The sequence below is a fragment of the Gossypium hirsutum genome, chromosome A06 (assembly GCF_007990345.1).
Source record: "Gossypium hirsutum isolate 1008001.06 chromosome A06, Gossypium_hirsutum_v2.1, whole genome shotgun sequence".
NCBI classification, from domain to species: domain Eukaryota; kingdom Viridiplantae; phylum Streptophyta; class Magnoliopsida; order Malvales; family Malvaceae; genus Gossypium; species Gossypium hirsutum.
In genome coordinates, this window is record NC_053429.1 from 122,337,302 (window position 1) to 122,467,953 (window position 130,652).

A 130,652-nucleotide genomic window follows, 5' to 3' on the forward strand; every position below is an offset into this window, starting at 1 on the left:
GCCCTGATGAAGTTTTAGATGGGCTTCATTTTTGTTTGAGTTTATTTAAATTATTTAATAAATAAAATTGAATTTTTTATAATTGATTATTTAATTAGATAAACAGAAAAATTTAGGTATAATGCCCTTTTTGACCCTCCAGTTTAAAAAGAAGTCATTTTAACTCTCCATTTTAAAATTTCACCTCTTTAGCCATTGAATGAAAAATTTAACATTTGTTAACTTTATTGATGTGACATGTACGTAGATTGCATGTGAATAACATGTCAATATATAATTATTTTTAAATTAAAAAAAATATTTAAAAAATATTTTTATACATTTTTATAATTTTAATTATTTAATTTTTTTAAAAATTTAGATTTTTTGAATTTTTTAAAATTTAAAAAATTAATTAAATACTGACATGTAGTCTATGTGGTAATCCAAATATATGCCACATCAGCAAAGTAAAAAAAATCTATTTATCATTTAAGAATGGTTTGACAAAAACACAAGTTTAACTATTAAAAATGACTAAAAATAATTAAATAAAGAACTAAATTGACTTTTTTTATTTATAAATTGAAAGACCAAATAAATCATTATACAAATTTTATTAAAAAAATCGATTAGATTTGATGGGACCAATAATATAATTCAAAACTTTTGCTTAAATTTGATTTAATTCAAAAACCAATTAATATTTAGAAAAGACAATCACTTAAAATGAAATATAATTTCATATTAATATTGATATATTTTTATTAATTTAAAATAAAAATGTTGATTTAGCAATAATATTACACTACATTTGGTTTGCTATTACTATTTGAAATCAATAATTCAACTATTTAGTTGAATGGAATAGAATAGAACTCTATAATATTTTAGTGTTTGATTGAATGGAAGATGTTGTAATAACACAAAGAAAAAATTAAAATGAACAAAATATCCTTAACAGAAATTTTGTAGTAAAGATTATTGTTATTAAATTTTAATAAGATTATTATTAAAAATAAATTTAAAATAATGATAAATAATTTAATTGTATTTTAATATAATTATTCACTAAATATAATTTAATAAAAATATATATATTTAATAATATTTTTAATATAATCATTTTATATTAATTATATTAAATATTTAGAATTTTATTTTAATTATATTTTGAAATTAAATATTTATTTTAAATTATATTAAATATATTAAAATATTTCAAATATTTTATTTTTATATTTTCTAAATTTAAATTTTAAAGGACTAATCTGAAAATTAATTTTTTTTTTGTTATTCAATGTTGCATGAAATAACCATTATTTGATAGCTATTACGAGAAGACAGTAATAGGAAAATAATGGTACTCCATTTCAGAGTATTACATTCATCAAACAAGAATAGTTTACCATTGAACGGATAAGGGAAACCATTCTCCCAACCAAATGGGATAGTCCGAATGATAACTAATAAAATATCCTTGAATAGCAAAAATACGGATGTTCAAGAAATGAAAAGAGAATTAGGGGCAAAAAGTGAATAAATTCAAAAAATGAAAAATACCACAGATATTAAATGAATTTTATACTTTTTCATTAATGATACGTCAAAGTCCCCAAGATTTATAACTTGAATGGATTCTCTAAATGCATTCCCTAAATAATTCTATCAAATCTTTATGGATATCTTCTTAATACAAAATGAGAGGAATGGTTTGAGTAAAAACGATAGAGAGGTCTACGACCTGTTTCGGTGGCTAGTATTTGCTATTTCCCGAGACTCCAGCACCGCCTCGGATCGAAACCAGGGGTCTACACGTCGAGCTGTTGCTTATCAGATGGAAATCCAGAAACAAAACGATGACCGTTATATCGTCGTGAAAATGTCTCCGCACCCCACGGTCAATCTTTTCAAGTCTGAGTATCGCATTTCTCTCTTCTTGCAGCTTCACGAAGAGCAGCTTTTATGAGTCTCCTTGCGATACCCTGCATGGATGTCTCGTATAAGTTTATCCATAGGCAACTTGATCATCAATATAAAGATCAGTTCTTTACAAACTCAGTATATAACTCATGTCGTGGTGGAAAACAAACAAAAACAAAAACTTTTAAAAATCAAGTATAAGAAGGACAAGAAACCATTTTCCGGGTTGCATGACATAAACTCATAGTTGACATTTAAGGAAGACAACACTACTCAACCATTATAGTTGGAAAAATGCTCAAACCCATCAGATTTCAATCTGATCCAACCCACTGCCATCCCAAACTGATCACCTTTCCTTCATTTATCACGTATTGGGAACTAAGCAAAAGGAACCCAGGAAGGGTTGGCTAGTTTTGATAGCATGAAAGTTGTTCTCAGTTGTAACGCATTATATGCATAGAAAGATTTAATCTATATTGCTCTGATTTTTCATTTTCGTGAAGCATCAATGTCTAGCACTCATGTCTGATGCCTATCCGCACATTAGATTGAGGGTATGTCCCTGACCCTCCAAAAACCTAAAAATACATTAAAAAAAAAAGAACATGACAATTTAAACATACTGTGCATGACACAAATTCATATCCGACACAAACACCCGAAAAGAAAATCACAAAAAGAAAACTTACATTGCGTGGAATGTGTTACAATGTTAACAGCCTCCTGATTGCTAAGGTGTTCCCATAGACCATCCGATGCGAATATAAGAAACTGATCTTCAGGACGCAGTTTCTGTACTGATATTGCTGGCTCAGCTTGTAGGATCGGCTTCTCGAACGAATTTGGAACTCTAAACTTGGTAATAGAGGCTCTCTGTTGAATTCTGGCTTCTTTAGATATGCATCACCAATGGACCTAGAAATCTATCACATAAAAAAAGTTGGTCAATGGAACAATCAATTGCACATACTGTTGTATAGATCACTATGCTATTTCGAACTCTGTAGAAATCCACAACATGTCTCTAAAATCCATCTACATCCAAAATAAGTTTTTACGGCAATTATCAATCAAAGCTTAAACTAGTTCTCACGGCAGCACAATTCAATGCATACAAGTTCTCATCCAACAATTTCAAATTCCAATAAAATCTGTATCAAATATACAATAAATAATTAACAAATAAAAAGTTTCAAGGTTGTTTCTTGGATGGTAAGGAATTAGATAGGCTTGGGATTGCGATAGGTCGTATGCCTTTATACGAAAGCTGGAATTTGTACAGCAATATGAAGTTTACTAAGAAAATAATATCCCGAAGCCACGAAAAATACCTGTATTATACCCTTCACACGCCATACTTTGTGCCTGAGGACCACAATCTGCGGATCATAGGATGTAACGATGCAACTCCTCCCGCACTGACTCGAAGCTTGCATTGTGCTCGGATGACAACTGAACTGCTTGACCTCTTTAAAGGCTTTCTCCAGTCTTCCTAAAACGACTCGAGAATCTCCGGCATTTGCAATGTAAAGCAATCCACTACAAATTATTCCTACAAACAACATGAACCAACAGAAGCGATTTGTGGCTTAGTTTCGAACTGCTCCCTGACAAGATTAAGAAAATCTTCTTCGGTAGCTAAAAACGCTTTGTTGATTACATCGGCTGACATTCCGTGATTCTCGTTGTAAACTCTGCACCATTAAAAGCTGTCAAGTCAGTAAACATATCCTTAGCTATTAAAAATCAGCAACTAAAGCTCGGGGAGGAAAAAACTACGATGTTTTAAGGGAGGCAGGAAACGAGGATCTGAATAAGTCCGAATTGACATTTGTCATCGCCTGTAAATCATTGAACCATGAGATATTGATGACGACTTTCGAAACTCGTAAGAACTTTGCAGTTAAGGAACATATAGTTCCAATATCTAAGTTCTAAGTTCCTGAATCTGTACAAGAACTGAACTCTCTTCGTTTCTTCCGAAAATTGCTTCTACAATTTTTGAAGGAAATAAACATATAAATGCTTGTTACTTGTGAAGTTCCGGGTTTCTGGCCTCACTCAAGCATGCATACTTTATCCTCATTAGTCATGTAAGGTACATGATACACCTCTAAATATCTTATAACTAAAAAATACGAAGTTTCCGGATTCAACTAATGAAAATAAACCAATAAACCACTTGCTAAACAAGAAATAATAAATTCCAATATGATTCAGCAAGAGGAGAAGAATTGCATACTCTTGATATGGCCAAAAAGGTGTTGTTTATAAACCTAGCGGTTTCCGGACCTCCATGACCATCATAGATTCCAACAAGTGTCCCATGGGGACCCGATTTAAACGAGCTGATTGGACCGGATTCGAGTTGGCTGTGATCTTCCAATAGATTGTTTGCTTGAATTACCGCCATCGAAAACTCGCCCGCAACGTGTTCTCCTGAGTCTTCGTACCACAACAATCCATCAACCCTACCATTACCAACCCCACCACTACTAGAATTTTCACCCTCGACTGAAGGCTTCCAGCAGGGCGATACGATTCGCCTTAATGTTGTTGATACCATGACTTACATATTCATACCGAATATGCGGATTTTAAAAGGAGTCTGACAAATGTTCTACGTCAAGCTTAGTCGGATCTTATCTTCGAGGAATGAGATGCTCTCTCCTCCTTATTTACCGCGCAGTATAGGTGCTATCGACGCTTCTTACTATGATTCGGTCTTTAACCCTTAGGCAGGCAATAAACATCGTCTAAGTCACTAATCCGAGTTTGATCTACGGATTGGTCCAGAGAAAACAGATTCCTGGAAGAAGAGAAGGATTCAGGGCCAGCTCCAATTCAACTAAATTTCCAAAAAGCAAAGTTTTAGAAATCAAACATATATAGATAAATTCAGATAATATTAAATTTCACAGTTGCAATAAACATTATCTAAGTCCCTAATCCGGGTTTATGCGAACTCACATGTGAATGTTGGATATAAATATGTGTTAATATCTATCCCTTAAAGACATCAAATAAAAGACATGAACTTGAAACCTAATTAAAAACTCCACATTTCCAATCTTCAAGAGATTTAAAATGGACAAAAAATTATGGATTTAAATAAAAACTACAAAATATTTATTTTTCAGATAATCAATTTCGATAACTATTAGATTTAAATACTTGAACTTCACCTCTCTACATACAATAAAAAGGGAATAAAATAGAATCAAAATTACGGGAATCTCTAGAAACTGCAAAAAATGAAGAAAACCATGAAGTTTCAGACAAAAACCCATCACCTTAAAAACATCAAACAAAAATAAAGAACTGAAACAAAACATAAGTATCAATTAAAAAAAAAGATGAAGCAGAGATTTTCTTCTTACATACCTTACAAAACAATGAAGAATTTCTTATAATCTTTCCAGGTTACAAGCCCTGTTTAGGAACACACCCAAAGACCTTTAATTCGAAAGATTAAATAAACAAAAAAAAGGGGGAAATTTGTTTTAAGGAGGTTGAGCCAACAAACAAAAACAAAGACAAAAACAAAAGAGAATTGAAAAGGTTGTAAGAAAGTTTGAAAGGTAGATTTGGAGAGAGATTTGAGAAAGAAAACAAGAAATGAAATTTTTTTTTCTTTTTTATGAAAACAAATCTTGAGATTTTTGGAACGATCGGAAACTTAATTTATTTAATTTATATATAATTTTTTTTCAGCTTTTTATTCTTCTAATTTATTGGTTGAAGGTTTTGACTTTGACTTTTTAGGTTCGAGCCTTTAAACAAACCAATATTTTAGGCAACTTTTACTCATTTAGCTTTATCTATTTTTAGCAAAATAAAACTTCCCCTTTAGAGTAAGGTTAAAGAAAGATGGAGTAAATTGGTTAAGGTTTAATTTTTTTACTTAATTGGTTTAATCAGTTTAACTTATTAAAATATTTTTAAAAATAGTTTTAAATAAGTATTAAATAATTAAACAAATATTTTTTATTTAATGATATTTTTTTAATCTAAAACCAAATCAAGCAATAATCTTTGGAATTAATCTTTTACTGATTTATTCAAAAATAATTATTCAATACATTGGTAATAATTTTTTTAAAATTTTATAAATAAATTCTTAATTGATATTTAAAATAAATAAACCTATCATAATTTTTTAACTCACTATTCCCAATATAGAAACTTTCATTAAACACTGATTTCATTTTATATTTTATGAGTTTATAATTAAATATATGATTATTTTATATTCATGCTGAAACACTAGTAATTAAGAATACCAAAAAATTCAAAATGAATAAATAAATAAAAGCACCAAATTTTATTGCTTGAATCAAAGAATTACTTCTACATTTGTGCACAAAGATGATTACAAATTTTTTTAAAAAAATCATGGAGTTCCCCACACTCCAAAACTGGAAAAAATCTCCTTAAAAACACATAAAAGAGTATAAGAATAGGAATCTTCTTTTTGGTTGAAATATTTTTATCCAACATATACATACATATATGTATATATCAAATATACTCGTAGCTGACACTCATGTGAAATCAAGTAACATATTGTATGATTATCGAAACTGACCTCTCAGCCAATGGTCATTGTAGAAGGAATTCAGATATAGAATCAACACTGCCAAGAAGATCAATGCTTTTGTTGTTGTTGTTCAACGTGTCTTTCAAGATTGTAATTTGGCCTTCCTTTAATAATATATCGTCATCTAAACCTTCAATCTTCTTCTTCAATGCATTAATTTCGGAGTTCAAAACCATGTTCTTCTCAGCATATTGCTTCACCTCTTCCCACGTCAAATCTCTCTCTGAGAAACCATTGGCAATACCCCTCTCAAGATGGCTAGTTCTTTCGTGATTCTTGAATGTCAGTCCGAAGACGGCTTTCGATCTCGTATTTCTTTAGCATCTGTTAACATCAAAATGTAGTTAAGGAATCAACATGTGGCTAATAGAGCTCAAGGTTTAACTCGGTTGGTTCGGTGGCATTAAGCGGGTTTGGGGTTCAAACCCTGACATGTTTGATTCTTGTAAGTCATTCCAAATACAGATTTCGTTCTCATCTTTCTTTAGCATCTGTTACCATTGAAATGTTATTAAGGAATTGAAAAGATTAGTTAACCATGTCTACAAGTTTTTACAAGGCTGTCATCTTGCTATATTACTTGGATTTGGAAATGAATTTTAGGTAAAGGTAACATAGATATGTCTTACTATGCGTCGAACACGAGTGACAGAAACAAATACTTTAAGAAAAACGAAGAGTTGGAGCAACATAATCTTTTTGTGAGAAGTAATGCATGGTAACAACAAATAAGTTACTGACAGAACTTAGGGTTTAGTTCTATTCATACAACTATCCTAACGAGGTGACATTCAACAAGTTTGAGATTCAAATCTCAGTTTTTACAACTCCTCCCTTTTCATAAAAGATAAATAAATAAATAAACTTAAGTAAAATATATGTTCAAACTTCGGAGTATCAGAAACATAAAGATTAAAATGCAGCATAAACATCAAGTAACTGCAAGGGTGCACTCATATCAACCCTAACAGACATGTGGTTTCCATTGAATTTGTATGTACATATACATATATATATGAATTAAATTTGGATGTATCAAAATACGAGTATGTCTCACAGACTCACACAAGTATGCTCATTTTTTTTCCTAAGGTTTTTGATATATTTGGAGGATCATATCTCATACCCATATCCAAAAACATGTATAACATGTGCATTAGACATAGACATGTTAAGAAAAATAAAAAATATAAGTAACATAGGTGTAAACAATTTGTCATCCTCTCCCTTACCCCATATAACACATATAACACCCAAAGCAAACCTATTTCGGTAGGTTGTTGCTTGTTTATTCCTGCTATTCACATGCAAAATAAGAAAATACTTTCTGTCAGATACAGGTATGTATCTGACATGGATATACTCAATTTTTTTCAAGTTCTTTTAGTATTTGAAGTATCATACTTTCATACACATCCAAATATGTGTCGCAAATAAATATAAAGCAGAGATACTTAACAAAAAATGAAGAGTCTGGATAACATATTTATAATTCGGGGTGAGTGCAGGATACATGTATGTGCCCAATGCGGATATACTTAGTTTTTCTCAAGTTTTTCTAATACTTGAAGTATCATATTTTTTTAAACATCCACATATGTACAATATAAAATATCAGACATGGGTACTTTAGAAAAGGCTGGTTACTTTAGAAGTTTACCTGCAGTCCGAGATCCTTCAATCTGTGGGTGAGGCATGAAATGTTGTCCATTGCGTTTTGAACTTCACATCTAAGGATATCATTTCCTCTCACAGCTGCTGAAACCTCAGCCTGCAACTGTTCTACTTCAAGCTCTTTTGAATATAGCTTTTCCTCAATAAACTTGTTAGCAACCTTTCTGTTTAATTTCAGTCCTTGTAAGCTCCTAAAAAGTGTAAAGTGTAACAAAACAGTGAATAAAACTAATAAAGAAAAAAGAAAGATTTTAATGTACATCAGCCTATGTTGCTCTGACACTTTTTTGCTTGAATATCAAGATCAAAAATAATTCGGATCTAAGAACAGGGATATGACCCCAAACATGAGAAAGCTTCTATTTTCTACATGCTTGTGTTAGACACTCACACTTGAGTCTGAGAAACATAGATACTAGCTTCAATGGTAGATTTCAATAACATATACCTCGGAAGATCGCTTGTTGAGTTTGGTTGGGACATCAGGATGTTGTTCCAATAGGGTCAGAAGCGTGTAAATTATTGTACTAAAAATCACACAAAGTTCAATTCCCAGGGAAGAGAGGTGGATCACATGGATCTCTTAAATACCAAGTCTTTCCTTAGACAGAATATCCCTTCTATAGTAATTTAATAGCACAATTAAATACTACTATTATACCCTCAAATATTGAAAGAAAAATAGGACAAGAAAGAACACAAGAGTTTTAACGAGGTTCGGTAAATTATACCTACGTCCTCGGGCACTAACACCAGATGATAACTTTACTATCTCCAAATATTACAAACAAATAGAATTCCTTAAGAATTCTCAAATGGGAGAAGAGAGAAAACTAAGAGAGAAAGATTGGTTGGGATGGTTGAAATGAGAAATGGTTAGGCCTATTTATAGTTGAGGTTCAGGGACTAACTTGCAAATGGCCTAAAAATTAGGGACCAAAATTGCAATTATCCATTCAACTTTAATCAACTTGCCACCACTTTTTTTCTTTCGGTGCCATTGCACCTCCCATTTTTGACTTTCAACAATCTCCACCTTGAAGATTTGATTAGGATAATCACATCTTCACACACTTCCTTCAACTCCCCAAATTGATAAAGCTATCTTTTGTAGTGCCTCCAAATGCGCTCTCGAGCGCCATACACCTAAAGGTGCTCAAATTCTCAGGATGTTAATCAAGTTCAAACAATGATTAAACTTGATTGTTGTTACCACCTTGGTCATCATATCTGCGGGATTATCTGCTGTCGGAATCTTCTGAAGTAGAATTTTTCCTTTTTCAAAGACTTCCCGCACAAAGTGATATCTTACGTCGATATGCTTGGTTCTTGAATGATAGACTTGATTTTTCGCTAAATGAATAGCACTCTGACTGTCACAATATAGACTAATGTGACTTTGAACAACTCCAAGTCTTTCAATAATCCATTAAGCCAAATAGCCTCCTTAACAGCTTCTGTAACTGCCATATATTCTGCCTCTGTAGTAGACACAGCTACTGTAGACTGTAAGGTAGACTTCCAACTCACTGGGGCTTTCGCAAGAGTAAACAGATACCCCGTAGTTGAACGACGTTTATCTAAATCACCAGCAAAGTCGGAATCAACATATCCAACTACAAACTGACCAAGTGCTTCATCCTGTTCAAAAATTAAACCAACATCTACGGTTTTTCGAAGATACCGTAGAATCCATTTCACAGCTTGCCAATGTCCTTTTCCAGGATCATGCATATACCTGCTCACAACTCCAACAGCTTGTGAAATGTCAGGCCTCGTACACACCATCGCATACATCAAACTCCCAACTGCATTAGCATATGGGACTTTCGCCATATATTCTCTTTCATCTTCAGTCTTCGGAGATAATTGAGCACTAAGTTTCAAATGAGAAGCAAGTGGGGTACTTACATGTTTTGTGTTTTCATTTACACCAAAACATTGTAATACCTTTTTCAGATATTGCTTCTGATTTAAACAGAGCTTGCCTCTCGGTCTATCTCTACTTATCTCCATGCCGAGAATCTTCTTGGCCTCACCTAGATCTTTCATCTCGAACTCTTGATTCAACTGAGCCTTCAGCTTATCTATCTCATTTTGGCTCTTCGAAGCGATTAACATATCATCAACATACAAGAGTAGATAAATGAAAGATCCGTCATGCAGCTTCTGCAAATATACACAATTGTCATATTTGCTTCTTGTGTACTTCTGCCTTCTCATAAAGCTATCAAATCGCTTGTACCACTGCCTCGGGGATTGCTTCAATCCATATAGCGATTTGTTCAGCTTACAAACCCAATTTCTACCACCAGCATCTGTGTATCCTTCGGGCTGAGTCATATAGATCTCCTCTTCTAACTCACCATGCAAGAAAGCCGTCTTAACATCAAGTTGAGCTAGCTCCAAATTCAACTGTGCTACCAAGGCCAACAAAATTCTAATGGAGGAATGCTTCACAACAGGGGAAAATACATCATTGTAGTCAATTCCCTCCTTCTGAGCGTAGCCTTTAGCTACCAATCTTGCCTTGTAGCGAATATCCTTCTTGCTAGGAGATCCATCTTTCTTTGCGAATACCCACTTGCATCCGATTGCCCTTTTACCTTTCGGTAATTGCGCCAACTCCCAAGTATTTTCTTCCGGAGAGACTGCATTTCTTCATCCATGGCGCTTTTCCATTTATCACTTTCTAAGCTTTGCATTGCTTCTTGATAAGTGATAGGAATATCATCAACAACGGGAAGGGCGTAGGCCACCATATCAGTAAATCGAGCAGGTTTACGAATTTCTCTCCGTGGCCTTGCAACTGCAACTGGTTCTGGTGTACTTAGTGGTTCTTGGGTCAGAACCTCTTCAACCTCTAATTCCTCCATTGTGGCTGGAGAATTAGACTTATTAACTGGGCAAATCCCCATCTGCTCAAACTCCACCTGTTTTGGAGTACACTCCACCTGCTGTGGAGTATTGCTCGTCTGAATATCTTTATCTGCTACCTTTTTCAATGTGGCAGATTCATCAAAGGTAACATCTCTGCTACAGATCATTTTCTTTGTGCTTAAGCACCAAAGACGAAATCCCTTCACTCCAGAAGTGATTCCCATAAAGAGAGCTTTCTTTCCCTCGGATCTAACTTTGACTCCTTCACATGGTAATATGCAGTGGATCCAAACACATGTAAGGAATCATAATCTGTAGCCGGTTTTCCAGACCATACCTCCATAGGAGTTTTTCTTTCTAATGCAGATGATGGCAAATGATTAACAAGATGGCCAGCGTATGTCACAGCCTCAACCCAAAATTGCTTGCCCAACCCAGCATTGGACAACATACATCGAACTTTCTCCAGCAATGTTCGATTCATACGCTCTGCCAATCCATTCTGCTGTGGTGTATCCCTAACTGTGAAGTGTCGAACAATACCATACTCTTGGCACACATCGAAGAACGAATCACTTTTATATTCCCCTCCATTGTCCGTCCTAAGCCGCTTGATTTTCTTGCCAGTCTGGTTTTCGATCATAGTTTTCCATTTAAGAAAAACTCCAAGCACTTCATCTTAGTTTCATGGTATACACCCAAACTCTTCTGGAAAAGTCATCAACAAAAGTAACAAAGTAGTGTTTTCTCCCAACGAAGGTGTTTGGAAGGCCTCCACACATCTGAGTGAAATATTCCAAAATACCTTTTGTATTATGGATAGCAGTCCGAATTTCACTCTCTTTTGCTTTCCCAGAACACAGTGCTCACAAAATTTTAATTTGCAAGCCTTTGCACCTTTCAACAATCCTTGCTTTGCCAGAATTTGCAAGGATTTTTCGCTGGCATGTCCCAACTTCATATGCCACAACTGCATTGAGTCCAAGTCTTTGTTACCGGAAGCTGCAGCGACTGCTCCAATAACTGTACTACCTTGGTAGTAATACAAGTTATTTTTCTGATGCCCTTCAATATCACAAGTGCGCCAGATGTCACTTTCAAAACCCATCTCTCATAGTAACAACTGAACCATTGGATTCCAAGGCTCCCAATGAGATGAGATTTTTCTTCAAACTGGGCACGTACCGAACATCAGTCAGAACTCTGGTTGATCCATCTTGATTCTTTAATTGGATTGAACCTATCCCAACAGTTTTACAGGCATTGTCATTGCCCATATAAACAACTCCTCCATTTAGTTCTACTAAATCAGAGAACCACTCCCGGTTAGGGGACATATGATAGGTACAACCCGAATCCAATATCCACTCATCTGAATGGAACGACGATGATGATGCAACCAGTGATAGTTCAGAGTCACTAGTATCATGCTTAGCAACACAAGCATCTACAGCAGCTTTTCCCTTATTCTTCAGCTTTGGACAATTTTTCTTCCAGTGGCCTTTCTCATGACAAAAAGCACATTCATCTTTCCCGAGTCTGGACTTTGACTTTGATCTCCCCTTTTGAGTTTTCTTCCGAGTGTATGAACGACCTCGGACTACTAAAGCTTCTGTATCTCTGATTGAGTTTTTCTGTTTGTCCTTCTTTCTCTGTTCATAACTGTATAAGGCCGCACAGACTTCGCTCAGAGATATATCACTCCTGCCATGAAGTAGAGTAGTTTCTAGGAACTCAAACTCCTCAGGAAGTGACCCCAACAGCATCAAAGCCAAATCTTCATCTTTGAATGTCTCATCCATATTCAGCAAATCAGTGACTAACTGATTAAATTTGGTGATGTGATCATTCATTGTGGTACTTGGGACGTATGTGAAGCGAAACAGTCTTTTCTTCAAGTGGAGCTTATTTTGACTGTTTTTCTTCAAAAATTTTCTTCAAGTGCCACCCACAACTTATTTGCAGAAGTCTCCTTTGAAAAAGCATACCTCTGCTCTCGAGAAAGGCATGATCGAATTGTGCCACATGCCAACCGATTGATCGCCTTCCAATCTTTCTCCTGTACATCATCTGGTTTCTCTTCATCAATGGCAATGTCTAGACCCTGCTGAAAAAGGGCATCTAGAACCTCACTTTGCCACATACCAAAATGGCCCGTGCCATCAAAGATCTCCACGGCAATCTTGCATTTGCAATTGTCGGTCTTGTCCACATGGACGATGTTGAAGCTCCTACACCGACCGTTTTCTCCATAATCTTTCAATATACCTAAGGAAATCTTTTCTGATGTAGAAGATCAGTTTAAACTGCAACCACAGAGCATACTACGATTAACCTTCGGCTCTTGATACCATTGTTGTTCCAATAGGGTCGGAAGCGTGTAAATTATTGTACTAAAAAATCACACAAAGTTCAATTCCCAGGGAAGAGAGGTGGATCACATGGATCTCTTAAATACCAAGTCTTTCCTTAGACAGAATATCCCTTCTATAGTAATTTAATAGCACAATTAAATACTACTATTATACCCTCAAATATTGAAAGAAAAATAGGACAAGAAAGAACACAAGAGATTTAACGAGGTTCGGTAAATTATACCTACGTCCTCGGGCACTAACACCAGATGATAACTTTACTATCTCCAAATATTACAAACAAATAGAATTCCTTAAGAATTCTCAAATGGGAGAAGAGAGAAAACTAAGAGAGAAAGATTGGTTGGGATGGTTGAAATGAGAAATGGTTAGGCCTATTTATAGTTGAGGTTCAGGGACTAACTTGCAAATGGCCTAAAAAATTAGGGACCAAAATTGCAATTATACCATTCAACTTTAAACTCAACTTGCCAACCACTTTTTACTTTCTTCTTTCGGTGCCAATTGCACCTCCCACCATTTTTGACTTTTCAACACAGGATTCATGGATGTCAGGTGAGAGTTTGAGGCTACTGAACTGGATTTTTCGTGCACCAAAGTTGGTCTCCAGATTTCTTGCTAGGTTTTGAATTCGACGTTTAAAGCCCCATACTTTCATATCGGATTCAATAAGAAATTGGCCATCTAAACCTTGTTGAGTTACTCGAAGCTGATTGTGACTGGCTTTTCCTTTGATGAACTCAATTAACTTGGAAGATAAGTGGGTGCTTTCATTAAGCATTGAGAGTCCTTGATCCTGCAAGCAGCATATGCGATTTTGGATTTCCTTGTCGAGCTTGAAAGTTAAACCACCAATGTCATTTGTGGTACCATTCAAGCTATTCCATAAATCGATATTCTCATGTCGCAGAGAATCAACTTCCAGCCTACACGACTCCAATTCCCTTCTCAATGATAATTCTACTCCAGTTAACCTTATTTGCTCCATTTGCAGTTTTTTCACCTTGCCTTCATTCTTTTCACCTGATTTCTTCTTATCGATCTCATCATGATATCCTTGTCGCAACCCTTCAATCATTTTCTCTTGCTCGCTGCAGGTTCGTGTTAACATTAATGGGAGACAACATTAATGGCAAACAATACAAAGTGGTGCAAGTTTAGCACCCTAAAGTTGACTTTGAAAAAGTGGCATGGGATAATTTTTTTTTGGTCCTTGAGATAATGGGCTATTTATTGTTTGGTCCTTAAACCTCAACTATAAATAGGCCTTCTCATTTCTCATTTCAATTCATCCCAACCAATCTTTCTCTCTTAGTTTTCTCTCTTCTCCCATTTGAGAATTCTTAAGGAATTCTATTTGTTTGTAATACTTTGGAGATAGTAAAGTTATCATCTGGTGTTAGTGCCCGAGGACGTAGGTATAATTTACCGAACCTCGTTAAATCTCTTGTGTTCTTTCTTGTCTTATTTTTCTTTCAATATTTGAGGGTATAATAGTAGTATTTAATTGTGCTATTAAATTACTATAGAAGGGATATTCTGTCTAAGGAAAGACTTGGTATTTAAGAGATCCATGTGATCCACCTCTCTTCCCTGGGAATTGAACTTTGTGTGATTTTTTAGTACAATAATTTACACGCTTCTGACCCTATTGGAACAACAAGTGGTATCAAGAGCCGAAGGTTAATCGTAGTATGCTTTGTGGTTGCAGTTTGAACTGATCTTCCACATCAGAAAAGATTTCCTTAGGTATATTGAAAGATTATGGAGAAAACGGTCGGTGTAGGAGCTTCAACATCGTCCATGTGGACAAGACCGACAATTGCAAATGCAAGATTGGCCGTGGAGATCTTTGATGGCACGAGCCATTTTGGTATGTGGCAAAGTGAGGTTCTAGATGCCCTTTTTCAGCAGGGTCTAGACATTGCCATTGATGAAGAGAAACCAGATGATGTACAGGAGAAAGATTGGAAGGCGATCAATCGGTTGGCATGTGGCACAATTCGATCATGCCTTTCTCGAGAGCAGAGGTATGATTTTTCAAAGGAGACTTCTGCAAATAAGTTGTGGGTGGCACTTGAAGAAAATTTTTGAAGAAAAACAGTCAAAATAAGCTCCACTTGAAGAAAAGACTGTTTCGCTTCACATACGTCCCAAGTACCACAATGAATGATCACATCACCAAATTTAATCAGTTAGTCACTGATTTGCTGAATATGGATGAGACATTCAAAGATGAAGATTTGGCTTTGATGTTGTTGGGATCACTTCCTGAGGAGTTTGAGTTCCTAGAAACTACTCTACTTCATGGCAGGAGTGATATATCTCTGAGCGAAGTCTGTGCGGCCTTATACAGTTATGAACAGAGAAAGAAGGACAAACAGAAAAACTCAATCAGAGATACAGAAGCTTTAGTAGTCCGAGGTCGTTCATACACTCAGAAGAAAACTCAAAAGGGGAGATCAAAGTCAAAGTCCAGACTCGGGAAAGATGAATGTGCTTTTTGTCATGAGAAAGGCCACTGGAAGAAAAATTGTCCAAAGCTGAAGAATAAGGGAAAAGCTGCTGTAGATGCTTGTGTTGCTAAGCATGATACTAGTGACTCTGAACTATCACTGGTTGCATCATTATCGTCGTTCCATTCAGATGAGTGGATATTGGATTCGGGTTGTACCTATCATATGTCCCCTAACCGGGAGTGGTTCTCTGATTTAGTAGAACTAAATGGAGGAGTTGTTTATATGGGCAATGACAATGCCTGTAAAACTGTTGGGATAGGTTCAATCCAATTAAAGAATCAAGATGGATCAACCAGAGTTCTGACTGATGTTCGGTACGTGCCCAGTTTGAAGAAAAATCTCATCTCATTGGGAGCCTTGGAATCCAATGGTTCAGTTGTTACTATGAGAGATGGGGTTTTGAAAGTGACATCTGGCGCACTTGTGATATTGAAGGGCATCAGGAAAAATAACTTGTATTACTACCAAGGTAGTACAGTTATTGGAGCAGTCGCTGCAGCTTCCGGTAACAAAGACTTGGACTCAATGCAGTTGTGGCATATGAAGTTGGGACATGCCAGCGAAAAATCCTTGCAAATTCTGGCAAAGCAAGGATTGTTGAAAGGTGCAAAGGCTTGCAAATTAAAATTTTGTGAGCACTGTGTTCTGGGAAAGCAAAAGAGAGTGAAATTCGGCACTGCTATCCATAATACAAAAGGTATTTTGGAATATATTCACTCAGATGTGTGGGGGCCTTCCAAACACCTTCGTTGGGAGGAAAACACTACTTTGTTACTTTTGTTGATGACTTTTCCAGAAGAGTTTGGGTGTATACCATGAAAACTAAAGATGAAGTGCTTGGAGTTTTTCTTAAATGGAAAACTATGATCGAAAACCAGACTGGCAAGAAAATTAAGCGGCTTAGGACGGACAATGGAGGGGAATATAAAAGTGATCCGTTCTTCGATGTGTGCCAAGAGTATGGTATTGTTCGACACTTCACAGTTAGGGATACACCACAGCAGAATGGAGTGGCAGAGTGTATGAATCGAACATTGCTAGAGAAAGTTCGATGTATGTTGTCCAATGCTGGGTTGGGCAAGCAATTTTGGGCTGAGGCTGTGACATACGCTGGCCATCTTGTTAATCATTTGCCATCATCTGCATTAGAAAGAAAAACTCCTATGGAGGTATGGTCTGGAAAACCAGCTACAGATTATGATTCCTTACATGTGTTTGGAACCACTGCATATTACCATGTGAAGGAGTCAAAGTTAGATCCGAGGGCAAAGAAAGCTCTCTTTATGGGAATAACTTCTGGAGTGAAAGGATTTCGTCTTTGGTGCTTAAGCACAAAGAAAATGATCTGTAGCAGAGATGTTACCTTTGATGAATCTGCCACATTGAAAAAGGTAGCAGATAAAGATATTCAGACGAGCAATACTCCACAGCAGGTGGAGTGTACTCCAAAACAGGTGGAGTTTGAGCAGATGGGGATTTGCCCAGTTAATAAGTCTAATTCTCCAGCCACAATGGAGGAATTAGAGGTTGAAGAGGTTCTGACCCAAGAACCACTAAGTACACCAGAACCAGTTGCAGTTGCAAGGCCACGGAGAGAAATTCGTAAACCTGCTCGATTTACTGATATGGTGGCCTACGCCCTTCCCGTTGTTGATGATATTCCTATCACTTATCAAGAAGCAATGCAAAGCTTAGAAAGTGATAAATGGAAAAGCGCCATGGATGAAGAAATGCAGTCTCTCCGGAAGAACAATACTTGGGAGTTGGCGCAATTACCGAAAGGTAAAAGGGCAATCGGATGCAAGTGGGTATTCGCAAAGAAAGATGGATCTCCTAGCAAGAAGGATATTCGCTACAAGGCAAGATTGGTAGCTAAAGGCTACGCTCAGAAGGAGGGAATTGACTACAATGATGTATTTTCCCCTGTTGTGAAGCATTCCTCCATTAGAATTTTGTTGGCCTTGGTAGCACAGTTGAATTTGGAGCTAGCTCAACTTGATGTTAAGACGGCTTTCTTGCATGGTGAGTTAGAAGAGGAGATCTATATGACTCAGCCAGAAGGATACACAGATGCTGGTGGTAGAAATTGGGTTTGTAAGCTTAACAAATCGCTATATGGATTGAAGCAATCCCCGAGGCAGTGGTACAAGCGATTTGATAGCTTTATGAGAAGGCAGAAGTACACAAGAAGCAAATATGACAATTGTGTATATTTGCAGAAGCTGCATGACGGATCTTTCATTTATCTACTCTTGTATGTTGATGATATGTTAATCGCTTCGAAGAGCCAAAATGAGATAGATAAGCTGAAGGCTCAGTTGAATCAAGAGTTCGAGATGAAAGATCTAGGTGAGGCCAAGAAGATTCTCGGCATGGAGATAAGTAGAGATAGACCGAGAGGCAAGCTCTGTTTAAATCAGAAGCAATATCTGAAAAAGGTATTACAATGTTTTGGTGTAAATGAAAACACAAAACATGTAAGTACCCCACTTGCTTCTCATTTGAAACTTAGTGCTCAATTATCTCCGAAGACTGAAGATGAAAGAGAATATATGGCGAAAGTCCCATATGCTAATGCAGTTGGGAGTTTGATGTATGCGATGGTGTGTACGAGGCCTGACATTTCACAAGCTGTTGGAGTTGTGAGCAGGTATATGCATGATCCTGGAAAAGGACATTGGCAAGCTGTGAAATGGATTCTACGGTATCTTCGAAAAACCGTAGATGTTGGTTTAATTTTTGAACAGGATGAAGCACTTGGTCAGTTTGTAGTTGGATATGTTGATTCCGACTTTGCTGGTGATTTAGATAAACGTCGTTCAACTACGGGGTATCTGTTTACTCTTGCGAAAGCCCCAGTGAGTTGGAAGTCTACCTTACAGTCTACAGTAGCTGTGTCTACTACAGAGGCAGAATATATGGCAGTTACAGAAGCTGTTAAGGAGGCTATTTGGCTTAATGGATTATTGAAAGACTTGGGAGTTGTTCAAAGTCACATTAGTCTATATTGTGACAGTCAGAGTGCTATTCATTTAGCGAAAAATCAAGTCTATCATTCAAGAACCAAGCATATCGACGTAAGATATCACTTTGTGCGGGAAGTCTTTGAAAAAGGAAAAATTCTACTTCAGAAGATTCCGACAGCAGATAATCCCGCAGATATGATGACCAAGGTGGTAACAACAATCAAGTTTAATCATTGTTTGAACTTGATTAACATCCTGAGAATTTGAGCACCTTTAGGTGTATGGCGCTCGAGAGCGCATTTGGAGGCACTACAAAAGATAGCTTTATCAATTTGGGGAGTTGAAGGAAGTGTGTGAAGATGTGATTATCCTAATCAAATCTTCAATGTGGAGATTGTTGAAAAGTCAAAAATGGTGGGAGGTGCAATTGGCACCGAAAGAAGAAAGTAAAAAGTGGTTGGCAAGTTGAGTTTAAAGTTGAATGGTATAATTGCAATTTTGGTCCCTAATTTTTTAGGCCATTTGCAAGTTAGTCCCTGAACCTCAACTATAAATAGGCCTAACCATTTCTCATTTCAACCATCCCAACCAATCTTTCTCTCTTAGTTTTCTCTCTTCTCCCATTTGAGAATTCTTAAGGAATTCTATTTGTTTGTAATATTTTGGAGATAGTAAAGTTATCATCTGGTGTTAGTGCCCGAGGACGTAGGTATAATTTACCGAACCTCGTTAAATCTCTTGTGTTCTTTCTTGTCCTATTTTTCTTTCAATATTTGAGGGTATAATAGTAGTATTTAATTGTGCTATTAAATTACTATAGAAGGGATATTCTGTCTAAGGAAAGACTTGGTATTTAAGAGATCCATGTGATCCACCTCTCTTCCCTGGGAATTGAACTTTGTGTGATTTTTTAGTACAATAATTTACACGCTTCCGACCCTATTGGAACAACAGTTCGCAACAATTTGGTAATGGACTTCTGCAGTTACTTGCACTCTTTATCTTTCTCTTCGAAACTTCTTCTAATGCAATCTTGATCTTCTGTTTCTGCTGGATAATTCTCTCACAACTGAGAAAGATTTTTCCGTAGATCTTCATTCTCATTACTCAAGTTTTCCACCTTCATAGACAGTGATTTAAATTGTTCTACCGAATAAGTCACAATGCTTCTGTTTCAGGTTTCCTTCTCATTAAAGGTTGAAACCTCTCGCTGAAGTGAAACGTTATGCTCCACTAGCTCTCGAGCTCGTTCTCGAAGCCTTTGCTCTTCTGACTGATACTTCTCAAGCTTAAGCGACCAATCACTCAACCTTCTATCTAACTCCTTTTCCAAACCCAACTTTATCACATGCTTTTCCTTCTCTATTTTCTTTGTCTGCAACTCGAATTCAGCCCTTACCATTCTCAGTTCCTGCCTGGCACAAGCTCTATCTGCTATTCTAGACCGTAGAAGTTCCAAAACTTCAAGTGTCACGTTTATTTTCTCCTCCATTAGGTGCCTAACAGTTTGAATAAGTGACGAAACAGCGAACCCACTGTCACGAAGAAAGCTTTCCTTCTCAAGAGCTTCAGAAAGAAACAATATTCTCGCCTCAGCTTCTTTAGTTCTTATTTGTAATTCCTTATCCGTATCCTCTACTGTTTCAGAAGCGAAGTCCAGGCTCGAGAAATCTGGACATCTATTCAAGCATCCATCATATAGACCTTCAGTTGTGATCGGAATACAACAGTCAAATTCTTTCGAACTTGATATTGGAATAGCATGAGTCTGAGAAAGCCTCCCAATCACATTCTTTTTTATCATCTGTGGTGACTCATGCTCGAATCCGCTTTCCACCGAATCAGACATGTTTTTCTCTTCTGCACCACCTGTTGGATATGAAGGGGATGCATATCGAACGCGGGGCAGAAGCCTTCCACCTCCATTTCCAATATTTCTTTTCGAACAGTCCCTACACTTGTAACGTTCTGGCTGCCGTTCTCCATCGATATAGCAGTCAATAACTTTACTGGACACATTGCCAGAACAAGAAGAAGAGCTTCGAGATGAATCATAGTGCAACCTCAGAGAAACCGAAGAACATGGCTTCTCAAAACCAATTGCTCTTTGATTTCTTCTCCAGATTATGAGCCATCCACCTAGAAAACCGCAAGAACATGAATGGCATGCATTTAGATTTACACTCCATGAATAAAAAAGCAAATCAAATTCCTTACAGTGAGTGATCATACTGCTGATGTTGATTAACATTAGAAAGCTTGTTTAGATCATCAACAATAAATGTTGCAGATGAAAAAGAACCACTCCTTTAAAGACATGAATCATTACTAAAGCTCAGGCTATCCGATATTTGCTTTTGAGATTTACCAGACAAATGTTTAGGACTGCAAAAACTGTGTTCGGCCTCGTTGCCACCATGTTGGTCATCAAATCCATTTTCCGAAGTATTTTCCCAGTAAACTTGCTTGTTGGCTGAAGGTGAAAAATCAACATGGATGTCGTCATTGCTCGAGAAAGATTTCAAGAAATATAGCTTCTTCATTTATACATGCAATAATATCATCAAAAGAACTGGTAGTTTTAGCTCATGAAATTTTCAGGAACCTCAAAGTACCTGGAGATTAATATGTAAACTGTAAAAGTGAAGCACAGACAGCAGAAAGAAGCGTTTCTTTGTTTTGGGTGGGGTGGGAAATATGGGGAAAGGATAAGGGTATTATCGTCATGCGAAGGAATGTTTTTGAAATACTCTTTTGCGGGAGTGGGGAGGTAATGATTCGGTGAGTTCGTGTATAGAGAAATTTTGGTGGGTTAGGGGATCTCACGGTGGAGGGTAAAAGTCAAAACCCCTCCATTATATCTTGAATTACATAAATGACAAATTAATTCTCTATACATTACATTTGAATATCTCTATTAATTACATGAGTGACTAAAATAGTACTTTTGTTAAAATTTAGTGTTTGTATAAGGTATAATAATAAATTTAGTCCTCAACTTTATGCATTTATTCAATTTGACTCCTACTTTTTTATTGGAAGCAAATTAAAAATGTTTGAAATTAATAAGGTTGAAAGGTCAAAAAGTTCTTAATAACAAATTTTAAAAAAAAATCAATTAACTCCTTTTAAATTTTAAAAATTTATTTAAAAATAAAAAAATTATAAAAATATATAAAAACATTATAAAAATATAAAAAATTATTAAAAAACACAATATTGACCCATTAAAATCTAACTATTATAAGATTTTTAAAAAAATTGAACCCACTCTTTTAAATTATAAAGTTATAGGATTTGTTAGGTTACTTGAGATTCAATTCTTTCTTCATCCAAACAACTTGAATGTGATTAATATGCTACCATCTATCATTTGAAATAAATAAATAAAAATATAAAATCTAAAAAATATAATATTGTGCTCGTATACAATCAAAATTAAGTTTTAAAACAAAAATTAATATGGTTTAAATTCGAATTAAATCTCGAAATTTGTAATTTTCAATAATAATCCTATCCAGAAATTTTTGCTTGCGCAGTCTTCACTAAAATGGTCATAATTGGAGCTCTGGAATTCAAAATTATCAAACTGAAATTTAATACATCACTAATATAAACTCTTAAATATTAAATAATAATATTTACGGACTCAATCGTCGGAGTACGGGTTCCAAATTTTTGGTACTACTGAAAAACTGTTGTTACAGTTTACGGGTTTGTGATAATTTGTAAAATACATATGCTTGTGAGAGGGAGGATAAGTCACAAAAAGCTTTTTCATTTTTATTTCTAATACTAATATTAGAAAGTGAAGAAAGTGAGGTTTTTATATTTGAAATAAAATGAGTTGTATTTTTAGTTGCTCTAAGGAGACCGTCTGAGTAGTACTCTTCGATAAACCCAGAAGCCTTATCCACATCACCTGAGAATCAATTTCATTTTGGGCTATCAAGAAGTCCGATGACCATGGTCGGATAGTCAAGTAATAGACAAAAATTACCTACGGCCCCCCTAACCAAAACCTTATCAAAATCGTCCTCATCCTAGAATCGAACTAGAAAAAAGCAATTCTCCAGGTCTATCATTTGATCGAGTACATGGGATTCCACAACAAAGAAACCCTACTCAATAAAGCATTAAATCCTATTCTTCTTCCCAACAATTTCACGATGATTGTTCTCGTCATCCTATGTTCAATGTACTCATGGACATGATTCAAGAATGTTATCGATGGAACACCATCCACCATCTTCGTGATCACATCACCATCCATGAGTGCAAAATCCTCCTCCATAGACACATTCTACGCAGGAACCGGTGAAGCCCACAGTAATATTGATTTGTACGACGCCCTAGGTATGCTCGAACTCTATATATTCTGTCTGTTTCCATCCACCTTCTGGCCATTCATATCTGGCTGTAAATCCAATCTTGTACAGACCTTATTAGTTTCTTGATTTGAACCCGAAGAATTCGCACTCATTGCAAATTCCACCATAAACATTGTTTCACTTAACATTTTCTAATTTATTTTATGTTTATTTTTAATTTTGAAAACATAAACTTTCGATAATATAGTTAATTTATTTACGTTAAATTTAATGTGTTATGAATTAAATTTTGATTTTTAAATCAAACTTTTTAATATTAAAATACTACATATTCAAATGTGATAGAAGCTCATTAATAGTGTTACCAATTAGATTTTAAATTTTAAATTAGAAAAGTAATTAAAGCGACTAAATTTTAAATATAGAAAGAGAATAGGTAGGGACCTAGGGTTAATTAAACCAAATTTTTTGTATTAGAAATTTGGCATAATAATAAGTTTAGCTTTCAACGTTTACATAATTTTGTCAATTTTCCTCTTTTTTTTTTAAGCTAAATTTGACCATAAACTTTTCAAAAAGTGTTAAGTCATTTTTTCTTAGTGAAAATACTGACTAAACAATATATTTTTTGATAAAGTTGGCTTGACAATCTGCGTGACAGTTCACATGCACTTCATGCTAACACAACACTATTTGTTTTATAAATCACATCAACATATAATTTAAAAATATAAAAATAAATAAATTCAAAAAAATTATAAAAATTTCATAAAATTTCAAAAAAATTAATATGAAGTATACATGAATTATCATGTAAGCTGCTATGTTTAAAAATGTAACATTTTAGTCAACATTTCTATTAAAAAATCAATCCGACTTTTTTTTCAAAATGTTAATGATCAAATTTAGCTTAAAAGATAATAATAATAACCAAATTAACAAAAGATATGAAGTCAAAAGTTAAATTTAACAAGCATGCGATAGGATATGGATGAAATTAGTGATAATTATTTCCAGGATGGTAGGCTTGGAAGATTAGATGAGTCAAAGTCTCTAAAAGTTGAGTGACTCGTGAATTTGATTATGAAGAATTTAAGGATTTGAATATGAATTTAGATGTTTTGAAATTAGTGTTGATTATGAGTAAAACTACATACTTTATATATGGTTGTAGAGATTTTATTTTCATTACATCATAATCAAAATTATGAAGGTAATCAAATTTTTATGGATATTTAAAATTATGAATGATGGATAGAAGTCCTACAAAATATTTGGTTTAATTTTACTATAAATTCTAGTTTCTTTGGTATTTGTAATTATATCTAAATTTACCATTAAATTTTTATATGATTAAATTTTACTATTAAACTTTAAATTTTTACTAAATTTTTTCATTAACTTTGATTTTTTTTAATTAAATATTACTATTCAATATTAATCTTGATAATTTGAAAGCATAATTTTATAAAAAAAATTCTTTCAAATATTTTATTTTAATAGTTAACAATAATTTAACTTATAAATGTCAAAATTTAATAAATTAATGAAATAAAAACTTAGAAAAATGAACATACACGAAAGAAAGTTAAGTTAAAGTAATAGTTGCTTGGCAGGTTATGTTTATGCACTACTTATAATATCTTCTGTAATACTTTGTATCTTATGTTTATTTTATTTATCGTATTCAGCATATTTTGTTAGAAATGGCTCAATAGAAATTTGTTTATATTCCTAGAAAAAAAAAACATAGTAGTTGATCGCATCGTAAAGTTGGCTTTCGATAGGAGTGAGGGAGTGCAGCTGTTGGCAGGGAATTCGCTTCCCTTTTACCTGTAAAACTAAAACCTTGTATCTTTCCCTTCCCTTTTACCGATGAAAAATTGAAATTAATTCTAAAAGGAAAAAAAAAATTAAAAAGATAGAATGGCTTTTTCAAACCCAAATTTTCCCCGTAAATTTCCAAGTTTTTTCCTTATTAAAAAAATTAATATTCTTTAAAAAAATATAGAAAATTAAAAAGATAAAATAAGTGACTAAAATGAAAATTTACTAAAATTAGGTGACTTAAATAAGTGTATTTAATGACTAAAATGATAAAAGTATATAACAACAATGCCTAAATTATATTTTATTTTCGGTCTCAAAATAAAAACTTATGAAGGTTAAAGTGATCAATTGTATAATTTATCCTTGAATTTATGATAAAATTTTAAAAAATAATTACGTAATTATATTTGGCCTTACTAGATTATGCGGCCACTCATAATGTAGGTAAAATAAACATTTTATTTTAAAATTTATTCAATAACAATTATAGGTGGAATGTTAAAGAATTTATATGTAAATTTTATTAAACACGATGTTTGGATACATAGTTTTTAATTTTTTTATTTAAAGATTATATAAAAGTATAAAAAGATAAAAGTCATCAAATTAATATTGATTATGATTTAAAAGCAAAAGTATATTAATCTTTTTCCAACTGAATTGGTATCCAATTAATCCGTGACACCAACTTAAAAAATACTTTATAATATAAAAAAATGTAACATACTGTAAATAAAAATTGAAATTAAAAAATATATATGTTTGTATCATGTTCTTATTATATTTTTGCTTCATTTTTTTTAATTGTTTTTCTAGTTTTTTTTTGTCTTACTTTAAATTATTATATTTACTAGTATGACATACCACATATGCATGTAATAAATATATTTATAAGAATTTTATATAACAATTAAATAAGGCTTTAGTTGAAATGGTAAAGTTACAATATAAAGTTGATAATGTCTTAAGTCCAGGGGTGGATCTAAGGGGCTGGCAGGGCTCCGACCCCTTTAAAATTGAAAAATTTTCATTTATGTCATTTTATAATTTATAAAATTTTAAATTAGTAATGGTAAAATTGTAATTTGGCTTTTTCAAAAATGAAAAAAAATTGATTTAGTCCTCTAAAGATTATAAATATATAGACTATTCAAATGGTAAATTTGTAATTTTTCTATCATAAAAATATATAATTTAATTCTGCCCAAAAAAATTTTGACTTCGCCCCTACTCAAGTTTAAATGTTATCATGTATATGTTTTTCTAAATTTAATCTTATAAAATGATTTGAATATTTGATAATTTTCTACCTGAGTTAAAACTCATTGATAAACGACACTCAACTCAATCAACCATATAATATTTAAATTTTATATAATTTTAATTTGTGAGTATATAACTCCAAAACAATTATTTAACTGATAATTTTGAGATGATTAACTCATGAAATTTAAATTCAATCTTTTTTTTTAAAGAAAGATTTTTATCATTTACCCCTCTTGGCTAAATGGGTAAATTATTCTTTAAGCCCTTCTAAATGTAAAAGAATTAATTTAGACCTAAACTTTGGTTAAATGGAGAAGAATTTTAGCCTTTTTGAAAAATAAATAATCTAAAATCTAAACAATTTTAATACAAATTTTTCTATTTTTGTACCCTTCAAATTTAAAATCCTCTTTGCCATGCACAAATGCCACCAAATGAGGAGAAAAACAATTTGTTCCTAATCGAAATACTAGAAGGATTTAGAAACAATCTAGAGATACATCACTTAAATCGACTTTTGATAATTGGACCCTAACTTCATTATAATCGGATAACTTGATGACGAACTTTGATCGATCAAAAAACCATTGCTAAAAGCTCCAAGAAACCTACCCATCAATGATGCATGAAAAGATAAGTCTTAAATGACGTATCATCCTCTCCATCATCTTGAAATCCAATTTTGAGAACATCATCACAATACTTTATCCCAATGAGGTCCTATGAAAAATATTCCCCGTATATATAAAGGTGCCCTTCCCTTGATAAATCATATGTATACATTAGAACACAACTAAAAAAAAAAACTACCACTACGTTCAAAGAGAATAGAATAGATAAGAAGCCCATTGCTTTAAAAGAAAACGAAGTGAATTATTATTATTTTTGGTACGTATTAAACTAAAGATAAATTAGAGAAGATGATTCCCTTCCATCTTAATCATCGTGCAATAATTACAACACTTCATCCGGTAGTTGCATGTAAATATGTCTCCCCAAAAGGTCTTAAGAATACCATTTTTGCCAAGCCATCTGCAACTTTATTCTCCTCTCTAAACACATGTCTAACATGAACTATCCATAAGAAGGTCCTTGGTGGCACGCCCCACAGCTGAATAAGTTTGTTAATCTTCATTTGCTTGGATCGCTTTGATAGCGATACTATTCATCTCAAGTATCACCTTCTCTAAACATGGATCCCATGCTAGTTGGAGCCCCTTAAGAACACCTCAAAATTTTGACGGAATCAAGTAACAACAATCAATATTTTTAGAAAAATCAACTACCCAAAACCCTGATGATCTCATATTAAACCACTTGCTGCAACAATCCCAGACAACTGACAAACTGCACCATCAATATTCCAAAGTGAATTATTATTTATGTACAGGTAATGCTAAAAAATTTAAGCTTCGAAAGAGAAAATCCAAAGAAGGAAATGAGAAAAAAGGAGGCATTAAATTGTTATTGTGTAATGGAACTCATTTTCTCAAATAAAAGGAAAAAGAAAGTTTCTTTATTTTTTTGTTTGGCAAGGAAAAAAAGTGAAAGGAAAATGAAAACAGAATGATTTTTACATTTTTTATGAAAAATAAATATTATAAAACCTATATATATACACAAAATAGTTGATCCTATTTTCAAGGAATTAAATGGCTCTTCTCTTACCTGATAAGTTGGGAGGTTATCATGTCAATCCACTAGGCAATCAATAACACGGAAACCCTAATTTGATGACCTGGTGGGATTTAATAAAATTAAGAAAAAAAGGGGCTAGAAATTTATTAGGAAAATGACACTATTAAAGTAAATTTTAGGGAGGTCTTCGACTTTTATGAATAGGTGATATATTAAATTGGATAAATCTCAAAATTTTATATGAATTTTGATTCAATTTATAATTTGATACATAAAATTTGATTTGGCGCAATTAGACATATGAAACTTTAATTGTGGTTCAAATATATACATAAAATTTTAATTTTGATTCAATTATATACATTTTAAAGAACAAATACATTGATTTGTTTTTATATTGGATAAATATAATTATGTGTATGCAATATATAAACATAAAATGATGTTACATCAATACTTGTGTTAAAAATTTGTGAGATTCGATTCAAATCAAAATTTTATGTTTAAAATTACACAAAATCAAAGTTCTTGTATAAAGTTGCACATTAAATCAAAATTCATGTATAGTTTTGAGATTTATCCCTATTAAAAAACTACTTGCAAATGAGACAACTTGTAAACCATGCATGTTTTCCGGTGGTGGAGCTTGACATTAAGTTTTAGAGGTTTAATTAAAAATTTCAACTATTTTAGAGGTTAAATAAGAAATTTAAAAAATTTTAGGGGGCATAATTAAAATTTTTGAAAACTTTGAGAGTATTAGTGAAAACTTTAGAGAGTCTAATTAAAAATTTCAAAACTTTTGTAGTACTTAATTAGAGTTTTTAAAAATTATGGAGGGTCTAGTGAAAATTTGTACAATTTGAAGGATTAATTATAATTATAAAAATTTTTGAGGACCCAGGCCCTAAATCAAGATTGTTAATACTACATTGATAGACGCATCACTTTTCTATAGAAACTAATGCGTACCATTTTTTGGATTTATCAATATTTTTGGAAAAAATATTTAATATATGTATATAAAAATATTTAAAAATATCAAATAAATGATATTAAATAAATTTTAAATATAAAATATTCATGCTTGAGCGGATGCGTAATATCACGGTAAAAGTTTTTATTATTTATTACTATTTCCATAAAAGTTAGAAATTCTATATTTTTAATATTATTCATGCACAATATTCTTGTCAGTGTAATTAAGATTGGGTGAAATAAATCAGTGCGATTGATAAGTATTGAAATTTTAACTCGTGCGGAAGAAGTAGTTGATTGTACCGATTTATTATTAAAATGGTACGCACTAGCTAAAACAACAAGAATCAGTGTGGAACCAACTACATTGATTTAATCCGTTTAAAATTCTAAATAATAAATTTATATAAAAATAAAATTATAATTGACTTTTTAAAATTTTAAAATTTAAAATTTTCCCTTCAAAAATAAAATTCTGACTTCGTCGTATCCGCGGGTGCTGTCACTGTAAGGACCATATTGTGTACTTTTCAATACTAATATCTGATTTGATCAACTGTGTCGGGGGATAAAGCTTAAATTTTGTCAGATATATGCCATTTTCAGTAAATTTTTTCTTTCATGGATTTAATGAAAAATAGTTAAATTGATGAAAATAAATTCAACTTTATTATTTACATTTTTAATTAAATAAGGCTTTAATATTTAATTTTTACTTAAATACACTTATAAGCTTTAATTTATAGTTAAATAAACCCTTTTCATAAATCGAAAATTCATTTGTAACAAGAAGTTAATTTTTATGAAAAATAAAACGTATATAAAATTTTTTTAATTATATATGAATTTTAATTTAGTACAATTATACATACGAAATTCTAATTGTGGTTCAAATGTATACTTGAAATTTTAATTTTGATTTAAGTATACACGTTTAAAGAAGTAAATACATTAATTTATTTTTATATTGGATAAATATAATAATTTATGTATACAATAAATAAACATAAAATGATATTATATCAATAATTGTGTTAATAATTCACAAAAATTAGATCAAATCAAAATTTTATATATATAATTACATATTAAACTATAGTTTATTTATAGTTTTGAGATTTATCCCGTACAATAAAAATATATAAATTTTTTTAAAATGAAGAAGTAAGGCTTTTTATGCAATTTTCAAATAAAAATATTGACCAAGATATTAAATTGTATTCGTTTTTTTAATTGATTTTAACATTTTCTTTAAAAAACTAATCCTTCCGAAAGTAAAACAACAATATTGGTTAAATTTACACATTTTCTTTCCTTCCAAATTTAATTTTAAAAAAAATAAAATTTAATAATAATAATAATAATAAACACGTGAGGTTGAGAGAGGTCAAAGTATTTGATGAATAGGTCAAATAGTAAGCCCCTTTAAAATTCAACAGTGTCTCCGCAAACTGGACTACGTTTACCAATGAATCTAAAACAGTTACGTTTACGTAAGTATGTCGTAATTTTCAAACATGTTCTCGTGTTGATTAAAAAAATATTTTTTATTACCTAAATAATATTTTAACTTTTTTATCCATAAATTATCAATTTATACCCCTAATCGATTTCAATCAATAATAAAGATTGATAGTTTAGAGACACTTTTTAACAAAAATAAAAATAAAAAATTTAAGGACCAATCTGAAAACCAGACTATAATTTGGGAGTCAACTTACTAATAAAACATTAAAAAAGGTAAATTGTTAGATGATTCATGTAAATTGAATAAATTTAAAAAATGATACATATGGTCTTTTAATTCAATATATAAAAATTAATTCCGCCAAGTCATCCCTTTAAAAAAATTTCATACATTTAGTTGGTTTGGTTTAAAAAATATTAAAAATCCGATACAAATTTATTTAACTTGTAAAATTTATTGAATTAATTTAAATTAATATAAAAATCGAGTAGTTCAAGCAATTTGACCGATATTAAAAATAAAATATTTAAGTTTTTATATTAAAATTATTGTATAATATGTAAGATATAATATTATAATATAAATGATAAATTATATGATATAATAAATTCAAATCATTATATGTTTATTTTATTTATAATATAATATATAAAATATACAATAATAAAACTAGTTGAATCTATTTAATTATCGATTCTAGTAGAGGGCAAGAGTTCAAGTGCATTAAAGCGAATTATTCTCCTATTTATGGATTAGGGAGGGACTATGGGTAGTTCTAAGCATTATGTCAAAAAGAATAAATATAATCAGATTGTTAAAAAAATTATCGATTCTAAAAATAGATAACCAATCAAAATATTCTAAGATTAATTGACTTCAAAACCAACTAAACTAACTAAACTGAATTAACTAAATTTAATCCGTTTCCTAAAAGTAATAGCATAAATTATCTTAGATAAGTTGAATCCTTTGTTTTAAAATGGATATTAATTTCACACAAATCCCTTTTTTTCTATTAATATTATATTGGGAGAGGAGATGAAATGGAATTTTAGCCACTTAATAGTTTTAATTATTATTTCAAATATATTTTGGTAATAGAGGTGTGATGGTTTGAATTTGATTGAATTTTTTGAATTTTTCAAATTATTTATTATAATTTAGTTCGATTTTTAGTTTTTTTTCTTTTTGAATTTATTTTGACAAAATAAATTTTATTTTTGGATAATATTTGATAAAATTTCAAATTTTTTCAAGTAAATAAAAAATAATCAACAACTTTTATATGATTTTTAAAAAAATAATATTTTTACACAAAATTTACTAGTTATGTTTACTATTTTAAATATAATATGTTCATTTTTACAAAATAAAAATAAATTTAAATTTAAATTAAATAAAATAGTATTGAGTTCGATTTAAGTAACTTTAATATTTTAATTTGTATCCTATAAATCATTCAAAATTTTAATTTAAGTAGATTTTTTATTTCTAGATTTTTTTTGTTCAACTCTGATAAGCATATAAATCCCATTTTAGGGGCAAATTACCAACAAAAGCCCCTTTTTTTTTTAAATTTACCGAAATGGACCAGGTCAGAAATTATTTACCGGAATGGGCTAGTTTTTACAAAACGCGTCCACGTCAGTGCGTTGTCAGGGGAAAAAGCAGGAAAACGCTTTCTTGAGGAAGCGTTTTCCCTGTGTTTTTACAGTAGCAACGACTACTTTTTTGACCGTTGGTAACCCCCCCAATGGTAAAAAAAAACTATAACACCCCTCACCCCTTTCATTTTTTTTCACACTTAAATCCTTTCAATCTTCAATCTTTCAATATTCTCTCAAATTTCTCTCAAATCTCTCAAATTTCTCTTAAATTCCTCTCAAAACTCTCGTTAATTTTTTCAAAAAAGGTTTAATTTTATTTTTTCTAAATTTATTTTTTAAAATAAAAAAATTTGATCGTGTTAGTAATGGCCGGAGAATTAATTGGCTTCGATGATAAATATATATCCGTCGAACAAATGCAAATGGTAAGTGTTAAATTTAATATTTAAATATTATTTAAGATTTCTGTCATTTATGCAAATTTAAATAATTTTTATTTTATTATTTCTCATAAAAGTCTGTAGATCGGATATTGTAATGCTATATCCGTAACATGACTGGTCCTCCATCACCGTTGATAGAGGATTACCTACGGGAAGTGGGTTTTTGGCACGTGGCGATGATAGGCCGGGGGTGCAAGTTGGACCCGAAACTTATTAGTGCGTTGATAGAAAGGTGGAGACCAGAGACGCACACATTTCATCTTCCATGTGGAGAGTGCACTATCACTTTGGAAGACGTGCATTTGCAATTAGGATTGCCGGTGGACGGGGACGCAATCGCTGGGTCTGTTCATTCTGCTGATTGGGGAGCGGTATGCTACGAGCTTTTGGGTGCTATTCCAGATAATATTAACGGAGGTCGGATCGAGATGGGCTGGTTACAAGACACATTTCAGGAGCCGGATGATGATTCTACCGAACTAGAAAAAATTCGATATGCTCGAGTATACATTCTTTAAATAATTGGAGATTATCTGATGCCGGACTTGTCACAAAACCTTATACATCTGAGATGGCTGCTGAAATTCGTTGATTTTAGAGCAGCTGGTGAATTTAGTTGGGGGTCTGCCGTGTTAGCAACACTGTACTGGGAGATGTGCGGAGCTACGCGACCGAATAAAGCGAAAATCGGAGGTTGCCTATCACTACTGCAACCATAAGCACGGTTTTGCTTTCTATTTTTACGTTCTCGAGTGGACCACCCATATACATTCCCACTCATAACGAGGTAAATTTTATATTAGATTTTACAATTATTACGTAGATTTAAAATATAATCGTATGCTAAAAATTTATTTAATTAGGTGGAACCATTCGGCAAGTTATGCTCAATTACCTACCTATCTTGAAGATATACGGCTTCTATTAGAGCAACGGTCGGAAGCACAAGTAAGTATTAAAAATATATATATACATACATAATAAAATAGTGGATTCGTATTTAGTATTTAGTATTTTTTATTTAACTAATATTTCCATCATTTTTATATAGTTTCAATGGACACTATACGAGGATCCGACAATTCGGGCAGTAATTCCGGATGAATACTTGCAAACTTCGAACGCTTGGCACGTGAAGGTCCCATTGGTCAACTTTGCTATTGTGGAGATAAACCAATCAGACAGAGTATTACGGCAATTTGGATTTTGACAACTGATTCCTGTGGCACCTGAGGTGTTGGATGATCATCACAAAATCGATTTACGGTAATTGCATATGGATTGGCCGAGATTCTGGTCACACTATATCCAAATGTGGAAAGATCGGTATGATTATATACCTACTTGGGAATCGATCATCGTTCCAGAATTGGCGTGCGTGCCGGAATACATGCCATGGTTTAGGATCCATGGCAAGCCATATTTACTGTTAAAAGAGGAGAGGCAGCGACAATTGCGTGTCCAAAGGGAACGACATGGCCCTTTAAATCCTAGAAGAAGGGACGACGACGCAGGCCCATCAACAACGCCCACACAATCACCCGGCCCAGCAACAGGACCTATACAGTCACCGGGCCCAACAGTTCAACCGTCGACACCCACAACATAGCCTCTTCAGATGAGGCCAGGTACGTATCCTAGCCCTTTTATGTATCCTAGCCCTTATATGTTTCCTTTTTCTAGTCCTATGGTAGGTTGGAATGCATGGCCCGATTCATTTTCATTTCCGATTACTCTAAGTGGACCGCTGATCTATAGACAGTCGTCGCACGAGGGATCACAGGAGGGGCCGTCTGGGAGCTCTTCTTTTTACCAATCCCCATCATCTTATGGGTTTCAAACACCTCCGCCATTAATGATGCAAATACCTTCACAGTCACTATTCTATCAAGGCGGGTCATCCTCCCAACACCCACAATCAGAATCCTCGCCGGAGCAAGCACAACCCCCGCCGAAAGCTGGACAAAGGAGGAATCCAACGCGTAACCGTCGACGACCTCCATGTGGCACTAAATCCGACCGACACGGACATTGATTTTTATTTTAATATATTTGTACAAACATTTTGAATCTTTTTATATTATTTCATGTAATTAGATAAAAGGTTGTTTTAAATAAAGTAATTATAATTTACTTTTATATTTTTAATAAAATGGAAATTATTTTAAATAAGGCAACATTTTGAATATTTTTATATTATTTCATGTAATTAGATAAAATGTTGTTTTAAATAAAGTAATTATAATTTACTTTTATATTTTTAATAAAATGGAAATTATTTTAAATAAGGCAACATTTTGAATATTTTTATATTCTTTCATGTAATTAGATAAAATGTTATTTTAAATAAAGTAATTGTAATTTACTTTTATATTTTTAATAAAATGAAAATTATTTTAAATAAGGCAACATTTTGAATATTTTTATATTATTTCATGTGATAATATAAAAGGTTGTTTTAAATAAAGTAATTATAATTTACTTTTATATTTTAATAAAATAAAAATTATTTTAAATAAAGCAATATTTTGAATATTTTTATATTATTTCATGTAATAAAATATAAATAATACAATATATTGACAATTACAACAACTATCAACTATTGCGATTTGGACATGATTTACTTGTATGGCCTGGGTTCCTACACCATCCACATAACTTCTGTTGATTGGTTGTTTCTCGAATATCCATATTGTTGCGTATTCTAGTCGAGCAAGGTCGACACTTTGGTTTACGCCGTAACTCTCTATTCGGTAACAGCTTAAACGGAGTAAGCGATACAGAGGGCCACTTATGCTTATCTGGGATCGGTGGGAATATGTGTCTCCACACGTTGTACATGTATTCCAATTTGTACACGTCGTCGACATAGCTCATGGGATCCAGACGAAGATTTTGACAAGCTGCAATTACATGAGCGCATGAATAACGAAGTGCGTCAAACCTCCTACAATCGCAAGTCCTATTTCATAAGTGTACACGATATTGCTTGCCAGTAATACCTTGGTGTGGTTTGTCAAACTCTGTCACACGAAACCATAAGTTGTCTCAATCGTGACACACTGTGTGCATAGTGTTCGCCCGTACCTTCGCCTTGTTAATTTCTTGCAATACCTTTGCGCACAATACATGGCCTCCCTACATTTGGCCTGCATAACTCACTGCTCGTTTCGAAAATAGTGCTGCTAAACGAAAATATGTCTCTTGCACAACTGATGTTATCGGTAAATGACGTGTTCTTTTCAGAACAGAATTTATACATTCGGCCAGGTTTGAGGCCATGTGACCATATCGTAAGCTGCCGTCTTATGCTTGTGTCCACTGTTTGAAAAGTATATTACATAGGTAGTCATGGTCCTCTTCGTTAACTGAATGGAAAAATGCCAATATCTCATGAAAACGGTCCTTACTTATCTTATACCCTGCCAATATAAGTTGATAGCGAAAATTATATACCATTTTTCCATTTAAAATAAATTCAATATTCCAAACAAAATTATATTAATAGAAATAAAGTTAAATACCTAAGTTGGCCACTTGCCGTCGTTCACTTTTAGATGGATATTGCCTATAGTAGTTGGAAGCAATGTGCCTTAGGCAATACCGATGGTGTGTGCGATGCCATAGACTTACCTGTCGCTCAATTGCAGCTAGTATCCCGGTGCCTCGATCTGATATAACGCATATATCAGGTTGGAGGCAAATATGCATCCTTAACCTAGAAAGAAAGAAATCCCAGTCATCACGGTGTTATTGCAAACGCAATTGGAAGGATTCTTGCACTACTATCCTATGCGACTGCTAGCAATAGCCGATGGGTATATCTACCGTACATAAATATACCGTCAATTTGTACCAATGGCTTACAATATGCAAATGCATCTCGACATTGCTTAAAGCTCCAAAAGAGACGCTTAAATACTTGGCATCCACGGAGTAATCGGTCGTTGTAGTATGCAAGTTCTGTTTGAAGGTCTGTTATGCAACCTGGGACGTATCTCTCTAGCACTTAACACCACTGCCATATTTCATTATATGAAGCGTCCCACCTACTATGCATATTCTCCAAAGCCTTCTGCTTAGCTATCCAAGCCTTGCGGTAAGAGGGCATGTACCCCATTTGGTTACGAATATTGGCAATTAAGACTAGCACTGAAGTCCTAGGATCTGCCTTTACCGTGGGTAGTATTAAGCTAGCTAACATAGCTGAATCCATCTTGGGATGATCTTGTGAAATACCTGTCAATGAAGTACTTTAAATAATGTAACATTACATAATAACAGTATTATTCAAAAACCTTAAATGCTGTACCTGCAGCACATGTATATGGACCTTTATACTTTTTTATCTCCCACAACCCTGTCCTTTTCCTCAACGAGGCGTAGATTTTCCATGAACAACTTTCGTCTTGCACTGCACACTTCGCCTCAAACTTATCGGATTTAGATTTAACCACGTGGTAGTTAACACCATTATTGATGCTATGTTGTTTCAATACACCAAGAAAACTATCCTTATTGGAAAACTCCTTACCAACTTCAAATTCACTCGAATCCAATAACGAACTTGTATGATCACGCGTTCTGTGTGGTAGATCTGGAAACTCCAATGCATCATTTGCAGATAGATCAACATTATGCATGTGGGCTGAAGGCGAGTATGCCCTGAATCGTGGATCTTCTTCTTCATCTGAACCCCCTTCAACATCTTCAGGTTCAGTTGGAATAGGCTCCGGTTCAGAAAATAATCCAACTTTTGTACCATCGTGGCCTGGCTCTCGAGGTGGATCCACATCGGACTCATCATCTAACCCACCATCATCTGCGACGTATGAGGTCCCCTCACCGGTGGACATCATGGGGAGTACATCATCCCTTCTTCTGGGCGTTTCATAACGTCCCCAATTAGATGTAGATTGCCAAGCACTATAAGTTGATGTCATTTCCCAGTACGTATTTCCAACATCAAACATCGACCCACCTAGGTGCATGTCCCATCCACTAACAGAGTGTCGTGCAGGGGTTGTGTATTCCATACCGCTACCAAAAACCGGTGGTTCCGTGTTATGTAACCCACTAACGGAGTGTCGGGCAGGGGTCGTGTATTCCTCTCGAACAGCAGCCGCAAATGTATCATTTGGCGATGTAAATTATACATATAACTCAATATATGATGCTCCACTAGCAAGATGAGTCTGCACCATTGCCTCCAACCTACGAGCACCTTTGATGTCGAACGAGTCATATGTTACTAGATCAATGGAAGCACAAAATCGATACCTAATAGACAACACTTTCATTAGAGTCGTTTCGAATATTTTATGCCTAATCCTTTTACGAAGTTCTGTCAAATCTATGTTCTGGTTAAAAACCAGTCGTATTGTATTATCCAAAAAAAAACAACACCGTTCTCGGTGTGACGAACCTCACCATCATAGTAAATAACAACACTAATGCGTTCACTCATCTTTAATTTTTATCCTTCTTAGCCTCTCTATTTTTTTTTTGTTGTAAGTTATGCAACCTGAGAATAAAATTTAGCTCATTTATAGCCCAAGTTATTTTAGAAACCACTGTAGCAAAAGAGCGTCCACGTGGGAGATTCTTTCAGTACTTTTGCTAAAAATGCATCCTGCTTGAAGCGTTTTTGAAACTATTTATGCAGACACGTCTTCTCAAAATTATTTTTTCAGAGACCACTGTAGCAAAAGAGCATCCACGTGGGAGCTTCTTCCAGTAGTTTTGCTGAAAATGCATCCTGCTTGAAGCGTTTTTACCACTATTTGCGCAGACACGTCTTCTCAAAATTATTTTTTCAGAGACTACTGTAGCAAAAGAGCGTCTACGTGGAAGCTTCTTTCAGTACTTTTGCTAACAATGCATCCTGCTTGGAGCGTTTTTTACACTATTTGCACAGACACGTCTTCTCAAAATTATTTTTTCAGATACTACTGTAGCAAAAGAGCGTCCATGTGGGAGCTTCTTTCAGTACTTTTGCTGACAATGCATCCTGCTTGAAGCGTTTTTGACACTATTTGCGCAGACATGTCTTCTCAAATTTATTTTTTCAGAGACTACTGTAGCAAAAGAGCGTCCACGTAGAAGCTTTTTTAGATTAACAAATAATTTAATTAAGTTATCCTAAACCCCAAACCCTAATTTATTTGATTTTTTTCTTAAATTTCCTAAAACCCTAAACCTTAAAATCCTAATCTAATTTTTTAAAATTTATAATTAATTTACTCAAGTAACCTTAAACCCTAATTTATTTGATTTTTTCCTTAAAAACCATAAACACTAAACCATAATCTAATTTTTTAAAATTAGTAATTAATTTAATTAACAAACACTAAACTCTAATTTATTTAATTTTTTTCCTTAAAACCCTAAAATTTAAAAATCCAAAATTCCCAAAACCCTAATCCTAATTGCAGAAAACCCTAATAAAAACACGAGAAAAACGCTTCCTCAAGGAAGCGATTTGCCTATGTGGACAGAAAGTGCGCCCTCAAGGAAGAGTTTTCTATCCACGTAGGCAAAGCGTTTCCTTGAGGAAGCGTTTTCCTGCTTTTTCCCCTGACAACGCGCTGACATGGACGCGTTTTGTAAAAACTGGCTCATTCCGATAAATAATTTCTGACCTGGCCCATTTCGGTAAATTTAAAAAAAAGGGGCTTTTATTGGTAATTTACCCCATTTTAGTGTAACTCTTTTCAATGTGAACATAACCTTAGACAATATAATAATCAACATTAATATAAATTATTATTAATTGGTCAATGTTGTAGGGCTAAGAGGTAAGAGGAAATGGTGATGAAGAAGAGGTGTTGAGGTCTAAGGTCACTCTCACTTTGACGAAGTCAGTCATTTCTTTTTGGAATTATTTTCTCTTCATTATTGTAAGCAAACTCAACTCTATAAATAACCCATTATTTTGGATCCAATATTTTAAAATTAAAAAGATAAACACAAGATATCCAAGAAGAAAATTAGCTCTATTTGAATATATAGAGAGATAAGAGAGAGTTTTTGAAGTAACTTGAGTTGCAGAAAGCTTGAAAAATGAGCACAACAATGGCGCCACCGGCCCCGGTGGTTGATACCGAAAAATTAGCACGTTCATTGGAAGAGACACCGACATGGGCTGTTGCAGTGGTGTGTTTATTTATTGTTGTTGATTCAATCTTCATCGAACATGGCATTCACATGCTCGGCAAGGTTTGTTTAATTTTATTTTTTTAAAAACCCTTTTTAATTTCATAAATTATAACTAAATTTCAAGTTTTTTACTTTATAACTCAATCAGTTCATTTAATCATCCTTAAAAAGGCGATTAAAAATGAATTTTCATTATCAATCAAAAAGGTAATTATTAAGAGGTATTAAAATTGAAATTATCTCATTTAATTAAGGGAGCTAAAGGCTTGTACCAAATTTAGGAATGTTCAAACGGTTAACCGATCGGTTAATTGAACCAATTTACTATTAACCGAACTTTTTAATCTTTCAACTATTAATCGAATCAAATTTTTTTAAAAAATATACCCTGAACCAAAATATTTCAGTTAATTTAGCTGATTAACCGAAATTTATCTGTGTATAATGTTCATTTGACTGAATTAACTAAATGAATTGAATTAACCAAAATAGTAATAGCATAATACATATAATATATTATATTATTTATTAAGTTTAGTTAATTTGGTTAATTACTCGATTTTGAACCAAATTCACCGTTAATCGAAATTTCAAAAAAATTTTAACCGAACTTGACCAAACTAGATCAATTAATCGACCGATTAACCTAATTAGATCAGTTCGATTAATTAATTTGGTTTTAACTAAAATTTGAATACCTCTATACTAGCATCTGCTTTGCCATGTTTCAGAATTCAAATTTTAGTCATCCTTAAAAGATGATATCAGATGATTTCGAAATTCAAATATTATTATTTGTAATCTTATTCTTACTTTAATATTTTGAAAGTTTTCTAATTTCAATTCGATGATACGAGATTAGATATCACTTTTAATTGTAGTTATATGATTTGATTGAATTAATTATTTAATTTGTTAATATTTATTCATGATATTTTTACGAAAAAAAAAAGTTTTCTTTTTCATATATATGACATTGTTGCATACTTGAAGAAAAAGAATAAACCAGCTCTTTACGAAGCACTCGACAAGGTTAAAATAGGTAATTAATTATTTTAAATATTCATATTTAATATATATAATTAAATTAAATATATGTTGATAATATGAAGACTTGTATTTGTGTGTTGCAGAGCTGATGCTGATGGGATTTATATCATTCCTACTAACAGTATTTAAAGACCATATAGCTGACATTTGTATATCAAAAAGCGTTGCGGACACGTGGCATCCTTGTGATAAGAATTCCAAGGCTAAATACCCTCCTAAAGAAACTGATAAATGTCGAGAAAAGGCATGCCATTGGTTTTACTCTCTATGTTTTAGAATTAGTGGCTATCTCTATTAATAATGTAGTTTTTAGAGTTTGGATTTTTTTTTAATATTAATAATTATAATTAATTTTGAATTAAAATTTGAAATTGCAGGGAAAAGTAGCATTTGTGTCGTCATATGGAATCCACCAGCTTCATATATTCATCTTTGTGTTGGCAATCTTTCATATTCTGTATTGCATTATCACCTATGTTTTGGGAAGTTATAAGGTATTTTTTAAACTATTTATTTTTTAACAATTTTGATATAAAAATATTTAAGATCATCTTTATCTTATCTATGGAATTTTAAATAATTTTTTTGGACCGCAGATGAAGACGTGGAAGACTTGGGAAAATGAAACCAAGACTGTTGAATATCAATATTACAATGGTATTTTAAAATGAAAATTTCCTTTTTTTTTATTTAACTTGTTATTCCATAAAATTGGAAAGGACTATATAATCAATTTACCATTTTGGAGGTCCAATGCTACTGCCTCCAGACTTATTTATCTACTTAGAAAAATATTTTTTTTTATTTTAATTAAAATTGAATAAAAAATTAATTTATTAATAAATAATAATGAGTTTTTTTTCTTCTTGTTTTTGATAATGTAGATCCTGAGAGGTTCAGATTTGTAAGGGACACTTCATTTGGACGTAGACATTTGAACTTTTGGAGTACCTCCACTTTATCTATAATCAAATTTTTAATTATTTTAAAAAAATTATTCAAACCTTAATTATGATAATTAATATTATTATCTGTTTAAATATAATATTTTAAGATTTTATTATTTATTCATTGTCAGGTGTGTTTCTTTAGACAATTTTATGGGTCAGTTACAAAGGTTGATTACTTGACATTGAGACATGGATTTATCATGGTAAGTTAAAAGTCTAGATTTAGATTACAATTTCAGAGTTTTTATTTATTTGTAGCATTGTTTTTTATTGTAATAGATTATGGTGAATATTGATTACAATATCGTGCTGCAATTGTTATAGTCGAGTTTTCATTACTAATTGAAACTTAAATTTGTTACGTTTTTAGGCACATTTGCCATCAGAAAGGGAAACAAAATTCGATTTTCAGAAATACATAGAAAGATCATTAGAAGATGATTTTAAAGTTGTAGTTGGAATCAGTTTTTTATTTGAATTCGAGAGTAAACGTTAGATACAAATATATGTTCGATTCGAATATATTCAAACATAAATATTAACATATAATGTCATATGAATTTGCAGTCCAATCATATGGTTTATTGCGGTCTTGTTCCTTCTTGCCTATACACATGGTAAGAATTTTCGTAAATAATATCTATCATTTACGAATGTAATAAATATTATCACGATCTAAATAAATTGAAACTGAACAGGATGGAGATCTTATTTGTGGCTTCCTTTTATCCCCTTAATTGTAAGTACAATTTATGCATTTTAAAACATAATGGATTACAATAATGCTTGAATTTGGATAATAAATAGGGAATTACTTTTGTTTATTTCAGATAATTCTAATGGTTGGAACTAAACTGCAAGTTATCATAACAAAAATGGGGCTAAGGATTCAAGAGAGAGGGGGTGTGGTGAAGGGCACACCACTGGTTGAACCAGGCGATGAACTCTTCTGGTTCGGTCGCTCTAGCTTCCTCCTCCTCCTCATTCACATCGTTCTTTTTACGGTAATAATTTTCGCTTCAAACATAGCTTTTTATGTCAGATTTGAAAAACAACACGGTATAAATATCCTGATTTCATTTGTGCAGAATGCATTTCAACTGGCCTTTTTCGTGTGGAGCACGGTAAGCAAAAACCTAAACCCCGTGTTTGTCTCCTGAGAAAATGTTTTGATTAGCTTACCTAACACTTTCTTTTTATCCTATTCAGTATGAATTCAGCATAAATTCTTGCTACCATGAGAAAGTTGAAGATATCGTCATCAGAATCTCTATGGGGTGAGTTTTTCTTTTTCAGCTAAGATCATAATAAATAAATATATTAATGATTTGAAAAAAAAAATGAAAGCAAAATACTGATAATATATATTTGTAAATTTCAGGGTCATTATACAGGTTCTTTGCAGTTACGTCACTCTTCCACTCTATGCTTTAGTGAACCAGGTAATAAATTAGATCGGTTCAATTTTGGATGAAGATATTATAAATTTAGTTTGATATAGCCTTAATTACTATTTAGTAATAATTTTTTTAATCTATTGATATACAATTTTGGTAATCATTTTATCTTGAATTCCGAATTTCAACTCGAATCTAAATCTCGAACCCTAAATCTAAACTCGAGTTCAAAGTCTAAACTCGAGATTTCGATCATTAAATGATTAAAAAGATTTTCTCCTATTTATAAGTTTAAAAGAATATTATATTATTAATTTATATATTTGTATTTGTGTACAGATGGGAACAAAGATGAGACCAACAGTCTTCAATGAAAGAGTTGCAGATGCACTTAAAAATTGGCGCGACACAGCGAAGGAAAATACTAAACAGGGCAAGCGTTCCGAGAATACAACGCCATTTTCAAGCAGGCCGGGAACTCCAACACGTGGGATGTCTCCGGTCCATCTTCTGCATAACTATCCCCGAAAAAGTGAGGAAAGTGGTCATACGTCTCCGGCGCATTCAGACTTCGAGAACGACAACTGGGATCCGGCCGATACGTTTGCCAACTCTTCAAGTCACCGAGATATCGATGTTCCTGTAGTCAGTTGTGGTGGATCGCAATTAGAAATGAGGGAAGTTGCAGACATGAGGGTTCTAGAATCTAGAGCTTCACAAAGGGTATCGATGTCACCTAGGATAGCTCGAACACAACACGAGATCGATATTAGTCCGTCGAGTTTTTCCTTTGCGAAAAGATGATCGAAACCAAGGATTTAGAATGTGTTAAACGGTTTAATCTAGTGTATTGGCATGATAATTAAGGTATTTGCTGTCTCAAATATGGTTTGATTGCCCTAAATGTAGTTTGGAGTCTAATCACATTGCTGTTTTGGTAATTCAAAAAAAAAAATGTTAAATGACTGAGGGTTTTTTTTTTTGTTTTAAAACTTGTATTATTAAGTTTTATTAGATTCCATGTTGCATCATAATGTGTTAGAATTTGATAGGATAATTGCTTGTAATTTTGGAAATTACTTTTGAAATAAAATTGCTTAATTTTTTTATTTTTCTTATATATAATTTTTAAATAATTTAAAAGAAGAATTTATTGGTAGTTGACGTGGATAATTAAAAAAAATGAGAACACTTCAATTTCAATTTCAATTTTTTTTTTCAAATTTGAAAATAATAAAAGATAAATATCATTGTTATGTATATATAATACATTGGTATCATCTTCTCCTATTTTACGCTTTGTTATGTATATAAGTAGTTTGTATTTTTTGTAAATTCAAAATTTAGTCTTTATATTTTTATTTTTAAGTATTTAGTCTTATTTTTAAAATTTAAAATTTAAATTTAATTCTTAACATTATTAAATTTTTGGATGTGTTTCTATTTTACCCATTGAACTACAAAAATTTTCAATTTCATTTTATGTTAAATCGTTAACGAAAATGACGACTAAAATTTTTTTTAATATGTTAAATTTTTTTTTTATGAATCTAACTCTACAGTCTACACATATAAATTCTATGACTTTGTGGGTTTCGTCTTTTCAAACAATTTCCTCTAATCGTTTTCATTTTTTTTCCAATTTTCAAACAGTACTAAAGACAAATATTGATATATTTAAGAATTTGAGAAAAAAATATGTAATTTTTAAGTGTTATTGTTAAGAATCGACCTGTATACACAATGAAATAATAACAATGAAGAAGAACGAACACATATTTTACATGGAGAACCCTCAAATAGGGAAAAACATAGGTGTCGAAACCATTTATTGAAAAATGGAAATCGACTTTTTAAAACGAAAGTTTGGAGTCGCCACCAATCCTTTTTGTTTAGGTGCGATCGGATCACCTAATAAAACATTTTATTTTATTAAAATATCAATTTTGACCTACGTAATTTGAGAAAACGGGTTCGGGAGTCGGTTACGTACGATGAAGGATTAACAACCTCGTTAAGCCCAGAATTAGTACCAAATTGATTAAACAATGTCCTTATCTCTAAAATTTAAAAGATATTTTGAAATGCAATTTCTTTTAAAACATTTGAATAACTCGAATTGGACATTTAAGATTCTTTTGTTCCGAAGGAATAGAATATCACATCTAGCACGTTAGGATACGACAACTTAAACCCTCGAAATCAAAATCACCTCATGGTTTCCAAATCTCACATATTGAAAGTTTAAAAGGGTATTCAGTTATTTGGTCAAACGGTAAATCGAAACCCAGAACGTTAGGGCACAATTTCGCGAATTTCCAAACACGAAACATTGCCTTGTTTTGAGGAGTTTCCAAATAAGCAATTATAAAATCGGCTCAAAATATATTCGTGTGGTTTACTTAAGGGTAAAAAGCAATCGATGTTGGGCGAAAATTTGGAATTTAAAATTTGATATAATAATAATAATCATACAAGCATAATATGGAGCATGAAATAAAAATACGTGACAATAATATTACATGAATAATCAAAAGTAATAAGGAAATACAAAGGAACAAATTAGGGTACATGCAATGGCAACATATCATATACTATATAAATACTAATATAAATACTAGAAGGTCAATGAATTAAAAGACAATTTTAAAAGAAATATTATAATACAAGCAAGATGTAACAAGTAAATAAATAAATAAAGGATGAATCATGTGAAGAAAAAGAAATTGGAAATCATCTATATACAGCCAACAAATTATATGTAAAAAATTTAAAAACAAGTAGTATGAAAAAAAAGATAAAAAAATAAGGAAAATGAATAATATATCAAAGGGTAATGCATGCATGACTTTTAAAATGAATATTAGGTAGAAAGGAAACCAGAATACCTTCTATATAATATACCAACTTAAATAAATAACTTGCATAAAATGAAGAAAAATTTATCGTAAAAATATATGTATATGCAGAAATAATAATATAAAAGGTCTAAAAATAAACAATAATACATAATGAAATAGGGTCTTTAAAAAAGGGATAAATTATATATATATATAGATTATAAAAAATAGAAAATACGAAATACAAATAGATTTATTTAAGAAAATATATATACACAAAAGAATACAAAAACAAAGATATATACCCAAAAATGTATAACATATCAATACATAAAATTATTTAAAATAAATACCATATGAATTTCCAAAATAAAGAGATATGTATAAAAGAAAACTTCAAAATAAAAATAAAATTTTATAATAGAACAATTTAAAAGTTTATACAAACGGAAAAAATAACAAATTAAAATAACATAAGGTCTATGAAATAGCTTTAAAATACTATATCAACGGGAAAAAATTTAAAAACGAATAATAATAATATATATAGCAAATTTTTTAGAAGGGAAAAAAATTACAAAGAATAAAGCATAAACTAAAAAACTCAATTGAAACCAAAATAAGATTTAAAGGACAATTTACGAATTAAGAAAATTACTAAAACAAAGTTAAAGGCTAAAAAGGGATATGCTCATATAAACAAGATTTAAAACGCAAATATCCCTGGTCTTGAGACGCAGCATTTAAAGGAGACCTAGATGAAGTAGCGTATAAATTCCAGAGATGATTTAAAAATAAATAATATGCAGTCAAGGCTTAATCAAAAGTCAGCGCAAATGGGGAGGAACCTAACACATAAATTCCCCTTTTGGTTCATGCATAAAAGAAAACTCCCCCTCCCCAAAGTTATCTGTCGTGAGTCAAAAGGGAAGAAAAAAAAAGGTTTTCCCCCTTTCTACTCTGCTAGGGCTTCATTCCAATCTCCATGCGCCGATTGGTTCTTCTCCCCCACTACAAGACCGAAACACCGCCACACTTGGAGGCCAACAGCGCTTAAAAATGGGCTTTTCACCCTGATTCAAGGCCGTGTTCTGGTACCCCTTCTCCCTTCCTTATTCTTTTACTTTTTTTGCGATCACAAAGCAAGACCATACCTAAAAAAGAAGGGGAAAAAAGCAAGAGAAATTTGAAAAGGAATAAACTCAACCTCCTCAATTGATTTGATTTCTCTGTATTTCAATGTTTTCTTTGTATTTTGCTTTTGTCTGTAAAAGGGGAAAAAAACCCTGGTACATTTCATTCTATTCGATTTTATAGCCGAAAAAATAAATAAATGAAAAAGAAAACACAAATTCCTTGCTGCCATTTTCTTCTGCTGTCAATTGCTATAGGTTGTTAGTGCAGGTGTGTATGGCGTGGAGAGAAGCCGTTCGTGGGTGTGCTGGCGTAGAGCATGTAGGCTACGCACGCATGGAAGCTACAGTGGTGGAGAACGTGGGTGCATGGTGGTGCTGAAGATGGTTGTAGGCTAGGTCTAGGAAAATTGGGCTACTTTGGGCTATTTTGATTAGGCCCGGGCAGAAATTGGGTCTTACAATAGGCAAAAAAGGCTTTGACTTTTTACTAAATAAGTAAACAAACAAGAATACAATATAGAGAAAATAAACTTAAATGTACAAACCAAATCCCAAAAATAAAGTCGTAACTCAAGAACAAAATTCTCTCCATAATTACCATGAAACTCTCACCAAAATTCATATGCGACTATATATTGTCGTCATTAAGAAAAGCTCTTGTTCATTTACATATTAAAATAGGGATACAATAGCTCTTTTATATTGGTTAAGATTAGAGTTTTAATCATACTAAAATATCCCTAAAATAATTAGAGTCCAACTAGGAGAAACAATCCTGTTTGAAGTCTAAAATGCGGTTGCCAAATATGAGAACATGTTGTGACATCCCATTCACCTCGTCATGACGTTGTCTATCTCGTCATCTCGACGAGCCGACACTCTTCGTCCCGACATCGGGCCTATTTTGGCATTTTTTGGTTGCTCATCGATTATCGTCTAAGGTGCATGCAATGTGTCTGATAAATACGAGACACACCCTACAAATCTCCACCTTAACTCGTATTTATCATGCCTCTTTTTTCATGGTCTGTTATGGGCCAAACTTGAATTGTGCAGAATGTCAACCAAGTCTAGACTGTGCTTGAACTTGGAAATTGAATGACTCCTAGTCTTCAAATCAAAGTTGTATAATGCAACAGCAGCCAGTAATACCAGTACAAGAGAGAAAACATCAACTTTCTTCATCTTATTATAGCCTTTGGTGACTAACCCTGTCTCAAACATTCTGCGAAGCATTTGAGTCCTAATTAAAGACCAAAAATGGATGAGATTCTTCTTTAAATCAGGCACATGATTGACATCTAATACGACTCCACCTTTAACCGAATTATGTGGAGAGCAACAAATCATCACCCTTTTCCTTGGCCACATCAACAAATCGCCACCGATCCTTTTTATTTGGTGTGATTGGGTCCCCTCGAAATTTAATCATTTTAATAAAAGGTTATATTTACAAAAATGATAAATTTTGGCCTACAAAGTCCAAGAAAATAAGCTCGGGAGTCGGTTACGTATAAGGAAGGATTAGCACTCTCACAATGCCCAAAATTGGTACCTAGTTGATTACTTATTGTTTTGATGTCGAAAATTGAAAATTCGAAGAGAATTTAAAGTACGATCCCTCTTCGTATGTTGTTATTTGATTGAAACATCGCTTAATTAAATTAAATTATACGAAAAGGCCTTATTTTGAGCTAATCAAAGAGAAAAGATCATGCCCCGTAAGTTAGGATACGATGCTTCGAACCCTCGAAAACCAGAATAATCGCCATTTGATCATTACCTAAATCTTTTTTTTTTTAATTTTAAATAGGATATTCGATTACTTCGGTTCTAGGAAGAAGTCATACTTCGTAAGTTAGGAGCACGACTCCTCGAATCCTAAAAATAATGAACATTGCCTTGGTTTTACATACTTCCTATGCGTTAGGTAAAACGAATGTAACATTTAAAGTGATATACACTTAAATCATTTGGGCATAGTATAAAAATGGATAAATATATTTTAACATGATACATGGCATGAAGATTAGCAAAATAAAGTAGAATACTAGTGGGTAAAAAATTAAATGATAATGTTAGAATGATAAATAAATAAATAAATAAAATAAAAATGCTATGCTAGTAAATAATATTAATACAATTATAATAATAATAAGAAATCAATTTATAGTGGTAATAGCAATAACCATATTGTTATGGCCGAAAATTGCCCGACCCAAACCATTAAAAAAAACCAAAACCAAACACAAGCAAAAGCACTACCCAAGCAGCCCAAAACCCAACAAAAATAGACCCAGACCCAAACTAAATTTACGGCCTATTTGGCCCATAAGCCTAAAACAGTTTTGGCAAATTTGAAACCCTGGCCCCCAAACCTCTTTTGCGCCGTTTCAACAAAGGCATCGCTCGCCGGACGCCACCACCCCGCGACGTGCGCGACACCACCACGCCACGTCAGAAACGTGCTTGATCACGCACCTGCAAACAAGCAAGAATCAATTGTAAAAAGAGGCTATAAAAGCCTCCGAAACGAATGTTAAAGGATGGTTTTTTTTTACGAAAATACAAATATACATACAGAATACAAACAAAATCCAAGAGCAATCTCAGTCATAAATCGAGAATCATATAGTAGAGCAAGATCGAAAAGAAAAACAAGTGTGGGTTGCGTTTTAGTGAAAAGAAAAACAAATGTGGGTTGCGTTTTAGTTTTTATTTTGTTTATTTATTTATTTATTTATTTACTTTTTTCTTTCTTTCATTTATACATATAAACACAAACATATTTCCAAAAAAAAAGGAAAATTTTTACCTTCACGGCGGCGCCAGCGACGGCGGCCGGCGGCGCGTGCGATGGTCTATAGCTGGAGTCTTGGTCGAAGGTAGAGAGGAGGAAGAGAAAGTGAAGAGAGTTTGAAGTTTTTTTTTAAAACAGAGGGCTCAAATGTTTTTTTGGTTCAAAACATGGGTTATATATTAATACCAAAACGACGTCGTTTTGGCTTAGGGCAATAAGCCTCAAAACTGCGCCGTTTAGGGCAACGACCAGCGCACGTGACCCGACTCAGGGAGGATCCGCGTGTTTTCATTAATGGGCTATTTGCCATTTTAGTCTTTCCGCTTTTTTAGGGCTTTTCAATTTAAATTTTTCCTATTTCTAATTTGGGCCCAAAATTTTGCCTCAGTTTTAATTTGATCATTGGGTCTTTTAAAGGCAAGTATTGAGACGCCGCAGTTTGGGAATAGGGTATATTTTCCCAGTGAGTCCCTCCTCTACGACGCGCATTCCAATTGGGTCCCTAGATTGGCCATATTCTTTTATTATTTTAAAGTTGGCCCCAGAACTTCTGTTTTAAATCTAATTTAGTCCTTTTTTAGTTATTTTTGCTATTTCTCACGTTAATTAAGTTTAATATTATTACTATTATTACTACGATTTTTACTATTATTACTATTATTACTATGATTTTTACTATTATATATTATGGCTATTGTCGTTACTATTATATATTATTATTATCGTTACTATTTTCATTATTATTTTCATTAATATTATTTTCGTTATTCTTATTGTTTAAAAAAAAGCCCTTCATATGATGTAGTTTTATATGATATTTAATTTGATCGCCTTATATATTATTATATACACAAAATTCATATTAACTTCGTCTACGTACATTATAAGTCTCATGTTGTTTCATATTTGTATTTTCTTAAGAATTTGCCTATACACGACTTGCTTCTTTTAAAGATCCTATTTTACCACATTTTTCTTGACACTCTCATCGATTATTATTATATATATATATTTTCCCTATTTCCATTCATTTTATAACCACTCGCGTTTTAAAAGAAAACCTCTCAACATAAGGAAATATTTTGTGTTCGGAAGTTTGAAAAATCGTGTCCAACCGTGCTGGGTTTCGACTTTTTTCATTCAACCGAAATATGAAATATCCTTGTGAAATTTCGTCCATGTTCCTAAATTAAAACGAGGTAATATTTTGTGTTTGGAAGTTTGAGAGATCGTGCCCAATCGTGCTGGGTTTCGATTTTTCATTCGACTAAAATATAGAATATCCTTTTGAAATTTCATCCGTGTTTTCTTAAATAAAAATGAGGCAATATTTTGTATTTGAAAATTTGCTAAATCGTGCCCAATCGTGCTGGATTTTGATGTACCGTTTGGCCAAATAGCTAAATATCCTTTTTAAATTTCAAATGCATGAGTTTTGAAAATCATAATTGATCTTGTATCGAGGGTTCGAAATGTTGTATCCTATCGTGCTGGATATGATGTTTTATTCCTTCTGAGCGAGAGAATCCCAATTTCCAGTTCAAGATATCTAAATGTTTTAAAGGAATTGCGTTTTAAAATCTTTTCCCAAATTTTCAACATTAGAACATTAATTGATCAATACAGTACCAATTTAATGCGTTGCGAGGGTGCTAAACCTTCCTCATGCGTAACTGATTTCCGAACCAGTCTTCTAGTTTTTCGTAGACCAAAAATGTTATTTTAATAAACCAAAATATTTTATTAAAATGATTGATCACAAGGTGACCCGATCACACCTAAACAAAAAGGGTTGGTGGCGACTCCATTTTTGTTTTAAAGTCGATATCTGTTTTTCAAAATAAAAATGGTTTCGATAGCTTGGCGACTTCACTGGGGACATCATAAGAGAGTCAAGCCGTAAAATTGATTATTTTCTGTCATTTTGTCAAAAATTAAAAGTTTGGTTTTTTAAACATATGTTCCTTTTAGTGCATGTCATGGATTTTATGGTTTTTGTCGTGTTTTGCATTGTGATCTTTTTTTTTGTTATATCCCTTCGCATCATCTTGTATGACCGTTGTGGTCGCACCTTTTTAAGTGGGAGTGAGAAACTATGCCTTCGTAAGGTTTTCACCTCCGTGCAGGATAGTGGATCGCTTTCGGGATACATCCGTACCTATGTCTTTGTGAGGTTTTCACCTCCGTACAGCCATAGGGAAATGTATTCCCCTGAACTAAACTCGGTCCATATGAGCCTATAATGGGTGAGGATCGAGGAATCTGCTGGTTTAGGTACCTTTTTCTTTAGAACCAATTCGCATATAACGAGCCTTAAGAGCCCAACCCTAGGTAGAGCCACTCCAAACCTTAGCAATCGCCCAAACTGGTGCTTGCTTATCTCTTTTCATTTACTTTGACTTTTATATTTGGTATATGATACTGACTTGTTGTGTTTTATTTTAGCCATTATTGCGTGTCATTTCATTTTAGAGAGGTGTCGATTCACGTTCGATTACTAATTTAGGGAGCTTGTAATGGAAAACTAATTTCTTGATAAAGTGGAAGATAATGCGGTTGTCCGTATATGGTCAGAGAAAATGCAATTAGAGAAAGGGGACAGTCAGATCGAGGGGTATACATCAGAATTGTGTGATTACACCCGCGTTAGTGTGACGCAAAATGATCTTCAGGAATTAAAGGAGATATGAGACCAGTAGGATGAGGAGACCAAGCGGTTGTTCTATGGTAGTTATGGGGATTTGCCTTACTTACTTGACATCAAGGTAGACGAACATTTATTCCGGGCCCTCGCTCAGTATTGGAATCCTGCCTATAATTGCTTTACCTTTGGGAAGGTAGATTTGGTACCTACCATAGAAGAATATATAGCTTTACTTCATTGTCCGAAGGTTCAAGTTGATAGGGCTTATTCTAAGGCTGCTAATGCCTTGCCGTTAGTAAATAAATTGATGAATATTACAGGGATGAGTGAGCAGTGGATTGCAGCAAGGGTCAAGCAAAAGGGTGAATGTAAGTGCATCCCATGGAGGAGTTTGAGGGAGTTGATTCTAGTGCATCCTGATGCGAAGAAGAGAGTTGATGTTTTTGCTTTGAGCATTTATGGTTTAATGATTTTCCCTAGGGCATTAGGGTATGTAGATGAGGCAGTCTCAGAACTCTTTGACCGACTTGGCAAATGAGTCACACCTATTCCAACAATCTTGGCTGAGACATTTAGATTTTTGAATGCATGCAGGAGAGTTGGAGAAGGCAGATTTATAGGGTGCACGCAGTTATTGTTAGCTTGGTTTCATAGCCATTTTTAGAGGGTGGATAAAGTTTCCTATCGGGTTTTCTCCGAGAGTTATTCCCCGTTAAGAGAGATAGTGGTTACGCCCAGGAAAGATGACATATCAGAGGAGAATTGGATCGCACTCCTTCGAAATCTCTAAGAGGAGGATGTTGAGTGGAGAGCTTTTTAGTTGGTTCCCGATGAGATCCTCTATCGGTGTGAGAGTTTTGATTAGGTACCTCTACCTGGAATTTGGAGAGCCATTGGATATGCTCCCTTTGCTCGCACAGAGGCAATACAGATCGAGACAATTTATACCTGCAACGCATGGGCTAGCTCAATTTGAATTCACGTATGGGGGAGTTAACTACAAGAAAAAGATTAAGGAGATTTCTAGCGCTTGGAACCAGATTCGTCGAATGAAAAGAGTTACTGTAGGTCCAATTCTCGAATATGACAGTTGGCGGGGTAGAAGAGTTAATGATAATATCGCCAGACCAAGGCAAGAAAGCATTTTACTGATGCAAGAATACCTGCAAGTAGTCCCCTCTGAGTTAGAAATCATAAAACAAGACTTTGAAAAGAGAATTTCAGAGTTAAGAAAGAAGATAGAGCAATTGGAGGAAGAAAATGTGCATTTGAGGTTGGATGCTGATGTTCAGAAACTCGAGGCCGAGAAGCTAAGAAAAGGAAAGAGGAAAGCCGAAGAAGAATTAGACAGTTTAAAGACCGATTACAAGAAATTACGTATGTTGATGAGAACAGCGGGATTATAGAAGACGTCGGAGCAATGGTGACAAAAAGTTTAAGAAGAAAAGGATAAAGCTGATTAGTGGGAGAAGAGGTACCATGATGCTCAAGCACGTGAAAACACCTTGAAGAAGAGTCTGGTTGAAGGCCAATATGAGAATCAGATATTAGCAGCTCGGGTAGCAGAGTTAGAAAGGGCGCTACATCAGAGTCGTGGTCGTAACTTTGACATTGAGCTACGAACAAGTCTGAGTAGGATCGAGGATTTGAATGGAAGGGTAGAAGAACTCGAGTTTGCATTACAGAACTGTAAACTTTGAATTGAATTCCTTGAGTTGAATAATGAGCAGTGGAAGGAACAGTTTTATCAATCGCAAGACCAAGTCAGAGATAGAGATCATATCATGGGCGAAGCTGTGGCTCAGATTCGAGAAGTGGCCGATCATTTACAGACCTTAGCGGTTCAAGCTGATGTGTTAAGTGTGAAGTATGAATTAGAGTCAGACCGGGGGTGTGAGCTGGCTTGTCTCCTTAAGAGAATTAAAACTTTGAGCATTAAGGCTAAGCCGTATATATGATCTGTTTTATGTAAAGATTTTTATTTTCTACTAAAGTTTTCTAATTGAAATTGAATCAGAATCGACGCCTCTTTAGTCTTGCATGCATCTCATGCATTTTCATTGTATTGCATCATGTATATTAAACTTCACAAAAGAACCTTAATTTATAGTTACCTTGGAACATCACTACTACACACGGAGAAAAACTAGAGTTTTGGATCAAAAGCTTGAAAAACTGGAACAAATGCAGAAAGAAATGCAGGATTGGTTGCAAGTACAGATGCAAGAGCAACTGGCCAAGATTCAGCAGGATATGAAAGATCAGATGCTAGAATTGCAGAAGAACATGATGAATCAGTTAACCTAGTTACTGCTTGGAGGGCCAGGAAAAAGGAAGAGCCCTATGGTCAACATTGGCGATGACAGTGAGGACCCTGTCTACCCACCGGGTTTTGCCCCAACAAATACCCAGTGCAGCCCAACACATATCCACCAAGGGTGTCTGTCAATATCAGTCCTCAGCATCAAGCTGGCATTTTGGCATTAACACACTTCCCGACAGGCTCAGGCACCGAAGACAATCCGACAAATCCCGGCGTCCCTGATCTGGATGACATGGTAGAGGTAGAAAGAGAGAACTCCTAAGCAACTGGAAGTCCAATACAAATGGCTGAAAGAGAAGTTTAAGGCGCTGGAAAGCGCTGATTATCAGTGTGGTATGGATGCTAAGGAATTAAGTTTGGTTCTAGATCTAGTACTCCCTCCGAAGTTCAAAATGCCAGAGTTTCAGAAATACAACGGAACCAGCTGCCCTAAGGCCCACATCACGATGTTTTGTTAGAGGATGATTGGTCATGTCAATAATGATCAACTGTTAGTTCACTGTTTCCAAGACAGTTTGACTGGAGCTGTGGCCAAATGGTACAATCAGCTGAATCGTACCAAGGTCAAATCATGGAGGAACTTAGCACAGGCCTTCATGAAGCAGTATGGCCATGTAACAAATGTAGCGCCTGATAGGATCACGTTGCAGAACATGAAGAAAAAGTCGAATGAAAGTTTTAGGCAGTATGCTCAGAGGTGGAGGGAAGTTGCTACACAAGTTCAACCGCCGCTCTTGGAAAATGAGACAATCATGCTTTTCATTAATACTTTGAAGGCACCTTTTATTAACCACATGCTGGGAGGCGCGGCAAAGAGTTTCACAGACATAGTGATGTCCGGTGAAATGATAGAGAATGCGATAAGGTGTAGAAAGATAGAGGCTGGAGAGAACGCCAGAAGGTCAGCCCCGAAGAAGAGAGAAAATGAGGTTGGCAATGTGAGCATGGGTTATGTAAAACCAATCACAGTTAATCAACCAAGAACGACTGTCACGGGCCAGTAAGCTTCGTCAAGATAGGAGTCCAGTACAAAATAAAGTACGGAGAAGCTCCGGTTCACTCCTATTCAAATAACATACCGGGAGCTGTAAAAAGTCTATTTGATGTGCACGTCGTATCCCTTGTCTTCTTAAAGCCGTTGTAACCCTCATATCCCAAATGGTACGATGCAAGCATTCAATGTGAATAACATGCGGGAACAGTGAGACATTCGATAGAGAATTACCTTTCTTTCAAAAGGCTAGTCGAAAGGCTCATTGACGTTGGCGTTGTGAAGTTTGACGATGCACCTGGAGTAGGAAATCTATTACTCAATCATACTGATAATAGGGTAAACGCAATAACTGATAGTGAGGGGAAAAGAATTAAGTTGGATGTGACAGAAGTGAAAACCCCGATGAGGAAGGTTTTGAAGAAGATGATTGAGAGAGGTTTAATCATGAGAGACTTTGGGAGCAAATCTCAATAAGAAGGAAACTATTGTGAGTTCTATGGAGAGGAGGGACATGAGATTGAAACATGCGATGAATTCAGAGCCCTGGTACAGGGTTTAATGAATAACAAAGAGCTGGAGTTCATCGAGTTTGCTGAAGAAGAAGATATATGCGCCTCGAAGGAGGGGATGATAGAGAGGGTCTGTGAGGTCAATTACCCAGTGGTGATCATTTCATGACCAATGATCAATGAAGTTGGAGCGAAGACAGCACCGAGAATTGTAATTCAAAACCCGCAACTTTTTCTTACAAGAATAGCAAAAGGGTGCCCTGAAAGTACACTTGTAATATAACATATTTGGGAAAGGAAGGTCTGGTCAGTATGCCAGCTATGAAAGTTGAGCTTGGAAAAGAGAAGCCCCATATGGCTAAACAGGGGGAAAAAAGGTCAGAACCACTGGTCAATAAACCGGTAACTGAGGATGAAACTAAAGAATTTTTGAAGTTCATAAAACATAGTGAGTATAGTGTTGTGGAACAGTTGCACAAGTAGCCTGCACGCACATCAGTGCTAGCTCTGCTCTAAAATTCGAAGGTACACCGTAATGCGTTAATGAAGGTGTTGAACGAAACTTATGTCGCTAAAGATATTTCAGTAAACAAGCTAGACCGTCTTGTTAGTAATATAAGTGCCGATAACTTCATTTCTTTCAGCAATGATGAGATACCGCTAGGTGGCATGCGGTCCACCAAGGCTCTATACATCACCACCCGGTGTAAAGGGTATACACTACCAGGGGTATTGATTGATAATGGGTCAGCGCTGAATGTCTTGCCACTGCCCACATTGAACAGGTTACCTATAGATAACTCCCATATAAAGACATGTCAGAATATAGTGAGAGCGTTCGATAGCCCGAAAGGAAAGTAAGGGGTAGGATTGAGATCCCCCTTCTGATTGGACCTAACACATACGAGGTAGACTTTCTCGTGATGGACATCAGGCCCTCTTATAATTGTTTACTAGGGAGGCCTTGGATTCACTCAGCGGGAGTGGTACCATCATCATTGTACCAGAAACTGAAGTTGGTAACGGAGGGTCGGCTGATAACCATAAATGCAGAGAAAGACATTATCGCATTTGTTACTAGTGACGCGCCGTACATCGAGAATGATGATGAAGCAATTGAGTATTCCTTTTGGTTATTGGAATTTTTCAATGCGACTTTTATTATCGAAGGATACAAGATCCCAATGTCGAAAATATCTGAAGCTACGAGGATAAGCTTACGACTGATGGTAGAAAAAGGGCATTGCCTGGAAGGGGACTCGAAAAATACCTCCACGGACGGGATGAAGTGTCGGGTTTAGCTGGTAAGCAGATCGTTTTGGTTTAGGGTATAGGCCAGACGCATAACAAAAAAGGGAAGAGTTAGAGAGGAAGTAGGATAGACGAAAGGGACGATTGAGTGAGACAGAGGTCAAGTGGGAGTCAATGACCTTTCCCCACATATCCAATACATTCGTGCCAGGAGGAATTATTCATCTAGAATCAGAGATGACAAGAGAAGGGACAGCTGAAGATTTGATGGGCAATTTAAGCATCAACGCCCTACCTGAGGAGGGAGTGATGGAAAGAGACTTATCAGGCATTCGCCCTTATGAGCTTGGTAGTGTTCTAAACAATTGGACTGTGGAAGAAATTCCTGTAGTTCTTAGAGCTAATACAGAGCAGTGTTCAGAACACATTTATTGTTTTAAGCCTAAAAATAATAAGAATCTTTTGTGAAATAGGCTCATGTCTAAACATCCTTATTTTCAATAAGAAATACATTTTTGTATCTCATTCTGGGCAAATTTTCTTTCATATTCTCATTACATTCATAATTATGCAGTACAAATAAGCCATTCTTAGATTAATTCTTTGGATATTTTTTTCGTGTTACAGTAGGTCTCCAGATATCAATGACGCGAGCAACACTATTATGGACCCTGAACCTCCTTTTGAGCGAGATATATGTTTAGAAGGATCTCAAGATTTTGAAGATGACAAGGATTGTGGGTTATCTCCGGATTTGTTAAAGATGGTAGAACAGGAAGAGAAGCAGATCCTAGCCCAAAAAGAGACAACCGAAAATGTGACTTTGGGAGAGGGGAAAGAAGTAAAAATCGGAACTTGCATAACCAAGGAAACAAGGCAGGACGTCATTAAACTTTTGTAATAGTTCAAAGATGTCTTTGCATGGTCGTATCAAGACATGCCTGGTTTAAGTGTTGATATTGCAGTGCATCGCGTCCCCATAAAGGAGGAGTGCAAGCCAATTCAACAAAAGCCCCGAAGGATGAGACCCGATGTCGCAGTAAAAATAGGAGAAGAGGTCAAGAAGTAATTTGATGCTGGGTTCTTACAAGTGGTGAATTACTCGGAATGGGTAGCCAACATCGTTCCCGTCCCTAAGAAAGATGGAAAAGTACAGATGTGTGTAGATTACAAGGACTTGAACAAGGCTAGCCCAAAGGATAACTTCCCACTGCCTCACATTGACACTTTGATGGACAACTCGGTAGGTTACTCATTGTTTTCCTTCATGGATGGTTTTTCAGGGTACAATCAGATAAAGATGCATCCTGAAGACATGGAAAAGACCACATTCATAACTCTGTGGGGAACCTTTTGTTATAAGGTGATGCCATTTGAGTTGAAGAATGCGGGAGCAACATATCAAAGAGTCATGGTAACCTTGTTTCACGATATGATGCACAAGGAAATTGAGGTTTACGTTGATGATATGATTGCAAAATCTCGAACTGAAAAGGAGCGCATACAAGTTTTGAGGAAATTGTTCTTGAGGCTGAGAAAGTTCCAGCTAAAGCTCAATTCAACAAAATGCACTTTCGGGGCTAGATCAGGGAAGCTACTCGGTTTCATCTTTAGTGAAAAAAGAATTGAGGTCAACCCTGACAAAGTCAAGGCTATATAGCAATTGGCCCTGCCACGCTCTTAGAAGGAAGTTCGAGGATTTTTGGGAAGACTAAATTACATCGCCTGGTTCATTTTGTAACTAACGGAGAAATGTGACCCCATATTTCGGCTTATCAAGAAACACAACTTAGGTGTGTGGGACGAAGAGTGCCAAAAGACCTTTGACAGAGTCAAACAATATTTGTCTAATCCCCCGGTGTTAACGCCACTTAGCCTGGGTAAACCATTGATATTGTATTTGATAGTATTTGACCATTCAATGGGATGTGTACTTGGTCGACACGATAAGACAGGAAAGAAAGAAAAGGCGATATACTACCTCAGTAAGAAATTCACTGAGTGTGAAATGAGATATTCACCAATTGAGAAGCTATGTTGTGCTTTGGTTTGGACAACTCAGCGTTTGAGGCAGTACATATTGTCCCATACGACTTGGTTAATCTTAAAATTAGATCCCCTTAAGTATATGATGGAGTCAGCCGTTCTGAATAGAAGGATGGCCCGATGACAAATTCTGCTTTCCGAATTCGACATAGTTTATATGAACCAGGAGGCCGTAAAAGGGAGTACAATAGTAAATTTTCTAGCCAGTGGAACTTTAGAAGATTACGAGCCTTTGAATTTCGATTTTCCCAATAAAGATCTAATGTATGTAGCAACTATCCAAGAAGACACTCTAGAAGATCATCCTTGAAAACTGAATTTTGACGGAGCATCAAACACCGTTAGTAATGGAATTGGGGCAGTCCTGATATCCCCAAACGGAGATCATCATCAAATTGGATTTGATTACACAAAAAATATGGTAGAGTACGAAGCATGTATCATGGGTATCCAGGCAGCCTTAGAGCGCAAAATCAAGGTGTTAGAGGTGTATGGGGATTCTACACTGGTGATCTATCATCTCAAAGGTGAATGGGAAACAAGAGACCCAAAGTTGATCAACTACTGAGAGCCGATTCTAGATTTAATCAAAGTATTTGAGTATATCACTTTTCATTACCTCCCACCTGATGAGAATTAGATGGCTGATGCCCTGGCTACATTAGCTTTCATGATCAGAGCAAATAAATAAGAGGAAATGGAGCCGATCCAAATGAGTATTTGTGATGCCTCAACTTATTGCTGCAATATCGATGAAGAGGAAGAGAGGGATGATCATCCTTGGTATCAGAATATTCTACGATATGTGAAAAATCGTGTATATCTTGATCAGGCAACTGAAAATGATAAAAGAATGTTAACGAGACTGGCCGGTGACTATGTCTTAGAGGGGGAAATCCTGTATAAAAAAAGGAAAGACCAACTGCTGCTAAGATGTGTTAACACTGTTGAAGCAAAGAAAATCCTGGAAGAAGTCTATAAAGGTATCTGTGGGACGCATACCAATGGGTTCACAATAGCCAGACAAATCATGAGATTCTGGTATTATTGGTCTACAATGGAAGGAGATTGTATCAACTATGCCAAGAAATGCTATAAGTGCCAAATTTATGGTGACAAGATCCATGTGCCTTCTTCACCTCTTCATGTTATGACTTTTCCATGGCCTTTCTCAATGTAGGGCATGGATGTCATTGGGCCGATTTCGCCGAAGGCTTCTAACGGACATCGTTTCATCTTTGTGGTCATCGATTATTTTACCAAGCGGGTGGAGGCTACTTCATACGCCAACGTCACGAAGTCGGCGGTTAGTAAGTTCTTGAAAAAGGAAATCATATGTCGATATGGCATGCCAGAGAGGGTCATATCTAACAATGCGTTAATTTAAATAACAGCGTAATAGTGGAGGTCTGCAGTCAATTCAGAATTAAGCACCACAACTCGTCACCATATTGCCCGAAAATGAATGGGGCAGTTGAGGTGGCTAATAAAAATATAAAAAGGATCGTGGGGAAAATGGTTGAGACTTACAAGGATTGGCATGAAAAGTTACCATCTTCCCTCTACGCCTATCGAACGTTGGTTAGAACTTCTACCGGGGCAACACCTTTCTCGCTGGTTTATGGGATGGAGGCAGTTTTGCCTATTGAAGTCGAGATCCCTTCTCTCTGAGTTTTATCAGAATTGAAGCTGAAAGAAGCAGAATGGGTCCAATCCCGGTATGATCAGCTGAACTTGATTGAGGAAAAGATGTTGAAGGCTATCCGTCATAGTAAAATGTACCAGAAACGAATGATATTCCCTATGGAAAAAGATTTCAGAGGGAAATGGATGTCAAACTAGGAAGGACCTTATATAATGAAGAAAGTTTTTTTCTGAAGGGGCACTGATATTAGCGAAAATAGATGGTAAAAGCCTTCCTAACCCAGTAAATTTAGATTCGGTCAAGAGGTACTTCACCTAAAAAAGGAGAAGCCAATTCGAAAACCTACAAATGGCTTTTTTTAATAAAAAAAGAAAGAGGAAAATGAAGAGGCCAAGGCGAAGACCCGCAAAGGGCGCTCTGAGACCAAAGGAGTTTTGAGTTTAAAACTCAGAAAAGGGCAGCTCAAATTGTGATCAAAGATGGGGAATGTTGCAGCCTTGCTCTACCAGAATTAATAAGAAGGAGGAACATTACATCATGGGGCATCAACAAAATACCTTGGACCTCCTAAATACATATCTAGTTCCAATAGTTTTCGAACAGTCTAATAGTTTCCAATAGTATTGATTAATGGACTAAAAACACTTTCATAAAAGGAGTTCTGCATATTACTCTAGAATCTTCTAAGTAGTGCAAGAACCTGAAACAGGTTAATTATTCAGAGCCCACCAAGCTTAAGGGTTAGAGTTACTTGAGAAGTAAAAAGTTTAAGTTAAGACTATTGCTTCAGATGTCTGTTAAAGATATCAGTTGAACGAGAATAAATACGTCAATGACAAACAGCGAGCAATAACAGCCTAAACGTTAAAAAGGACATTCTCACGATAATATACATTCATACAAATGTCATTCATGATACATCTAGTTAGGGGCATTCAACTCATTTCGATCATAATTATTTGTCATAAGTATTTCATCTAGCTAGGAGCATTTGATTCATTACGATCATAACATCCTAATTATTTGGCATAAGCATAGATACAGGAAACTGATTTTACAGATCATGTTCCTCAGAGGACAGTGTAGTGATATCGGTGAATTCACGAGCTTTAACCCCCTAAACAGTAGGGTAACAGGCTGAAAAATACAGATATCCCCTAAACAGTAGTGAAACAGATCGAAGACAGCGAGCCTTAACCCCCTAAGTAGTAGGGTAACTGGCTGAAAAATACAGATTTCCCCTAAATAGTAGTGGAGCAGATAGAAGACAGCGAGCCTTAACCCCTTAAGCAGTAGGGTAACAGGTTGAAAAATACAGATTTCCCCTAAATAGTAGTGGAGCAGATAGAAGACAGCGAGCCTTAACCCCTAAGCAGTAGGGTAATAGGCTGGAAAATACAGATCTCCCATAAACAGTGGTAAAGCAGATCGAAGATAGTAAGCCTTAACCCCCTAAGCAGTAGGGTAACAGGCTGGAAAATACAGATCTCCCCTAAATAGTAGTGGAACAAATCGAAGATAGCAAGCCTTAACCCCCTAAGCAGTAGGGTAACAGGCTGGAAAATACAGATCTCCCCTAAACAGTAGTGGAACAGATCGAAGTCAGCAAGCCCCAACCCCCTAAGCAGTAAGGTAACAGGCTGAAAAATACAGACCCTATCTCTTTAAACAGTAGTGGAGTAGGTTGAAGATGATGAGCCTTAACTACCTATGTAGTAGGGTGATAGGCTAAAAAATTATAGATCCTATCTCCCTAAGCAGTGGGGGAGTAGATCAAAGACAGTGAGCCTTAACCCCTAAACAATAGGGTAATAGGCTGAAGATTACAAATCGTATCTCCCTAAGTAGTAACGAAGCAGATTGAAACGGGTTCCTATACCCCTGAAGATGTAATGGGTTAAAAGTGAGGTTACCTGAAGAAAGGGAGCATCACGAATTTAAACTTGGCAAGACGGGGCAAAATTGACCCATTTGAAGTCTTTACTCTATTCTCGTTACACGACAACGAGCAAAGAGGGGCAGCTATTATGGCCTAAAATTGCCCGGCCCAAACCATTAAAAAAAACCAGAACCAAACACAAGCAAAAGCACTACCCAAGCAGCCCAAAACCCAACAAAAACAGACCCAGACCCAAACTAAACCTACGGCCCAATTAGCCCATAAGCCTAAAATAGTTTTGGCAAATTTGAAACCCTAGCCCCCAAACCTCTTTTACGCTGTTTCAGCAAAGGCATCGCGCGCCGGACGCCACCACCCCGCGACGTGCACGACACTATCACGCCACGTTAGAAACGTGCTCGATCACGCACCTGCAAACAAGCAAGAATCAATTGTAAAAAAATGCTATAAAAGCCTCCGAAATGAATGTAAATAGATGGGTTTTTTTTTACGAAAATACAAATATACATACAGAATACAAACAAAATCCAAGAGCAATCTCAGTCATAAATCGAGAATCATATAGTAGAGCAAGATCGAAAAGAAAAACAAGTGTGGGTTGCGTTTTAGTTTTTATTTTGTTTATTTATTTACTTTTTCTTTCTTTCATTTATACATATAAACACAAACATATTTAAAAAAAAAGAGGGAAATTTTTACCTTCGGCACCGCCGTGTATGGCGGCGTTGGCGACGGCGGCCGACGGTGCGTGCAGTGGTCTATAGCCGGAGTCTTGGCTGGAGGTAGAGAGGAGGAAGAGAAAAGTGAAGAGAGTTTGAAGTTTTTTTTTAAAACAGAAGGCTCAAATGTTTTTTTGGTTCAAAACATGGGTTATATAGTAATACCAAAATGACGTCATTTTGGCTTAGGGCAATAAGCCTCAAAACGGCGCCGCTTAGGGCAAGGACCCGCGCGCGTGACCCGACCTGGGGAGGATCCGCGTGTTTTCATTAATGGGCTATTTGCCACTTTAATCCTTTCGCTTTTTTAGGGCTTTGCAATTTAAAATTTTCTTATTTCTAATTTGGCCCTGAAATTTTGCCTTAGTTTTAATTTGATCCTTGGGTCTTTTAAAGGCAAGTATTGAGACGGTGCCGTTTGGGAATAGGGTATATTTTCCTAGTGAGTTCCTCCTCTATGACGCGCATTCCAATTGGGTCCCTAGATTGGACCTATTCTTTTATTATTTTAAAATTGGCCCTAGAACTTCTGTTTTAAATCTAATTTAGTCCTTTTTTAGTTATTTTTGCTATGGCTCACGTTAATTAAGTTTAATATTATTACTATTATTACTATGATTTTTACCATTATATATTATGGCTATTATCGTTACTATTATATATTATTATTGTTACTATTTTCATTATTATTTTCATTACTATTATTTATATATATTATTATTACTATTTATGTTATTTTTATTTTTATTCTTTTACAATTATCATTTTACTATTATTTTTACATCCTATAGTGGTTCTTTAATATTACTATTATTTTCGTTATTCTTATTGTTTTAAAAAAACCCCTTCATATGATGTAGTTTTATATGATATTTAATTTGATCGCCCTATATATTATTATATACAAAAAATTCATATTAACTTCGTCTACGTACATTATAAGTCTCATGTTATTTCATATTTGTATTTTCTTAAGAATTTGCCTATACACGACTTGCTTCTTTTAAAGATCCTATTTTACCACATTTTTCTTGACACTCTCATCCATTATTATTTTATATATATATATTTCCCTATTTCCATTCATTTTATAACCACTTGCGTTTAAAAAAAAAACTCTCAACATAAGAAAACATTTTGTGTGCGAAAGTTTGAGAAATCGTGTCCAACCGTGCTGGGTTTTGACCTTTTTCATTCAACCGAAATATGAAATATCCTTGTGAAATTTCGTCCATGTTCCTAAATTAAAACGAGGCAATATTTTGTGTTTGGGAGTTTGAGAGATCGTGCCCAATCGTGCTGGGTTTCGATTTTTCATTCGACTAAAATATAGAATATCCTTTTGAAATTTCATCCGTGTTTTCTTAAATAAAAATGAGGCAATATTTCGTATTTAGAAATTCGCTAAATCGTGCCCAATTGTGCTAGGTTTCGATTTACCGTTTGGCCAAATAGCCAAATATCCTTTTTAAATTTCAAATGTATGAGTTTTGAAAATCATGAGATGATCTTGTATTGAGGGTTCGAAATGTTGTATCCTATCATGCTGGATATGATGTTTTATTTCTTTTGAGCGAGAGAATTCTAATATCCAGTTCAAGATATCTAAACGTTTTAAAGGAATTGCGTTTTAAAATATTTTCCCAAATTTTCAACATTAGGACATTAACTGATCAATACGGTACCAATTTAGGGCGTTGCGAGGGTGCTAACCCTTCCTCGCGCATAACCGATTCCCGAACCCGTTTTCTAGTTTTTCATAAACCAAAAACATTGTTTTAATAAACCAAAATGTTTTATTAAAATGATTGATCACAAGGTGACCCGATCACACCTAAACAAAAAGGGATGGTGGCGACTCCATTTTCGTTTTAAAGTCAATCCTTGTTTTTCAAAATAAAAATGGTTTCGACACATATCATGGTTATTTCTATAATATAAGTAATAAAAAATAACAAACAGAACTGCATCATAAACAAAAGGGAAATATAAATAACATAAATTTCGAGTGTTAAAATAAAAGAAATAGTAAACAAAGAGGCAAAGTTAAGTAAATGAGGGATTAAATTGAAATTTAAACAGAATTTAAAGAACAAATTGTGAAATAAATAAGAAAAAGGGGAAACAAAGGATTAAATTGAAAACATAACAAAATTTAAAGTCTAAATTACAAGAAAATAAAATATAAAGGACTAAATTAAAATAAAATGGAAAATACAGGGACTCGGAGGGCAATCGTCCCAACCCCATTTACACGTGCCATTCCCGGAGGGATCATCAATGGGTTAAGAGAACCAAATTGCACAAGAGTAAAATAAAAGGGCGAAAATAGAAGTAAAAATAATAAGTTGTAGGACGAAATTGAAAAATAGCAAAAAAGCGGAAGGGCCAAAGCGGCAATTAGACCCTCCCATTTAAAAACACGCGGATCCTAAGGGAATCCGGGTCGGGCCCGAAATGACACTGTTTTGGGGCGTTTAGGGCCACGACAAAACGACGTCATTTAGATGACCTTTTTCAAGTCAAAAGTATTTTAAAAAAATAATTTTCAAACAGTTAAAAAAAAACAATTTCCTTCCTTTTCTTTTTTTCTCTAAAGCTATCCCTGTGCTCAGCTACAAGGATGTCGTTGCTCTGCCATCATTATCATCATTATTGTTATTATTATTTCTCGGCCAACATCATATCTCATCATTAAAATAAAAATATGCATCAAGTCTCTACACTCTTCGTACGTTTGATAAAATTTTTTTAACGATTTTAATAATTAGACCCAAATTTTAAATTTTAAAAAATAAAAATTAAAGAGAATAAATTTTAAATATATGAAAAAAAACTTAGATATATTTTAATTAACCTTTTCATCATCAACATCTGGTCAACCTTGTAAGGCTAAGGCGGAAAGGTCAGGGAGAGGAGGTGCTTATGTCCACAGTCACTCTCATCGGTGACAAAGTCACGTCTTTTTGGAATTTTTCTATGGTTTCCTCTCCATTATGGCAAGCAATAAATAATCCATTATTTTGATCTAAATTTTTTTAAATTGAAAATCACAAAATATTTTTCTAATGAAGCATTTTTAAATATATATAACGTTTGATTTATGGGTCGGGTCATTTGTTTGAAATTTGAAAGGGTTCTGTTTAAAATATAGGTCAGACTCGGACTTGAATATTCCAGGTTTAAGCTCAAGCCCAAGCCTGGTCCAACCCGTTTTTTTAAGTTTGTAATACTTTATGTTATGTTATTTATAACACATTAAAAATAAACCTATACTAAATATATAATACTATTTTAATGTAAATATTAAAATAATGTTAAAATGATAATATAAAAAATTTTAATAAATAAAAATATTAAATTAAAATAATATAAAATTGTAAAAATAATATGGGGCAAACTTTTAGGCCCATATTTCGGGTCGAGATAGGCTTGGGCAAGCATAAAATATATTAATATAATGCTTAGACCCAACCTAAACCTCGTCTGACCCAACCCATGAGCACCTCTAATTGCAAATGAAAAATATAAATAACAAAAAATTATGCCACTTGGTTATTAATAAAAAATTGTCATTACTCATAGTGATGAATTGTGTCTCTTGGTTATAATTATTCAAGTAATATATAATGAATAAATGTGTTATCCAAATAGGCATCTCTTGAATAGTTACGTCTCTATGAAAATTCATGAAAACTCCTATAAATAGGAGTGGAATTTCGTTTGCATTGTACACACAAAAAAATCTTTAGAAAAAGAATTTACCTTATTATCCATCTTTTAATATTTAAATATTATTCTATAAAGAATTGCCACAAAAGTTTTTTTTTATTTTTTTTATTTTGATACTCTTGCTATGCCATGCTTCGCTTAATGTTCAATGCTCAATGGATTATTTTTGTTAGTACAAAATGTCGACAGACATTTGGCTTCATTATATCTTCAATGTTCATTTGCTTGTAACTTTTTTACATACTAAAATATAAGTGAGGTGAATAGAATCCTAAACAAAGTGGCAGGATTACAATATTTTGAAACCTTCGTTAATTTCTTATAAGTTTATTTGTATCCTTAAGCACCAACATCGAGAAAAAAATTAATTCCATTATAAAATCAATCAAATTAATTTAATTACAAAAATTGAAATCGATTAAAAACGAGTCATCAGATGAATTTAACTATTTTCTTTCAAATTGTGTTTTCATATTGGAATTATATATTACTTATATAAAATAATTATTTGGTACACTAGTTGTGAAAACTTTTAACTCCACAAATAAGTTGAGATTCCACCATGTATCCTTAAATTGTATTTAAAATTTAAAAAAAAGGACGTGATGAAATCTCAATCTTACTTGTGGAGTTAAAAATTTACAACACGTGTACAAAATATTTCCAATTATATAATATAAATGCGATATAATAATTTTATTATATGCCTATTTTATTTATATTATATAAAATATATAATAAAATAATTAATTAGTTCATTAATAAGTGTTAGGTACAATGGTAAGTCATATTATATTTTCAAGGAGAGACAGGTTTAAACTTTGAAGATGATATTGTTGGGAGGAGCAACCATAAACCCTGAACATGAATAGTAAAACAAACATAAAGGATACCAAAATAAATTTTAGCTAATTCAATCTATTGCGTTAATGATTTAAGATAAATTGATTTCAATTTTTTTTATATTAATCCAATATAATATCAAACTCACGTAGTTATATCCAGACAGGCTAATTTAGCATTACTTTTGAAAAGTGATGTGGAGAAGTATTTTTGAAAAGTTTGATTTAAGATTTAAGAATTTAGTATTGCCATAAAAAAATGCTTTTGAGAAATAAAATGTCTAATTTAGACATGGTATTATAGATTAACAAATATGCATTTATATAATATTCAAATTAGTTAATATTATGATATGTTAGTATGAATATAAATTTTAAATATTTTTAAGAAATTTATAAAACGTAATTAGAATATATAAATTATATTTTAAATATTTAAATATAATCATTAAATATTTGTAATTAAATATTAACACATTTGTATTATTTTAAAAATAATATTACGAAATAACATGTTTTTTCCTTCTTTGCAACCGAAAATAAAAAAAAGAAGGGAAAGGAATGACGGGTGAAAAAGTACTTAAGCACTCAAAAGTACTTTTGGGAGAAGAAAAGCTACAAATTTTAGCTTTTCCATTTGACCAAAAGTGTTTTTGAAAAGCCAAAAATAACAACCAAAAGTTGTTTGTTTAGCACAACTTTTCTTCCAAAAGTGCTTCTTCACAGCATTGTTAAACACAACCTAAATAATTGATGATCAGTTTGATAAATCTTTTAACAATGGTAATTAAATTATATTTTTGAATAATTAAAATAAAAATTACCCTTATTTAAAATAACTAACGAGGTAGTTAACCTAGGGGCGAAGGCAGAAATTTCTTTTAAGGGGTACAAATTAAATTTTAAATTTTACGATAGTAAGAATACAATTCCACCATTTAAGTAGCATACATCTTTATAATTTTTAACAAATTAATTATTTTTTATTATTTTTATGAGGAGTCAAAATACAATTTTATTTTTATTAATATAAATTTTTTAAAAATATAAAAATATAAAAAAAAAATTTTCATTTTAAGGTGCAAGGCGCAGCCGGCTGCGCTATTGTTTGGCGATTCTCGTAAAACTAAAGCGAAGGTGATGGGAAAGAGGCGTTTTGGAAGTTTCTTATTACAAAGTCTTTTAGTTTTGGAAGTTTCTATGATTTTCTCTTCATTATGGCAAGCAACTCAATTCTATAAATAACCTATTATTTTGTATCTAAACATTTAAATTTAAAAAATTTATCCAAGAAGAATATGATCTATATAGAGAGAATTTCTGAAGTAGTTTGAGTTGCAGAAAGCTTGAAAAATGAGCACAAAAATGGCGCCCTCGTCGCCGGTGGTTGATACTAAAGCACGTTCATTGGAAGAGACACCAACATGGGCTGTTGCAGTGGTGTGTTTTTGTATTATTGTTGTTTCAATCCTCATTGAACATGCCGTTCACATGCTAGGCAAGGTATTTTTTTTTTTTTTACTTCTTTTACTTTTATAATGAAATTTATCCTCATTGAACATGCCTTTCACATGCCAGAGCTTAACTAAATCGATTCATTTAGTGATATTTTAAACTTATTAAGAGGATTAAAATTGAACTAATTTTATTTAATCAAAGAAGCTAAGGCTTCTACCAGCCTTGGTTTCGCTTTGTTTCAGAATTCAAAGTTTAGCCGTCCTTGAAAATTTTAGTATTTGTAAACCTTACCTTTTATCTTGTTTCTAGAGATGTTTATGAATAGAGTTATTCGGTTCGACCTGAAGATCTATCTGAAAAGTGAAAATGTTTGCGTAAAAATATAAGTTTGAAAAATGAGATTAGGCAAAAAAAAATGTTCATCTAAAAAACGGGTTGGGTTTTAGGCAATTTTTTTTTGCCCGACCTGAATTTGCAATAAAGAACCATGCTATTTTGCTGTTGTTTTTCCATTATTTTGCTACCATTTTACTATTATATTGCTATTATTTTGTTGTTATTGTTTGGATATTGTATAACTCTTGTTTTATTGTTAATTTTGTTATTATTTTAAAGTCATTTACTTGTTCAGTTGCACTTTTCTTAATGTTATTTAATTATACACATTTTTTAAATTTATTTTTAATTTTTTAATGTATTTGATGTATTATATATTTTTTTAATTTTTTTATATAAAAAATAACATAATCAATATTGTTGGGTTAGGTTGGGTTAAGCTTGGACTTAAACAAAAAATTAAATCAAAATTTTGAACTGTACTCAAGTCAATTCATCAAACTTAAAATTTTATTAGGGCTCGACTCGGTCCATGGAAACCTCCAGTTCTTCCTATTATATACCATTTTTTAAGTGTCATTATATGAATTGATAAAATTAATTGTAGCGACATAAAAATTTTTAGCTTGGTCGCTAATTGTGGCGATTTAGTGAAAACTTGAAAAAACCGAGGTTCGATTCTTATAACAAAAAGGGAGTCGCCACCGATCCTTTTTCTTAGATGTGATCGGGCACCTAATAAGTCCATTTTTTGAAATATTTTTGAATACAAAAGAAAACTGGGCTTAGGTCTACGTTAAAATCAGAGAAAAATTAGGGTTCGGGAGTTGGTTACGCACGAGGAAGGTATTAGCACCCTCATGACGCCCAAAATCGGTATCTTGTAAAACACGCGTTGTCTTGATTTTCAAAAATACGAGTTCAATATAAAATTTAATAGTGATCTGATTGGAACACAAGAATTTTCAATTTTTTTTATTTTTGAGAAGGATATATCGTTTTAACACGAGTCGATTGATGTTCACCCAACATAGCGATGAAATCGGCGACTTAGTGTTAAACCGATATGTTGCCTCATGTATTGAAATTAATTAGAAAACAAGAATAAGATTTTTGAAATAATGCAAAGCAAATTAATATGAAATAAAAATAAATAATAGAAAGAGTTAGAAACATATTGAAGCAAATATAAGGGTGACGATAATATTAAAAATGATAAAGATATATGCGATATTAAACGTAATACTAGAATTAAACATGAAATGGAAATAATGAATGTATATACATAATAATGATATTAAGAGTATGTACGTAAAATATATATATAAATAGTAATAGTGTTAGAAATATACCATATATAGTGTTTGAAGTATATACCTAAGATAGTAAAAATATAACTAGTAATGTTAAAATATATGCATAATATATAAAAATGCATAATGTTAAAAAATTTACATAATATATACATACATAATAATAATGTTGAAAACACCTATTAATAATGTCACATAAATATGTACTTTTATATATATTAAATATATATACATATACTAATATTAATAACAATAATAAGGATAATATAAAAAATACATACATGAATAGTATAAAAAATATATATACAACTAATAATATAAATATATATATATGAAATAACAATAAAATATATGAATAGTATGATACTTACAAATACATACATAATATAATTAAAAATATATATATATAATACAATAAAATATACGAATAATATAATATAAAAAAATACATGATATATGAAAAAAATATAATATTTTTAAAAAACCTAAATAAGAGTATTAAAATAAAAAAATAAAAATAAAAATAATGAAGAAATGAGTAAAATAATATGCATAATAATATAATGAGAAAATAATATTTTTATAATAAGTACTTAAAAATATCTATACGCATATATGTATAATAATGATAAAAAAATAAAAATAATAGTGAAAGTAAATGATATAATAATAAATATAATAATAAATACATATGTACATAATAGTAAAAAAAACGAGACATTTTAAAATAAATATACATATATATACATATATATCTAAATATGATATAATAATAATAATAATAATATAATATTATTAGAATAAAGTAATTAAAATAATACTGTATATAAAAATGTATATACATACATATATAATAAAACATACACTAAGATTAATAATAATAGCCATACTAGAAATAATGATGAAATATAAAAAGTAAATATAATACAATAGTAATATTAAAATAAAGTAATTAAGATAATACTATATATATACATACATATATAAAACATACACTAATATTATATATAATAATAATACTAGAAATAAGGATACATTAAAATAATAATATTTAATAACCAGAATATTAATAATAACAATAATAATAATAGAAATAATAGTATTAATAATATTAGGAATGATAAAAAAACGAAAATAAAATAAATAAATAAATAAAATGAAAAAAAATACTAAAATTGAATTAAAATCAAAATTTTGGGGCGAATTTGAAAGGAAATAAAGGAAGAAGGGCCGAATTGCACATGCACTGAAAATATCAGGGGGTGAAAGAGCAAATTCCCCAGGCATTTAAAACACTCAGCATTGAACGGGGTTAAATTGTGAAACGCTACAAACTTTAGGGTCAATTTATAAATAAATACAAACTAAATTGTAGAACACCTTAAAAGCGGAAGGGTCATTCGCGGAATTAGACCCTTCTGCAAAAACACGTGGATCCTAGCCCTAACGGGTCAGGTAATCGGGTTAAAAGGCTTAAACGACATCGTTTTGGGGCTTAAGTACAGCCCCCAAAACGACGTCGTTTTGGAGGGTTATAAATAGGCCTATTTTCAGAAAAAAAATTCATTTGTGAAGGGAGAAAAGTAAAAAAAAGAGAGAGAGAAGAAGGGAGAGGAAGAGAAAGGAGGGACAGGGGAAAGGAGAGAAGGGGGCTACCGGCCATAGGCCGGCCACCGGTCGGTCACCGGACCACCGTGCGTCGCCGACGCCGGCCACCGCGTGCGGTCGCCGGAAGTTCAAAAGGTAATTTTTTTTGAATTTTTTATGTTAATATGTTCTAATATATATATATATAGGTGGAAAAATGGTCTGAAAACGAAATTTAAAATAGAAAAAAAAATTAAAAAAAATCACCTTAATGTTTGATGCTTGTGTTTGGTTACTGGATTGATGCTATTCTTGTGTTTTCCTTATATATTTTTTTTGAATCCGCTTGTATATTAGAATATCCTTGGTATTGATACAAAATCCAACCCCTTTTTTTTACAGCATCTCATTCGGGTTTTATAACCCTTTTACAACTGTTTTTTATATTGCTTCTATCTTGTCTGATTGCAAGGAATGGGCAAACGGTGGAGGTGACAGGTGGTGCAGGGAGTGGTGCTGTCAGAGGGCAGGTGGGCAAGTGGTTGAGTCAGCCGAATTTAGGGGCTAGGGTTTTGGTTGGGTTAGCTTAGGGTTAGGGTATTGGGTTGTTGGGTTTGATGGTTTTGGGTTTAAAGTTTATTTGTAATTGGGTTGTAGGTTAAAGTTGGGTTTAGTTAATTAGTTGTGTTGTAAATGGGTTAGGGGTAATAGTTGTAAATGGGTCAAGGGATTTGGGTTATTTTGTAAATGGGTTAAATTGGGTTATGGATTAAGGTTTGTAAAAATGTAACTGGGCCAAAATAGGCCTATAACATTAATTATTTGATTAATTTTATTCCATGATATTTTTATGGGAAAATTAAGTCTTTTCAAATATATATTTTGTTGGAGATTATATAATATATGTCATTGTTTTGCATGTACTTTTTACGTACAGTGATTGAAGAAAAAGCATAAACCAGCTCTTTATGAAGCACTCGAGAAGGTTAAAACAGGTAATTAATTAATATTTTTGTTTTTAAATATTTATATTTGATATATAAAATAAAATTAAAATTAAAATTAAATTAAAATTTAAAAAATATATATATAGGGTTTTTTTACCTATATGGTATTAAAAAAAACTTGAATAATACAATTTTAAATTTATATACGAAAATGGTATGACCAGGGTGGTCATGCCACCGCCAGAGGCGGCACCACCCTGGTCTCTGACACAAAACTGTTAAAAAAAAAGCTGAAACGAAAAAAAAAAGCTGAAACAAAAAAAAAGGCTGCATATACTTGTGGTGGGCCTGCCATAGGCCGTACCGATGGTGCCAGTGCCAGTGGCGGCACCGCTGCTCCACTGCCATCGTATGTGACTTCTCAATCACATGGGTTTTGGCTTCTTCTATGTTTGGGACCATATATTATGGTCCCCTAGCTCATTTGGGGAAGAAAGGAGAGAAAAGAAATGAGAGAAAAGAAAGAAAGAAGAGAATAAGAAGGAGCAACCAGATGTGAGGGAAGGGAAGAAAAAAGAAAAAGAAAAAGAAAAAAAAAGAGAAGGAGAAGAAGAGGGAGGGAAGGAAAAAGAAGGAAAAAAAGGGTAAATTTTTTTAAGCAAGTATTTTAGACACTACACTATTATTATTGTTGATTTGAATTTGATTTAATTTAGATATAATTTATAAATTTATTTTTTTGCAAGGTGTTATTTGATTAAAAAGAGATATTAAGGTATGTTTGTATTTATTTTATATTTTTATTCATTCATTCCTAATTTATTTTTAATTTTTATTGAAGTAAAAAAGCTTATGTAATGTGTAAAGAACGTTTTATTATTATTATTTTATGTAACTTATTTGTTAAGTGTGTTTCAGGTTGATTAGATATAGTTTTTATAAAATTTCTTTGGGTTATATTCTGATTATTTTAATTTTTTTATTTTTATGTGATGTGGTTTTTATACTATTTTACAAAAATAGTATAAAAAAGAAAATATGAAAAAAATATCTTAGTGAAAAAATAAAATACGAATAGAAATAGAATATGAAAAAAATACAATAAAATACGAAAAATAGTATAAAAATAATATAAAAAATGAAATACGAAAATAGTATATTTTAAAAAATAAAATCCGAAAATTTTAAAAATATAAACAAAGGGACAAATTTAGGGTTATTTAAAAAACACTAAAATAATACATTTGAAATATTATGTATTAAAATAAGATAAAAATAAAATATAAAAATAGTATATTTTAAAAAATAAAATCCGAAAATACAAACAAAGGGACAAAATTAGGGTTATTTAAAAAACACTAAAGTAATACATTTGAAACATTATGTACTGAAATAAGATAAAAAATAAAATACGAAAATAGTATATTTTAAAAAATAAAATCCGAATATTTTAGAAATACAAACAAAGGGACAAAATCAGGGTTATTTAAAAAACACTAAAATAATACATTTGAAACATTGTGTACTAAAATAAGATAAAAAATAAAATACGAAAATAGTATATTTTAAAAAATAAAATCTGAATATTTTAGAAATACAAACAAATGGACAAAATCAGGGTTATTTTAAAAACACTAAAATAATACATTTGAAACATTATGTACTAAAATAAGATAAAAAATAAAATACGAAAATAGTATATTTTAAAAAATAAAATCCAAATATTTTAGAAATATAAACAAAGGGACAAAATCAAGGTTATTTTAAAAACACTAAAATAATACATTTCAAACATTATGTACTAAAATAAGATAAAAAATAAAATACGAAAATAGTATATTTTAAAAAATAGAATCCGAAAACTTTAAAAATTTTAGAAATATGAAAATTTTTTATTTTCCAATAAATTAAATTAAAATATATTGAACTACATGCCGGGTGTATTAAATATATTATATTTAAACCAAAATATTTTACTTATTTTATATATTTTAAATTATAATAAAAATATTTGTATTTGAATTGGATATATTTATTTTTTTAATGTAGTATAGCAAAAAATATGTTGTTGAAAAAACCGTTTGCTATTTTTTGTAATTAAAAGCAATATATAAATTTTAGTTATTCTAATAAATATTTAAAATCCATCACACATTAAAATTAATAATCGAAATTTATTTTGAAATTGCAGGCATCGCAATGGCTTCATTGATCAAGAAGGATGTTCCTCACATATGTGACACAGTTAATAATATGGTAAAATATTGTTATTTGTTAATCACGGGTTCCATTAAAAAAAGATTTACGTAATTTAAGGAAATATATTATGTTATTATAACTATTTTCTGTAATTTAACACTGTCAGGACTCATACCGCGTATTAATGGGTCGGATCAATGGTTTAGGATATTCCCCAGATGCGCGACTAATGCCCTACTTGGAGCTAGCTGGATTCGGGTCAGCAGCATTGACCCGGACATTCGATTTGCGGTATGATTTAATATCCGCATTGGTCGAGCGTTGGCGACCGGAGACTCACACTTTTCATTTGCCGTGTGGGGAGTGCACTGTCACTCTGGAGGATGTTGCATTGCACTTTGGGCTCCCAATCGACGGGGATGCCGTCACGGGCGTAAGTGCAATAGCAGAGCCGGCTGCACTTTGTTATAGCCTACTAGGAGCCTCGCCCGGCGATGCTGATTCTACTTTTTTGGAGTTGAAATTTACATGGCTAAAAGCCAATTTTCAGCATTTATCAGTTAATGCCACTGAAGAAGAGTTGGTGTGCGCAGCTCGAGCGTACATTATGCATATCATAGAGGGTGTACTGATGCCCAATTCCAACAACAACAAGGTTTATCTCCAGTATTTACCTCTGCTAGTTGATTTGCGTAATGTTCGCTCGTATAGTTGGGGTTCCACAGTTCTGGCTATGTTGTATCATAACTTTGTCGGACGACAAAGCCTGATGACGTAGACATGGGTGGATGCCTTGTATTGTTGCAATCATGGGCTCTTTATCGGATGCCATTCTTGGCATCGGTTAGTCACCAACCATACGTATTTCCGCTAGTTAACAGGTGATAAAATTTAACTTTTTAGCAATTGACAATTTCTTTATAATGGTACTATTCTAACAATACTATATTTACTTGAAAATTATTTTCGTAGATGGAGTATTTATCCGGGTATCAGGAGGTCATACACTGTCCCGATATATCGTCTAATGACTGAACAACATGCTGAGGAAGTGGTAAACTATTCAAATATTCGTGACATGTAATTACTTTGTATATCTTATTTAACGGCGTTAAATTTTAACCATGGTATTAATCATGCAGTTTATATAGATGCCATATCGTAGACCAAAAATTGCAGCTATTATACCCTCGTCTGCCTACGTTGATTCTCAATTGTGGTGTACTAGCGTACTAATTATCAGTTTTAATGTAGTCGAGTGGTACGACGGGGATCGAGTACTACGACAGTTTGGTTACATCCAGTATATCCCGGATTAGCCAATGCAGGTGGGGGAGGTTCACGGCATCAACAAGAGAGGGAAACATGGACAGTATTTGGGGGTTACGCGCCGGAGATTTGTTGTGGTGTGGGAGAATCGGATGGCTCGAAAACCTCAGATGGATATTTCTTTCGATTTGCGACCATCATTAGAGTACATACAATGGTACTCTAGTATGGGGAAGCCATATTTACTTGGTGGGCAGTCGACTATAATCCCCCCACACGTGTAGTGATCTGGGGCATATGAGTTAGTGGCCGATATAGAGCCTGATCTACAGCCTGATCCGCAGCCAGATCCCGAGCTTGACCCAGAGCCGGAGGCCGAGTCTGAGCAATCGTATTCACATTCGACTAATACTTCTTATCATCTGGATTTCTAGAACAATAACTATTTACCAGGCTCGTCATCGCATTCACATTCGGCCGATACTTCTTATCATCCGGATTTTTCGGGCAATTACTATTTCCCAGGCTAGTCAGGGGGCGAATACCATTACGGGTTTGATATATTTGGGTCGTGCCCACCGCAGCACAGCACTTTTCCCGGCCCATATCCACCGCATTATAGCATTACCCCCGGCCCCTATCTGCTGCAGTACTCCCCTCTTATTGGGTTGTATCCACCGCAGCATGGCACTCCTCCCGGCTCAAGTTCATCGATGCCATTCGAGCCATATGATTTTTCTTCTATGTATCAGACACCCTCACCTGGGACTGAAGAGGATGTTGGTCGTCACAATCACCCACAACGTGAACGTCGACCTCCGCAAAAATATACGTCGCAATCATGCGCTGTATATGTATAAAAAAAGATAAGTTATAGTATTGCCCTAAAACATTAAAACTTATATTGAAAATATAAGGTAATCATTTACCCATTTTCAAAACTTCTCTCTTCCAGTCTGCATTCTTATTATCTCGATGAAAGTTAGCCGCGATATGTCGAATGCAGTAAACGGATCTCCATGGTACACTGGAACGTCTAATGGCAGCAATTAATCCTTTCCCTCTATCGGAGATGATGCAAATATTATCGTTGCTAATAACATACCACCGCAGGTTGGTAAGGAAAAATTCTCACGATTCCATGTTTTCCTTATCTACGATGGCAAATGCTATCGGGAGCACGTTCCTGTTGCCATCTTAAGCAACCGCAAGAAGTAAGATTTGTGTAAGATTTGTGTATATTTTCCATATAGCCAGGTCTCATCCACTTGCACAAATGGCTTGCAGTGGGGAAATGCGCGCACACATGGATCAAAAGTCCAGAACATCCGATGAAAAATTCTTTTTCCCGACTGTAATTGGTCATCCGGGCCGTAATAAGGTCGTGTCTGTAACTCAATTATAGTCTCCGGTACGTACTTTCACATAGCGGCTATCCATCCCTGTAGCTCGTTATACGACGCATTGAAATCCCCATACAATTGCTCCATTGCCATCTGTTTAGCTATCCACGCCTTTTGATATGATACTCGATACTGAAATCGTGCCTGCATTTCAGCTATCAGTACTGAAACTTTAATTGTCGGTATGTCCTTCACCATTGGCATGATACACGTACAGATAGTTTTGGAATCAATTTTTCGATGATCTTCTGATATACGTCTTGATGTGCATGTCTAAGGCCCAACAAGTTTGCGTATCTCCCACATCTGTGAATTTTGAATAAATACAACTCGTACCCGCCAATTGCAGCCTTCCGCCGACTTCCAACATTCCCCAATATATAATGCCGTTTTAGACACTGCAACTTTGTAATCCACTGATATATTCATGCTATACCGCTTAATAGCAAAAACACACTCTTTTTTACTTTTGAATCTCTGGCCTACGAACAACTCCTCAGGTTCCAAACTTACGGCCAGCCGGTGAACAGGAAGTATTTTAGGGTACTCCGGGAACTCAGCTGCATGCGCCGCGTCGGGGTCTATGAGCGACATGTGTGGCCCAGGATTATTGTGTATCACAATGCTTCACATCTGGTTCCCAACCGATGACTCGTTAATGTTTCCATCGTCATTCACGTCTTCATCATCAATATCATTGTATCTATCATCACCAACCACATCAATATCGAGTGTGTTTTTGCTATCGACCTCTTGATCAGTATCACTATCGGGATCAGTATCACTATCGACCTCTTGATCACAAGAATCACTACTATCGTATCTATCATCACCAACCACATCAATATCGAGTGTAACATTAAGATCGATATCGATCCCACGTATAGTCGATTCACTATCAACGTACGATATTGGAGCCACCATGCACGATTCTTGAGCTCCGTGTTCTTCATCATATGCATTGAGATCATCATTTTGCTCCATACTGGCTAACTCAGCAAATAAGTGAATCGATGCATTTTTGTTACTCCCATTCCCACAGTAAAGAGCGATCATTGTCTCCACGTCTTCGTCGTCTACAAGTTCCATTTCGGTGAATTTGATGGGATCTGTCGAAATTGGAAACTTGTAAAAAAGTTTCGAGATCCTTCTCCCACAATGTCTAACAATTTTTGCGTTAATCATTCCCTTCATATCATCCAACGAGACATTTCTATTAAATCTCATTGCTATTTGTTGCCGACATTCAAATATGCATCCAACAGTTGTTGTCAAGATGATTCCATCGAAATAAACGCATACGAAAAACTGATTATCCATATTCAATACTCAATCTGTTAAAAAATAAACAAAATTTCTCAAAACAATTTCGAATAGCAAATAAATTACTTAAATAAAAAATTAATTAATCAATATGCAATTTTAAATATATTAAAATAAAACATAACATTCACAATAAACACATAATTAATCTAAATACAAAACTTACTAAACAATCACAATAAACAAAATAATTTTTAAAACAAAACATAAAAATAACACTAAACAAACTATATTAATACTAACAAAATAATTTTTTTCTTATCATAATCTGTTCTATTTAAAAATAACAAAAAAAAAGAAAGATACCTATTATTTCTTCTCTTCTTTCTCCCTCTCTTCTCTTCTGTAATCTTTTTTTTATTGAAATTTTTTTCCTTCTTTCTTTTTTTCTTCTCTTCTCCCTCCATCTCTTCTTCTGCAAGTTTTTTTCACTGATGTGTGCTCCGTTTTAACACTGAAGGGTTTAAATAGGGGATTGGGGTGTCGGTGCCGCCTTTGCCACGTCATCAACTGGTGTCGCCTCTGGCAGAGGCAAGACTAGTGCCACTTCTGACAGAGGCAAGACCAGTATTTTATTATTTTTTTCAATTTTTTTTCAGATTCAATTTTTTTTTTACTTTTTTCAACTGTTTTCAACTGTTTGTGTCAGGTGGCAGGGTGGTCACGCCTCTGCCATAGGCGGCGCCACCCTACCCATACCGTTTTCGTCAATAACTTGGCCTTAGTACCATTTTGGTATTTTTATTATTATTTTATACCATATAGGTAAAAAAACCCCATATATATATATATATATATATATGATAATATGAACACTTTTGTATTTGTGTATTGCAGAGCGGATGCTGATGGGATTTATATCATTCCTACTAACAGTACTTAAAGACCGTATAGCTGACATTTGTATATCAGAAACAGTATCGGACACGTGGCATCCTTGTGATAAGAATTCTAAGGCTAAATACCCTTCTAAAGAAACAGACAAATGCCGAAAAAAGGTATGCCCTTTTATTTCTTAATTTTTTTCAATTACTCCCATCTTATTTAAAAATTAAAACGTATTAATTTTAGACATTGAAATTGTTAATTAGATTTAGATAATAATTTTTAAAAATTAAAAATAAAAATAAATGAATTTAAAATTTCTTTTTTGAATTTACTTCTTATTATTTTTAACTAAATTTGGCTTAAACTTTTTTAGAAAAAGTTCAATTTAATCACCGTCCTTTAGAAAAAAGGATTTTTTTAATAAAAATATTCATTAAAATGTTAAAATTTTAAATATAACAATCCATATGACAATCCACGCATGTTTCATGCTTTTTATTTATTTATAATTTATTTATAATTTTGTTTGAGTTTTGATTTTTTTATATGAATTTTTTCATATTTTAAAATTGTTTATTTACGTAACATATAAAACAAATAGTTTTATGTTTGCACGTTGCACACAGATTGTTAAAGGCAGAGCCATGGGGTTAGTAGAGTCCCTGAGTTCTCTAAAATGGAAATTTTTACCTTTATTTTTTTATAATTTATAAAATTTTAAATTAATATATAGTAAAACTACGCTTTGCCCCCTCAAAAGAAAATTTTGATTAATCCTTTAAAATCTATAAAATATAGGGTATTAAAATGGTGAAATTATTTTGCTTTCGCAAAAATATACAATTCAATTCCGACCGACCCCCCTCTCAAAAAATTTTTGGCTTCACCCTTTTAGATTGTCATGCGGGTTGGCATGCCAAAATCGTTAAAAATTAATGTTTTAGTCATCATTTTCATTAAAGAAAATTAAATTGACTCTTTTGAAAAGATTAATAATCAAATTTAGCTAAAAAAAAGTGCCAAACGAACATAACATGTAAATATTGAAGGCTAATTTAATTATTATACCATTAAAATTTATAAAAATGAGATTCGAATTTAATTAATTCTGAATTAAAATTTGAAATTTCATGGAGAATTAGCATTTGTATCGTCATATGGAATCCACCAGCCTCATATATTCATCTTTGTGTTGGCAATCTTTCATATTCTGTATTGCATTATCACCTATGTTTTGGGAAGTTATAAGGTATTTATTTAATTATTTACTTTTTAACTATTTCATATAAAATTATTTAACATTATCTTTTATCTTATCTACGGATTTTTAAATAAATTTTTTGGACCGCAGATGAAGACATGGAAGACTTGGGAAAATGAAACCAAGACCGCTCAATATTACAATGGCATTTTATAATGAAGTTTTCCATTTTTTTAATTTAACTTGTTACTTCATAAAATTTGAAAGTACTATATAATCAATTTACCATTTTGGAGGTCCAATGCCACTGCCTCCAGACTTATTTATCTACTTAGAAAAGTATTTTTTTATTTTAAAATTAAAATTGAATAAAATATAATTTTATTAATAAATAAAGAGTATTTTTTTCTTGTTTTTGATAATGTAGATCCTGAGAGGTTCAGATTTGCAAGGGACACTTCATTTGGACGTAGACATTTGAACTTTTGGAGTACCTCCACTTTATGTGTTTGGATTGTAAGTATAATCAAATTTTTAATTATTTAGTTAAAAAATATTTGAAACTTTTAATAATTAATATTTGAGTTGGAATTTTATTCTTTATTTGCTATCAGGTGTGTTTCTTTAGACAATTCTATGGTTTAGTTACAAAGGTTGATTACTTGACATTAAGACATGGATTTATTATGGTAAGCTAAAGGCTGAGGATTTTGGATTTTAAATTACAATTTGGGATTAATTTTTTGTTGTTACATAACCAAAATATCAACTATAAATGTCCTTAATGATAAAGGTTAATGTCGAAACTATTTTTTTGAAAACGGGAATCGACTTTGTTTGAAAGCGAAGATTAAAACGGGAGTCGCTACCGATCTTTATTAGGTGTGATCGGATCACTTTTGTTTTAATAAAACATTTTAGTTTACTAAAACGGTGTTTTTTGGTCTACGAAACTTGAAAAAACGGGTTCGGGAGTCGGTTATGTGCGAGGAAGGATTAGCACCCTCGTCACGCCCAAAATTGGTACCGAATCGATTAGTTAGTGTCTTAATGTCGAAAATTGAAAACCGGGAACAGATTTAAGATACGATCCTTTTTTATTAACATCGATTTTAAAAAACATTTGAATTAGATCAAAACGATTGCTAAAGATTTCCTCGTCTCGAGATATCAGAATATCACATCCCGTAAGTTAGGACACGATCCCATGAACTCCCGAACGCAAGTTTGTCTTTAATTTTAATTAGGATTTCGTGTGTTTTAGAACTCGAAAAGGATATTTGGCTATTTAGAATCAACAAGAAAATCGAAACCCTGTAAGTTAGGGCACAATTCCTCGATGTTCCAAAACGCAAAACATTGCCTTATTTGGAAAATTTTGTTTTTGAACCATAACAAGTACAATATTTAAACGACGTGTATTATTTGTTTGGATTAAAATAAAACGATTTATTGGATAAATGCAACGAGGCTTGATTCATGAGGCGATGATATGAAATATAAATATAGTAATGAGCCTAGAGCAAGGATACATGAACACAACATTATACGAATGAATAACAATAATGCAAAAATATAAAATAAACAAATTAAAATACATGCAATGGCAATAATTACACAACATACATTATTTAAATACTAATCATTAATAATCAAAGACAAATGAATTAAATAATATAACAATTTTAAAAAAAATGATAAAGCAAATTAAAATGAATAAAACATAAAACAAATTTTAAAATGATAAGAAATGAATTTAAAATAAATAATGTGAAAAAAGGAAATTTAATACCAACAATGGACAAAACAATTTAAAAATAGAATATATGTGTAAGAAATTTTAAAATAGGTAATATAGGCGAAAGTTTGAAATAAATAATATACGGGAAAGAGTTTAAAATGAATAATATGTAAAATAATTTAAGATAAATAATATATATAAATGAGTTTAAAATAAATATTAAGATTAAAAGAAACTTAAAATAGGTAATATACAAGACATCTAAGAAATAACTAGTATATATATATAAAATAGATATAACGATTTGAAATTGATAATATATATAAAATTTTAAAGTAAATAATAAAACAATTTAAAATGAATAATACATAAAGCGAGTTTAAAATAAATGATGTAAAAGAATTTTAAAATCTATATTACACAAAGCAAATTAAAAAAAGGATTCATATGAATAATTTTAAAATAGATAATATATATATATATACACAAAAGTATATATAAAAACTTAAAGTAAATAATAATAAAACTATTTTTAAATAAATAAAAAGAGTTTAACATAAGATAACAATTTAAAACAAGTAATAAAACAATTATACATAAAAACAAGTTTAGAAATATATATAAAGCAATTCAAAGTATATAATATATGAAATAATTTAGAATAATGCATCCAAAACAATTTAAAACAGTTTATCATATAAAATTTAAAATAGATAAAATAGTTTAAAATAAATGAAAAAAAAATCAAAGAGTCAAAATTTACATGAAAAAGGGTTAGATTGTAAATAAAATGAAACTTTAGGGTCCAAATTCGAATAAAATAAATGCAATATATAGAAAAGACTAAATCAAAATTTAAATAAAATTAAAAGGGGAAATTTGGATAAAAAAGGGTAGAGGACGGATTTGAAATGCGCTTGAAAATTGAGGGATCGATTGGGAAAATATTCCCAGCCCTTATACGCTGCGTTTCACCCGTCTGCCTCTTCAAATGGTCTGAGGACCAAGTTGAAACAGAGGTAAAATTACGCGGTCAAATTTAAAAATAAAAGGAAAATAAAAAGGATTAAATTAAAAGAATAAAAAAATACGGGAGGACTGCGGGCGTAAATAGCCCATTTACTGAAAAAGCGCGGATCCCCTTAGGGGGGTCGGGTCGCGCGGGTCAAAGGCCCAAAACGACGTCGTTTTGGCCTCTGAACCCAATCACCAAAACGGCGCCGTTTGCTTCTTATTACTTAAGTCAATTTTTTTTTAAATTCATTTTTACTGCTCTTTAAAAAAAAAACTTTTAAACACCCCCTCCTTTATTTCTTCTCTGCTAGGATTAGAAAACCCATCATTGCCGCCGTCGTGACCGCTGCACCACCACCGTTCCCGGTGGCTGACGATGCGAGAAGATGGGCTTGTTTAGCCCCGTTTTACAGCACCTTTAAAGGCCCTACCTCCAAAACTCGAAAACGTCGAAGGGAGGAGACTCCCAGCCCCTTTTGGGCCCTACTTCGGCGAAGGAGAAGGGCTCTCCGATGCCACGGCCGCGGGGTTCAGCTAAGTTTCCCCCTCTTTTTACATTTTTTGTTTAAAACAGATTTATAATAAAATATAAAAAGATAGAAAATAAAAAGGAAAATAAAAGAACAAAAGGAAAACGAGATATGAAAACAAAAATCAACCTTTTGCTTGTTTTTTCTTTTTCGATTGCTTAATGTTCGTACAACAAAAAATACAAGGATGAAATTGTGGCTTTTAAAGTTGTTTACAAACGATTAAATCCTATTTTTTTGTTGTTTTCTCCATTATTTGCCTCTGTCTTGCGTGTGAACCTTCGTTTTGCAGGTGTCAGAGGCGTAGATGAGAGGTGGTTGGCTCGTGAGGAGGCGAGGTGGTGCACGTGGTGGCTCAGCATGCGTAGGGTGAGCAGCGGCTGAAGCTTGAAGAGGCTAGGGTTGCTGAAATGTTTTGTGTAATTGGGCTAGGGTTTAGTTTAGGCTTGTTGGGTTTTAATTGATTGGGTTATTTGGGTTTTAAATTTTGGGCTACACATATGTTGTAAATGGACTTAGAAAATTGGACTTTTTAATTGTTTATTTGGGATTTATTTTGTTTGGGGTCAGGGCCAAAATTGGCTATTACAGTTAATATTTGTGTATTACAATTAGATTTGTTCATGGATCGGGTTATTTGTTAGGTCTGAAGATTCGTTCAAAATTTGGGAGGGTTTGGATAAAAATATTAAGCTCAAAAATATAATATGGGCGGACCTAAAATGGGCTTAGTTAGTCTTTTACAAATTTAAGTGAATTTAGACAAGTATAAAATACTTAAGCTTGACTCAACCCGACCTATGAGAACCTCTAATTACAATTGTTTAGCTAAGAAAACCACAAAATTTATGAGTTCCTCTGCCTGCTACGTTTTTAGGCACATTTGCCACCTAAAAAGGAAACACAATTCGATTTTCAGAATTACATCGAGAGATCATTAGAAGAAGATTTTAAAGTTGTAGTTGGAATCAGGTTAGTGTACTTTCTAAGTTAAATTCGAGTACAAGTACCAAATATAAATATACGTTGGGTTTGATATATATATAATGTTGTATGAAATTGCAGTCCACACATATGGTTCATTGTGGTCCTATTCTTGCTTGCCTATACACATGGTAAGGATTTTTAATTTTTTTTTAATAATTTCATCATAGATTCTGATTATATCTATCTTTTTTTATATAATGTCTAAAATTACCCATAGCCCTTTCTTAACTCATAAATAGGAGGATAATACATTTCAATACACTCAAACCCACGTCCTTATACATTAACAATAATACCTATATCAATCGAGATATAACTCAATCAGTGGATTTTCATCTTCACTACAAGAAAACAGACATTTAGCAGCGTTTTTAGTGGCGTTTTAATGAAAAACGCTGCAAAAATTATACATTAGCGGTGTTTGAAGCAAACTGCCACTAAAAACTGAGCAATAGTGGCGTTTTTATCCAAAACGCCGCTAAAAACTGAGCAATAGTGGCGTTTTTATCCAAAACGCCGCTAAAAACTGAGAAATAGTGGCGTTTTTTTCAAAACGCCGCAAAAAACTGAGATATAGTGGCGCTTTTGTTCCAAATGCCACAAAAGGTTGAGCTATAGTGGCGGTTTTGTAAAAGCGCCGCTAATATTTATTATTTTAACTACTCTATTTTGTTATCCCCGAAATGCCTTAGTATTTTTCCAAAATTAGTTCCCCCTCCCCATAATCAAACTTAATCAACTACTTTTTAATGCATTGATTTTTATTTTGAATCTTATAAAATTTAATCCAACTTAAATATTAAAATTTTACGTCTCAAATTACAAATTCAACTTGAATTCGAGTTTTTACAATCTCAATTGAATCATATTAAATTAGGGACATAACTACGGGGTTGAAAGGATTTCGGCCCTTCTAAAATGAAATTTTTTTCATTTAAACCCTACCATACACAGACTAAATCCTTATAAGGGTCTAATTAAACCCTACATAAACATTAAAACTCTAAACCCTAAAAATAAATTATAAATGGAAAATTATGGGGACTTATACTGTTCCAATATGAAAATGATCATCAGATTGCATTTTCACTTACAACTGAATTTTTGCCCCTAAATGCTAATCCCAAAACCTTAAACTACTTTAAACCCTAAAACATAAAGCCTAACCCTTAAATCATAAACCCATGACCGTCTAAACCCTAAATCATAACCCGTGATCTAAACTATAAACCTTTTAAACCTTAAACTCTAAAGCAATATCCTAAAACCTTAAACTACCTTAAACCTTAAAATATAAAGCCTAACCCCCTAAATCATAACCCATGACCTATAAACCTTTTAAACCTTAAAATTGATCCAAACTCTAAAAACTAAATCCTTAAACCCTTATACATAAAATTATAAACCCTAAATTTGTAAACCCTTAAAATAAATTTCACAAACAATAAAAGAGGAAAAAAAGTGAAATGGCAAAATGATGCATTTCACAAATGGATGACTAATATATCAAAATGTTAATTGATCTCCTTTTCAATTCAACATATATTTCATGTTTACTTTTAGATTTATGAAAAAAATTATTTTGGAATTCATAATTATCTCTCTTAAATTATGGTTAGCAATATTCTAATTTAGTTCTTTGAAAACATTTTATTCGAGTTATCGAATAACAAGTGTCTTAACAATCATATTCTTCTGTCATTTTAGTTGTTAGCTTTGGGCATTAAAATTTGGCTATCTAGATTAGGGTATTGTACAGACCAATTTTAGCCCGGGCTTAAGGCCCAACTACCCAAACCAGAACCCATCTTCAGCAGAAAACAACAATCCTAACCCTAGGTGCGCCGCACCTAGGGTATCCACTTGCTTCTGCCGCACACCCACTTGCCCTGCCACAACTGCCACCGCCGCACCATCCCATCACCCTGTTCTCACCATCAATTGCCTGCAACAAGGAAGCAAACAAGAAGCAAGCAAAAACAGTAGCAAAAATAGGCTATAAAAGCCATTCAAAGAATGTAACAAAAGGGGGGGTACTCTTTGTAACAAAACAGAGATTAGCAGAAAGAGAAATACAATACAAACTAAGTTTTAAGGTGATTACCACCCCTTTTCGTTTTCATATTTTACCATTATTATTTTACTTTTTCTTTTTTGTTCATCTATTTATATACATATAATAAATAATAATAATAAAAAAGGGAGAGGGAAACTCACCGAGGGGAGGTGATTCGGCGAAAAAAGGGGAAATTTACCTGCCTTTTGGACTTCCGGCCACCGTGTACGGTGGCCGGCGCAACGCCGGCACGACGGACGGCACGACGGACGGCACGACGGACGGCGACCGAAGCTCGCCGGACTCTGGACTACCCCCAGAGCTCTCCCCTCCCTCTCTCTCCTCTTTTTTTTCCCTCAGCAGTACAAAATGATGTTTTTTCGCAAAAGGGGGGTATTTATACCCCCCTGAAACGGCGCCGTTTCGGCAAAGGGAGGTCCGCGCGTCGACCCGCGACCCGACCCACTCCGACCCGAAGGATCCGCGTGTTTTTAATTTTTGGGCTATTTACGCGCGCAGTCCCTTTGACCTGTGGCGTGTTTCAATTTGGTCCTATTTCGCTATTTCTTTGTTTTTAATTTGACCACAAATTTTTATTTCTGTTTCATTTTAGTCCCCTGAAGCGCCGCGTTTTGAGATTTTGGTCTATTTTCCATTTTGGTCCCTCTTCTTTCCGTGCGTGTTACAATTTAGTCTTTTTAGTCCTTTTTTATTTCGAATTTGCCCAGTACTTTTTATTTTACTTCGATTTAGTCCTTTTTTTAGTACTTTTGCTATTATTATTATTATTATTATTATTATTATTATTATTATCATTTTTACTATTATTAGTATTGGTAGTATTGTTGTTACTTTTATATCTCTATTCATATTTACTTATGTATTTTTAAATATATATATGTCTTATTATTATCATATAAGTGCTTGTACATATACATGTACATATTTTACATATAATTTGTTTAATATATATATCGTATACTCATATTTCTTTTTTTATATATATCTATATACATATACATATTTTTATTTTTATAAGTATATATATTTATATGTATGTATTTATATATTTTTGTATATCTTAATTTGCATAGACACATACATACATATTTTCAATATATTTTAAACATATATATGTAAATTAACGTATTTATTTGTATACGTATGTATATTTTCATTATTTTTAAACTTTAATTTGTACATACATATTTTCATGCGCCTACTTTATATATGCATTTCATTAATTTCATATTCCATAATTTTATACACCTATATATATACGTACATATTTTTATATATATGCATATTTTTTCTTCTTTATATTTTAAAATATACTTTATATATATTTTGTAATTTATGAATACACACATATTTTATTTTTTTCGTCTATACATATATATATATCCCCTTACATTTTAATTGTATTCACTATTTATTTATTTCATTTTCATTATTATTTTGAACGAATGTTTAATTTATTTGTTTATATACATTGTTATTTTATATGATTGTAGGTTTGACTTTTATTTATTTTATATTGTTGCTATTACTCGTATCATTTTTACACTTTTGTATTCATTATGATTTTGTCATGTATAACAATGTAATTTGCTTTCACATTTTTACTACGACTTCATGTTTTTATTTCACTCGATAATAAAATTTGTTTTAAAAAATGATATTTTGTGTTTAGATTCGAGAGGATCGTACCCTAACTTACTGGGTTTCGATTTCCACAATAAATCTAAATACACTAATCTTTTCAAACTCAAGTTTTGAAACGATCTCGGGAATTAAGAAAAGATCGTGTCCTAACTTACTGGGCATGATCCCTTTCCTAAACCCGAGATAATAAAATATCTTTTAAATAAGTAAAATTCTGGCATTCATTCACGTATTGGGAATTTGAGACATTGTATTCTAACTTACTGGATATGATCCTCTTTCTCGAATAATGTGAAATATGCCCATTTTCCTAAAAATTTTCAACGTTTTAATACAAGGATCGTATTTTTTAAATTCTTCTAAGTTTTTCAATTTTCGACATTAAGACATTAAGTAATCAACTAAGGTACCAATTTTGGGCGTATCGAGGGTGCTAATCCTTCCTCGTGCGTAACCGACTCCCGAACCCGTTTTCTGAATTTCGCGGACCAAACTTGTTGTTTTAATAAAATCAAACCGTTTATTAAAAACAAACCGCTTTTCGAGGTGATCCAATCACACCTTATAAAAAAAAAGATTGGTGGCGACTCCTGTTTCATTTTTTTCAAAACCCAAGTCGACCCCGTTTTTATCCGAAAAATGGTGTCAACAGCTTGGCGACTCCGCTGGGGACAAACACAAGAGTCAAGCCATGAGTTGATTACTTTTTGTCTTTTTGTCAAAAATCAAAAACCTAGTTTAAATATACGATCCTTTCATTGTATTTTTATTTATCTTTATTATGATCTTCGTCATTGTGATTCATAATTGCTGTGTTTAAGTTCAGATGTATTTTTGCACATTGCATTGCATGACCGTTGGTCATACCCTTTTAAGTGGGAGTGAGAAGCTACGCCTTCGTGAGGTTTTCACCTCCGCATGGGATAGTGAATCGCTTTCGGGATACATCCGTACCTATGTCTTCGTGAGATTTTCATCTCCGCATGGCCATAGGGAAATGTATTCCCCTGAACTGAACTCAGTCCGTATGAGCCTATAATGGGTGAGGATCGAGGAATCTGCTGGTTCGGGTACCCTTACTTTAGAGCCAACCCTCATATAGTAGACTTAGGAACTTAACCTAGGTAGAGCCACTCCAAACCCCTAGTATCTACCCGATTAGGTACTTTTTGTTTTCTGTGCTTGCTTATGTTTTGTACTAACCCTTCTTGTTGTGTTTTGATTATGATTGCATTACATTGCATTTGCATCTTAGGAAAGAGATATGGATTCAAATCCAATTACTAAATTAGAAAGCTTGTCATGGAATACGAATTCCTTGATAAAGTGGAAAACAATACGACTTCCCAAACATATTCTGAGAAACACAAGAATGGCGATGGAAGAGTTCGTGACCTTGCTTTGTGGCCTGGGGATTCGAGACGATTGTCCAAAAGCCTTCAACAAGCTGACGAGCCTTATGAAGATGGGCAGATGATGGATCGCGACCAAGATCAAGAAAATGAGCTAGCAATGACATCTATTGGTGAGATTACCTCAAACATGCGGATGAAGAAAAAATCGATGTTGTTTCTCGGAATATGAGGGTAAGGTCGTACATGTATCCGTTTTATGTAAGGAAATTTGCTTTCTAGAAAAGTTTCCTAAATGTAATTGAATCAGAATCAACGTCCCTTTAAGGCATTCATTTCATGCATCTGCATTACATTGCATCATATGCATTAGATTTTCACGAAGTGACCCTAATTATGTAAAATTATTTCAGCTAATCTGGAAAACCAATCAACCAAACATCCTTACGGTACTCGTCGCAAAGCCAAAGAAATGGATCAAAGATTAGAGAAACTGGAGCAAACGCAAAAAGAGATGCAAGACCAGTTACAGGTGCAAATGAAAGAACATATGGAAAAGATCCAGAAAGACATGGCACAAAAGATGAAGGAGTCTCAGGATGAACTAATGACTAAATTGACGCAATTAATAACCAAGGGAGTGGATAAAGGGAAAAATCCTGTGGTTTGCGATGAAGAAGGAAACAATGATGAGCCACTTTATCCTCCAGGTTTCACGCCTCCGCATGCGCAAGTACAGATTGAACCACATCCACGAAGATCTTCTGTTCCGATTAGGCCTCAGCACTTTCAAGGTGACGCTTCAATACCGAAGAACCTTCAGGGCAGATCTGGTTCTAGTCCTGACGATAATCTGGTTGTCCCGGACTTCGATGAAGTAGCGGAGAAAGACAAGATGAAGGAGGAGTTACCAAAGCAGTTTGAGGAGAAATGGAAATGGATTGAAGAGAAGTTTAGGGCGATAGAAAGTATCGACGGCTATCGGGGAATAGATGCGAAAGATCTGAGTTTAGTTCCGGATTTGGTGCTTCCTTACAAATTTAAGATGCCAGAATTCGAGAAATATAATGGGACCAGCTGCCCAGAAGCTCATATTACTATGTTCTGTAGGCGTATGGCCGGATACGTCAACAACGACCAACTGCTCATACACTGCTTTCAAGATAGCCTCACAGGGGCAGCGTCTAAGTGGTACAATCAATTGACGCGTATCCAGATTAGTTCTTGGAGGGATTTAGCACAAGCCTTTATGAAACAATACAGTCATGTAGCTGATATGGTCCTTGACAGAATTACCCTTCAAAATATGGAGAAAAAGCCTAATGAAAGTTTTAGGCAATACGCACAAAGGTGGAGGGAGGTCGCTATCCAAGTTCAGCCGCCACTCCTAGAGAAAGAAATGACGATGCTCTTCATCAACACATTGAAGGCCCCGTTCATCACCCACATGTTAGGAAGTGCTTCGAAGAGTTTTTCAGACATAGTCATGAGCGGTGAAATGATTGAAAGTGCCGTGAGAAGTGGAAAGATCGATGCTGGAGAAAATAATAGGAGGTCAAACTTAAAGAAGAAGGAAAATGAGGTGAGCAATGTGAACACCTACAACAAATCGATTACACAGCCAAGAAAGGTGATTACTAGTCAGCAAGGTTCATCTAGACAAGAATCGTATGTGAAGCAAGGCACTGAGAACCTTCAATTCACGCCAATTCCGATGTCATATAAGGAGTTGTATCAAAGCTTATTCAACGCACGTATTGTCGCCCCTCTCTACACGAAACCTCCACAGCCTCCGTACCCCAAATGGCACGATGCGAATGCACAATGCGAGTATCATGCGAGAAATACGGGGCATTCCATAGAAAACTGCATTGCCTTTAAGAAACTGGTTGAAAGGCTTATCAGTATGGGCATCGTTAAATTTGATGATTCCTCCACTGCGGAAAATCCATTACCCAATCATAATTGACGAGTGGAGTGAAAGCAATGCACAAGCAACTGAAGAAGGGATCTTATTAGATGTTCGCCCTTATAAACTTGGGAGTGTTCTAAAGAAACCTTTGTAGTATTTAGAGCTTACTCACAGTAATATTCAAAACACACTTGTTACTTTCAGCCTAGAGCAACAAGAAGTCTTTTGTGAAAAAGGCTTATGTCTGAACGTCATTATTTTAATGGAATGCATCTCTGCGATCTTTTGAACTAATATTTTTTCATTGATTATTCTTTTATTCTTCCATCCAAATCATTCTTTCATTCATTCATAATCATACTGTGCAGATAATTATTCTTAAATTCATACATTCTTTATATATTATTTTGTACCTACAATAGGTCCCTGGATATCAACGACATGAATGACACTGCTACAGACTTAGAATCTCCTTTTGAGCGAGACATGTGTTTAGAGGGATCTCACGACTTTGAAGATGACACAGATCGTAGCTTATCTCCAAACTTATTGAGGATGGTAGAACAAAAGGATAAACAGATCCTACCTCTCAGTGAATCATTAGAAATTGTGAGCTTGATGAAGACTAGAATTGACCTGCCTACAGAGACGAAAAATTCAAAGATGTCTTTGTATGATCATACCAGGGTATGCCTCGATTCTTATAATAAAACCTGCACAACAGCACGATGTCAGAAATTTACAGTGCGAACGATGCAATTCTTTACCGGGGCAATACCGTTCTCGTCAATTCAGCATAGCTTTGCCCGTTTGAAGTCGAGTTTCTATTCCTTCAAGATGTTGCTGGATTTTATCCCGATGGAAGAAGAAGATCAAAAGTTTCCAGTTGTAGTTTTGCCCTAAAAGGCTCTATAAAGGAAATTCGATATCAGAAAAGATCCTTTGAAGGGGATAACAAGGACTTGCCTAATCCCAAGAGTTTAGATCCGATTCAAAAAACAAGGGAAAAGGAAAAGAAAAAAACAAAATCAAAATCAAAATAAAAATAAAAAGAAAAAGAGAAATCAATCAAAGTCAAAATAAAAATATGAAAAGCAAAGAAAAGAAAAGAAGAGGCCAAGGCGAAAAACCAAAAAGGGCGCTTTGTGACCAAAAGTGGTTTTGAGTTGAAAACCCAAAAAGGGTGACTCAAATTTTGAGCAAAATGGGGTATGGACATCACCATTATCGAAGACTTCTAATGGGCATTGCTTCACTATTGAGATCATTAATTACTTCATCAAATGGATAAAGGCTACAGCATGCGTCAATGTCATCATGTGCCAATATAGAATTCCAGAGACGATGGTATGGGAAAATGTATTGAACTGGAATGACAACATGATAGTTGAGGGCTGTAATCGGTTCAAAATCAGACATCACAGTTTGTCACTGTATTGTAAGACAGTGAAGTTCAAAAAAAAAAAGATGAAGAATGAAAATGGAAAATGAAAAGAGTAAAAATGGAGAGGCTAAGGGGAAAACCCGTAAAGGGCGCCTTAGGCCAAAGGGGATCTGAGCTGAAAACCCGAAAAGGGCGGCTCAAATACTGATCAAAATGGGGCATGAGGTGATATAAGCTACTCAAGTTTTGTTCATATTGAGGCATGTGTTGACCTTGCCATGCCTGAATCAACAGAAAAGGATAGGCGACATCTTGGGGGCATCGACAGAGCATTGTAGATCTCCTAAACACATGTCCAACTCAAAAGGGTCTTCAGAAAGTTTGTATAGAGAAGTTCAAGCTGTGATATCTGGGGGCACCCAATTCTCATGTTATTTGTTGTTCTTGGAATACTTTTTCTTTCTTTCCAAGATATACATTCCCAATTAATTCTTTTGTTGTCCTTCTTCACTATTTTCGATAATTTGTTCTTTCGAGCTATGCTCAGAACCAACTTTATTCTTATCCATTGTTATGACCTTTTTGCAAGCATTGGAATAATGATTAATGGACTAATAAAACTTTCACAAAGGAAGTTTTGCATATTACTCTGAAAAGTTTCTAAATAATACAGGAACCTGAAACAGGACTATTGTTTAGAACATGCCAAATTGGAAGGTTGGAAATTTGAGAAGGAAGAGTCTAAGTTTGGACTTTCTCTTTGGATTTTGTTGACAAATGCATTGATTGAACAAAATGACAAGATGTCGTGTCAATGAAAAAGCTTAAATAAACAAGCAAGCAATGATCACTAGGCAATAGGAAGAGGTTACCTCGGAGAAGAGAGCCTTCATTTGTGCATGAGTCTTTGAAACGACACCCTGGAAATGGTGTAAGGGGGACCAGAAAGATTAAGATCCTATATCCTTGAATTGTGATAAAAGAGGATTGAGGAAAAACCATATTTCTACCCTTGGATTGTAGAGGGAGAATGATGGTACAAATTTTGTGCCCTAATAGATTAAACGTTAAGGTTTACAGTGGGGGGCAACCAGATTAAGTGTTTCTTTGGATATACCAGACGAGCAAAAAGGCGTTGTAGTACGTCAGTGATAAAACCTTAATAAGTTTTTACGTGATGTTAACCTAAGCATTAAGGGATCATCTTCATGACATTTTGCATTCATTCAAATGTCATTCATACATATCTAGTTAGAAGCATTTGATTCATTCTGATTATGTCATCCTAATCACTAGGCACAATTAGGTTCATAAAATAGAACATACAGGTCATGTTCCCCAAGGGACAGATCAATGAAGTTACAGATCTTGCCTTTCTGCATTGACAGCGAAGCAGATCGAAGACACAAACCTTGCCTCTCTCGGTTGTAGTGGAGCTGGTTAAAGAAGCAGATCTTGCCTTCCTACATTAACAGCGAAGCAGATCGAAAACAAAGCCTTGCATCCATCGATTGCAGTGGAGCTAGTGAAGACAGCAGATCTTGCCTTCCTGCGTTAACAGCGAAGCAGATCGAAAACAAGCTTTGCCTTCATTGGTTACAGTGGAGCTGGTTAAAGATTCGGATCTTATCTCCCTGAGATTACAGCGGAGCAGATCAAGGATAGTAATCCTATCTCCTTGAGATTACAATGGAGCGGATTAAAGGATCTTATCTCTCTGAAGTTACAGTAGAGAAGATCACATCAGGTCTTATCTCCCTGAGATTATAGTGGAACAGACCAAAGAATTTCAGATCTTATCTCCCTGAGATTACAGCGGAGCAGATCAAAGATAGTAATCCTATCTCCTTGAGATTACAATGAAGCGGATTAAAGGATCTTATCTCTCTGAAGTTACAGTAGAGAAGATCACATCAGGTCTTATCTCCCTGAGATTATAGTGGAACAGACCAAAGAATTTCAGATCTTATCTCCCTGAGATTACAGCGGAGCAGATCAAAGATAGTAATCCTATCTCCTTGAGATTACAATGGAGCGGATTAAAGGATCTTATCTCTCTGAAGTTACAGTAGAGAAGATCACATCAGGTCTTATCTCCCTGAGATTACAGTGGAATAGACCAAAGAATTTCGGATCTTATCTCCCTGAGGTTACAGTGGAGCAGATTGAAGCCAGAGATCTTATCTCCCTGAGATTACAGCGGAGCAGATCGAAAACACTATCCTATCTCCCTGAAGTTACAGTGGAGCGGATTAAAATAAAGGATCTTATCTCTCTGAGGTTACAGCAGAGTAGATCGCATCAGGTCTTATTTCCCTGAAGATGCAGTGGAACAGACTGAAAACAATAAGGCGTGTCTCCTTAAAGTTGTAGCGGAGCGGACAGAAGATAGTGATTCTTATCATGTCTAATCTTATTCCCCTAAAGTTTTAGTAGAATAGATGGAAGCGAAGACACAAACCTTGCCTCTCTCGGTTGTAGTGGAGCTGGTTAAAGAAGCAGATCTTGCCTTCTTACATTAACAGCGAAGCAGATCGAAAACAAAGCCTTGCATCCATCGATTGCAGTGGAGCTAGTTAAAGAAGCAGATCTTGCCTTCCTGCATTAACAGCAAAGCAGATCAAAAACAAAGCCTTGCCTCCATCGGTTGCATTGGAGCTGGTTAAAGGTTACAGATTTTGTCTCCCTAAGCCGTAGCGGAGCAGATCAAAGACAGCAAATCTTATCTTCAAGTGTAAGGAAGCGGATTCAAACCACAAGTCCTATATCCCTGACCTGTAGTGGAATAGGTTGAAAATTACAGATCTTGTCCCCCTGAAGTCACAGTGGGGCAAACTAAAGCCAGAAATCTTATCTCTCTGAGATTACAGCGGAGCAAATTGGAGCCGATAATTCTATCTCCCTGGTTGGCAGTGGAATAGATTGAAGATCATAGATGGCAGATTCTACCTCCCTGTGACTACAGTGGAGTACATTGAAGTCGATAATTCTATCTCCCTGGTTGGCAGTGGAATAGATTGAAGATTTCAGATCTTGCCTTCCTAAACAGTAGTGAAGTAGATCAAGTAATGGCAAATTTTACCTCCCTGTGACTACAGTGGAGTACATTGAAGCCGATAATTCTATCTCCCTGGTTAACAATGGAATAGATTGAAGATTTCAGATCTTACCTCTCTAAAGTTGCAGTAGAGCAGATCGCATCTAGTCTTATCTTCCTGATATTGCAGTGGAGCAGACTAAAGCAACGAATCTCACCCCCTAAAGTCGCGGCAAAGTGGATTGAAGCTACAAGTCGTATCTTTCTGAAGTGTAGTGGAATGGATCGACACGACAAGCCACAGTGGATTGAAATAAAGCTCCTTGAAGTGAGGCGTTAGAGAAGTCAAGACTCAGCGAGACCGGGCAAAAATTGGTCTTTCTTAGTCTTTGCTCTGTTTTTGTTACACGACAACGAGCAAAGAGGGGCAGCTGTACAGACCAATTTTAGCCCGGGCTTAAGGCCCAACTACCCAAACCAGAACCCATCTTCAGCAGAAAACAACAATCCTAACCCTAGGTGCGCCGCACCTAGGGTATCCACTTGCTTCTGCCGCACACCCACTTGCCCTGCCACAACTGCCACCGCCGCACCATCCCATCACCCTGTTCTCACCATCAATTGCCTGCAACAAGGAAGAAAACAAGAAGCAAGCAAAAACAGTAGCAAAAATAGGCTATAAAAGCCATTCAAAGAATGTAACAAAAGGGGGGGTACTCTTTGTAACAAAACAGAGATTAGCAGAAAGAGAAATACAATACAAACTAAGTTTTAAGGTGATTACCACCCCTTTTCGTTTTCATATTTTACCATTATTATTTTACTTTTTCTTTTTTGTTCATCTATTTATATACATATAATAAATAATAATAATAAAAAAGGGAGAGGGAAACTCACCGAGGGGAGGTGATTCGGCGAAAAAAGGGGAAATTTACCTGCCTTTTGGACTTCCGGCCACCGTGTACGGTGGCCGGCGCAACGCCGGCACGACGGACGGCACGACGGACGGCACGACGGACGGCGACCGAAGCTTGCCGGACTCTGGACTACCCCCAGAGCTCTCCCCTCCCTCTCTCTCCTCTTTTTTTTCCCTCAGCAGTACAAAATGATGTTTTTTCGCAAAAGGGGGGTATTTATACCCCCCTGAAACGGTGCCGTTTCGGCAAAGGGGGGTCCGCGCGTCGACCCGCGACCCGACCCACTCCGACCCGAAGGATCCGCGTGTTTTTAATTTTTGGGCTATTTACGCGCGCAGTCCCTTTGACCTGTGGCGTGTTTCAATTTGGTCCTATTTCGCTATTTCTTTGTTTTTAATTTGACCACAAATTTTTATTTCTGTTTCATTTTAGTCCCCTGAAGCGCCGCGTTTTGAGATTTTGGTCTATTTTCCATTTTGGTCCCTCTTCTTTCCGTGCGTGTTACAATTTAGTCTTTTTAGTCCTTTTTTATTTCGAATTTGCCCAGTACTTTTTATTTTACTTCGATTTAGTCCTTTTTTTAGTACTTTTGCTATTATTATTATTATTATTATTATTATTATTATCATTTTTACTATTATTAGTATTGGTAGTATTGTTGTTACTTTTATATCTCTATTCATATTTACTTATGTATTTTTAAATATATATATGTCTTATTATTATCATATAAGTGCTTGTACATATACATGTACATATTTTACATATAATTTGTTTAATATATATATCGCATACTCATATTTCTTTTTTTATATATATCTATATACATATACATATTTTTATTTTTATAAGTATATATATTTATATGTATGTATTTATATATTTTTGTATATCTTAATTTGCATAGACACATACATACATATTTTCAATATATTTTAAACATATATATGTAAATTAACGTATTTATTTGTATACGTATGTATATTTTCATTATTTTTAAACTTTAATTTGTACATACATATTTTCATGCGCCTACTTTATATATGCATTTCATTAATTTCATATTCCATAATTTTATACACCTATATATATACGTACATATTTTATATATATGCATATTTTTTCTTCTTTATATTTTAAAATATACTTTATATATATTTTGTAATTTATGAATACACACATATTTTATTTTTTTCGTCTATACATATATATATATATATCCCCTTACATTTTAATTGTATTCACTATTTATTTATTTCATTTTCATTATTATTTTGAACGAATGTTTAATTTATTTGTTTATATACATTGTTATTTTATATGATTGTAGGTTTGACTTTTATTTATTTTATATTGTTGCTATTACTCGTATCATTTTTACACTTTTGTATTCATTATGATTTTGTCATGTATAACAATGTAATTTGCTTTCACATTTTTACTACGACTTCATGTTTTTATTTCACTCGATAATAAAATTTGTTTTAAAAAATGATATTTTGTGTTTAGATTCGAGAGGATCGTACCCTAACTTACTGGGTTTCGATTTCCACAATAAATCTAAATACACTAATCTTTTCAAACTCAAGTTTTGAAACGATCTCGGGAATTAAGAAAAGATCGTGTCCTAACTTACTGGGCATGATCCCTTTCCTAAACCCGAGATAATAAAATATCTTTTAAATAAGTAAAATTCTGGCATTCATTCACGTATTGGGAATTTGAGACATTGTATTCTAACTTACTGGATATGATCCTCTTTCTCGAATAATGTGAAATATGCCCATTTTCCTAAAAATTTTCAACGTTTTAATACAAGGATCGTATTTTTTAAATTCTTCTAAGTTTTTCAATTTTCGACATTAAGACATTAAGTAATCAACTAAGGTACCAATTTTGGGCGTATCGAGGGTGCTAATCCTTCCTCGTGCGTAACCGACTCCCGAACCCGTTTTCTGAATTTCGCGGACCAAACTTGTTGTTTTAATAAAATCAAACCGTTTATTAAAAACAAACCGCTTTTCGAGGTGATCCAATCACACCTTATAAAAAAAAAGATTGGTGGCGACTCCTGTTTCATTTTTTTCAAAACCCAAGTCGACCCCGTTTTTATCCGAAAAATGGTGTCAACAGCTTGGCGACTCCGCTGGGGACAAACACAAGAGTCAAGCCATGAGTTGATTACTTTTTGTCTTTTTGTCAAAAATCAAAACCTAGTTTAAATATACGATCCTTTCATTGTATTTTTATTTATCTTTATTATGATCTTCGTCATTGTGATTCATAATTGCTGTGTTTAAGTTCAGATGTATTTTTGCACATTGCATTGCATGACCGTTGGTCATACCCTTTTAAGTGGGAGTGAGAAGCTACGCCTTCGTGAGGTTTTCACCTCCGCATGGGATAGTGAATCGCTTTCGGGATACATCCGTACCTATGTCTTCGTGAGATTTTCATCTCCGCATGGCCATAGGGAAATGTATTCCCCTGAACTGAACTCAGTCCGTATGAGCCTATAATGGGTGAGGATCGAGGAATCTGCTGGTTCGGGTACCCTTACTTTAGAGCCAACCCTCATATAGTAGACATAGACAATTAATGGTATTTATTTCTCCTTCAAATGGGAAAAAATCGTTTATTTTGTTGACGATAGTTTAGATTTTAGGATTTAGGTTTGATTATGTTTTGATTATCAATTTAATTGTATTTTGTAATGATTTATATTTTGATTATAATTATTTGAATGTGCTATTTAGTTCTAAACGTGATTGTACTGGTAATATGTCAAAAAAAATATTTATTTTAAGTTTTGCTTTTTATAATCAAGCAAGGGAATGAAGTTACTTGAAATCAAAATATTTTAAGTTAATTTTATAAATTTATGCTTTGATGTATTATCAGTGCACACTACAGCAAAACATTTGCAACAACCGCTGCATATTTTTGGGCTGAGAAGTTTATTTTGACTGAATTATATCATAAAACTGACATGAAGTTTTACTAAGGAAATGTCATTGTCTTTCAATTCTCCATCACTTGATCTTGAACATTGACTGGATTACTCATATTATGCCTTATATCAATTTTCAATTTAGATGGTTGTAGTTTGAAGATGATCTATTTTGGTACAAATCAGTTGGATTTTGCTGACATTTAATTTTTAAACTTTTTCAGGGTCATTCTTCTGTATCTGTTTCTGATACGCAAGTAAGTTTTTTACTTAATTACTTTTAAATTTATGTTCTGTGTATTGAATCTAATTTGATAAATCAATGCATTCCAGGGAGCAATTGAAAAAATGATCAGCCATTCAGATTGATAATTTTTGTATCAGTTTGTTAGCATCCTTATCAAGTATCAAATGCCTATCTGTTACTTCTTGCACACTGCAGGTTGGTTATATAATTCCTTCTTGTTTGGGTTATTCTGTCAAGATTTACTTAGAAAATGTTCTATTTTACAATATTAACTAATGTACTAAACTTCATGATACCGAGTACCTGTTACCAAATTAATATATCATAGTATTTGAATTAATTTTGTACAAAAATATTTTTTTGACTGCTTTTAACCAAACCTAATTTTTTCTTCCCTATTTTTGTACTATGACGATTGTTAATAAATTTAATTATTACTATAATAATTATATGAAGTAATATATATGAAGTAAAATTATATTGTATACTAAATATGATATATATATACTTTAATTCCTTGTGTTTTGACTTTTAGGATATAGTTCCATGTGTCTGTATTAGTGAATTAATGTTGTACATATTTCAGTTACTGCTTCCTGCTCCTCCTGCAACTATTGGTTCAACTGAAGCTATCATTTAATCTTTGAATTAATATTTGGTACTGCTATAGATAAAGTTTTTATATTTGCTTAAACTGAAATATATTTGGTGCTACTCTTATAATCTTACATCTGTTCTAGGTACTATCGAGCACCTGAATTAATATTTGGTGCAACTAAATACACCACAGCCATTGACATCTGTTTTAGGTACAGGTTTCGTTGCTAAATTTTTTTTCCTTATTTCTATGCAATTTTCACTTTAAATTACTTAACAAATATGCATTTGTGGTTGTTATAATTCGGCTCAAGTGAATTAAGTATGGTTGTTGGATGTGTTTTGAGTATGGTTTATTATTGAATTACATTTTGACTGTAATTTGTTTATTTATTAGTTTGGGAAATGGCAGTGATGAGCTGTTATATTTGGTTGATGATAGATAAATGAATACATATGTACTTATGTCATGAATTTTTGTGATTTGGGATGTAAAGGTCAAATTGTTATATATATATGTGTTATTGTATGTTCGGCTATGATATTTGACTATTTATGTTTGGTTTACGATGGCAAAAATGAATATGTTTTAACTGTTATATTGAAGTCATATTAAATGACCGAATATATATAAATTGATTTACTTGTGTATATGAAATTTCAGCATGATTTATAGCATATGAAATTGACATGTTTTGATTTGGCTAAATGACATGAAAAATTATTAATGTTAGTCAAGTGAGCAATGTATGAATTGGTTATGTTGCAAGTGAATTTGGTTATTTAGATATGCTTGTCTGTGTATGTACAATTTTGCTTACTTAACCATGAGGTATAGTTCAACTTACAGTAATATGCGCATGTGGGATATCCTTTATGGGATAGAAAAACAAGCACACCCTTTATTTCATAACATTAATCAAATGTATGAATTGCAGCCCTTTAAATGTATGAATTGCAGCCTTTTAAATAAACTTGAACCAGACCTGATTCTTGTAGCTTAATTATTATTTGAAGTATGAATAAGTATGAATAAGTTTTTATATTTGGTTCAACTTAATTATTATTTGATTCAACTTAAGTATGAATAAGTATGAATTAATTTTATTACCATGTAGCTTGCTTGTCCATTAAAATTACAACAATAGCTGACCTTCTCTCCAACCTTATTTTAAATATTTTAAAGATTCAAAGTATATAGGCTGGAAACCTGACGGGTTGCCTTATATCGAGCTGTAAGATATAATGGATCCTGCCTAGGTGTAACAACTCCACGTATGATGAATCTTAAAAAATTCAAAAAGACTTGGAAAAAGCATATATCATATAGTTTAAAGTTACATAATTTACATAACAACTTACATAACTCACATAACTTACATAATTTACATAACTCACATAACGTACATAACAACTTACATAACTTAACTAATACATGTAGTTTAATCTAATAATTTCCTTAAAAGCATATAGTTTAAAGTTCAAATTTCATAACTTACATAATCTACATAACTTACATAAAACATAAAAATATATCATATCAAGACTTACATAATAAACAACTTACCCGTGTAACTTATTGCCAACTTTAGACTTCAACAACTACGAAATGGATAGGACTTGGATGAATTTCTCAAGGGCAAGCAACGAGTATCAAAATGAAGTGCAATCTTTTTTAGATTTTGCATTTCACAATTCAAGCCAAGAGAATATGATTCTTTGCCCGTGTAAGAAGTGTGGCAATATCTATTGGCATTATCGTGAAGTTTCTACGAACATCTAATTGTTGATGGCTTCATTCAGGGGTATAAAAAATGGATTTTCTATGGAGAGTGTACACCTAGTGGAGCCTCTTCGACGATTAATCTGGGTTATCCTTATAGTGGTTACCATCAGTATGTTAGAGAAGATGACATGGAAGGTATGATGCGGGATGCATTTAATATGCGGAGTGAAGGTTTCCAATCATTTCCACCAAACTATGTTGCATCCGATGATTATAATATCGGTGGGAATACGTTTATGGAAACGAGCAGAAGTGTACCGGATGAACAACCGAATGAAGAAGCGGCGAAGTTCTACACGTTACTTGGTAAAATGAATGAAGAACTTTATAAGGGATCAAAATTTTCAAAAATGACATTCTGTATTCGCCTTTTCCACTTAAAATGTTTGGGAGGGTGGACCGAAAACTCTTTGACAATGCTGTTAGAGCTTTTGAGAGAAATGTTCCCGTTTGCAAAAATCCCTCAATCATGTACAGACATGAAGAAAGTGATAAAAGATTTGGGCCTTGGGTACAACAAAATTCATAGTTGCCCAAATGATTGCATGTTGTATTGGGGTGATAAGAGAAATCAACAGTCTTGTCATGTTTGCGGTAAATCTCGTTGGATGAATAGAGATGCAGAAGATGTTAATGAGGATGAATATGGGCCACAGTCAATAAGGAAGCCGAACAAGATTTTGCGATATTTCCCGCTAATCCCAAGGCTTCAAAGGCTATTTATGTCGTCAAAGACAGCAGAGTTTATGACGTGGCATCATGATCAACGAACGGATGATGGATTATTAAGGCATCCTGCAGATTCTTTAGCATGGAAAGTTGTCTTATTTCGATGTGATTGGGCTGCTGCTAATACTGCTCGCGGAATTAAAAATGATCAGTTTGGTTTTACAATGGTGAATTTCTCTCGATTAATTCACACTGGAGAACATTTGATAGACGAGCCGTATGTATTTTCTTCTCAAGTTAAACAAGTTTTTTACTCGAAAGATCCAATTGACGAGGGTTGGTACGTTGTACTCCGAAACACCACTAGAGACTTGTTTGACATGGGAAATGGAAGTAGAGATGACATCGTTGAAAGATCAGAAACTTTGCCTTTTCCAGAACAAAACTTAAATGAAAATATCCCTAGTACTAGTACACAATTTCAATGGGTTCGTCAGGATATGGACGAAGATATTTACAATTTATGATGTAGTAAGATTTTATGATTTTTTATTTATATGTAATGTTATAATTTTAACATTGGTCATGTTATATAATTTAACTACTTTATATTTACTATTGTTGTTATTTCTTACTAAAATTTTAACTATTTTATGTGTTGCAGGAAAAATGCCTAGAAGAAGATTAAGAGATCTTAGTATTGTACAGAATACTACAAATTCGGAAGAAGTAAGTGCTGAACAGCAGACAGTTGTTGGATCTTCAAGCGTGCCGGAGACACTTGACGAGTCTGTGGAATTTCAAAGTAATGTTAAGTTTATTTTACAAACTGTATTAAATTTTTTTACTGATTTATTTTTAAATTTCAATATAGTAATAATATATTATTTTTCAGCTGAAAATGGTGGGACGCGCAGAGGTCAAGGACGTGCGCTCCTAACAGATTTATATAACTTAAATTCTGTCGAGCGTGTCAAAGTAACTAGAAACAGCCATGGTCAGCCTGTTGAACAAGAAGCTCGACTTTTAGCAGGCTATTTAGGCATTATAGCACGAAATGCCAATATGTTGCCCATCAACTACGAATCATGGCATAACATGTCTGATAGCAATAAAAATCAAGCTCTCTCTAATATTAAGGTAACAAAACGTTAATGTAATTTATAATACTTTGGTTTAAGTTTCATTTATATTTAATTCCTAAACTTGTGTTTTTTAGGAGAGGTTTGCTTTAGAGGTCTCTGATGCCTATATCAAGAAGGCATTGGGTAAAAAATGGAGAGACCATAAAAGCAGTTTGAAAAAAGAATAATTTAAAAAACCCATAAGCCTCGAAGAAAAATTGCAAATTGTCCCACCGGGAATGCTGAGGTACCAATGGGAAGATGCGATTCGATTTTGGAATTCGAAGAAAGGAGAGGTATTATGTACTTGCAAACTCTTATAAATTTTTGGTTTATAGTATTTACTATATTCTTAATAATAATTTCATTATGTAGGACCGTGAGCGAGTTGGAACAAGCAGCAGGCAAAAACAAAAATTTACGCACACGGCAGGGTCGAGAAGTTTTGCTTGTGTAGCTCAGGCTACGGTACTATGGATTTATTAATTCTATCAAGTATTAATGACTTTTTACTATTAAATAATATTTTTACTACTATATTGTAGGAAGCCTCGTCTGGTCAAAAAATTGGACGCCTTCAGCTTTTTGACATTACGCACAGGAAAAAGGATGGAATTCCGATGACATCTGAGCTGCAGAAATTATGGCATATTTACTTAATAAAATTTGATTCATTATAAATATTTATAATATTTAATTATAATGTTTTAATTCGTCGTTTTTATTAGTTTAATTTAAATAATGTTATGTTGTATTCCTTTTTATTGTATATTTCGTTTCTAACTCTTTGACTGATTTATTAGGAGAAACTAAAAGATAAGAAGGCAGAGTATGAAGCAACTGCTTCGACTGATAGTTCTATTAATTTTGATGATATTGATAACAGAATTATTAATGAAGTTTTGGGTCCTGAAAGGTATGGTCGGGTTAGATTTCAAGGATCTGGTGTTAACCCGACCCAATATTTTGGATCCACCTCGCACCAATACATGCCTTCCTGGAGTCAAAGTCAAGCTAAAGTTCAAAGGCTAAAAGATCAGATAGTTCAAATACAAGCTACCACAGATGAGCAAATTTCTCAACTTAGAGCGAGGCAGCAACGCGGGAGGCGGAGGGAGCAGCGAGGGAGGCGGAGCAAAACAGAAAATACAATGAACTCCAGCTACAGATTCAGTCTATGATGACTATGTTCCAGCAATTTTAAAATCCGCCATCTTAGACATTTGTTTTCTTGTAACTTTTAACATTATTGTAAAAAAATTTTGAATATTCATTTACAATTTATATAATATATTTTTCGTATAATTTTGTATTATTTAAATTTGCGGGTTTTGGTTGGATTTCATGGTATATTTGTTGTTTTTGGTTGAATTTCTTACAGGAGGGTTGGATATAGGTGCAAAAATACATATTGCAAAACTGGGCTTTTTTCAAACAAACGCCGTTAATTTTAGCGGTGTTACATATAGCGCCTTTTTTGCGGCTAAAAGTCTGTTTCTGTAGTGCTTTTACCATTGTGGTTAATGTTAATAAATAATTTACCCTTTATGGACAAGGTGGAGATCTTATTTTTGGCTTCCTTTTATCCCCTTAATTGTAAGTACAATACATTTTTCATATATTATGTAATTGCTTTTATGGATTCATCTATTTATGGATATCCTTTTTGCTTTTTACGTAATAAATTAAGATAATATTTAGATTCAGATATCGGTAACATTTGCTTATTTCAGATAATTCTAATGGTTGGAACCAAGCTGCAAATCATCATAACAAAAATGGGATTAAGGACTAAAGAAAGAGGAGGTGTGGCGAAGGGTGCACTAGTGGTTGAACCAGGTGATGAACACTTCTGGTTCAATCGTCCTCAATTCCTTATTCTCATTCACATCATTCTTTTTACGGTAATAATTTTTACTTCAAACTTAATCGATATAATATGAATTTATGTATATATTAAAATTTTATGCAATATAAATATAAATTTAATTAAATCCGAATATGATATAAATACATGGATTAACTTTTGCGGACAGATTTGAATTTATCTAAATATGATTTCATTGTGTAGAATGCATTTCAACTGGCCTTTTTCGTGTGGAGCACGGTAAGCAAAACCTAAACCCTGTGTTTGTTTCCCGAGAAAATGTTCGATTAGCTTATCTAACAATTCTTTCCCCTTCTTTCTCAATCCTTTTTAGTATGAATTTTCCATAAATTCTTGCTACCATGAGAAAATTGAAGATATCATCATCAGAATCTCTATGGGGTGAGTTTTTTTTAATAAAAAATTACGGATAAAAAATCATCTTTTTGGCTCAGATCATAAAATAAATATTAATGATTTGAAAAACAAAATACTGATAATATATATTGTAATTTTCAGGGTCATTATACAAGTTCTCTGCAGCTACGTCACTCTTCCACTCTATGCTTTAGTGAATCTGGTAAGAGTCGAATTTTGGAGAAAGTATTTTATGGACTCTTTTTATTACATTATTTATGATTTTTTCTAATTATTTAATGATATTTCAGTAATTTTTCATAAAATTGATACATAATTTTGGTATTTTTTTTACTTTGCACCCCAAACCCAAAATCGTAAATCTCGAAATCTCAACTTGGACTTTAAACCTTTTGGGTTCATGATTTAAGATTTGAGTTTTAGGATTCAAGGTTTGGATTCAATGTTTAGGATTCAGGATTCAATGTATGAATGACATGGAAAGAATTGCTGAAATATCATTAAATAATTGGAAAAAGATCATGGATTAAGTGGTAAGAGAGTCCATAAAATAATTTCTCCAAATTTTAGATGAAATTTTAATAAATTTAATTTGATATAGTCCTAATTATTGTTTAATAATAATCTTTAAATCTAATTATAAGAATTTATAAAAATGAGTAGTTATTTGACCTAACACATAAACACGTCTATTATTTTTACAGAGTTAAAAAATAAATGTTTTAAACTTAAATAGGTTGAATTGGTCAGACCAAGCACGTCAATTCATCTAAATCGAGTTAATTTATCAGTAAAAATAAATAATTCGATCCTTAAATTTTTTTGAAGGAAAAATATATGTTAATTTATAATTTTTTTAAATTTTGTGTACAGATGGGAACAAAGATGAGATCAACAATCTTCAATCAAAGAATAGCAGAATCGCTTAAAAATTCGCATCGCACAGCAAAGGAAAATACTAAACACGGCAAGCATTCGAATAATACAACACCATTTTCAAGCAAGCCCGCAACTCCAACACATGGGATGTCTCCTGTCCATCTTCTACATGGCTATCCTCGAAAAAGTGAGGAAAGCGGTCATACGTTTGTGACGCATTCAAACTTTGAGAACGACCGATGGGATCCGGTAGATATGTTCGCCAACTCTTCAAGTCACCGTGATATCGATGTTCCTGATGTTAGTAGTGGTGGACTGCAATTGGAAAGGAGGGAAGTCGCGGACGTGACGGTTCAAGAATCTAGAGCTTTGGAAATGGCATCAATGTCACCTCAGATACCTCGAATACAACACGAAATCGATATTAGTTTGTCGAATTTATCCTTTACGAAAAGATGATCGAAACCAAGGATTTAAATTGGGTTAAACAATTCTGAATATCGACGACAAAGAGATTTTTGGGTTAAATTGGGTTAAAGGGTTTTTGGTCAAATTATAAATGAGTTAGGACCCGATTGATCCTAGTTTAACCAAAATCTTAAATATAGTATGGATGTAAATATAAATATAAATATAATTTTGATAGGATTATTAAGGTTTTGGCTACTCAACCTCAAAAAATTACAAAATGGTCATTTAATTATCGAAAGTTTTTATTTAAATCATTAAGCTATTAAAGTTTTTTTTTTCTAAAAGAAAGTTCAACTAGAAAGCTCCAAGCAACGATTTAACGATCAGTTTTGTGGATCAATAGCCATCGACGAATAGAAGAACATACCTTAGATTTAAGTCAATCTAATGATCAATGTAATAGGCCAATTTTGGCCTGGCCCGATTTATAAAAATAAACCAAATGAGTAAAAATCCAAGATTTATTAACAGTCCATTTACATTAAAAGGTCCAAATTTTGTAGGCCCAAAACTAAAAAATCCTAGCCCAAAGAACAACCCGTAGCTTGAACACTCTCAGCCAAGGAAACCCTAGGCGCCGCAGCCTCCATGTGCGTCTTCGGCGCGCGCTCTGCTCGAGGGATGGCTCCCCTGACACCGCTTGCACCAAAATGGCAAGCTTTTGCCCGTTGACCCCCTAAGCCTACAAAACAGAAACAGAAAAGAAAGCAAAGAAGCAAAAACAAAGCAAAACAGTAACAAACAGTAGACTAAATCTTTGTATTCAGCTATAAGAGAGCCTCGAACAAACAATGTTTTTTTTTACAAACACACAATTTAAGCAATAAAAAAACAAAAGGTTGAATCTCGTCTTCTTTTTTATTTTATTTCTTGTTTTCTGTTTTCTTATTTTTATTTTTTGTTTTCAAATTTGTTTAAACAAAAAAAAGAAAAGAAAAAAAGAGACTTACGCCAACCCTGAAGTTGCGTCATCGGAGTTCCTGCTCCGTCGTTGAAACCGACTCCCAAAGAAAAAGGGTGTCTTTTCTCTTGGGTTCACGGGCTAAGGGAATATGGCCTTCGGGCGCTCCAAAATCGAGGTCAAAAACCCCCTGTTGCACGACCTCGATCACCACCTACGGGGGCTGCTCTTTGTTTCTGAAAAGAGAAAGAAAATGAAAATTTTTAAGAAAAAAATGGCTTTAATAGCCATGCAAAACGACAACGTTTTGCTGTTCCCCCACATGCCTCAAAACGGTGTCGTTCAGGGAGAAGTCGCCCGAACCGACCTGGATCTTACAAAGGATCCGCGTGTTTTGGACTAAGGGTATATTTACCCTTTTAGTCCCTCCTCTTTTCAGCGTGCTTCAATCCTGTTCCTTTCTTTTTTAATTTTTACCATTAGATTTTATTCTGTTTTCATTTTGATCCTCCATTTTTTGAGGCTTCCTGGAACGCTGCGTTTGGAAGGATCAAGGAGTAATTTCCCTTTGATCCCTCCCGTTTCTCGTGCGTTCGCGTTTGGTCCTTTATTTATTTATTCATTTGTTTATTTTTATTTTGCAGTTCACCCCTGTTAATTTCATTTTTAGTCTCGAATTAGTCCTTTTTTTATTTTATCTGTTTATTATAATTTAGATTTCGAAATTTCATTTTAATCCCGATTTGGTCCTTTATTTATTTTAATTTCAGCCCTTCAAGGATTTTATTTTATTCTTTATTTGTTTATTTATTTCCTTGCTTATATTTCATTTCATTTGTTTGTTCGTTTGTTTGCTATATATATATATTATTTTATTTACGCCTTTGTTATTATTATTATTATCTTTTTATCTGTTATTATTCTATTATTATTAATTTATTCATCTACTTGTTTATCACCTCTTTCATGTCATTAAAATTAGACATTTTTTTACTTATATAAATACATGTATATATTATTCCTGCCATTATTATGAATTATTATTATTATCACATTCTTTTATATATGCTTTAATATAAATAGGGCCATCAATTTTATTTATGTTTTAGCGTCAATATTTTTACAAACCTTTTTCTTATATTTATATTTTTATTTGTCTATTATTTTGTTAATATTGCCATTGCTATTATTCATTCATTTTTGTATGTTTTGTTGTTAGGATTAGTTGGCTAACATTGCTATTATTATAGTACATTAGTGCTGTTATAACGTTCATTTATTTATCATATATACTTGACTCATATTATAGCACCCCAAACCCGGCCCAGACGTTATGGCTGGATCCGACATGCCACATCGAAGCGTTAAAAACATTTTATATTGTTGATCCAGAAAAACCTACTTAGTGTTTTAAAAGATAATTTCATTATAGGTTAAAGTGAATGGAAGCTGTGCACCAGGTAGGAAACCGGAAAAGAGGTGGTGAGTCCATCGGACTGCTTAAGTACCAAGCTTCCTTCGGATCCAATCCTAGACATGCATACCGCCATTGCCACACCTTAACGTCATATTTCTAGGAAACCGATTTGATTAAGTCATTTTTAGGAAAAGTGATTAATTTTGGAAAATACTTTCATTGCGGAAGCTTTGCTTGTTGTCGTGTTATTTTGAAATCAACTGTTGTTTTTGAAAACGCGCCCTAAAGCTATCCAATTTCAACAGTTAAAATAAGTAATACCTATCTTAGTAATACATATTAAAACCATTAAAAATAATTAAGCGGCCTTATTACATTTAAAAACCCAAAACTTCAAACGTAAATAAAAGGATGTCCAGTTCACCAGAAGAAAATCAAACTTTCAGAACGGATGGCCACTCCGAATTCCCTCACAGCTCCAAGCCCACTATGGTTGGGGATTTCCTGCGTGGATGAAAATAAAAAGGGTGAGTTTGGGGAAACTCAGTGTGTAAGAAAAACCCATTCAAAGCCCAAGTCAGCTCAAGCCTATTGGGCCTAAGCCCATTCAGGTAACAGTGGTGTAGCAACGTAAAAATCGGTTTCGGGGTCGCTAATTGTGGCGATCTAGTGAAAAAGTTTGGAAACTGAAGTTCGATTTTGAAATAAAAGGGGAGTCGCAACCGATCCTTTTTATAGGTGTGATCGGACACCTTATAAATTTATTTTTGAAATGAAAAGAAATGAATTTAAGTCCACGTTAAAATCCAGAGAAAAATAGGGTTCGGGAGTCAGTTACGCGCGAGGAAGGTATTAACACCCTCGCGACGCCCAAAATTGGTATCTCATAAACACGTGTTGTCTTGATTTTCAAAAATACGAGTCTAATATAAAATTTAGTCTTGATCCGATTGAAAAGACGAGAAATTTTAGTTTATTCCATTTTTTTTTGAGGAGGGTATATCGCTTTAACACGAGTCAATTGACGTTCACCCAACATAGCGATGTACTCGATGACTTAATGTTAAATCGGTACATTGCCTTGATTATTGAAATTAATTAGCAAAACAATAATATGATTTTCGAAATACCATGAAACGAAGTTGATATGAAATAAGAATCAATAAGTGGAAGAAATATAAACATATTTGAAACAAATAACAAATATTACAATAATGTTGAAGGAAAACACTAATAATGCATGCAAGATCGAATGTAATTATCATATCAAATACGATAAATAATGAATATACATACATAAAACATTAAGAACATGTACGTCAAAATGCATCTATATATGAGCTGTGATACCGTTAGAAATATATTATATATATTATTCGAACTACACATGAAGTGGCAAAAAATGTACACCTATTAATGTTAAAGTATATACGTAGTATCAAGACATGACATAATATATATATGACATGGCATTTAACAGAATTATATATATAGAAGAATATATACAAATAATATGGTATTAAAGGTATATACATAATATATAGAAGAAAATATGTATGTGGAAATGTATAAGAAATATTATATTTAACTAGTAATATTAAAAATATACACATAACATATATAGAACATATACAATACATACATACCTTAGAAATGATAATAACAATAATAAAACTATTTTATACACTACACAAATACATACACACATATATATAAATAATAGTATTAGAAATATACAATATAATATTAGAAATATATATAATAGTATAAAAGAAAAATATAACTAATAATATTAAAATATATATAATAATATATGTGAAATATAATATTAAAAACTTATATACATAACGTATGTGCAAAATACACATAATATTAAAACATTTACATAGTATATACATATTAGAAACAAATAACAACTAATAATAATAATATTAGAAATATAATGAAGTATATAAAAAAGACAAATATAATATAATAGTAATATTAAAATAAAGTAATTAAGATAGTACTATATATAAATGTATGGATATATACATGTAAAATATACATATATTAATATTAATAATAATGTTAGAACTAGAAATAGTAATATTGGTAATAATAATACCTTAAAAATAATTAGTATATTAATAAAAATAAAAATATTAATATTAATAATATGTAAAAAAAATGAAAATAAACGAAGAAAAGGACTAAATCGGACTAAGAACAAAATTTCGGGGCGAATTTAAAAAGAAATAGAGAAATAATGGGACCAAAATGAACACGCGTGAAAGCAATGGGGACTAAGGGCGCAATATTCTCCATTACCAAAACGCAACGCAGCACGGAGGGACTAAATTGTAGGGCGAGAAAATCTTTAGGGCCAAATTAAAAATAGCAAAAAACCTGATTGTGAAATAGCAAAAATGCGGAAGGGCCGATCGCGCAATTAGCCCTTCCACTTCAAAAACACACGGACCCTGGCCGGACGGGTCGGGTCGACCCGACCCGAAGCCCTAAACGGCGTCGTTTAGTTTAAACAGGGGGGAGGTCCAAAACGGTGCGTTTTGGACCCCTATATAAATCAATTTTTTTTGTTTTTTTCTCATTTTTGCAGCCGAAAGAAAAAAAAAGAAAGGTGGGGAGAGAGGAGAGAAGGAAGGAAGGAGAGGGGGGAAAGCTCCGGCCACGGGGAAGGGGACGGTCCGATCGTCGGACGGTCGCCGGAGCCTCGCCGTCGCCGGCACGGTGGCCGGAGAGGTAAAAAAATTCTTTTTTTTTCATTTCTTATATTTTTTATATTATACTTTCATACATTTAGCGTATTTAATGTATGTATTTGTGAGAAAATAAACAAAAATGAAAATAAATCTAGAACCACTTTCTGTTTTCGATTTGCAATCTTGGTGTTTTGTGCGCCGATTTAGTGGTTGTTTTTTTGTGTTGATATCTATTTCGGACTGGTATTCTTGCTATATCTACTGACTTTTTTGAAATATATGTGTATTCAAATATCTAAAAAAAAGAACCCCCTTTACAGAAAGCCAAATAGGCTTTTATAGCCTTTACAAAATTGTATTTAATATTTATTATCTTGTCTTCTTTCTCGTCCTGCAGGGAATGGGTGAAGATGACAGAGGCATGGTGGTACAGAGGAGCAGGTGGCCGACATGGTGGCATGGAGAGCTGGGGTGCCAGGGTATGGGGCTGATGGCTGGTGTCAGAACAAGTGGAATTAGGGTTTCCTCTCTGCTGATTTGTTTTGGGCTGCTGGGCTAGGTTAATTTAGAGTATTGGGCTAGTAGTACTTGGGTTAGGCTAATTGGGCTGAAAATATTGTAAACAGGCTTGGGTTAGTAAGGGTTTGAAATGTATTTGGTTTTAGCAAAATTGGGTATGTACAGCTGCCCCTCTTTGCTCATTGTCGTGCAACGGTAATGGAGCAAAGACACAATGAAAGGCCAATTTTGCCCAGTCTTGCTGAGTCTTGACTTCGTTGGTGCTCTTCTTGTTCAGATAGCCTTGGTTGATTGCATCTTCTGATATATGCCTTGTAGTTTAAATCTACTCCAATGTGACTTCAAAGATATGTGATTTGTGGCTTTGATCTGCTTCCATGTAGCTTCATAAAGATAAGATCTACAGCTTCAATCTGCTCTTTTATCACTTCAGTGAGATGAGATTCGTGATCTTCTCTTCTGTAACTCTAGCGAGACAAGATTTGATATCCTCGGTCAGTTCCACTGCGACCTCAGGGAGACAAGACTTGCAACTTTTGACCGGCTCCACTGCAGCTTCAGGGAGACCAAGTCTGGTGTCTTTCATCAGCTTCAATCTTTATTCTTACTCGGCATGATCCTGAGTTCAACTCATTTCTCGTAATATGAATTGACTCCTTAAAAACAGACATTAAAAACAGAAATTGAAAATAACTCAGCACGTGAGCCACAGCTCAACTCATCTCTCACAACATGAGCTGGTCTTTTGAAACTTAATTTGAAAAGTGGATTTTGAAAATACCTCGACATATGACCTAAGGCTCAACTCACTTCTCGCAATATGGGTTGATTTTTTGAAAAACAAAAATTAAAAGGTACAACTCACCTCTCGCAATATGAGTTGCTTTTTGAAAAAATAGAAATTAAAAGGCTCAACTCACCTCTCGCAATATGAGTTGATTTTTGAAAAACAAGAATTGGAAAGTAGAAAATGAAAATACCTCAGCGTGCCCCGAGGCTCAGCTCACCTCTCGCAATATGAGTTGATTTTTGAAACATAAATTGAAATTACCTTAACGTGTCTTGAGGCTCAACTCACCTCTCGCAATATGAGTTGATTTTGGAAAACTAAAAATTAAAGACAGGATTTGAACAAGAGAATTTGAAAATACCTCGGCGTGCCCCGAGGCTCAACTTACTTTTCGCAATATGAGTTGATTTTTTGAAGCATAAATTGAAATTACCTCAACGTGTCTTGAGGCTCAACTCACCTCTCGCAATATGAGTTGATTTTCTGAAAATATGAATTTAAAAAAAAAAAGAAAAAATGAAAATACCTCGGCATGCGAGCCAAGGCTCAACTCACCTCTCGCAATATGAGCTGATTTCTGAAAGCAGAAGTAAAAAACATCAAAATACCAAAACCTGCCATTTGGTAGAATTCAGGTGTCTTTTCCTTTGATTCAGTACAGCTATCATCACATCCTCTTGCTTTACTGGATTACTTGTATATGCCATGCATGATGTTATCATGATATGCACATGTTTGTCTTAAATGCCTTTATGCCTACATGATTATGCAGTGCTCCTTAAGCATATTTGTCATATGTCCTTTTCGCCACGATTGTTGAGGATCTGCGTTCATTTCTTTGATTCTCGACTTTCTCTTCAGGCCTCTTACCCGTCTTCAAGCTTTACAAGTGATCGATGTTTCTCAGATATCACTCTTTTGCCCCCGATTGAACTTTGTTCTTACTTTGAGACTCTTGTGCTTATTAAATTTTCTTCCAGGTAATGCTTAACATTTCTTTTGTTTAGAGTATGTCATTTCACCATTTATCATGTAAATAATGAGATGCATGAAAAAGGTCAGATAGGGACAAAAATGAATATTTCATATTCATCTATTTCAAATGTGGCAAATAAAGCAAGTTAAACAATGAGAGTAAAAAAGTCAAAAAGAAAGAAAGGGTCGTATTCAACGGATACAAATGCTCTAGATATTCAACACATGAACTCTTCCTCGTTCCTCAATCAAAAATCTTTTCGAGCGTGGCTTCTTGCGTAGAAGATTTCGAGCTTTCAGAAATACTTCAAATACTGTAGCCTCACTGCTTGACCTATCGTTCGACCGCTAGGTTTGTTTCATTAGGACGCCCTCTCGGGTTTTCATCCTAATCTTTTTGTACTAATCAAGACGTCCTTTTCGGGTTTTCGCCTTGATCCCCCACTTTTTTTTTAAGATGCCCTTTTCGTGTTTTCATCTTAAGCATAATATTTCTTCATAGCATCTGAGTTCACTGGATTCGACAACTCCTTCCCATCCATCTCGGTAAGGATCAAAGCTCCTCCTGAGAATGCCTTCTTTACGACATATGGTCCTTCCCAATTTGGTGCCCATTTTCCTCGTAGGTCTTTTTATATTGGGAGAATTTTTCTCAGCACGAGTTCTCCTTCATGGAATTCTCTTGGTCGTACCTTCTTGTCATGGGCTGCTATCATTCTTTTTTGGTACATCTGCCCGTGACAAATTGCCCTGAGACGCTTTTCTTCAATGAGGTTCAGCTGATCATATCGAGGTTGTACCCATTCTGTTTCTTCTAACTTTGATTCCATCAAGACTCGTAGAGAAGGGATCTCAACCTCGATAGGTAGCACAGCTTCCATTCCATAAACCAGAAGAAGGGAGTTGCTCCCGTAGATGTTCGTACAGATGTACGATATGCAAACAAAGCAAATGGAAGCTTCTCGTGCCAATCTTTAAATGTCTCAATCATTTTCCCAATGATCCTCTTAATATTTTTATTGGCTGCTTCAACAGCCCCGTTCATCTTTGGGCGATAGGGCGAGGAGTTATAATGCTTTATTTGGAATTGCTCGCATACTTCCTTCATCATCTTGTTATTCAGATTCATGGCGTTATCTGAAATGATTCTTTCAGGCAAACCATATCGACAAATGATTTCCTTCTTCAAAAACCTGCAAACTGCAGTCTTGGTCACATTGGCAAACGAAGCGGCTTCTATCCATTTTGTGAAGTAATCAATGACCACAAAAATGAATCGATGTCCATTAGAAGCTTTTGGGAAAATAGGCCCTATGACATCCATGCCCCACATAGAAAAAGGCCACGGAGAAGTCATGACGTGAAGGGGCGAAGGGGCTACATGAATTTTATCGCCGTAGATTTGACATTTGTGGCATTTTCTGGCAAAACTAATGCAGTCGCTTTCCATCGTCAACCAGTAGTAACCGAGTCTCATAATCTTTCTGGCCATACTGAAACCATTGGCATGTGTCCCACAGATTCCTTCATGGACATCTTCAAGTATCTTTCTGGCTTCAACATCATCCACGAATCTCAAAAGTACTTGATCCTTTCCTCTTTTATACAGGATATCCCCATCAAGAATAAATCCCGCTGCCATTCTTCTGATTGTTCTTTTGTCGCTCTCATTCGCTTGTTCGGGATAGCTTTGATTCTTGATATATTCTAAGATATCATGGAACCATGGCCGTCCGTCTGCCTCTTTCTCAATGCTACAACAGTATGCAGGGACCTCGTATATGCTCATTTTGAGGGGCATTATTTCTGCTTCTTTACTTGCTTTGAACATTGAAGCCAAAGTGGCCAGGGCATCAGCCAGTTGGTTCTCTTCTCGTGGGAAGTAATGAAAAGTTATTTCTTCGAATTCCTAAATCAATCCAGCCACTAAATTGCTATACTTAATCAATTTTGAGTCCCTCACTTCCCACTCTCCACGGATTTGGTAAATCACTAAGGCTGAGTCCCCGTACACCTCCAAGATCTCGATGTTTCGTTCGATAGCTGCATGAAGCCGCATGATACAGGCCTCATATTCTGCGATATTATTGGTACAGAAGAAGTTCAGTCTTGCGGTGAACGGATAATGATTCCCGTCTGGTGATACCAGGATTGCTCCAATTCCATGCCCCAGAGTATTTGACGCACCATCAAAGCACATCTTCCATGACTTCTCTTTTGATGACTCGGATTCTATTTCTGTGATGCACATTAAGTCTTCGTCTGGGAAATCGAATCTTAAAGACTCATATTCCTCTGTCGTTCGAGTTGCTAAGAAGTCAGCTATTGCGCTCCCTTTTATTGACTTCTGACTTACATAGGCAATGTCATATTCCAAAAAGAGGATCTGCCATCGTGCCATTCTTCCTGATAGTGCCGGCGATTCCATCATGTATTTTATTGGGTCCAGCTTTGAAATTAGCCATGTCGTGTGATACAACATATATTGTCTGAGTCTCCGAGCTACCCAAACCAGAGCGCAACAATATTTCTCAACGGATGAATATTTTGCCTCATATTCAGTGAACTTTTTGCTGAGGTAGTAGATCGCTTTTTTTTTCCTGACTCGTCGTGTTGCCCCAGTATGCAACCCATTGAATTTTCAAACACAGTTAAATACAGTATCAATGGTTTTCCCGGAGTTGGTGGTACTAGCACTGGAGGACTAGACAAATATTGCTTTATTTTATCAAAGGCCACCTAGCATTCCTCATTCCATTCTCCAGGGTTATGTTTTCGAAGAAGTCGAAAGATTGGGTCGCATTGGTTGGTAACCTGAGCGATAAATCGGGCGATGTAATTTAATTTCCCTAAAAATCCTCTAACTTCCTTTTGCGTGCGCGGAGATGGTAATTCTTGAATGACTTTTATTTTATCTGGATCAACCTCGATACCTCTTTCACTGACAATGAAGCCTAGCAACTTCCCCGAGGTAGCCCCAAACGTACATTTGGCTGGATTGAGCTTTAACTGGAACTTTCTCAGCCTGTCGAACAACTTCTTGAGATTCACTACATGCTCTTCTTCCCCTCGGGATTTAGCAATCATATCATCGACGTAGACCACTATTTCTTTATGCATCATGTCATAGAATAACGTCACCATAGCCCTCTGATATGTTGCCCCAGTATTCTTTAACCCGAATGGCATCACCTTGTAGCAGAACGTTCCCTACATTGTTATGAAGGTAGTTTTCTCCGATCCTCAAGGGCCATCTTGATCTGATTATACCCCAAGAATCCATCCATGAAAGAAAATAATGAATGTTTTGCTGTGTTGTCCACCAGCGTATCAATATGTGGCAAGGGAAAATTATCTCTTGGGCTTGCTCGATTCAGGTCACGGTAATCCACGCACATTCGTACTTTGCCATCTTTCTTTGATACCGGGACTATGTTAGCCACCCATTCTGGATATTTGGAGGCTTGTAGGAAGCCAGCATCAAATTGCTTCTTGACTTCCTCTTTTATTTTCAACAGCATTTCGGGTCTCATCCGTTTTAATTTTTGCTGGATAGGCTTGCATTCTGGCTTTAATGGGAGCTTGTGGACCACTAAATCTTCATCTAGCCCTGGCATATCCTGGTATGACCATACGAAAACATCTTTGTACTCGCGGAGCAAAGCGATCAAATTATGCCTAGTGCTCTCTGAAATAGAAGTCCCAATCTTCACTTCTTGTTTCCTTTCTTCAAAGCCCAAGTTTATTGTTTCCACAGATTCTTCATGAGGCAAAATCTGTTTATCCTCTTGTCCCACCATTCTTAACAATTCAGGAGACGAGACGTAATCTTCAGCATTTTCTTCGACTTCAAATTCTCCTAAGCAAACAGCCTTCTCAAAATCAATTTCAAGATTCGTAACGGGTTTATTCATGTCGTCAATATCTGAGCACCTGAAAGTTGAATGGAAAAGGAAACTATAGAGGGGCATCCAAGTATTGGAACCAACAAAAGGAATATCATGTCATGGCAATGAGGCAAATGTGAATATAGGCTATGAAATGAGAAAATGATTATGAAATTAGCGATAATGTGAAAAAACGTGACAAAATTCATCTTCATTGATATTCATTTGAATGATAAAGAGCGAATGCACGCTCTTACAAAAGAATTCTATTATATCTAAGGACACAATAGAAGGTTAATGTTTAGCATTACTCTGAAGAATTTTAAACTACAAGAAGCTCCTCGGCAGTCCAATTGTTCAACATGAAACCAAGGGGACAAGGGCGTATCCTTGAGACATCTTTACTCGCATCAGCCCCTTTGTCAATCACATTTATACTGACATTTTGAAGACCCTTTTCAATTAACCACGGCGTGTTTCGTGGACCATCTTGTCCAGAGTACATCATTCCCACAGATGTAAATATTTTTGACAAAGGAGGGTACTCTATTGGTTCCCATTCTGGTTCTCGGCCCAAAGTTCTTGCAATCCTTCTTTCCTGGTCCTTCTTCCACTGTCTTCTTCTTTGACGCATGTCAGGCTGGAACCCCAAACCGCATCGGGCCTTGTGGTGCACTGGCTTTAAAGCCCTGACTATTCCTTGCAGATATCTACCTAAACCTCTTCTTGCTCGAACTCCCCTTCCTACGGTCAATTTGACCCCCATTCTAGTATTTCTCAACAGTTTTGGCACCGAAATTTTGTTTCACTCAACAACAAAAGTGGCATTGACAAATTCAAGGGATCGAAAGGAACATTCCAGTACGTCTTTGTTCACTTCCAAGTACGGTGCATCGGCAGAGACAGATGCGACAATATCTTCTTCACCCTTGACTATGACCAAATAGCCGTCCATGATAAATTTCACCTTTTGATGGAAGGATGATGGGACTGCTCCAGCAGAATGGATCCAGGGTCTTCCCAAAAGGAAATTATAAGAGGGCATAATGTCCATGACTTGGAACTCAACATCATAAATATAAGGGCCCACCTCCAGAGGGATCTCAATCTTTCCCATAACTTCTCGCCTTGTCCCGTCAAATGCCCTTACCGTGGAATGACAGGGTCTTAAGTAGGACAAATCCATCGGTATTCTGGAAAGCGTGGCCAATGGCATAACATTTAACGCTGACCCATTATCGATGAGCACGTTTGGTATTATGTAGCCCTTGCAGTGAGTCGTGATATGCTGCGCTTTCACCGAGCCTCTACCATTTGGCTGTATATCATCATCACTAAAAGAGATGAAATTGTCCTCATTCAGATTGTTAACCCACCTATCAAGCTTCTCAACGGATATGTTGTTAGCTACGTAAGCTTGATTTAACACCTTCAGCAAAGCGTTCCGGTGTGGCTCTGAATTTAAGAGTAGAGATAAAACTGAGATTCGTGCTGGCTGCTTGCTTAATTGTTCCACCACACTATACTCACTGTGCTTGATAAATTTCAAGAATTCCTGAGCTTCTTCCTCGTTTACAGGCTTTTTAGTTTCTTGCACGGGTGGAATTTCTTGCTCGACTTCGACTTTGACTTTGTGCATCACTGCTTTCCCTTTTTGCTTCGAGTCACTACTTTTCTTTACCGGTTCAATTTCTTTAGAATAGCACCGTCCACTTCGGGTAAAATGACCTATCTCTCCCACATCTTCAGTTATGGCTTTGGAATTTCCAACTTCCGGTGTGACAATATTAACATCGTATCTCCACGGTACTGTTTTATTGTTCTTATAAGAGAAAGGAGATGGTACTTCGATTATCATTTTTGGTTTCACCGGCTCTTTCTTCGCGTCATAATAAATTATTAGCGGTCGGTCGGCGCTATATGGGAAACATGATGATTGATTGTTAGAAGCGCATATTTCTCCTCTATCGGCCTCCTCGCTTTTATAAAAGATCCCAATCTCCTTGTTATCCATCATACTTTGCAGTAATCCTCTAAACTCATCGCAGGACTGTATGTCGTGCCCTTCAACGCCATGGAACTCACAAAAACTGTGACCTTTTGTATCTTTCCTTCGAATACTCCGTCAAGACGATAGAACAACTCTTTTTCAACTAGTACCTCCCAGATTTTCTGCAGAGGTGTTCTTATTTCAGAAACTCATCTTCTACTTTGTCGTTTGTTTTCCTCTCTTACTGCGCTCACATTCCCTTCGGTGTGGTTTGGGAATGGATTCCCGGTTGTACCGCCAGTACCATCAAATCACAAAATGCCCGCATCAATGAGTCATTGAACTCTCCTTTTGAAGGCAAGACAGTTCTCTGTAGAATGCCCCTGATTCCCAGCATGGTATGCACAACTAGCGTTTGGATCGTACCATTTTGGGTATGGAAGTTTAAGGGGTGCCATGTAATAGGGGGATATTAACTTTTTCTCCAAAAGTTTTGGGTACAATTCCCCATACGACACAAGGATGAGAGTAAACTGCGGTCTCTCGGGATTAGGCCTTGCTGGTCTTGGTTCATTTCTGGGTTGGCTTTGAGCGGGTATTGTGTTTTGTGGGAATGAGGTGATGGGTCTTTGGTGGTTCGTGGCGTAAACGGGATAGGAAGGAGGTGGTGCTTGGTTGAGGGGGATAATAGAAATTTGGAGGTGGATAATTTCGAGGTCGGGGTTGGTTCAGATATGGATTAGAGGCATAACGGCTTCCCATTCCCACAATGTGGGCTTCTGGTTCTTTCTTCTTCATAGGTGCTGCCCTTTTTGAACCTTCTAAGCCTTCCATTCTACCGCTCTTGACGGTATTCTCTATGAGCTCACCAGATGTTACAATATCCGCAAACTCTTTCGTGGCACTTCCCACTAATTTTTCATAAAATAGCGCCTTTAAAGTGTTGATAAAGAGAACGGTTATCTCCGTTTTTGTTAGTGGGGGTTCCATTTGGGCCGAGACGTCTCGCCATCTCTGCGCATACTGTCTGAAGGTTTCTGATGGCTTTTTCTCCATCATTTGCAAGGTCATCCAGTCTGGCACCATATCTGACACATGCTTGTACTGCTCGCAGAATGCTGACGCCAAGTCCTTCCAGGATCGAATCTTTTCTCTACTGAGTTGGTTGTACCACCGAAGAGCTGACCCTGTTAGACTATCTTAAAAGCAATGTATGAGTAGTTTATCCTCGTTCACATAACCGGTCATTTTTCGACAGAACATAATGAGATGTGCTTTTGGGCACCTTGTCCCATCATACTTATCAAAATCAGGCACTTTGAACTTCGGCGGCAAAATTAAATCAGGTACCAAACTGAGTTCCTTGGCACCTAGTGCGGAGAACACTTCAGTGCCTTCTATTGCTTTGAGTCTTTCCTCTAGACTCCTATATTTTGCGTCATGGTTATCCAATTTTAACTTGGCTACCTCTGTTGGGTCATCCAGATCTGGAACTAGTGGATCAGCAGGACTAGCCCTGGGTTCGACGCGAATATTCCTTGCCCCAAATTAGTGGGTGGAGCAGGTGGCATAGGTCGATGTTCCAAGCCTGTGGGTTCCCTTTGAGTATACCCTCTTTGTGTTGTATATGCGGGCGGTGGAGTGAATCCCGGGGGATAGAGTGGATCCTGATCGTGGTGAATTCTTGACTGAGGTTCCATAATGTCGGGGTTCTGCATTTTTCCTTTGACCAAAGTTGTCATCATCTCCATCATTTTAGCCATCTGATCTCTTTGCTCGAGTGATTCCTCTCGAGATCTCACCATTAGGTCTCTCGTCTCTTGTTGCGATTTGGCCAGTTGCTCTTGTAATTCCTTTTGAGCCCTTTCCATCCTTTCAATTCTCTCATTGAATTCAGCTTCCATTACTCTAGCTTGTCGGCACGTTTTATAGGAATGGCGTGGTTCCAGATTTGAAGTCTTGCAACTATGGATTATACGGTTCTTTAGTTTCGGTGGATGATTATGGTGATATGTACACGCGATGAATGAATGAATGAGTATATGAATGGATGAATGTCCAAAGAATAAATTATGCATAAATGTTAGTTATGAGTAAACATACAAGAATTTGGTGTTGATTTCAAGATAGCCCCATATTTAGGCATTTCATTTATCTATTACAAAAAGTTTTCATTTTTCCAACAGTTACACAAATTTCCTAGCCACATTGCCTTGTTTCTTCACTTGCTCTAAAAACTCGGATATGCTCGATCTTTGGCTCGGAGGGAATTGGCAACTGAGAACTTCAGCTTCATCTGATAATTGAACAACTTGCATAGCCGCTTTGCGAATTTCATTGATCAAGAAGTCGAGTTGCATTTCTTTTTCTTTGAGAGTTCCTTTATACGCATGAATGTCCCTATCGTACTGATCATTCTTTTCTTTTAGAGTCTTCAGGAGGTTATCTAATTGTTGTTGACGAGATTACAGCATATTTTCTAGATCTCGTGCTTTCCTTTTTAATTCTTGATGTTCAGACTGACTATTCGTAAATTCTGCAGTCACCATTTCATACTCGGCGTTCTTCCTTCTTAACTCTATCACAGCGTGCGCAGCCTTTTCCTCCTCTTTCTTTGTTTTTCCCTTCCAAAATTCCATTCCTCCCTTGATATTGCTAATTTCTTCCTTCCACTCTGCTGTCAACTTGCCCAACCCACTATTCTTTATAATGTTTCTTAATTTCTTGTTTTCCAAATGAAGGTCCCTTAAGTCGTTTCTTACGATCTCGGCTTCTCTTTGTACTTTTTCAGTTCTGGACCTTTCAACCTGAACTTCAATCTTCAGTTGATAGTTTTCTTCTTGAAGGGTACTAAGGTCCCTAAACATCTTAGTTTTTTCTCGTTTGAATTCTTGTCTAACTATTTCCAACTCGGACGGTATTTCCTCCGAGAAAGGATTCTGGATAGTGTAGTTTGTTGACGAGATTTGCTGACTATTTACCCGTTGCTTCCTCCATATGTCGTAATCTTGGGAAAGGGTATCAGCATACAAGGCTAATTCTATGAGATGAATTTCCTTCCAAGACTTTGCAATGTCTCGGACTCTCTTCATATATCCTTCACCCGCGAAAGCGAACTCGAACTGTGCTAATCCTCCAGTTGCAGGTAGGAATTGTCGCGAAGAAAATTGCCTTTGGACCAATAGCGGAGCATATCCAACTCCTCCCCATAACCCGAGTAAAGGTACCCTATCTTGGCTTCCACATTTGTATAGCAGAACTGAAGGACGGATCCAGGGTGCTCTCCATGTTATATCCTCGGCGCGAAGATTCTGAAAGACTGATACCCAATGTTGCTCGGTGACTTCCTTCGGCCATTCTTTCTTGAGGTAAGCTTCTAGTGGGGCAAATGTTTTTGAAAACATATGGAACGGAGTACGCTCTACTTTCCAAAAATGACTCAAAATCCAAACATTGAGTAACTGAGCACATCCACTAAATCGTCCATTTCCAACCCTTTGACAAGTACTCAGGGACCTGAAGGTCTCGGCTAAGATAGTCGGGACAGGGTTGACTCCTTGTTTTAACCTTTCGAAGAAATCAACTACGGCAACTTCGAGATGTCCGAGAACTTTTGGGAAAATGACCAAACCATAAATGGCCAAAGCGAATAGATTTACCCTTTTCAGCATGTCGGGATGGCTCAGAGCCAAATCTCGTAGGGAGGACCATGGAATGAAAATGGTTTCATTCTTCTTCTTTATCTGTTTTTCAGCCCATGCATCAGTCATGTCTGTCAGTCTCACTAACTTTTTCTTGAAGGTCATTGGCTTAGGCTCTTTCACATATATTTTGCCGAATTGTACATTGTCGATGCGGAGTAAAGCAGCATACTCTTCTATGGTTGGAGTCATGTCTTCTTGATTGAAGGTGAAACACTGATAAGTTGGGTCCCAGAATCGAACCATGGCTTGAATCAACTGTTCGTCTACACGGATGGTGATCAGGTGAGCTATATCTCCATACCTCTCAGTGAAAATGTCTCTAGTGTTTGAATCCCACTGATTCCAAATTCGAACCAAATCCTCAAGGTTATTTTGGCGAACATTTACAGTTATATGTTCGGGCAAATTGGCAACACACCCTTCCACTAGACTATCCCCCTTTTCTCTCTGAGTTTTTAGAAACCAGTCCCAAACCATGGCATTCTTCTCGGTTATTTGTATAATTAACTCCTCTATCAGAAACCCGTTTTTTGGCAACCAACCTTTAATCAACACCTTCCTAATATGATGCCTATGATGCATGATGAAAATAAAAATAAAAACAAACAAACTTGGTTAGCAAACACAACAAATATAATTTGAAAAACAAATTAAACTACCCAATCCAATTCTTTTGCATAAAGAGTGTAAATGAAAGGCAAAAGGCATTTTCCCCGTGTACTTATTTTGGTGACTATAAGCGGACAGAGGTTCGGCATGGCTCTAATTGGATAACTCGTATGGTTCATTATATGCAGTCTCGGTTCTAACGTGTACTCGAATTGCTCGTACTATCATCTGCTAAGATCAGCACGAAGCCTCAGTCATAACCCATCACAGGCTCACGAGTTCAATTCGAGGGATTACATTTACTTATGCCTATGCGGAGGGACAAGTTAACTCACGAAAGCATAAGTCATATGTAACCTGAAAGTATTCACTAGCCTGTGCGGAGGGACGAGTTAACTCAAGAAGGCGTAGCGTTTACTTTCACTTAAACGGACGGAGCCCGGGTAGAGAGCTCATGTTATGCGAAAATGCAAGTGCATGGTGTGTGGGGAAAAACTCATAAACCTTTACGTTTTACTTAAAGAAACTAAACCAAAATTAAACCCATAAAAATTGAAAACTGAAAAACAACCAAATAAGCAAGTTAGAAGAAATATTTACAACATGATACAAATGCATGAATTTTGAAAACGAGATTTTCGGATCACGACCAAATATTTACTTTGAACAAGGAAATTTGAAAATTTTGACAAAACGTGTTTAATTCCAGACACGACTCTCAAAAAGGCTGTCCCCAGCGGAGTCGCCAGCTGTAGCGACGTAAAAATCGGTTTCGGTGTCGCTAATTGTGGCGATCTAGTGAAAAAGTTTGGAAACTGAAGTTCGATTTTGAAATAAAAGGGGAGTCGCCACCGATCCTTTTTATAGGTGTGATCGGACACCTTATAAATTTATTTTTGAAATGAAAAGAAATGAATTTAAGTCCACATTAAAATCCAGAGAAAAATAGGGTTTGGGAGTCAGTTACGCGCGAGGAAGGTATTAGCACCCTCGCGACACCCAAAATTGGTATCTCATAAACACGTGTTGTCTTGATTTTCAAAAATACGAGTCCAATGTAAAATTTAGTCGTGATCCGATTGAAAAGACGAGAAATTTTAGTTTATTCCGTTTATTTTTTAGGAGGGTATATCACTTTAACACGAGTCAATTGACGTTCACCCAACATAGCGATGAACTCGATGACTTAATGTTAAATCGGTACATTGCCTTGATTATTGAAATTAATTAGCAAAACAATAATATGATTTTCAAAATACCATGAACGAAGTTGATATGAAATAAGAATCAATAAGTGGAAGAAATATAAACATATTTGAAACAAATAACAAATATTACAATAATGTTGAAGGAAAACACTAATAATGCATGCAAGATCGAATGTAATTATCATATCAAATACGATAAATAATGAATATACATACATAAAACATTAAGAACATGTACGTCAAAATGCATCTATATATGAGCAGTGATACCGTTAGAAATATATTATATATATTATTCGAACTATACATGAAGTGGCAAAAAATGTACACCTATTAATGTTAAAGTATATACGTAGTATCAAGACATGACATAATATATATATATGACATGGCATTTAACAGAATTATATATATAGAAGAATATATACAAATAATATGGTATTAAAGGTATATACATAGTATATAGAAGAAAATATGTATGTGGAAATGTATAAGAAATATTATATATAACTAGTAATATTAAAAATATACACATAACATATATAGAACATATACAATACATACATACCTTAGAAATGATAATAACAATAATAAAACTATTTTATACACTACACAAATACATACACACACACATATATATATAAATAATAGTATTAGAAATATACAATATAATATTAGAAATATATATAATAGTATAAAAGAAAAATATAACTAATAATATTAAAATATATATAATAATATATGTGAAATATAATATTAAAAACTTATATACATAACGTATGTGCAAAATACAAATAATATTAAAACATTTACATAGTATATACATATTAGAAACAAATAACAACTAATAACAATAATATTAGAAATATAATGAAGTATATAAAAAAGACAAATATAATATAATAGTAATATTAAAATAAAGTAATTAAGATAGTACTATATATAAATGTATGGATATATACATGTAAAATATACATATATTAATATTAATAATAATGTTAGAACTAGAAATAGTAATCATTGGTAATAATAATACCTTAAAAATAATTAGTATGTTAATAAAAATAAAAATATTAATATTAATAATATGTAAAAAAAATGAAAATAAACGAAGAAAAGGACTAAATCGGACTAAGAACAAAATTTCGGGGCGAATTTAAAAAGAAATAGAGAAATAAAGGACCAAAATGAACATGCGTGAAAGCAATGGGGACTAAGGGCGCAATATTCTCCATTACCAAAATGCAACGCAGCACGGAGGGACTAAATTGTAGGGCGAGAAAATCTTTAGGGCCAAATTAAAAATAGCAAAAAACCTGATTGTGAAATAGCAAAAATGCGGAAGGGCCGATCGCGCAATTAGCCCTTCCACTTCAAAAACACGCGGACCCTGGCCGGACGGGTCGGGTCGACCCGACCCGAAGCCCTAAACGGCGTCGTTTAGTTTAAACAGAGGGGAGTTCCAAAACGGTGCGTTTTGGACCCCTATATAAATTAATTTTTTTTGTTTTTTTCTCATTTTTGCAGCCGAAAGAAAAAAAAAGAAAGGTGGGGAGAGAGGAGAGAAGGAAAGAAGGAGAGGTAAAATAAAATTCTTTTTTTATTTTTTATTTCTTATATTTTTTATATTATACTTTCATACATTTAACGTATTTAATGTATGTATTTGTGAGAAAATAAACAAAAATGAAAATAAATCTAGAACCACCTTCTGTTTTCGATTTGCAATCTTGGTGTTTTGTGCGCCGATTTGGTGGTTGTTTTTTTGTGTTGATATCTATTTCGGACTGGTATTCTTGCTATATCTACTGACTTTTTTGAAATATATGTGTATTCAAAGATCTAAAAAAAAGAACCCCCTTTACAGAAAGCCAAATAGGCTTTTATAGCCTTTACAAAATTGTATTTAATATTTATTGTCTTGTCTTCTTTCTGGTCCTGCAGGGAATGGGTGAAGGTGACAGAGGCATGGTGGTACAGAGGAGCAGGTGGCCGACATGGTGGCATGGAGAGCTGGGGTGCCAGGGTATGGGGCTGATGGCTGGTGTCAGAACAAGTGGAATTAGGGTTTCCTCTCTGCTGATTTGTTTTGGGCTGCTGAACT

At 34.2% G+C, this 130,652-nt stretch overlaps 4 protein-coding genes, 1 long non-coding RNA gene and 2 pseudogenes across 7 annotated transcripts; 4 read left to right on the forward strand and 3 right to left on the reverse strand.

The window, feature by feature from the left end:
* Window positions 1–1,657: 1,657 nt before the first annotated feature.
* LOC121230757 (probable protein phosphatase 2C 38) lies at window positions 1,658–5,525 on the reverse strand (annotated as a pseudogene).
* Window positions 5,526–6,507: 982 nt separating this feature from the next.
* On the reverse strand, window positions 6,508–14,512 carry LOC121230553 (uncharacterized). The gene is made up of 4 exons (XM_041115460.1): window positions 13,962–14,512; window positions 8,166–8,370; window positions 6,932–6,996; window positions 6,508–6,820 (listed from the first exon to the last, which is right to left on the reverse strand). The coding sequence occupies exons 1-4, from the start codon at window positions 14,510–14,512 to the stop codon at window positions 6,508–6,510; spliced, it is 1,134 nt and encodes a 377-aa protein (XP_040971394.1).
* Window positions 14,513–20,093: 5,581 nt separating this feature from the next.
* On the reverse strand, window positions 20,094–34,483 carry LOC107940874 (uncharacterized). The gene is made up of 3 exons (XM_041115461.1): window positions 34,349–34,483; window positions 21,288–21,456; window positions 20,094–21,058 (listed from the first exon to the last, which is right to left on the reverse strand). The coding sequence occupies exons 1-3, from the start codon at window positions 34,481–34,483 to the stop codon at window positions 20,094–20,096; spliced, it is 1,269 nt and encodes a 422-aa protein (XP_040971395.1).
* Window positions 34,484–40,547: 6,064 nt separating this feature from the next.
* On the forward strand, window positions 40,548–44,103 carry LOC107941438 (MLO-like protein 12). 2 transcript variants are annotated; one of them, XM_041116092.1, is made up of 12 exons: window positions 40,548–40,683; window positions 40,775–40,935; window positions 41,069–41,185; window positions 41,288–41,348; window positions 41,576–41,657; window positions 41,763–41,844; window positions 42,012–42,103; window positions 42,206–42,258; window positions 42,340–42,380; window positions 42,472–42,645; window positions 42,730–42,765; window positions 42,851–42,922. In XM_041116092.1, the coding sequence occupies exons 2-12, from the start codon at window positions 40,780–40,782 to the stop codon at window positions 42,920–42,922; spliced, it is 966 nt and encodes a 321-aa protein (XP_040972026.1). In that variant the 5' UTR covers window positions 40,548–40,683; window positions 40,775–40,779. The 2 variants fall into 2 exon arrangements, with proteins under 2 accessions (XP_040972026.1, XP_040972025.1); XM_041116091.1 differs by lacking the exons at window positions 40,548–40,683; window positions 40,775–40,935; window positions 41,576–41,657; window positions 42,012–42,103 and adding exons at window positions 43,023–43,083; window positions 43,378–44,103 and having other exon boundaries at window positions 41,146–41,185; window positions 41,770–41,844; window positions 42,209–42,258; window positions 42,851–42,918.
* Window positions 44,104–46,525: 2,422 nt separating this feature from the next.
* Window positions 46,526–47,591, forward strand: LOC121230758 (uncharacterized). Of its 2 annotated transcripts, none has more exons than XM_041116093.1 (2): window positions 46,526–46,972; window positions 47,270–47,591. In XM_041116093.1, the coding sequence occupies exons 1-2, from the start codon at window positions 46,682–46,684 to the stop codon at window positions 47,408–47,410; spliced, it is 432 nt and encodes a 143-aa protein (XP_040972027.1). In that variant the 5' UTR covers window positions 46,526–46,681; the 3' UTR covers window positions 47,411–47,591. The 2 variants fall into 2 exon arrangements, with proteins under 2 accessions (XP_040972027.1, XP_040972028.1); XM_041116094.1 differs by having other exon boundaries at window positions 46,597–46,972; window positions 47,283–47,591.
* A 22,008-nt stretch (window positions 47,592–69,599) lies between these two features.
* On the forward strand, window positions 69,600–109,881 carry LOC107941435 (MLO-like protein 12; annotated as a pseudogene).
* Window positions 72,647–73,972, forward strand: LOC121230759 (uncharacterized). The gene is made up of 2 exons (XR_005928882.1): window positions 72,647–73,269; window positions 73,586–73,972. It is a non-coding gene; the product is annotated as an uncharacterized lncRNA (long non-coding RNA).
* Window positions 109,882–130,652: the final 20,771 nt, after the last annotated feature.

Excerpts from the sequence above, each read along its gene's own strand:
- LOC107940874 (XM_041115461.1), bottom strand. The coding sequence starts at position 34,483 with ATGGAGGTCGTCGACGGTTACGCGTTGGATTCCTCCTTTGTCCAGCTT. Across the intron at positions 21,457-34,348 it reads ATAGAATAGTGACTGTGAAG|AAGCTATATTTCTTGAAATC; the intron begins GTATTTGCATCA and ends GTATAAATGAAG. Across the intron at positions 21,059-21,287 it reads CAGTCCTAAACATTTGTCTG|GTGGATGGCTCATAATCTGG; the intron begins GTAAATCTCAAA and ends GCGGTTTTCTAG.
- LOC121230553 (XM_041115460.1), bottom strand. The coding sequence starts at position 14,512 with ATGATTGAAGGGTTGCGACAAGGATATCATGATGAGATCGATAAGAAG. Across the intron at positions 6,997-8,165 it reads TGAAGGATCTCGGACTGCAG|ATGCTAAAGAAAGATGAGAA; the intron begins GTAAACTTCTAA and ends CAATGGTAACAG. Across the intron at positions 6,821-6,931 it reads CAAGAATCAAACATGTCAGG|AAATACGAGATCGAAAGCCG; the intron begins GTTTGAACCCCA and ends CAGATGCTAAAG.
- LOC107941438 (XM_041116092.1), top strand. The coding sequence starts at position 40,780 with ATGCTGATGGGATTTATATCATTCCTACTAACAGTATTTAAAGACCAT. Across the intron at positions 41,658-41,762 it reads AGTACCTCCACTTTATCTAT|TTGTCAGGTGTGTTTCTTTA; the intron begins AATCAAATTTTT and ends ATTATTTATTCA. Across the intron at positions 42,766-42,850 it reads CCTTTTTCGTGTGGAGCACG|TATGAATTCAGCATAAATTC; the intron begins GTAAGCAAAAAC and ends TATCCTATTCAG.
- LOC121230758 (XM_041116093.1), top strand. The coding sequence starts at position 46,682 with ATGCAGTCAAGGCTTAATCAAAAGTCAGCGCAAATGGGGAGGAACCTA. Across the intron at positions 46,973-47,269 it reads TGATTCAAGGCCGTGTTCTG|GTTGTTAGTGCAGGTGTGTA; the intron begins GTACCCCTTCTC and ends CAATTGCTATAG.